Source organism: Lolium perenne, chromosome 3 (genome assembly GCF_019359855.2).
Source record: "Lolium perenne isolate Kyuss_39 chromosome 3, Kyuss_2.0, whole genome shotgun sequence".
Classification (NCBI taxonomy): Eukaryota; Viridiplantae; Streptophyta; class Magnoliopsida; order Poales; family Poaceae; genus Lolium; species Lolium perenne.
The window spans coordinates 301,344,776-301,488,954 of NC_067246.2; the positions used below are offsets into that span (position 1 = coordinate 301,344,776).

The 144,179-nt window shown below is 43.6% G+C and overlaps 4 protein-coding genes, 3 long non-coding RNA genes and 1 other non-coding gene across 15 annotated transcripts; 4 read left to right on the plus strand and 4 right to left on the minus strand.

Annotated features, from left to right (window-relative positions):
* Positions 1-43,567: 43,567 nt before the first annotated feature.
* LOC127344983 (uncharacterized) lies at positions 43,568-59,627 on the minus strand. Of its 7 annotated transcripts, none has more exons than XR_011756175.1 (12): positions 58,853-59,627; positions 58,291-58,745; positions 58,012-58,069; positions 57,726-57,799; positions 56,743-56,867; positions 56,442-56,589; positions 55,908-55,962; positions 55,547-55,608; positions 55,339-55,453; positions 46,612-46,664; positions 45,037-45,112; positions 43,568-43,876 (listed from the first exon to the last, which is right to left on the minus strand). It is a non-coding gene; the product is annotated as an uncharacterized lncRNA (long non-coding RNA). The 7 variants fall into 7 exon arrangements; XR_011756178.1 differs by having other exon boundaries at positions 58,291-58,443; positions 58,623-59,627; XR_011756177.1 differs by adding an exon at positions 56,141-56,191 and having other exon boundaries at positions 58,291-59,627.
* LOC127344984 (uncharacterized) lies at positions 46,921-48,848 on the plus strand. Its single transcript, XR_007878374.2, has 3 exons — positions 46,921-47,756; positions 47,846-48,126; positions 48,779-48,848. It is a non-coding gene; the product is annotated as an uncharacterized lncRNA (long non-coding RNA).
* On the plus strand, positions 50,929-54,554 carry LOC127340159 (uncharacterized). Its single transcript, XR_011756180.1, has 4 exons — positions 50,929-51,883; positions 51,973-52,253; positions 52,906-52,990; positions 54,305-54,554. It is a non-coding gene; the product is annotated as an uncharacterized lncRNA (long non-coding RNA).
* A 731-nt stretch (positions 59,628-60,358) lies between the features above and the next one.
* Positions 60,359-66,831, minus strand: LOC127344981 (uncharacterized). Of its 2 annotated transcripts, none has more exons than XM_071828607.1 (12): positions 66,700-66,831; positions 66,449-66,577; positions 66,129-66,323; positions 65,915-65,962; positions 65,693-65,821; positions 64,716-64,840; positions 63,789-63,899; positions 63,456-63,564; positions 63,242-63,360; positions 61,132-61,285; positions 60,802-60,946; positions 60,359-60,679 (listed from the first exon to the last, which is right to left on the minus strand). In XM_071828607.1, exons 1-12 carry the CDS (start codon positions 66,817-66,819, stop codon positions 60,630-60,632), a joined length of 1,434 nt encoding a protein of 477 aa, XP_071684708.1. In that variant the 5' UTR covers positions 66,820-66,831; the 3' UTR covers positions 60,359-60,629. The 2 variants fall into 2 exon arrangements, with proteins under 2 accessions (XP_071684708.1, XP_051227325.1); XM_051371365.2 differs by having other exon boundaries at positions 63,242-63,356; positions 63,452-63,564.
* Positions 66,832-67,071: 240 nt separating this feature from the next.
* Positions 67,072-68,894, plus strand: LOC127344982 (uncharacterized). The gene is made up of 4 exons (XM_051371366.2): positions 67,072-67,210; positions 67,894-68,001; positions 68,204-68,268; positions 68,437-68,894. Exons 1-4 carry the CDS (start codon positions 67,121-67,123, stop codon positions 68,582-68,584), a joined length of 411 nt encoding a protein of 136 aa, XP_051227326.1. The 5' UTR covers positions 67,072-67,120; the 3' UTR covers positions 68,585-68,894.
* Positions 68,895-80,165: 11,271 nt separating this feature from the next.
* LOC127346386 (U2 spliceosomal RNA) lies at positions 80,166-80,362 on the plus strand. Its single transcript, XR_007879551.1, has one exon. It is a non-coding gene; the product is annotated as a U2 spliceosomal RNA (small nuclear RNA).
* Positions 80,363-81,048: 686 nt separating this feature from the next.
* LOC127344980 (structural maintenance of chromosomes protein 2-1) lies at positions 81,049-89,149 on the minus strand. The gene is made up of 21 exons (XM_051371363.2): positions 88,687-89,149; positions 87,430-88,110; positions 87,194-87,337; positions 86,817-87,107; positions 86,507-86,692; positions 86,242-86,406; positions 86,102-86,161; positions 85,808-85,870; positions 85,594-85,685; positions 84,410-84,506; positions 83,856-83,972; positions 83,554-83,772; positions 83,261-83,401; positions 82,992-83,159; positions 82,668-82,852; positions 82,444-82,537; positions 82,264-82,352; positions 81,898-82,123; positions 81,643-81,717; positions 81,365-81,501; positions 81,049-81,285 (listed from the first exon to the last, which is right to left on the minus strand). Exons 1-20 carry the CDS (start codon positions 89,002-89,004, stop codon positions 81,385-81,387), a joined length of 3,528 nt encoding a protein of 1,175 aa, XP_051227323.1. The 5' UTR covers positions 89,005-89,149; the 3' UTR covers positions 81,049-81,285; positions 81,365-81,384.
* Positions 89,150-91,187: 2,038 nt separating this feature from the next.
* Positions 91,188-95,963, minus strand: LOC127344979 (peptidyl serine alpha-galactosyltransferase). Its single transcript, XM_051371362.2, has 8 exons — positions 95,553-95,963; positions 94,909-95,079; positions 94,257-94,500; positions 93,933-94,133; positions 93,365-93,831; positions 93,126-93,290; positions 92,598-92,841; positions 91,188-92,265 (listed from the first exon to the last, which is right to left on the minus strand). Exons 1-8 carry the CDS (start codon positions 95,855-95,857, stop codon positions 91,624-91,626), a joined length of 2,439 nt encoding a protein of 812 aa, XP_051227322.1. The 5' UTR covers positions 95,858-95,963; the 3' UTR covers positions 91,188-91,623.
* Positions 95,964-144,179: the final 48,216 nt, after the last annotated feature.

Genomic DNA, 144,179 nt, shown 5'->3' on the forward strand with positions numbered 1-144,179 from the left:
AAACCGTGCTTTGAAAGACGAGCTAGCAGAATGAACTATTAGTACTTCGTGTGGCATGCATGCATTCGGCGGCGCGGCGGCGAGAATGAACGCGATGGTGTTATGATCCGAGTCCGACGTGAACAGCAAGCACACACAAAGAAAAGTGAGACGTAGATATATGTCGATCTGCTGCTGCTATCGATAACCGAAAACAATGTAGCGAATCGAGTCTTGACGGTGGACCAGGGGCAAACTTGGCTTACAGAGCAAGCATCCGCCCCAGGCCACAGAGTTGCAGCGCCTGAGCATGCATGTACTGGGTCCTTGGAGGTTCAGGACCTGAACGCGGCCGCTTTCCGGGTGATAGAAGCGGAGCGAGCCATTTTTATGTAAGTGCGCTGTCACACACACCTGCCACTCTGATCAGTCCCTCCTCCGGCTGTAGGCAGAGAGAGGGCAGAGTAGGAGCCGCCATGCTCGTGCTCAAGCACATGGTTCCCTCGCCTCCCATCCGGCCATCTCTTGTTGGACTTGCTCAGGTTGGTCTCGACTTCGGCGACAACCGACTAGGCCTTCTCCCCAGCCCGAAGCATTTCGGATGGTAAAAATAACCTCACGTCGTCTAGCCAGTATTGTCATTCTACCATTGGGGTGCCATGACGCATTTCGTCCGGCGAGGTTGGTTTAGAGTTATTTGTATAAAAAATGTGCAATATATGGAGAAAAAAATTAGCCATACAAAACAACAAAAAATAGAGGTTCTAAAATACTTTATTATTACAACCAAATAAACATAAAAGTCTTCATGCTTCAAGCATTAAAATACATAGAGCATAGTCCACAATTAACAAATAAAAGTAGAGAAGATTGGCTACTCATCCAACTCATCCATCTATTGATGCCCAACCAATGCCTACCGATGGTCAGTCGAATCCATCTCGGGGCGTTTTGAAATATTATTGTTAGAGACTTCAATGTTCATATCTAAGAACTCCTCCCAGGTACCTGCCCAGGGTTTAACTCAACCAACTCACCCCGAAAGTCTCATACGTGTTCATTGCGGCCATCAAGACGCACTGTCTCGACGATCATGTTGTGCAGGATCACACAACATGCCATCACCTCATGCATGGTCTTAAGAGACCATGTTCTAGCTAGGTGACGAATAATAGCCCACCACACCAAATGCAGGCTCCGTATCTTTCCTGCAAGGCTCTTGCATCTTGGCAAATCTCTTATCTTTTTTTGTTTGTGGATTATGGATTGGTCGATAACGGCGGTGTGACGCGAAAGCGGTGGGGTGGCGGCATCATCCTAGGGATGCATAGAAGGGAGGAGGGAGGTGTTATCACCAGAATTTGACCGAGCCAGAGGTGGGCCGCGATCAAGATGAAATTGAAGAATATATATGGAAGAATTACGTGAATCGGCCTGTTATGCTGAGTTTGGGCTAGTCTGCCTTTGTATCTGTAACATATTAGGATACGTGTCGGTTAGTTGGAATTTTACTCGTGCACGGTTAGGTGCACGTCTAAGTTAGAAAGTCCCCTGGACTATAAATATGTATCTAGGGTTTATGGAATAAACAACAACCAACGTTCAACCAACCAATCAATCTCGGCGCATCGCCAACTCCTTCGTCTCGAGGGTTTCTACCGGTAAGCAACATGCTGCCTACATCGCATCTTGCGATCTAGGCAGCACAAGCTCCACGTTGTTCATGCGTTGCTCGTACTGAAGCCTTGTTGATGGCGAGCAGCGTAGTTATCATAGATGTGTTAGGGTTAGCATAGTTCTTCGCGTAACATGCTATCGTAGTGCAACCCTTGCATATCTAGCCGCCCTCACACCTATCTCAGGTGTGGGAGCGGCACCCCGCTTGATCATTATTTAGTAGATCTGATCCGTTACGATTGCTCCTTGTTCTACAAGGATTAGTTTAATATCTGCAATAGTTAGGCCTTACAAAGGGGTGGAGGATCCAGCGGCACGTAGGGTGTCGTTCGCGGGCCCTAAACAGGATGTTCCGGGGATCAACCTTGTGTTGGTTTTTAGGCCTTGTTTAGGATCGGCTTACGATCACCGTGCGTGGCCGCGAGGCCCAACCGTGAGTAGGATGATCCGATTATACGGTGAAAACCCTAAATCGTCGTAGATCTCATTAGCTTTATCTTGATCAAGCAGGACCACCATATATTCGTGCACCTCGTACGAATCATGGGTGGATCGGCTCCCTGAGCCGATTCACAGGATAACCTGAGAGCCGATCGAGGCTCGTATTTAATGTTTACGTGTATGCCATGCAGGAAACTAAGCGAGGCATCTCCATCACCTTCCTGACCAGGTATAGGTCAGGTGGCACGCCCTTGCATCAGCATCGGACGTGTGACCAGAACGCTTTGCGGGCCGTCGCTCGGAGGGACCTCAGCCAGCCGCAGCTCTAGGTTGTTCCCGGCTCTACGGTGTTGCCCGTCGCTGCCCGCCGGTGGGTTTCTGACGACAACACATTCTGGCACGCCCGGTGGGACAAGCTTCTACATCAACCACATCGCCATCTACATCTGAGATGGCGGACGGCACGCCAGTCACGTACGAGGATCTGACGGACGAGCTCAAGAAGAAGTATGACGAGATCAAAGTCATCCTCGAAGCCGACCTCATCGGCTCTTTCCACGTAACCCGTTCACATGGCATCGGTGGAAGGGGTTCTCGCCTAATGGTGCACTGGATGGGATAGACCTCTCTGCCCCGTCGGAAGAACGCACCAGGTCCCTGCGGCAGGAGATCAACTACTTGGTGGCTCACTCGCTACACCGCCACTCTGAGAACCTGGTCAACACGTTGGAGCGTGTCGCTCTTCGCGTGATCCAGGAGATCATGAGGCACCAGTACTCGCCGTCAGGACCAGCTCTCGGGACGCATCAAGGAGAGTTGCCACTCCAGTCCCGTCCACCGCTGCCATATGCGTTGGCAGCACCAGAAGTGCCGGCTACACCGGCATTCGTCGTCTACAAGATCGGTGGTGACCCTAGTGACTACCAGTTCTTGCCCGAGGCGCCTAAGGAGATCCCTCACGGGTACACGTGCACGTATGTGACAGACTGTGGCAACTAGGCACTCACAAACCAGGCCACAACATCGGGGACTTCGGGAAAACGGAGGGACGTCAGCGACAGAGCTTGAGAAGCAGACGTGGCTAACTAAGTACGCCACCCCGACGAACCTCCAGAGCTCAGCTCCTGCAGTTGGCTCAGAGCTGGAAAAGCAAACATGGCTGGCTAAGTACGCCACCCCGGCGAATCTTCAGAATTCAGCTCCTGCAGCCAGCACAGCGGATCGGATCAGTACCATACTGAGAGACCAGTTCGGCATGGTGCCGAAAAGAAGGACCATCGGCTATTCCAAGCCGTACCCCGACGACTACGAGATGATCCCGCTACCACCTAAATATCGGCTCCCTGACTTCTCCAAATTCAGTGGATCAGATGGTTCCAGCTCCATCGAGCACGTGGGCCGATATTTGGCGCAACTAGGACCGGCTTCAGTGTCGGATCAACTACGCGTGAGGCTCTTCTCACAGTCCCTCACGGGATCGGCTTTCGGATGGTACACCTCTTTGCCGCCAGACTCCATCCGGACTTGGAAGCAGTTGGAAGAGCAGTTCCATATGCAGTACCATTCAGAGGCTTCCGAGTCTGGCATTGCCGATCTAGCACAACTACGTCAGAAGCGCGGAGAAACTGTGACAGAATACATCCAGCGCTTCAGGAATCTTAGGAACCGATGTTATTCGGTTCGTATAACTGAAAAGGAAGCAGTCGAGTTGGCAGTAGCGGGCCTCGCAACACCGCTCAAGGACATGGCCTCCCAAGCAGATTATCCCTCACTGGCGCACATGGTTCAGAAACTATCGGCATATGAACAGCGCCACCCGGACCTGTACCAAGACAAGTTCAAGCGTGCAGTAGTCCTGGTCGATGCAGAGGAAGACGAAGTTCCTGCGGGAGACCAAGAGGTAGCAGTGGCTGAATGGACTCGGGGAGGAACCCCCGTATTCTGCAAATGGGTAAAGCCACCAGGCCCGCCCAGGGGATTTGATTTTGACGTGACCAAGACTGAGCAAATCTTCGATCTCCTGCTCAAGGAGAAGCAGTTGACGATTCCCGAAGGTCTCAAATTCCCCACGGTGCAAGAGCTAAACGGAAAGCCATACTGCAAATGGCACAACTCGCTCTCCCATGCCACCAACGACTGCAGGGTATGGCGTCAGCACATCCAAGCGGCGATAGAAAAAGGGCGTCTAATTTTCAACCAATACGCCATGAAGGTCGACACCCAGCCCTTCCCCGCCGTTAACATGGTAGAGTGCACTTACCCTGAAGGTTGCCAGCCAGGATCCTTGTTCAGCATCAACATGGTAGGACCTGGACACCACTCTGGCAAAGATGGAGATGAGGGCAGCTGCTCTCATAGCAAGGACACAGAAGAGGCCGCTCCACGCGATCGGCTCCGTCATGATGGCAAGCGCTACGTCACAGAGGGAGAAGTGAAGAACATGAGATATCAAAGACCCCTCTCTGATCACCTCCTCAACAAGTATGTGAGTCAGTATGACCAACGCCGACGATCCAGCGATGATGGTGAGAGAGACTGCCCGGCTAGAGAAGCCGTAAGACATCGTCGGCACGATCGCGATGAGGAGGAGCACGAGCGCTGTGCCACGGAAAAATCAAGGGAGCAAGACGATAACGACAGTATCGGGACTGCCCCTTCTTCAGACACTGCTGGGATTCAGGAATGAGCCGATTGCCCACAATCGGCAATTGCCCAGAATGCAACCAGAAGAAGAAGGAGGCAGCCAATGTGTCCGTGTTCAGGCGCTTAGGGCCTCTCCCGCCACAAAGCAAACGCGCTGAGTCCCCTCGCTGGGCAGATCTCGAGGATTCAGAAGACGAGGGACAAGAAGAGGAAGAAGACAGGTACCACCGTCCAAGGTGGTGCCCTGATGGACTCAGCCGTTCACAAAAGCGCAGGGTTCAGCGATTCCGCGGCCTGGAGGAAGCCGAAAGGTTATACTTGCATACGTTAAGGAAGGCACGACCTGATCTGGCTGCGAAAGTTCAGCGAACCCTGGACGAAGAGGGTCGTCCACGAAAAATGGAGTGGCGCCCCAAACAAAGGAAAGCCGATGATGAAACATCGGCTGGCACAAACATGGTGTTCATCCTCCCTTCGGAGTTCAGTGCTCCAGGATTAGACGAGGCACCTGTTGCACAACTTGACTGCGGCCCGAGGCCGGTTATCTTTGAGAAGCCACGAGAAAGAAGCTACAGACATCTGAAGGCCTTGTATTTGCGAGGTTATATCGATGGGAGGCCTGTAAATAAGATGCTGGTGGACACCGGAGCGGCAGTCAACATCATGCCGTACTCTATGCTACGTCGGCTGGGACGCTCTAGCTCAGATCTAATCAAGACCAACGTGACATTGAGCAATTTCAACGGTCAAGCGTCTGACGCACAAGGTGTTCTGAACGTGGATCTGACCGTAGGAAGGAAAACTATCCCTACAACGTTCTTCATCGTCGATAGCACGAGCACTTATGCTGTTCTGCTAGGAAGAGATTGGATCCACGCCAACTGCTGCATTCCCTCCACGATGCACCAATGCATAATATAGTGGGATGGAGATGAGGTAGAAGTCGTCCAGGCCGATGATTCAGCCGAAATTTCAACGGCTGGCATGAACGCATGGGAAGCAGCAGGCCAAGAACCCCTCTCAGGTATCAATTTGGACGACTGCGAGCGCATCGACGTGACGAAGGGAAGGGTTAAGCTGGTTTTATCCACTGGCCTGACCATGTAGCTGAGGCAAAGCAATGAGCAAACGGGGCGAGGCTGATCCTTGTGATCGGCCCCAAAAATTATGAAGGAGCATTAAAGAACCTTCAGTCAACACTTCAATAGATATGGAGGCCGATTCCAGCGATCGGCCAAAATTATCCTCACCACATGTTCTGCTTGTGTTCGTCCTTGATCCTATCAGGAGCCGACGTGCGAATTACAGAGCCGATATCTGCCATTCCCTGACAGATTCGGCTCGGGGGGCACCTAAACACGATGAACATGGGAACAGGTGCAGGAGGACATGTGTGCAGCGAAATATTGGGGCCGATAGGAGAAAATCGGCCAGTAAAAAAAAATTTATTTGGACAGCCGATGCAATGGCCATCGACTCTAGTGAAATTATGCGAGGTTTACCGAATCTCCACCAAATCCAGGCCAACTGTGGTGCCTTCTGCTTCTTCGCAGGAGTAAAACAATGGAAATTTCTTCAGCTGCTTCGAGCCGATCCGGGTTCCTGAACCTTCTTGTCGAGGATTTCCAATCTTTGGTGCTAGTTCAGCCGTGTTGACAGAAGGGGCTGTCGGCTTTCTAAGGAGGAAAGGTGATCGGTTTTGGTACGTCCTCTCTGACATTCTCGCCTCGAGTAAGGCTCGGGGGGCAGCAGGCCTGGTGGATACTCTGTTTAAGAGCCGATTGGGGTACCATCGGCTGGTCTTTCGTCGCCACCTTCTTCACAAATGATGAGTATTAAAGAAGACCATTAGGTTTGGTTGGAAGAATTCAAAGGCTTCCCTGAAGATTCTACATTATCCACCAGATGTCAAAATCATCAGTTGAAGGATGGAAGGGTGATTTTTAAAAGGACCGATGCGTTGCTATCGGCTCACTACGCATTGGCAAAGGGGACAAATCGGCAAGGTCAGTAGAAGAGAAAATCGGCTAAATTAAGCTCAGAGGAAATCGGCAAAATCAAATTGGGAAAAGTTCTTCATTGATAGGCGAGATTTCTTACATAAAGAACTGATTGCTCTCAAAAGGAAGTACTAGGGGATACATTGCCCCATCTACTGCTACTGGCCCTATACTAGAGGTCCTATCTACGGGCCGTCGCTGCCCTCGTTGTCGCCGTCGTCGCCGCTTTCGGCGCTGCTCCCGGCGGGCTCGTCGTCGCTCCAATGGCCGCCGACTGGGCCCTCATTGTCCTCGTCCTCTTCGTCAGCGTCGTCGTCGGCTGCCGCCGTCGTCGCTGAGGTTGCCCGGCCAGGGGCAGAACTGCTTGGCCGGCGGCTCGTCGGAGGAGGTGTCGTCCTCCTCCTCCTCCTCTTCCTCCTCCTCCTCCTCGGGGGAGGAGAAGTCACAGGAGAAGCGATCGTCGTCGCTCTCCTCCTCTGTTCCCCCGTCGGCGAAGAAGCAGTCGCTCTCCCCGTCGGTCAGGGACTGGTCATCCTCCGACCAGATGGAGAAGTCGTGGCTAGACTCCTCCCCGGCCTCAATGGCGCGGCGGGTGTTGGCTGCGTGGACCTCCGCCGGGTTCGGCTCCGGCGTCGGCTCGCGAGAGGAAGAGGACTGGGTGGAGAGATCCGATGAAGCAGAGGAGGAAGAAGACATGGTGGCACAGGAGGGCTTTTGGAGTGCTAGTGCGAAGAAGATACGGAAATAAACTGTGCGGAGCGGTTAAATAAAAGGGGATATAGTGGAAATTCAATGCCACAGCAGTTTCCGAGGAAGTGGTGCCTAAAAGAAAAAAAAAACTGCCAGGTCACGCGAAGAAGTTGAGAAGGCAAGGCATCATGATGACGGATACTGCGACGGTTCTGCCACGACATGACCCGACGAAGAAAAGCAGAGTGATTTTGGAATTATCAATTCCAAAACCAGGGGGGCATGTGTTATCACCAGAATTTGACCGAGCCAGAGGTGGGCCGCGATCAAGATGAAATTGAAGAATATATATGGAAGAATTACGTGAATCGGCCTGTTATGCTGAGTTTGGGCTAGTCTGCCTTTGTATCTGTAACATATTAGGATACGTGTCGGTTAGTTGGAATTTTACTCGTGCACGGTTAGGTGCACGTCTAAGTTAGAAAGTCCCCTGGACTATAAATATGTATCTAGGGTTTATGGAATAAACAACAACCAACGTTCAACCAACCAATCAATCTCGGCGCATCGCCAACTCCTTCGTCTCGAGGGTTTCTACCGGTAAGCAACATGCTGCCTAGATCGCATCTTGCGATCTAGGCAGCACAAGCTCCACGTTGTTCATGCGTTGCTCGTACTGAAGCCTTGTTGATGGCGAGCAGCGTAGTTATCATAGATGTGTTAGGGTTAGCATAGTTCTTCGCGTAACATGCTATCGTAGTGCAACCCTTGCATGTCTAGCCGCCCTCACACCTATCTCAGGTGTGGGGGCGGCACCCCGCTTGATCATTATTTAGTAGATCTGATCCGTTACGATTGCTCCTTGTTCTACAAGGATTAGTTTAATATCTGCAATAGTTAGGCCTTACAAAGGGGTGGAGGATCCAGCGGCACGTAGGGTGTCGTTCGCGGGCCCTAAACATGATGTTCCGGGGATCAACCTTGTGTTGGTTTTTAGGCCTTGTTTAGGATCGGCTTACGATCACCGTGCGTGGCCGCGAGGCCCAACCGTGAGTAGGATGATCCGATTATGCAGTGAAAACCCTAAATCGTCGTAGATCTCATTAGCTTTATCTTGATCAAGCAGGACCACCATATATTCGTGCACCTCGTACGAATCATGGGTGGATCGGCTCCCTGAACCGATTCACAGGATAACCTGAGAGCCGATCGAGGCTCGTATTTAATGTTTACGTGTATGCCATGCAGGAAACTAAGCGAGGCATCTCCATCTCCTTCCTGACCAGGTATAGGTCAGGTGGCACGCCCTTGCATCAGCATCGGACGTGTGACCAGAACGCTTTGCGGGCCGTCGCTCGGAGGGACCTCAGCCAGCCGCAGCTCTAGGTTGTTCCCGGCTCTACGGTGTTGCCCGTCGCTGCCCGCCGGTGGGTTTCTGACGACAACAGGAGGCGAGCGAACTTTCTTCGATTTCGTTGTCCCTGGCGTGCCGGGCTGGCTAGAATACAAGGTCATGAAACGCGTACACACAGACTAATTCGTGACGCAAATTTGGACCGCGTTTGCGTCTCCACGGACAGGCCAATCATTTTGCGTCGGGTTGTTGGGCTAGGTTGGCAGACCTATTTTACGACCACGCAGACGCAGTTTGCGTCAAGCCGCTGGAGATGCCCTTAGCTGATACTCCACCGACGCTCTCCTGCCATGGATCCCCCCACAACGTCTAGAGGAGGTAATTTTGAAAGGGGGTAATGTAAAAGCTTCCACAATTTCGATGTCTGTTGCCCCATATGTAATCTTTTAATTGACTAATTTACATAAACCACATTAGCACTTTCAGTTAAATAGTACAAAAAATTATCACCACACATGAGAATATGGAAGAGGCAGGACTACAGTCGTCGGCGAGATAGTGCAAAATTTTCAATGAAATGTGCGGTACAAAATTTAGGAATGAAGCAATCAATCAACCTAAGAAGGATTCCATTCCTCGAAAGCTTCCCATGGATTAAGTCGGCACCACAAAGTGCTAAACAAAACATTGTCATTATTGTTATACTATTATATCATAGAAACTAAGTAGCTATATAAAGCCTTTATTCGTTTGCAGGAGTAAGTCGGTATCACAAACCTTATATCACACATTGGAGCAAACGAAAATGATCGAAAATTGCAAGTTTAGCTATATCGTAGTCTCTCTGATGGAAGCTCCCATAGTTGTAGTGAAAGTTATTGTAACTAATTTTTCATTTTCAATATTATGCATATTTACTTATAAAATTGACATGAAATTAAGTTTTGTGTACCAAAGGCATCTAGATGAGTCTAGCAAGTCTTGTGTAACAGAAATTTGGACAATAAATAATATTGTGATGATAGTTAGTGATTAGTAATTTTCAATATCTAGTGCATGCATTCTCAGATTATTATTGAACACATACTCTAACTTGGAAGAAAAATCCGACCACAAAATAACTGGTAGACAGTCAGACAAATGGTTCAATTTATAATCCAGAAATGTCTATAAATTATCTTACATAGCGGTACAGTAGAAATCTCCCTATTGAGATATTTGTTAGGACATATCCAATATATATCTAAGAAACCACTAAAGATGTTTAAACATTACTTTAGATGCAAAAATAAGGTGCATACAATTTTGTCAATGTACAGTAGAAATAACATTCTTTTTTGTAAAATACATTTGTTGAACACAAGTAACTGTAATAATTTAAAAATGATAAATTAATATTAATAATATTTCATATTTGATAACTATTCTAAGTGTGTAATGAGGAAGCTATTAACATTGTAGTATAATAAAATAAGGTACACATGCGTATAGAAGTTTAGGGTAAATTGTTTTATTGAACTTGTCCCGGGTGTAATATTTATTTGGACCAGCCCCGCTCGGATGCGAGCGTGACGGTGTGCCCTACTACGCAGGTGTTCCTACGTGGTCGTACAAGCCTAAGAGAGAACGAACACCCCACCAAACAACTCGACCCAAAGAAGCTAGCCTAGGGGAGCACTTGGCAAACACCCAACCACTCAAGATGAGAACACGAACGACAACCACCAAACAATGCATGTTAACCACAAGCGTTGCAAAGCGGACCAAATATTTACAACAAACCGTCGAGCTGACATTGATGATGCAACTGCTCACAAATAAGAAGATGAAATTTGGAAACACAACTCACAAGGGGATCACATTGAGCATAATGGCAATAGATTGAAGAGGTAGGGAAGCCGCAAGAGCTCTTTCAGGATACTTGGGCTTGGCGCTTCAACCATAGCTAAACAAGATAAAGGGGGTAAATAAATAAACAATCATTGTAAGAAGGGAAGTAATGCATTGTAAAATAGGTTTATGTTAAGATCAATGATTCACGGCATTCTCAACCTTCCTTAAGTTTCTAAACCGTAATTGTGAGCTCTGATATCAACCACAATCAACCAAATAAATACAGCCTATAATATGATCTTCCTTCGTATGGAAACTAAAATGAGCAGAAGTGATGAACTAATTGATTGAATGATATCTTTTGTGCTATCTTAAGCTTAAGGATGTTTTTCATTTCAATACTCTTTTCGTCTTAAAATGTAAGGCTTCTAAGGATTGGTCAAAAGTCAAACTTTACTAACTTTGATCAAATATTTAGAAAAATATATTTACATCTACAATATCGAATGAACATATTAAGAAAATATATTTTATGGTGAATCTTTTCATGTTGATTCAGTACTGTAAATATTTATATTTTTATGTATAAACTTGGTCAAACTTAAAAAACATTGACTTTTAACTAATCCTTAGACGCCTTACATTTTGGGATGGAGGGAGTATTATGCAGTGCAACAAATGTTCTTCTTTTTAACTGGAACACGCGGAAATTTCAAAAAGAACTCCTAATACATGCCTTAAATAAACACAGTGAGAAGAAAAATCATGGCAAGGAACAAAATAAAACATGACAAATGCGAGAGTCGTGGCGATTATCGCCCGGGCGTGGAGCCCATGGGGCTCTGCCTCGTCAATGCAGCACGCCGGCCACACTAGCGTCTATGCTCCGACTCTTAGAGCATCTCCACTCGTGCCCCCGTCGAGGCCCCCGGCGAGCGTTTTTTCCATCCGGACGGTGTAATTCGGCCCAGTCGCGCCCCCGGTTCCTCGTTTTCGTCCGAATTTGGCCCTTAATCCATCCGGCGAGCCCACGCCACCCCCGGCCCCCCGGGGAGCGCTCGGGGACTCCGGACGAGTGAAAAGCGGGGAAGGGCCTGATCTGTCGGTGACTAGACGCACGAACCCCACCGCCACGTCGCTCAAAATCTCCCCCACCCCTCGTATCTCTCTCGCCGCCGGCACCACCCCGCCGGCTTGTTGCCCAGATTCCGCCGCCCCTCCTTCTCCACCTGCCTATATTCCGCCGTCTTTGGACGACGGCCTATCTGGCTGCTCTTCCGCCGGCTTTTTTTCCGGCCTGTTTGCTCCTCGTCGCTCGCGGCTCGGGTCGCCTCGACCACGCCCGTCAGGTGTTCGTCCATTTGCCTCGCCGGCCATGGACTCGGACGAAGAGGAGGAGCAGATGTTCGTCGAGCTTATGCAAGAAGAGATGGCAGCAGCCGTCCAAGACGACGAGCACATGATGATCCTTGGTTGCTTGGCAAGCATGTACGCCGGACTGGCAACTGGTCGACGTGGTGGGTCGGCACGAGGTCGCCGGAAGTGCAAGCCGAGACAGCGAATGGAGGGCTACTGCATGTTGTACGCCGACTACTTCGCCGACAATCCATTGCACGGTGAGAGTGTTTTCCGGCGTCGTTTCAGGATGAGCAGAAAGCTATTTCTGCAAATTGTGTATGCCATCCGCCACTTTGATCCCTACTTCAGATGCAAGGCGGATTGCACTGGTTTGGTTGGATTTTCGTCACTGCAGAAGTGCACAGTGGCTATGAGGATGCTGGCGTATGGAGCTCCCGGTGATACTGCAGATGACTATCTTCGGATGGCGGAGTCCACCGCCCTTGATTGTTTCTACCGGTTCTGCAGGGCCATCATATCAGTGTTCGGGGACTATTTCTTGAGGTCACCCACTGTCGAAGACACTCAGAGGATCCTTGCAACAAATGAAGCTAGGGGTTTTCCAGGGATGCTTGGAAGCATTGACTGCATGCATTGGCAATGGAAGAATTGTCCGTTTGCGTGGCAGGGAATGTACAAGGGTCACAAAAAAGGCTGCACTGTGATACTTGAAGCAGTGGCTACCCATGATCTTTGGATTTGGCACTCTTTCTTTGGTATGCCTGGATCCAACAATGACATCAACGTCCTAAACTGCTCCCCGGTCTTTTCCAAGCTTGTTGAGGGTCATGCTCCTCCGGTGGACTATGTGATCAATGGTCGGCACTACAACAAAGGATACTACCTTGCAGACGGTATCTATCCAAAGTGGGCAACATTTGTGAAGACTATCTCCAACCCTGGCACCCCCAAACTTTGCGAGTTTGTCAAGAAACAAGAAGCTTGCCGAAAAGACGTCGAGCGAGCATTTGGTGTCCTCCAGCAGAGATTTGCTGTCGTCCGGTTCCCCGCTATGACTTGGTCCAAAGATCAGATGTGGGAGGTGATGAACTGCTGTGTGTGCCTACACAATATGATTATTGAAGATGAGCGAAAGCATCCGGTTCCTCTGGCTGAGCAAGAAGCACCATATGAGAGAGAGGGTCCTCTTGCACAGCCTAATCACCAGGTGCCTCCATCATGGGCCGCCTTCATTGCTATGCGCCAGGAGATTCGAGACTCTACAATGCATCAGCTGCTGCAAGATGATCTGGTGGAGCACATATGGAGGCTCCGAGGCAACGCCAACGCCGACGCCAACTAGTCTGTCTTAATTTCTTTGAAAAATTGTGAAATTGTGTGCTTCATTTGTTTCAGCACTTGTTAAACATTATACTGATTATCGCCGAATTTGTTTCAGCAATTTCCGTACTCTTGGTCGTCGAACTTGTTAAATTTTATGTTAAATTTGTTTGAAATATGTCAAATGGTCGAGGTTGGGGGTTTCCTGCCGGGGGGACGGCTGGAACTTCGGCGCTCCCCACGCCAAATCTTCATCCAATCCGGATGAAAATTTCGCCGGATTTGGGCGTGGGGAGCGCCAACGAGTGGGGATGCTCTTAGCAAACCGTGCGCTCTACTAAGCTGGACTACTCGTCGAGCTCCCTGGAATGCACAGCCTGGCAAGCACAGCCTGGAGAGGGCGCCACACACATGGCTCTATCCCGGCTAATGGCGATGCCACGCACGCACACCACCACGCTCGCATCTGAGGTGGCCACCACGGGCCACGGCTGTGCACTCCCATGGCCACACTGTGCCATCCCGGCGAGCTCGATGAGGAATGTAGCCCCAAGTAGGATGCGAGTGTGGTGCGTGTCCGTACGGCGTGGCCGTGCGTGCATTGCCGTCGCCGCCGCCAACCGAGACAAAACCATGCGTGGCCCCTCCCGTGCATGCAGCGTAAAAACTGCGCCTATCAGAATGTAGTGTGCGGCAAAGGCGCCGAATTTCGAACCGCACACCAGGCCGACCGGCGACGGCGAGGCAGGGAGAGCAAACGTATTTGACAATTGACAGTGTTCCTGACAGGGGGGCATTTGTCAACGCTAACATGGCTGCACATGTGGCGGAGGAGCTGAGGTAGACATTGTGCCCACCTGTCATATCACTCCATCCCCTTCCGGTTCAAAAAGAATTATCCCTCTAAGCAAAATGAACAAAACAAGAAAAAGAGGTGGTGTTGTGGGAATAACCAAGGAAGATACTACCAGGGGTAGCACATGAGAGGTGTAAGCCAAGTCGACGTAGGTGAATCCGGGAGCGAGATTGGCAAACACATAGTTTACCCAGGTTCACGTCTCCTCGGTGCAGGATCGCTACGTCCTTCTAGAAATCACTATGATCATATATTTGTTTACATGGTAGCAGTCGGAGACGGAGGGAGAGATTGTCTAAAGAGTTGGTCCCGTTCAAGGGGTGCTCCTAGTGGCTTTATATATACATCCATCTAGGGTTTGCATGTGTCCTAGCCGACTACATACTCTAGTCGCCTCTTAGGCATTCTGCAGGTCCAGTCCCTCGTGCGTCCCGGCCCGATCGCGCCTGGCGAGTCCTCCTGGTGATGAGCCACGTGGGCTATATCCCCAGCAGGTGGAGGGTTGGTACATCATGCATGTGATACGCGCGCTGGCCGCTGTTGCAGCAGAGGGAGACTGGGGCGGTGACATAGGCATCCCCAATGGGCCTGCCGATGATGGTACCCGGGGTTTACTGAAGGCCCACTACTCGAAGAATAAGAAGGTTCGGAAGCCCAAGATGTTGTTAAGGAAAGCTAGAGTTGTAATAGGAAGCATTATTTGTAATCTTGAGGGAGGAGTTAGAAACCTACCCGGACTCTGTAACTTGTACAATACGAAACCCTCGGCTCCGCCTCTTATATAAGGGGGAGTCGAGGGACGCAGAAAGGATCGAATCATTGTCTGGCAAACCCTAGTTTTTACATCGTCGAGTACTTTTCGGCTGAAACCTTCGAGATCTACTTGCCCTCTACATCTAACGAAACCCTAGTCTACAATCTGTAGGCATTGACAAGTTGATACCTTGTCAATTGGCGCCGTCTGTGGGATCTAGAGGTTGCAAGGAGCTGATCTCGATGGCACGTCCAGAATCGTCGACTTCGTCGGTAGCAGGCAATGCGATGGATCGAGGTAAACAGGAAAAAACTGATCTAGTCGATTTTATTCCTCACCCGCCCTCCCGTTTGGATGCATGTGCGTATCTGGAGGAGCCCATCGTTATGAAGTTCGGAGAATTCCGATTCAGCGTCAACAAGGAAGGATCTTATCGTCTCGAAGTTCCGATCTCGTCGAAATTTTCAGCGATCGATTCTGACTTTTCGACAAGTGATGAAGAGTTTTCGTCGCCACGTTTCATCGACACCAAGGCAAGCGAAAAGTTCGTCAAGATCTTCAGCGACACATCCTTCGGGTCGACTGCGGACTCCTTTATAAGCAGCGACTCCGACAGCGTCAACAGCTTCATCGACAAATCTGCCGCCATCGGAAAGGTCTTCACCAATCTTTATGATGGTGTCACCAATCCCGACAAAAATCAATACTCAAAATATCATCAAGTGTATGCAATTGAAGAGGCAAGCCGAGCAGAACCAGAGACGTCAGAGGCTTTCGATGATTTGGGAAACCCATACGTCGATCCCGCTGATCTCAGAAGAGGCTTAGGCACCAAATATGTCGGGACCTCACCTCGCGAAAGAGTCCAACTCCCGCAAGCAGCATGGGATAGGGCTGCAAGAGCCATGAATGGTTCAGAACCAATGACCACCACAGCTACTGCTGAGGAATTACAAGCCTATCAATATAGACTTGCTCGTGTGAGTAGGGAGTTGGAAAAACAAACAACATCCCTGAATAGAAGAAAAGAGGCAGCATCCGCGTCAAGCAGGCGTCGAGCAGAGCTCAGTCGACAATCAGGAACTTCAGGAGATAGTCACAGAGAAGCTCGGAGGAGGGCAATATCTCGGCTGCAAAATATACCTGAAGCAGAGAGAGGCAACATAATTCAAAATCTCGACATGTCTTTCATGTCGATTGATACAAGGGGAAATATCATCCCGAAAACGCCAGAAGCAGGATACATGGCAACGCAAGCTTACATCCTCGCGTCCAGACCACCCCCGGAGACCCGAGAGAAGCATTGTTCAATATGGCAATGGCTGGAGTTGGAGTCATGGGAACAGCATTCACAGCTACACCTCCCGAAGGAACTGCAAGGCAAAATAGTCCACGACCTACTGCTGCAGTGCAAGATCCACCAAGAACAAGTGGGGCAAGAGATACGGCGGCTCAAGTAAGGGTAGACAGAGCGCGGCAAGAAAGAAGAGAACATCGGCATTCACCAGAAGTTGCCGATGAAGATCTGTGCGGGCTTCCGTGCTTTACGAGACGAGTCCGAAAAACTCGAGTACCAAAAGGGTTTAAGTTACCCGAGAATTTCAAAAAATTCGACGGTCTGCAGGATCCCGAGGATTGGCTCGTTGATTATCTCGAGATGGTGAAGCTGGTAGGAGGAACCAGAGCAACAGCCATGCAAAGTATCCAAGTCCACCTGAGTGGTGCCGCGAGATCTTGGATAAAGAAACTTTCCCCAGGTTCCATCGACAGCTGGGATAGTTTTGAAGATATTTTCGTGAGAAACTTCCGATCCACCTGCAAGAAACCTGCGTCATTGGAAGAGTTGAGGGTGTGCCGACAGAAACACGACGAATCGATGAGAAAATATATACAGAGGTGGAACATTATTAAAAACTCGGCAGAAGATATATCTGACGAGAGAGCAATAGACGCGTTCGTGGCAGGAATCCGACGGGGAGATTTCGTCGAGGACTTATGGAGAACCAACCCCAAGACAATATCAGCACTGATGGAGATAGCCAACAAGTGGGCAGATGGAGAAGACGCAATATATAACAAGCGACACAGGTCGCCAGAAGAGGATCGCGGTCGAAATTTTCAAAATAGAAGGTGATTTTCTCGCCAGTTCTACAACAACGACGCTCCCGGCCACATATCGGCTGGCTTCCGAGGAAATCCTGGAGGAAATAGTCGAGATGACTACCAAAGAAGTAATGAACAACAAGGCGACAATAGAGGTGATTCTCGCGGTCACAGGCAAAATAGTGGACCAAGGTTTCAAAGACCCTATGTGTCCCCCGAGGAGATGATGAACGGACCATGTCAGATGCACTTTTTTCTCGATAGCAACGGAAAGAGACAATCAGGACATCTCCAAAAAGACGGCCGCAACTTTCAGGCAATATTGCGAGCCGCAGGAATTGCAAATACCCAAGCAATGAGTAGAAATCACCAGGGACCAAGGAGCGAGATACATCTCCCACCTCCTCCCGCGATTACAGACAAGAATCGGCACCAGCTCAGAATAGCGGCAGCACCACAACCACCTCCGTATGTTGATCCCAATTCTAATGGCGCAGTCTTGATGATTCAGAAAGCTAGGCCATCTAACAGGGCGCAGAAAGTAATTTCGCGGCAAGTATTCATGGCAGAAAAGATGCCTCCACCAACAGTCGACTACCTAAATTGGTCGGGACAGGATATCGGCTTCACAATTGCGGATCACCCGCAGCAGGTTCCTCGACCTGGGCAATCCGCACTTATTTTACCCGCAGATACACTAAGGAAGATGAACATATCCCTAGCAAATCTAGCACCAACTGACACACGTTTTCACGGGATCACGCCAGAGAAACCAAGTTATCCGTTGGGCAAGATTAATCTCGACGTTCAGTTTGGGACCCGAGAAAATTACAGGATAGAGAAATTGGAGTTTGAAGTTGTGGATTTCCCGTCGCAATATCATGCTTTGTTGGGACGACCAGCGTATGCTAGGTTTATGGCGGTACCTCATTATACGTATTTACTGTGGAGGTTACCTGGACCCAAAGGACCAATCACAGTCAAAGGAAGCTTTGCATTAGCTGACAAATGCGACAGAGATTTTCATCAACTGTCAGAAACCTTCGGGATGCAAGCGTAATATATGGCGCCAAGGCAACCGATTATGATGTTTTGCTGCATACTGTGGAGGCCGCTCAGGGAACCAACCTTTAACACAGCGAAGGACTCAAAAGAAGTGCAAATCCACCCGACGGACCCAAAGAAAACGACGTCCATTGCAACAAATATGGACCTCGCATAGGAAAGCGCGCTCGTCAAGTTCCTCCGTGAGCACTGGAAAATCTTCGCATGGTGTCCAGCTGACATGCCAGGAGTACCCAGGGAACTTGCCGAGCACCACCTCAACTTGGATCCTCTCGCGAGACCAATCAAACAACCCTTGCGGCGTTTTTCGGAACCAAACCGCAAAGCTATGCTATCAGAAATAGATCGACTTAAGGATGCTGGTTTTATCAAAGAGATATCTACAGAAGCCACATGGGTAGCTAACCCAGTGATGGTGCCGAAGAAACACACGAAAGTCCTTCGCATGTGCGTCGACTTTACGTGTCTCAATAAACATTGTCCTAAGGATCACTTTCCCCTCCCAAGGATCGATCAAATCATCGACTCCACGGCAGGATGTGAACGTCTTTCCTTCTTGGATGCATACTCTGGTTATAACCAGATCAGACTAAAAGAAGACGATGAGGCCAAAACAGCGTTCATAACACCTTACGGCGTGTTTTGCTACAAAACTATGCCCTTTGGTTTGAAAAACGCGGGAGCAACATATCAGCGGATGATGCAGAAGTGCCTTGCAACACAGATTGGGAAAAATGTACAAGTCTACATCGACGATGTCGTGATAACATCAAAGAAGGGGTCAACACTGATCGAAGATTTGAAGGAAACCTTCGACAACCTTGACAAGTTTTGCCTCAAGTTGAACCCGACAAAGTGCTCCTTTGGCGTTCCTGCGGGAGAACTTCTTGGATTCTTAGTATCAGCAAGAGGGATCGAAGCTAATCCCGAAAAAATACAGGCCATCGTAACTATGAGGAAGCCAACAAAGTTGAAAGAAATACAACAGCTGATGGGGCGAGTCGCAGCTTTAAGCAGATTCGTCGCCAGGCTAGGAGAAAAGGCGCTGCCATTCTACGCATTGATCAAACAAGGGGAGAAATTTCAATGGAACGAGGAAGCAGATAGGGCCTTCGAGAACCTCAAGCGCACAATTTCGACACCACCAATTTTGGTAGCGCCTAAAGAGAAAGAACCTCTCCTACTATACATTGCAGCCACACCCCAAGTGATCAGCACGGTTTTGGTAGTTGAGAGAGAGGAAGAAGGAAAGCTCCATGGAGTTCAGAGGCCAGTATATTTCATCAGTGAAGTACTGTCGCCGTCAAAACAGCGGTACCCTCAGTACCAGAAACTGGCATATGGAGTATTTACGACAGCAAGAAAATTGCGACACTATTTTTCGGCGCACCCGATAATAGTGGTCAATGAAGCTCCTCTGTCAAATATATTGAACAACCCAGAAGCCACGGGTCGTGTCTCCCTTTGGGGAATAGAACTTTCTCCTCGGGACATCACGTATGAAAAAAGAAAGGCAATAAAATCGCAAGTCCTACCGGACTTTATCGCAGAGTGGATGGAGCTACAAAATACGGGACCTCCGGATTTATCGAGAACCTGGACTATGAACTTCGACGGGTCTAAAAGGTTAGAAGGCGCTGGAGCAGGCGTGATATTGGTATCACCTGAAGGTGACAAGCTGAAGTATGTCTTGCGGATGACGTTCCCAAACGCGTCTAACAATGAAGCAGAATATGAAGCTCTCATACACGGGATGAAGATGGCAAAGGCTTGCGGTGCAACCCGACTGAAAATTTTCGGTGACTCACAGTTGGTAGCACAGCAAGTTATGAACCAATGTGATGCAGTCAATGAGAGCATGATAGCATACAAGGAGATGTATAATGAGCTGGAAAAATTGTTTGATGGATGCGAGGTCAACCACATCAGCAGATTGAGCAATGATGAAGCCGACGTCCATGCAAACATCGGGTCACAATGTCTCGCGATCCCTTCAGGCGTGTTTTGGGAAGAAATAAGTGAGAGATCAACAAAGCCAATGAAAACAAAGAAGAAGGAGAAGGAAGAGAAACCTTCGGATGTCACCAAAAAATCACTGGATGAAGAAGAAGAGGAACAGGAGCTAGTCATGATGGTACAAATTCCATGGATGCAGGCATACATATCATACATCCTAAGAAAAACAATACCCGACGATCCAGTTGAAGCAAGGCGAATCATTAGGCGATCTAAAGCTTTTACTGTGGTAAAAGGGGAGTTGTATAAGCGAAGCATCTCGGGCGTACTACAGAGATGTGTCACATCCGAAGAAGGACGGATCATCCTGAAAGATGTACACGAAGGAATATGCGGGCATCACGCAAGCAGCCGCGCTATCGCGGCTAAAGTCTTCAGAGCGGGATTTTATTGGTTAACTGCAATCGAGGACGCGAAGGAAATAGTGCGAACTTGTGACGCGTGTCAAAGATTCGCCGCCAAACCTCATTCTCCGGCAGCAGAACTGATGCCAATCCCATTGTCTTGGCCCTTTGCTCAGTGGGGTCTCGATATGGTGGGAAAACTACACAAAGCTTCGCCAGGCGGATATGAGTATATGCTCGTTGCTGTCGACAAATTTACTAAATGGATAGAAGCAAAGCCGATAAATTCACCGGACGGCGCGTCAGCAATCAAGTTTGTGAAAAGCATCGTCTTTCGATTTGGAGTACCTCACAGCATCATCACAGACAACGGCAGTAACTTTACTTCCAAGGAGTTCAAAGCATATTGTGCAGAAGTAGGCATCAAACTGAGTTTTGCGTCTGTCGCACATCCACAGACCAATGGTCAAGTCGAGAAGGCCAACGGCATTATCTGCAATGGTATCAAGAAGCGCTTGTTGGGACCATTGGAAAAAGCTCGACATACTTGGCCAGAGGAGCTGCCAAGCGTGTTGTGGAGTATTCGAACAACACCAAACACGGCGACGCAGGAGACGCCATTTTTCCTGGTCCACGGAGCTGAAGCAGTATTGCCGATAGAAATAGAACATGATGCTCCAAGAGTTACAGAATACGATGAAGAAACTTCGAGAAAAGCCTTAGAAGATGATGTCGACGCACTTGATGAAGCTCGAGATGAAGTCATGTCACGAGTTGCCAAGTATCAACAGGACCTGACAAATTACCATAGTCGACGACTGCGACCGAGGTCTTTCCAAGTTGGCGACTTGGTTTTGCGACTAAATCAAAAAAGTCAAGAAAAACTCGAGTCACCATGGCTTGGACCTTACATAGTCACAGAGGTAATCGAAGGAGGAGCATACAGACTCAAGGACAAGAAGACGGGGATTGCTGAGCGAAATCCTTGGAACGTGGCACAGCTCAGGCGCTTCTACGCCTAGATGCCGAAATATAGTCTCCTTTGTAAACATACAATGTACTGAAACGCTCGCGAGTTTTCATACGCACTCTTTTCCTTTTTCGGGGCACCGAGTGGGGCCGGGAAAGGTTTTTAATGAGGCGGGCTCGCGGTGCTGCAATATAATAAAGATAGTGGAATTATATATCTTTTCGATAGGCTCGGGGGCTCTTACCCAGAAGATACAAAATATATATCTCGCTTTGGTATAAAGTACCTCGCCAAATAAAACTACGTCGCAAAATAGCAATCAACAGAAAAACTCAGGGTTCGCACCCGCAAAAATAGTGTACAAATATAAATTATCTTGCCCTGGGACAACCTCGCATTATAACAAGAGAAAAATATCGCCATCAAAACGCCCGGGGGCTTGGCACTGAAAAACAGAAAAATAGTAACTTTACAATGTAGATTATGTTTACTACACACAAGATACAATCCTTGGAGCAACAAAACTTCAAGAGCTACCCAGTATATTATCTATCGTCAGCCGTTCATTATTTATGGCGCGAGTACTATGTTCCGCATAACTGCCTTTTACGAAGAATTCAGCGTCTAGTCGAAGAAGTTCATCCATCATATCTTCGGCAACAGGAGTCACAACGTCATCATATTTGCCAAAGTTCCTTTTTCTCTTCGCCATCTTCGCCAGACATTTCGGAACAATTTGACTCATATCTAATTTCGGACAGCAGATTTTTATCATAATCATGGCGAACCTCGCGCCAGCAGCTAATTGGGCTCGCACAAATCCATGGATTCGAGGAGCATCTCGAAATTGTTCCATCAGAGTGGGAAGCGTCTCTGGCATTTTATTACGTGGAAACATGGTCCCGTAAACTAAAGACAAGGTCCTCGTGCAAAAGTCGAGAAAATCGCGGACCTGAAGAGCACGATCTTGAAATCTGACGATTTGGCGAGTCCGTTCAGGTGTGCCCCAAAAATTTGAACCATGATCACGTGCAAGCTTCAGAAGAGCATTAGAACGAGCTTCAACACGTTCATCTTCTGTAGCAGCATTCAAAAAGGCACCTATTTCGATAAAATCAGCGGGCAACAAGAAGACAAGTAAAAAAGAAAGATAAAGTGTGACAAAGATACCGAAGCATACCTGCCATATCCAAGCTAGCATCTGTTAGCAGTTCAAGCATGAAATTTTCTCGAGACATAGCTGCAGCAGCTTCAGCAATGGCGGCATCTTTCTCGATTATAGCATCCTGAGCTTGTCGGAGTGCTACTTTTTCCCTCTCAGAGGATTTCCGAGATTGTTCCATAAACATAAGTGATTGCTTCTTCATAGACTGGAGCTGTTGTTGAAGCTCTTTCAAATCTTCTGCCGAAGTCTTACTCGCAGAATCTTCGACAAAATTAACAGTGACAGGGGTTTTCTTCGAAGGAGGCGAAGGAACAACCTCGGAAGGACCAGGAGTTGACGTATAGTTGTCAAAAATTAACTGGAAAAAAGAGAAATTTCGACATCAATCATTGAGCAAAGATAGATTTCCATTCATTTCCATAATATATACATGTCTATTACAAAAGAAGGACCTCTAGAGACCTACTGAAGCAGTCATCGCCAAGAACACTATGGCAACAGTGCCAAAAGAAGGAGATAAGCTAAAAAGAAAAAAAGCAAAGGGGCATTCAACTAGACCTCCGGCTTTGATGAGCTAGGAGTCGAAGATGGCTTGATCCCGAGATAGGACAAGATTTTCTTCGTATTGGGCTTTGCCGCCTTGATCAGCGATCGCCATTTTGGCTATTCTATCTGCTCCGTGTCGCCTACTTTCGCCCAGTCGATAGTTTGCTGACTATCAGCAACCAAGGCAACAGTGTTTTCAACAGCGACCTTCATATTTTCCTGGCGCATCTTCAGCCCAAGATCTTCTGGTGGATTAAAGCACTTAGCCAGAGCAAGGAAAGTTGCGGGTTGCTCTTTCTTCGGGAAGAAGTAGGGGAAGAGTCGCGACAACCCTGCTTTAGCTTGATCAATGCCCTCGCGTGCTTCTGTTCCATGAAATTCAAGGAACGAAACGGCGTCCAGAAGAGAATCATTGTCGGGGTCTTCAAGTTCAAATTCTTGACATGTTCTATCTGTCAAGATAAAAACTTAATGATCAATAAACGAGCGAAAGAAAGAAAGTTCAAGAGATATGAAATGGTTCAGATACTTACTGACAAAGCGACGATTTTGCGTCCTTGTGCGCTTAAGGACCGCTTCCTCGCGAGCAGATTGTGCAGCTATATGCTCACTCAGCGAAGTCTCGGCATCATGAAGTCTCTTTCTAAGATCTTCGACACCAAGAAGATCGATCTTGGCTTTGTCAGCCTCTGCTCTAGCTCGAACAGCATCTGATTCGGCTTTCTTGCGGGCCGCTTCACTTTGCTCCAGTTTCTGAGCAAGATCGCCGGCAAGCTTGTTGGCCTCTGCAAGTTTCTCTGTCAAAATAGAAAAGAAAAGTCAAAATTGCGATAAAAACAGGAGCAAGAAGTCAGAAACAAAGACAGCAAAAAAGTTATTACCTTCAGTCCTGCTGGCATATTCACGGTACCCAATAAATTGGGATCCGATACGAACAAGCTATTTGATCATGGGCTGTCAAAGAAGAACAAAGAAAGAAAACATCGGTACGAGAAAAAATATGAAGGCATAAAAAAGCAAAACAGAGGAAATATAGGTATTGGTAAGAAAGTCAAAAAACTCACATCATCTAAGAGCGGATTAGAAGAGCTGCCCAACTGAGGGGCAGGCTCCATAATCGTTTCAACCCTTGTCCTTTTGGGTGAAGGAGCAAGAGGGCTTGAAGAAGGAGTTTTGGTGATGACGTTTTGTTGAGGAGGCGAGGATTCTTCTCCCTCAACTGGCGTCTCCGAAACAATTAAAGTATGTGATGTGCTCGTTCGAGGAGCCACGTCAAGAGTTGGTGTTTCTTCCTCATCATCACTGTGATTAAAAATCGACAGCATAAAAAGCAAGATAAGACAAAAAACTTCGAGTACAGAAATAAGGGGAAATAAAAGTGACTCACGAGCTGACAAGGGATTCGAGATATGGATCATAAGTTGCCTTCTGACGTGAAGGATCAACTTCTTCGTCTTTGGAGGTGCCGGAATCTTCGACATCATTCCTTTTCCTTTTGTTCTTTGGAGAAATAGCAGGAGGAGGAGATTGTGCCGATGCAGTGCCTTCAGAGGCAGCTTCCTTTTCAACAGATCCCGCAGATTTCCGAGAATCTGCGGGTTCATTCACAAAAGAGGGGGCATCTTGGTTGTCGTCAGTAACAACGGCCCTCTCCTCGACTTCTCCATCTTCAGGAAGGGGAGGAAGCGAGACAAGATTTGGATGGTTCTATATAAAACAGGGGAAGATGTCAATAAAAAAGGAATTACAGGAAAATAGCAAAGCAATAACAAATCAACCGACAAAAATTACCTCGGGAAGCGCATTGGTGGCGCTGTATGGTTTTACACGACAGGACGAAGGGACAGAATCTTTTTTGCTGAGAGAAGAGATTTTTCGGACAAGCTTTTCTAAATCCTTGATCTCCAAATCCACCGACAGCCGATCTACGTCCTCGTCACCAGCATACTTCCAGAGAGGATTTTTACGAGCCTGAAGCGGCTGCACTCTAGTCCTAAGAAAATAAGCCGTGATTTGGATACCAGACAGCTCTTTGCCGCGAGTATTTTGCAACTCGTGGATACGAGCCATCAAGGTTTCTGTCGACGCCTTTTCTTCTTCGGTAGCCTCTGCGTCCCAGGAGCGGCGGCGAAGGATTTTTTCGGCGCCATCAAAAGGAGGGATGTTGTCTTCAGCACATCCGTGGTTCTCCTCCTGAATATACAGCCACTTCTTGCGCCACCCTTGAACAGAGTCAGGAAGTTTGACGTCAAAGTAGTCGACAGTGGGCCGAACAGAAATTACAACGCCGCCTATATTATAGGCGACATTGGGCGAGCCATTACGGCGACAGAAGAAAATGCGCTTCCATAACGCCCAGTTAGGCTGGACGCCAAGGAAGGCCTCGCAGAGGGTGATGAAAATGGAGATATGGAGGATTGAATTTGGCGTGAGGTGGTGGAGTTGCAAACCTTAGATAAAGAGCAGTCCGCGGAGAAAAGGATGAATAGGGGCGGAAAGACCGCGGATGAGGAGGTCGACAAAACTTACCCGGTACCCCATTGGAGGGGTTGGGTAGCTCTCCTCACTGGGGAAGCATAGAGCTTTGGCTTCTTGCTGATCCCCAGTTTCTTCAGCATGTTGATGTCCTGGGTGGAAATCTTTGATCTTTCCCACTCCGCCGTCCCCAGATCCACGGCGGCCATGGAGGAATCCGGCGTGCTGTGCCTTGTCAACCGGCGAGGTGACATCAGCAATGGCGCGGGATTTGCAGCTTGGGGATGAAGAGCTTGGATGGCGCAGGGTCGCAAGAGGAAATTTGCAGATGGAAACAGGAGGACGGCGCGAGCGGAGGTGCTCGAGGAAGAAGAAGAAGACCTTATATAGAGGTGCGCTGAAGCGGCGGACCGTTGGATAAGGAAAATATATGGCAGATGATAGCCACGTGGAAATGAGGGTAAAAAAGTAACTTAACATCGAAGAAGTTACGGTACGTGTGCCGGAAAAAGCGGAGGACGTGTGTCCCCCACTTGCACGATGTGTTAAGTTAATGGATTAATTGGGCCTGCAAGGCAGTGGGAGAAGGCTTCTCGCGATTCTTGACTTGCAATCGTGGCTATCGTCAGCAGTAACGTCACCTTGGCAGAGCAAAAAATTCGACTTTTACAATTTCATAAAAGGCGACATGGGAAATGATGCTCAGCCTTCGATCAAATACAAGTTTTTGATCAAATGCTCGGGGGCTACTTTGAAAAAATGAAAAGATCAAGAAAGGCAAAATAAAAATGACATGAGCCTATGATCAAATACAAATATTTGTTCATAGCCTCGGGGGCTACTCCCATCGGGAGCGCTGTTCGCGCACCCGAGAAATTATAAAACTTCGGGAGAGAAAGAAACTATAGCGGCATAAGGCGTGGAGCCTACAACCAAGCACAAGTCCTTGGTTGTAGCCTCGGGGGCTACTCCCATCGGGAACGCTGTTCGCGTGCCCGATGAAATCATAAAGAAGAAAGACAAAAGAGCAACAGAGTATATTTCGAGTTATAAATAACTCTGCATATACTCCCATCGGGAAAGCAATATAAGTCATCTTTGACTCAATAAAATGTGCCATTCCAACAGCCGAATAATCACTCGACAATATATTCTCAGAATGCCAAAGTTGCGATTAATTTCTGAATGCCGCAAAACTTTGCGAAGGTAAGACCCCAGATCCGTTCTGTGAGGCGTGGCGCCGTCTCTGACGTCGGTTTGCTACTTTTATCCGTATCAACAGATACGAAGAAAAATCCTAACGGACGCGTTAGGTACCCGATAAATATAACTGGGACTCGACAGAATGGTAAGACCTTAAGCGGCACCTGTCGAAGTTTACACCAGTATCCCGAGATCATGTCCAGGGACGTGATTTTGAAGTAGGTTTTTGCGGATTGCCACTAGAGCAGTTAACTAGTACCTGATCCGTCAGATGAACTAGCCCCAACTACCATTATCCCTGTACAATATAGAAACTTATGTGAAGAAATATAGAAAGGTTTTTTAATTGTCGAGTAAAAATAAACAGTGGAGATTTTCCCTGACTCTACGATTCAAGCAAAATCTCGGGGGCTACTGACATAGGCATCCCCAATGGGCCTGCCGATGATGGTACCCGGGGTTTACTGAAGGCCCACTACCCGAAGAATAAGAAGGTTCGGAAGCCCAAGATGTTGTTAAGGAAAGCTAGAGTTGTAATAGGAAGCATTATTTGTAATCTTGAGGGAGGAGTTAGAAACCTACCCGGACTCTGTAACTTGTACAATACGAAACCCTCGGCTCCGCCTCTTATATAAGGGGGAGTCGAGGGACGCAGAAAGGATCGAATCATTGTCTCTCAAACCCTAGTTTTTACATCGTCGAGTACTTTTCAGCTGAAACCTTCGAGATCTACTTGCCCTCTACATCTAACGAAACCCTAGTCTACAATCTGTAGGCATTGACAAGTTGATACCTTGTCAGGCGGGTCAACCATGGAGGCCACGGTATGCACTAACTGACGTTCAGATGGCAGGGGGTGCCAAGGGGACCACCGAAATATGGTCAACCTCTCGGTCGCCACAGCGTGCTCCCTCTGCAGCCTCAACAGCGGATGGGATCCTGGTGTGAGGGGCGCTAGCAAGACTGGAGCCCACGATGTTGTCCAGGGCAGCGGCTCCAACACCGGCGATGAGGGAGTTAAGGTCCGTGAGGGCACACTGGCGGAGGAGCGGAGCTTAGCGCAGGGTGGGGCGACATAACTCGTGTGTGGGAGATGAGAGGTGGTAGGTCGTGTCAGAGAGAAGGATGATGGGGATGGAGCACGTGGGCTCAGCAGCAAGGTGGCAGCGTGGCTTGAGATGGTGCAGAGCAAGGACACACGCGAGAGTTTGGGAGACGGCAAGGAGGATCTGGCCGGAGATAGAGACGACAGAAGGAAGAATAAGAGAGAGGGGGAAGTTAGAGAGCTGATAGGTGGTCCCCACGTCAGCTCCACCGGTCAGAGGTACTGACAAAATGATTTTAGATGGATATCAGTGTGATTTGTAATGCCCTTCTTTTTTTGAAGAAAATAACAAAATAGCGGAAATGCACTTATGATCATAGGTGGATATGCTCCCTTTATCCGAAAAACGAATTGCAAAGTATTAAAAAAATCGGAGTAAAATAGGCCCCACCGGTCAGAGGTACTGACAAAATGATTTTAGATGGATATCAGTGTGATTTGTAATGCCCTTCTTTTTTTGAAGAAAATAACAAAATAGCGGAAATGCACTTATGATCATAGGTGGATATGCTCCCTTTATCCGAAAAATGAATTGCAAAGTATTAAAAAATCGGAGAAAAAATTTAGCCCGTATATCTCCACATTCTATGTCAGCACTTATATTTTCATACTAAAATGATAATTTTTGTAGCCTGTGCAAAAAAGACAAACAAATGCCTAGTAAAAAAGCCTTATTTTAGCATCGATTTTTGTCTTTTCAGCACAAGCCACATAACAATTCACTTTTTACTGAAACGACTTCATGAATATGAATGATGTTGAGATGTATGTGTAACATTTTGTTTTCAATTTCTTGATATCATTTAATATGTTTAAAATGTATTTTAAATAAAAGGAACATATGCACCCATGAGTAAAAGCACCATGTCCGTAAAATAGGTACTAATTTGTTTACCTAGCCTTGATTTTTTTAGTTTTACGTACTTTTACTCGCAATGTTTAGAATCACACATTGTTTATACCATCTTAATGGAGATTTACATGTAGTAATTAAGTTGTTGTTTCGTCATTTTAATTTACACGTATAAATCTTTTAGCCGTACGATAATAGTTGGAGCTACATCTTGTCAAGAATATATATATTTTTGCAACTCCCTAAAAATAACAACTTGTGAGCACTGCTAGCCGGTTGGCTTGCAGAAATTCACTTTTGAGCAAGGCTACATGGAGCTCGAATTTTGAACCCCTGAAATTACCAATTCATATGTTTCAAAAAAAAATTATAAAAAATACTATGATGTAGTCAAAGCTGTATTTTACCAGTGTGCGAAAATGTAGAACGAAACATGCTGTATTTTAGGCACAACGAAAATGACAAATCCGGATTTTGTTGTTGGTTAACAATTGTGAATACTGAATAGTGCACTAAATGGAGATTTTGTGAAAATTTGACATTTTTTCTGGAGTCTAAATACAATGTATTTCGTTTTGAAATTTTGCACATTTATAGATTAGAACATTGACTACATCAGGTTTTTTCAATACATTGCAGTCAAAAAGTCGAAATTGCAAAAAAAAAAAAAAAATGTACCAAAGGACCGTGCGCCAAACGGCCCTTTTCTCATCCCAATCAACTCCGCCACTCTGCACACAGTGGGAGAAGCCGCTCTATGCCAAAATTAGCATTGGGTAGAGCATCTTCCTTTTTTTACCAAAAGGGTGATCTCTTTTGCATTTGGAATACCATGGCTTCTTTCTTTTGGAAAAGACAAGGTGATCAAATCCCAACTGTTTGGCTCCCCCCCCCCCCCCTTTTTTTTTGCATTGTGGACGTTATTGAGCGAGTCGTTCCGTTTCCTTCCACTTCTCTGATCGATCGTCGTTTCATACTACCCCAGTATACGATTTGGTCCTTCATTTTACAGTTTGTTACACTTTCTACTGTGTACCAGACATTAAATGCATCTTTTTTTTTATTAGTACTGTAGTATTATTTTGCAGCTGATAGGATTTGAAATTGGTGTGCTCTCTCGGCGTTGGCTGATGAACCGACTGATCCTGAACTCCTGGTGTGCATGGGGACCACCAGCTTATCTGTCTTACGTATACGTTCCAAGAAAGTAATAGAGAAGGCGAGCAGCAAGCTACAGCGATGGGTAAGCCGAGGCCTCGTCCGGCAGCTCGTGCAACCCACCGCTGCCGGCGCTTCCGCCGCGCGGCGACAACGACGACGACAAGGACGACGAAAGCGTGTCGGCTGTTCCCCTCACCTGCGGGAGCTCGGCGGAGGCGGAACTGTTCGAGGTCGCCGCAGTCATCGTCGCCTAGGCCTTGCCGGCGCAAAAACCCTCCTCCTCTGCCACACGTAGAGCCCCGGTGACTATCCCGGAGCCAATTTCGGATCAGTGCAGGTGTATGATTACTTAGTATTTTGATTTCTATATATAAATTATGTTTGAATGTAGCTCGATCAGAGCAAAACCTCGTTTCATTTCGCATGTTGATCGGAGCAAAATTTCCCATGACGTTTGATTTCTATTTTTTAGTTCGCGTTTTTTAGTTTCTATTCTACGCCACGACTAAAATCATCGAAACCGAATAATTTGGGAGACTGAACTTAAAATTTTCGGTTCGCGTTTATACGGGGACCGCTAGAGATGCTCTTAGCACTGCACCGCCGCTCTCCTGCCATTGATCTCAGCCCCCACAACGTCTCTAGAGAACATAATTTTGAAATGGGGTAATATAAAAGTTTCCACAATTTCGATGTCGGCTGCCCCATATGTAGGACTTTTAATTGACTACATTTACATAAACCATATTAGCACTTTCAGTTAAATAGTACAAAACAATATCACCACACATGAGAATATGGAAGAGGCGGGACTACTGTCGTCGAGTGAGTGCAAAATTTTCAATGATATGTACAGTACAAAATTTAGGAATGAAGCAATCAATCAACCTAAGAAAGATTCCATTCCTCAAAAGCTTCCCATGGAGTAAGTCGGCACCACAAAGTCCGAAACAAGACATTCACATCATTGTTATACTATTATCTCATAAAAACTAGCAAATAGCTATATAAAGCATTTATTCGTTTGCAGGAATAGTCGGATCCACAAATCTTATATCACACATTGGAGCAAACCAAAATAATCGAAAATTGCAAGTTTAGCTATATGGTAGTCTCTCTGATGGAACCTCCCCTAGTTGTAGTGAAAGTTATGGTAACTAAATTTTCATTTTTAATATTATGCATATTTACTTATAAAATTGACATGAAATTAAGTTGTGTGTACCAAAGGCATCTTGATGAGTCTAACAAGTCATGTACTTTTGGATAATAAATAATATTTTGTTGATAGTTAGTGATTAGTAATTTTCAATGTCTACTACATGCATTGTCTAATTATTATTGTACACATACTCTAACTTGGAAGAAAAGCCCGACCACGAAAAAACCGGTAGACAACCAGACAAATGGTTCAATTTACAATCCAGAAATTTCTATAAATTATCTTACATAGTAGTACAGTATAAATCTCCCTATTGAGATGTTTGTTAGGACATATCAAATAGATATATCTAAGAAACTACTAAAGATATTTAAACATTAATTTAGATGCCAAAATAAGGTGCATACAATTTTGTCAATGTAGAGTAGATTTTTTTTGTAAAATACATTTGTTTAGCATAAGTAATTGTAATAATTAGAAATGATAAATTAATATTAGTAATATTTCATACTTGATTAACTACTCTATTGTGTAATGAGGAAGCTATTAACATTGTAGTAAAATAAAATAAGTTATACATGGGTATAGAAGTTTAGAGTAAATTGTTTTATTGAACTTGCCCTGGGTCTAAAATTTATTTGAACCGGCCTTGCTCGGATGCGAGCGGGGCAATTTGCCCTACGACGCCGAAGAGCCCCGAAAACCGCCACGAGTCGCATTACAAAGGGGTGTGCTGGTACATGCACTTTCCTTGTCTTGCCAAAAATGTTGTCCCGAATTTCGTCTAAATTTCGTCTAAATCGGATTCGCCATCCACTCAATTCGACCAAAATTGACGAAATCCAGGCGTTGGTACGGGTGTGTGTCGCGGTGGCACCAACGCTCCCAATTGCACCTCACCCCCCATATCGAGACAAGACAAAACAGAACAAGCCCACCCGATCGACCCGCACCTACAGCCTACCTGATTCACATCCTCCACATATGCCGCCGCGATCGACGAAGGAGGAAGGAGGATGGACCGCCGGAATCATAGCGATGGGGTTACGCCCAGCGAGGAAGGGTCGAGCGATGGGGTTACGCCCAGTGTGGAAGGATCGAGCGATGGAGTTACTCTCCTTCGTCGGGAGGGTACTCTTTGCCTCTATCTTCCTCCTCTCCGTCTAACAGGAGTACGTGTCCCCTCCACCCTCCCTCCATATCTCGTCAGTCTGCCGTCCGCTCCTCCGAGACGGAACCCCTGCCGGTTCAGTTTCGACTCTTCTTAGTTGTTCACCTGGAGTAGGTGGGGACGAAACCCGGTTCAGTTTCGGCTGTTTTTAATTGTTCATCTGGACTATGTTACAAAGATGGTGCGCAATTTAATTGGCAACACCAGGGGCACTTAAATTAGCAGATCTCTTTGACCAGTAGTGTTATTGCACTGCAAATTTAATTGGAAACACATAGTTTTTCCTGTAAGTTGCACTCTCAATCTTCTACTTCTCCACGTGTGCCACCAACTCAACTCTTAAAATAGGTCCCACCGCTCCGGAGTACCAAAAACTGGTGGACAAAAAAGGTTGAATACAGGCCTTTACCATGTCTAGACAAAAGGAATACTCCTTTTATAGAGAATGGAGCGGGTAGCGGGAATCGAACCCGCATCGTTAGCTTGGAAGGCTAGGGGTTATAGTCGACGTTGATTTATTATTTTTAACGTCTTTAATTCAAAACCGAACATGAAATTTTTATTTCATTCGGCTCCTTTATGGATATTCCCACCACGTAACATCTATGTCAGCTTTTCTATTTGAATGGAACCAAAAGCTCTCTGCTTTCTAGATGATCCTTGTGCTGTCATAATGATTTTAGATGAGTATCAGTGTGATCTGTAATGCCTTCCCTTTTTTGAAGAAAATAGCAAAATAGGTACTAATTTTTGTACCTAGCCTCGATTTTGGTAGTTTTACGTTCTTTTACTCGCAATGTTTAGAATCACACATTGGGTATGTCATCTCAATGGAGATTTACATGTAGTGATTAATTTGTTGTTTCTTCATTTTAATTTGCACAATGGAATCCTTACAAGGGTGACTACGTACAAATCTTGTAGCCGTATGATAATAATTGTAGCTACATCTTCTCAAGAATATTTTTTTTACAACTCCCTAAAAATAACAACTTATAACTTTCTATAACGTTGCTAGCCAGTTGGCTTACAGAAATTCAATTTTGAGCACGGGCTACATGGAGCTCGAATTTTGAACTCCTGAAATTCCCAATTCATATGTCTCAGAAAAAAATCAGAAAAAAAATACTATGATGTAGTCAAAGCTGTATTCTACCAGTGTGCCAAAATTTAGAACGAAACATGTTGTATTTTAGGCACAACAAAAATGACAAATCCGGATTTTGTTGTATTTTAGGCACAACAAAAATTTAGAACGAACGTCTGTTTTGAAAGTTTGCACATTTATAGATTAGAACATTGACTACATCAGGTTTTTTCAATACATTGCAGTAAAAAAATCGAAATTGCAAAAAAAAAATGTAGCAAAGGCCCGTGCGCCAAACGGCCGTTTTCTCATCCCATTCAACTCCGCCACTCTGCACACAGTGGGAGAAGCCGCTCTTTGCCAAAATTAGCATTGGGTAGAGCATCTTCCTTTTTTTACCAAAAGGGTGATCTCTTTTGCATTTGGACTACCATGGCTTCTTTCTTTTGGAAAAGACAAGGTGGTCAAATCCCAACTGTTTGGCTTTTTTTTTTTTTGCATTGTGCAAGTTATTGAGCGACTCGATTCGTTCCGTTTCCTTCCACTTCTCTGATCGATAGTCGTTTCATACTACCCCAGTATACGATTTGGTCCTTCATTTTACAGTTTGTTACACTTTCTACTGTGTACCAGACATTAAATGCATCTTTATTTTATTTTTATTTTTTTATTAGTACTGTATTATTTTGCAGCTGATAGGATTTGCAATTGGTGCGCTCTCTCGGCGTTGGCTGATGAACCGACGTGATCCTGGTGTGCATGGGGACCACCAGTTTATCTGTCTTACGTTCCAAGAAAGTAATAGAGAAGGCGAGCAGCAGGCTGCAGCTGGGCCCACCTGCACCTGCGCACGGCAGATGCGATTTCTTCTGCTTCTCTTGCCATAACGGCGTTGTCTGTGATACACTGATACGGAGTACACCACTGTCATCTTTCATTTTGTACAAATTGATCGGAGGCCCGTGTTAATTCTTATTTCTAACAGATCCCTTATATATATTACGCCTTCTCTCTAGCGGTAGGCTTATTTCAAAACGTCGAACTGTTTGTGTGATTCTGTTTGTAGTGGTCCGCGGACACAAAAGAGGCTCAGATCCGTATGCGTTACATGCGACCCCAACGGTGCACCTCATTTGGCCCGCGGTCTCTCAATTTTAGGTACTTTGATGTCCACAATTTGAACGTTAGATAATTCTAGTTACAAGCTAAAAATTAGTAAATAATCTAAATTAGTACATCAACATAGTTCAAAACAGGCATTGCCGGTATACCTAAAGTACATAAAAATTCAGATAAGAATTCATGTGCGATTGAATCGCACATCTCGATCGAGGATCATCATCATCCTCTTCTCCAACCATTCCCCTGAATAGGATCCATGTTGTCAGTCAAGGGCGTCGCCATGCCTGCTCGGTCAGTAGGCAAGCTCCAACCCCTTGCACCTGTTGTGGGCGTTGATCTCTTCAACGGCGAGCTTCTAGTGTTGTATGTAGACGTGGTTCTTCATGGCCTCCTCTTTTTCTCGGCGCTTCTGGACCCTCCTATGGCTTAGGGAGCAAGCAATGGCTCGTCCTCGACATCGATTAGGGTTGTTTGGGTGTCGCCTTGGGTGGTATGTTGGGTATCGGTGCCACTTCATGCATTGATCATGGCCTCCATGGCCCCATCTCCCTCGAAGAATGCTTGGGTACACATGCCACTTGGTTGGACGCAGTGATTGATGGTTGTAGAAGAGAAGAACATACCGGGTGAGAGGGTGAAATGAGCGACGCTGACATTTCGTCCGACAACAAGTGTTTCAGAGGCCTCCTTTCCACGCTCCGTGACAACTCGCTCGCAGGGATGTTGAGGGATCTCCGGCGACTTGTCCCTGGACAACCGGGACTCTGCCGGTGCGTGGCCTGATGAGCGTGGGGCTTGTACGCAGACGATCTGTAGCTCGTAGCCAGGTCGGTGGCCAGCACCTGACCGTTGGCAAGAAACGCCTCTTGGGCGGCCGTGGTCTCAGCGTTAGCGCGGGCCTAAACTTGAGCAGCGTATGCCAATGCGTCGGCCCTTTCTTGGGCAGCCGCAGGCCAGCTAACTTCCTAGACTCTGTTGCCCTCTCCTCTCCTCCGACGTGAGCTCCTTCTTTGGCTTAACCAAAGAGAGAACGACGACCTTTTTTGACCGACCGTGGCCACGACCGGCGGTGGCAACGTGAGCAATTGTGGCTAACACGGTTGCATCTGTAGCCTCGGCGACGGGCATGGTGTCCGGTACGGTCTCGGGCAAGGCGTGGGACACAATGGTCTTCATGGATGGAGCTAGGTCACGGGCGCAGGTGGTGGCTAGAAGAGAGTGGGGAGGGAGAAGTGTGGCTAGCTAGCAAGCATGGGGCAGGCAAGTACTCGCGTGGCGCGGACGCACAGCATGTTCACGTCACCGCCAACCTGGCTCAAATTTGGGTTGAATTTGCTCCAAACCAAACATGTCCGCGGGGCGTGATCCATTTGCGAGTCATCGTTGTGCCTCGCTTTTGGTCCCCGCGGACATCGACGGACACAAACTGCCCATTTGCGGGCCGCCCAAAAAGATGGCCTTAGAGGAACAAACATAGAGAAGTTGGGGTTCCAACAGTGATGGACGGTATAAAAGGAAGGAACTCTTTAGAGGAACTAACGTCGTGGATGAGTAAAAAGATAAAATGGGAGAGTTGGACGTGGTGCTAACCTTCTAAAACCAAAATTTTACTCTTCTAACGAATCCTGTAGCCTCGGCCAGAGGTGGTGTAAAGGGCTATTGGCCCTAGCACCAGATTTAAACGTTGAAACCGTGAGAAATCTAAACCGTGGCTTGAAAGACAGCTAGCAGAATGAACTATTCTCTCCATTCCATTAAACATATCTAAAATTTATTTAAATTTAGATGTATCTAGACACCAAATAGTATCTAATACATCTAAATTTTAGCAAACCTTTAATATGTTTTATGAGACAGAGGAAGTATTACTTTGCGTGGCATGCATTGGGCGGCGCGACGGTGTTGTGATCCGAGTCCGATGTGAACAGCAAGCACACACAAAGGAAAGTGAGACGTACAGATATCTCGAGCTGCTGCTGCTATCGGTAATCGAAGGCTATGTGGCGAAACGAGTCTTGACGGTGGACCATGCATGCCCGTGCTTGGACCAGGGGCAAACTTGGGCGTAAAATCGTACCTACAAGCAGTACGTGTGCAGTCTGCACTGCGGCTCGACCAGCAAACCGAGCAAAATTGGCTGCATTCTTAACAGATGCTATGCATCGGAGGAAATCTGCGTCATGAAAATGGCTCCTATATATGTTCCACCTCGCAGGCCCGCGATCGTTCACCTCGAGGCGATGGAGCGGGGGAAAGGCCGCTCCAAGCAACGCGGCGGCTCGCAGCCTCAGCCTGGATGATCGTCGAATGCCTCCATCGCCTCTACGGTGCGTATGGTGGCCCGGCCATCCGCACTTGACGGCGCTGAGCTATGCGTTGCCGGCCAGGATGGCAGCAACCTCGCCGTCACGGCGAACCTCACGGCTCCAACGGTCGTCGTCACGGGCCGGCGCCCGGCGGACCCCAGATCAGCTGCAGCGCCTGAGCATGTACTGCACTGCGACAGGCTTGAGCTGCAGCGCCTGTGCATGCCCAAGTTCAGCAACTCAACGCGGCCGCTTTCCAGCCGACACAAAGACAGCGATGCCATTTTCATGAAAGTGCGCCACCCAACACACACCTGACACTCTCCGATGCCCTCTGATCGCCGCTCCTCCGACTGCGGCCGCTGCAGGCGAGGGCAGAGCTAGTTGACCCGCCATGCTCACTGGCACCACATCCCATCTGTAGTTGTACCTGCTCAAGGTCAGTTGGGCGGCCTGGCCTTCTTCTCCCCACACCCACATCCTGTTGACCTAGTCACCTAGGACTGCCCGCGTGTTCGGTGATACTCGACCTCTCGCTCTCCAGCAATATATCTCTACTGTTAAGGTAAATTGGTGAATGCCTGGTGTCACATTTTCAGGATGGATATTAATACCCCCACGTCATAAAGAAAACGCAACTAACTAATCTCTACTATTAGGCGTGGATAACAAACACCTACTATTAGGCGTGGATAACAAACACCTACTATTTCACGTAGCTGTTCAAAATTTCAAATGGCAGAACAAACACCTACTATTTCTCAACTAACACGTCTTTATCCTAAGAGGAGAAATACCAGCCCGTGGATAACAAACAACTCCACACCATTAGGCTAGCTTTTCAAAATTTCAAATGGCACAACAAACACCTACTATTTCTCAACTAACGCGCCATCAAAATTTGAAATGGCACTGTCGTCTTCATCACGCTGACCACAACCAGGGTCGCTGCTGACCGTCGTCTTCATCGCGCTGACCAAAGTCGCTGGCAGCCGTCTTCTTCATCTCGCTGACCACAACCAGGGTCGCTGCTGACCGTCGTCTTCATCGCGCTGACCAAAGTCGCTGTCAGCCGTCTTCTTCATCTCGCTGACCAAAGTCGCTGTCAGCCGTCTTCTTCATCTCGCTGACCAAAGTTGCCATCGAGTAAAAAGACCTTCGTCGCCAAGCCTGCCGTCTTCACTAGCCAGGTTCCTCTTAAAAGAACTGTCACAGATCCTCTTTGGGCAGAATCGATCATGATGAGCAGCACGTTGAGGGAGAAAATAGAACCTTAGTAGAGATAAACCGATCAAGTAGCCAGGGAGATAAATAAACTGCAGAAGTAGCCCTGTTAGCAGTTACACGTCCGAAGGAATAGCATATTCAGATTGCAAGATATATAAGTTAAATGTCCACGAATGAAACTTCCCAAGGGCTGTAATTATAAGCACTACCACTAAACTCTAACATCATGCATTCATGATATTTTTTTGGATTTTGCCATCTAAGAAACATAGGGGAAAAAACAACCAAAACTTGACTAAGCATGAAGATTAGAAGCTCGCTGGTGTTGGCCGTGGGAGCAACTAAAATAGCATCATCAAATACCTAAATGGCTCCGATTTAGAAATCCCAGGCTGGTCTTATCCTCCATGCACAGTAATATTTGATTTCCATAGTAATGCATTGGTTAGATAATTTATTGACTATTTCGTGGATACATTTTCATTGTTCAGGCCCTGATTTTAATTCATGTCCTATTAAGATTTTTGCTGCATGCCAATTGGGGTTCAGAACAACTAATGGCTGCAAATATGGTTACTTTCCAAAGTTCAATAAAAACAAGAAAGGGCCTAAATCTCTAGCTTCGTAATCTGAAGGACTTCAACCAAGAAAATTTCTACATGTGGATCATTGTAGAAATTTTAAGGTGTAGCCGAACAGGCATGTCCCACCTAGAGTCCTAAAGTTCCGTTTAAACAACAACTTGCTTCAATTTGATTCGCACGAAAATTGCTAACAGATTTCAGGAATAACTAACTAACCTAGCTATATAGGATTATAAATCCAAACAACCCTGCAATTTTTTCCCCCGGGGCCTAAACATATCTCTGTTTCCGTACGAACCTTTTTCTCTCAAGCGACGAATCCTTCAGGCAGCTAGCAATCGCCCACCGGCATCAATGTATTCCCTCTTCCCCTCTCCACCGGCATCGATTACCACGAGCGCACCGCACACAATCGAGTCGGCGACGCCGATAATCAGAAGGAGATCCATGGCAGCCGCGGCAAGAAGGAGAGAGCCGCGGGGATGCACCATGGTGAGCCGGTCCAGGTTGGGGTGGACACACGTGGTGTCGTGTCCCCATCCTCCTGCAAGACGTGCGGGAGCAGCTATTTTGGAGGAACGACGACACCCGCCATTGCCTAGCGGGAGGTGAGGAGGAGTGAAGCCAGTCCAGGCACGCGGCGGGAGCCCGAACGAAGCTGCCGCGGACACGGCGGAGTAGGGGCCGTCTGCGGCCAATGGCGATGTGGCTCGGCGCCGGAGGCGGGGCGGCCTGCAGCCGGAACCTTGCGCCCGATGGCAGGTTGGCTCAGCACCGGAGGGAGGGCGGCCGTGAGATCTGGCCGATGGAGGGGTGGCCCAGCGCCGGCGGGCGGGATGGCCGGCAGCCGGAACCGTGCGTCGGTGGGCGGGTGGCCGTTATAGCGCTGGAGGGAGGCGGGTTAGCTCGGTGCCGGAGGGTGGGCAGTTGTGAGAGCGCGGGCCGAGGACGGGAGGTGGCGGCGTGAGTCAGAGGAGGCAGGAGGCATGGCCATGCCGGCGTGAGTGAGGAGGAGGCAGGGCAAACCAGAACGAATTGTGGAAGGGATAGGGTAAGGAGACGTGAGGAAGAAATAGAGAAGTGACAACATACCTGTCCGGCTATTCTTTAGTTTCTTTTTTCTTGCCAGTTTGCCCTGTTGACTGAGACGAGTATGCACTATGCAGCCTCCGCTTCTCTCTGTGGAAGAACAGGGGCTTCTCCCTGTACCAGTGCTAGCTAGCGGAGTTCTGGGCTCGAGTTCATCACTAGAATCTGTAAATCTCCTCTTTCTTGTTACTTTTTTTTTGGAGAAATGGCTCTTTTCTTTGTTGCTGTGGTTGGTTCGGGTAAAGTTAAAAAGGACTTTCTTCTCCCCCCCCCCTCCCCCCCCGGTCGGTGGGGGTGATGTAGGGCATTTTCCCCTTTTGGCTTGTTCAAGACATGTAACATGTATATAGCCTCGTTACGAGATGGTTTTCTCTCCTTTTTTTAATCCATCCAGTACTGTAGTTAAGCAACCTCGCTTATTTTTTTTGTCTATATGATGTTCTGCTGTTCAGTAACAGGTGGGCTCCAGGATAACAAGCGATCGTGTCTACAAATTTTCTCAAGTCAATTATGTTTTGACTGTTTTCAGATCGCAAATATTCATCTCTTACAATGTGTATTAACTATTGTAGATCATGGACGGAACTGAGACAGATACTACAAATGCTTTGAATGAACCTATCGACATAGGTTCAGATACAATGTTGGTGGAAGAGACTGAGTTTTACCGAATCAACCAAGGTGATTTTGATTATATTTTTCTGAACACATGTTCCTAGATAAAAAGATCTTTATAATTAATTTCATTTTTGCAGGTCATGGATAATATAAAAATGGATGTTGATGTTAAAGAAGCCATCACCAAAGGCCTCGAGGCTACCTTGATGGAAGGGACCCTAGACTCACCGACTCTTTCAAATCCACAGGAGTCATGTCATAATAAACCAAAAAAAGAAAACACAAACGTTATCCCCAAAGGTACTTAGTTCCGCCCTTTCCTTTTTGCTATATTACTTTTTATGTAATTAATGTGGCACACTTATATATCTTGCCAGACTATGTCTGCACCGCGGAAGATTTTATCGTCATTGAATCAATAATGTCTGCACCTAAAAATACCAACTTTGTGTAGATCGGTGATGCATCGCTATCTAATGACCATTTAAAGTGTCTTACATGTGATGACGGATTTCTGCCTGATGATGTAAGTCAACAAGAAATCACTATTTACACAATTTGTGTCTATTTTTAATTTAAATGTGTTTTATGTGTTCAATTGTAGGTAATAAATGCCTACATATATTGCATGCGTGCATATGATCATCTGCTTAACAGAGTTGACGATAAGGTATATATGGATAAAACATACGTCTCCATTATGCTGAAGAAAGACGTAAAAATATATCGCCATATCATAGAGCAGGCATATATTTATCTAAAGCATGACATGGTCAGAACTAAATCCCTACCTATGCATCTCATTTATTATATTTTTAACATGTGTATACCTACTTATGTAATATTTTATTTTAGATCTTCCTACCGATAAATATCAGTAAGACCCACTGGTATTTAGCGGTCATCAATGCGAAGAAACGCTTGATACAAGTATTAGACTCACTTGGTCCTGGAATGGGTAGAACTGACCTCACGTTTATGGTAAGTTATTTGATTATGATCTCCTCTTGACATTTTACTTTTTCCTCGGCGTCTAATATCTTGTTTCCTCATATAACAGCTCCGAGGACTTGAGAAGCACTTAAAGACTGCATCCCAAAGAAGGGGATTTGACAAAGGTGAAAAGTGGCACGATCTCGATGTCACGACATGGCCATTAGTAGAGCATATCCGAAAACCACTATAGACTGATGGGTATGTTGAATCTCTTGAACTTTCGAATGTGAAATTACGGTGATACAAAGGTAATGTATTTAAAGGTGTGTTTGGATAGTAGTTAAATTAGACCTTACCATTGAGTAACGGGCATGGAGAAGCTCAGCCACTTCTTTTTTGGTGTATCAGCTCTATGTCTCTTCTATATGGATACTAACGTAATTTCTTGTTTTTCTAGGTCGTGTGGTGCACGGTAGTTCAGTAACATGTAGAGATAGAAAATAAAATTAACTAAGCAGTTGAGCTACCATGAACCTATGCAAAAAAAGTTATTAATCCTCTGATCAAGTAGGTCTGAAAACTCTAAATTGTTTACAAAAAATGCGCGGTTTGCCAGTCTGGAGGATTGGGTAGGTCGAATGATATTTTAGCATCCTCCATTGGTACCAGTAGCATGAAGTATACCGAAAATCTTTCTAGCTTAATAATTGTTTTAATATTTTTTATGTTGATTTGTCTAGATAGAATTCTACTATAACATTTTCTAATTTTGTAGCGCATCGTGCGGGTTGTTCATGTTAAATTTTATGGAATATTGGACATGCGATATGCTTTCTGACTGCATCACTCAGGTATTATTTTGTTTAGAGACCATTAGTAGTATCTTGCATCTTAAATTATTAATTTACAATATCAATGTTTCTTACTACTTTGTAGGAGGATATGAAAGCATTCCGAAGAAAATTAATTGTCATATTGCATGATTAAGAACTAAACAAAATAAGAGGCAATTCGATATATAATCAATCTAAAGATCAAGAAAATTGATCTGATTCTGATATTACGGAATTACCAAGTCTAGGTAAAGAACACCAAGGAGATGTAGCCAAAGAAAATATCCAGCTTCCTATTTGCACCTTGTCCACCAAACCACATGAGTTTGTTGACGAGATATGCAAATACATCATGTCCATTGATGATGCAACCTGTTTGAAGTAAGCCTCATAAGATAATGATCAAGCATCGGTACATATTATTATCATATCATTATTCTTATCAATTATTTTGCAGAAAAGAATAGGTGCGAAGCTCCACACCTTATCCACGGGGATTAACTCTAAAGCAAATTCAGGACATACTCAGGATGGACAAGCCAATGGACAAGGATTGTTTCAACATGGCTGTGCGCATAGTGGCATGTGATGAGATACAATTTTCGATAGAGCCTCCCGTGCATAACATGGACTTAAGATTTTGTGTAAGTTATTACAATCGCATATTTATTGTCACTGTTATGGTTCTAAACCTTTTTTTATCTCAGTCGGCGATACTCGATGGTAGAAAACATCCACTTTGGCGTGTTAAGCCAGATATTAAGGAGTTGGCAACATTTTTTCATAGCTGGCCTGGGATATACCATAATATATCATCATGCAACATGGTAAGTTAGGTCTCTTTTCCATTATTAACATGATTTATGTGTTTTAATGCTCACCACTTGCAGATTTTTTGCCACACGAATTTCTTGGCAACTTCATCTTGTTCACCATCGACAAACATGAGTGTCATGTATGTATTTTAGACCCATGTTCTGAACCTCTATTAGAAGAGAGGTACCAACTAAAATTACAAAGGTGTTTATTCTATCTAAATGACGCTCTTGAGATAGCGCAACCTGGCTAGAATTCCGATATTATTTCTGGCCACGGATTTTTCTCAGGTTATCTTTACAAGCAGCTTATTTTATCATCATTCTAATGACCAAAGATAATGATATGTTCCATTTATTTGCAGAAAATTGTCTGAATACTTAGTATTTAGTTTTATGCTTTCATGGGATGGTAAAAGATTTGTTCATCCAGTTTGCAGCGTGAGTACTCTATGTTTACAATCTTACTAGATTTAAATGTGCGCCTTGGCGCACGACCCCGTAAAACAGATTCATAGGTAGGAAAGTGATAATAAATCTTTTTAGGTTTCACGAAACATAGCAAATCACCATAAATTATAACCAGAGAAACAAACTTTTTCATTTTGCGCTAAGCATCGACTGAGACAAATTGTTTTGATGGTGCGTTCTGGGTTCTTGGTTTAGCTCGCACCAAACTGTGAACTGACTTAACCAAGGGATACATTTTCAGCAACACATATACATATATGAGTTGGGCACTACCATGACAGGCAAAAAAAAATTGGAATTACAGCAGCAGAATTATTTGCATGGCATATGTACAGAGGCTTATGCCATTTTGGCCGAGCACAAAAAGGTACGAAAACAGATATTACAAGTGCAAGTAGCAGTGAATAACAATGAGGACGCCTTTGTGTGCTCAGGACGAATTCTGCACTCAAACTGTTTGAGGTCTGCGATCACTATGTCAACCTAGATCATGTAAGTAGGACTTGTTTCGTATTTTCCATTGTTTCCAGGCCTCCACTATCTCTGTGAAAATGATTCCAGCCAACTTATCTTGTTAAAGAATTAAGTTCAAATTTACACACATATATATGGCATTCAGTTCATTATAACATGATTAATAATACCAAAATGGGAAAAGAAAGGCAAAAAACTAATAAGTTATAAATCCAGAGCCACCATTCTCGTAAGAAGCCTAAGAAGAATTGGCCAATAAACACAGAAGATATTGGAATATTGGTGTAAGCACATGTTGGATATATACAAGTTATCCAAATAGGCAAGATTGCTATGCGTCGGATCGAAGTTAATAAGATACCAACCCATTCAATAGTACTCCTACTTCCCAAAGAAAATATGCCTGAATAATATCTTATTATTTGCCAGTATTGAACTTATATAAATTCACTTAGTTTTCCTCCTGGTACTATCTAGATCTGATTTGAAGCCAGAACTTGGGTACTACACCAGATCTACTGTGGATGGTCCAACACTCAAGTAGCAACAGAGGGCTCTTCGGTCTGGTAATCTCATATCTAGACTTGCACAGACAGTGGACTATTGAATGGGAAGATACAAACTGGAAACGAAGAGTTCATAGAATAGTGGAGTTTGGCTAGTTGGCTGAATATCTTCTCAGGGAAAACAATAGCAAACTTTCTATATGCAGTTACCTAAATACATGTATTGGACAACCATATCTTTGAACAATATCAACTGATTTAGCAACTTGACAGATGTACACAAAGCCCAGAAGCACCAAAGGCAGCGACATGCTTAATGGTCAACCATTTGCATTCATACATGGACCAGTTACAAAATTTCGAAGGCATATGCATCCACCGAAACATATTTGATAGGCATGAAACTGGTATTCAAGTTTGAGGTAAAACTTCAGGTGAAAAGAAGAGAAGATTATTTCTGGTTCAGAACAATGAGACAATGACAAAAAAAAATACTGCACAGGTTGCTGGATGCCTACTTTTTTTAGACAACCATTTCGTAGCAACATTTGCTATAGAACTATTATAAACATACATCCTGGGATTTTCATTCTTATAAGCTATGATGGTCCCAAAGTTGTTTTCGAAATGGAGGATGTGATGGGCCCAATAACGTCATCCTCGCGTTTAACCAGACAAGAATGATCGATGAAAGCGATATATCACTTTGGAGAAGCTACATACCTACAAAGTGTTTTCCTGGTGGAGAGGCAAGCGTGTTTCTTCAGCGTGTTCATCAGGACCATCCTGCCACATAAACCTAGAACAAACCAAAATTAGTCTAACATTATTATTGTAAACCTACTTGAAAAAATTACATGGTTCAGTCGATACAGAGTATTCATCTTAAGAACATCCTATGGGCAAACAGATCTGAAAACAATAGAGTTGCTAGCAAAGAGTTAACAAAATGCTTGTTCCCTTCCACCTCCTCTCTGGTTTGTAATCAAAATTCATGGAGAATACAAGCAGTATAAAATCTCAAGAGCTAGTTTCTCTTGTCTCAGTCTTGGGAGCAAACACACAGTTATAGCTTCATGTAAGCAAGTGGTAGCTATCGATAAGGAAAAAAAGATTAGTCTACACAAGTAGTAGTGCTCTGTCTGTGTAGCTTTCAAAGTGCAACATTTATTTTCATATGCTATATTATTAGTAGCAGAACATGTAGCATCATTTATAAATGTTGTATCTAAAATAGCGGGGGAAGCCTATCCTCGTCAAATCTCATTTTGAATGATTTGCACCAGATTTTGCAGGCACAAATGTGGAAAAATCAAGTCACTATGCATATAGAGTGCAACAGACTGGAAATATTAGTAGGGCAATTATTGGAATGTCAAGAGAAATTGCGAAACTGAAGTGATCTATCTAATAAGAGAAAAGAAGCACCCAAAGATCATACTAAAATACTATCCAGTAGCTTAATAGACTTAAATACCTCTGAACATACCCTTGACCAGATGAATCGTCATACATTTGACGAGATGAATCGTCAAACTACAACCCTGGATCTCTCTTTCAAGCTCATGTTAGTTTAGTATATGAATTTATTGGTAATTTTCTATTACTTCCTATGATTGTTTTGTAGAAACGGGGGATATTCTTGTTTAATTTCAAGTATGTCATTCGCTTGACAGTATCATTCGACTCTGAATACCATGGGGTTGATCTAATACATGAGACTGATACAATTGAATGACTGCTATTTGTTGTTCTTCTACTGTAGGGTTCTACCATTTCACAAATAATCATATACTTACTTAAATCTACGGAAATATGAAATGACTTGCATTCTATCTACAATTCAGGATTACCGTGGTGCTGTTTCCCTAGAGGGCGTGCTTGCTAAAAAAAAATTGATTGAAACTGGGGGCATGCTTACTGTTGGATGAACATATAGCCAGACATGGAAACATCCATACCTTTAGGTACGTGATACTATACCTCATTATAAAAAAATGTACTTCCTTATTTTTAAGGGTTAGTTTTTATTCCTTTAGTTTGCTGATATATTGCAAATTACAGAGATGCCTCAAGGTATTAATGTTTGGCACTTGAATGTGAAGCCTAACTACACCTTGATTTTTCATTTGTGTCCTATTGCATTGAGAATACAGTACTCCTGAATTCTGCCCCCTGGGATGTTCAAGGTTGAAGACAAATAAGGGCACCAATGTGTTTTTGGTTTGAACATAGATGCTATCATTTCATCGTATGTCTATACTGCAAGAGAAGCTGATGTTCAGTTTGCAAACTTACATGGGCAAACAATCTTCTCCAAGGTTAAGCACTTGAATAGTATCTCTTCAAATCTACAGCTTGACAAATGTAAGATTCTAATTAAATACTGCTGACCAAATGTTTTATCCAAGTACTGAGTTTTAGTTAAAACTTAAAATACCACTACTTGATTATGCAGGTGATAACGACAAACCCTACATTTGTAGTATCCTACAACAGTAAATATGGGTGTAAGTGGTAGAAGATAAGATGAAGAAAGTTTATCTCCTATATTAAGAAAGATATAATGTAACGGCCCCGGGTAGCACCCCTATTAGATTTGTTTGTTTCTTTTCCCCTTCATGCATCATCATGGCATATGCATCATCACATCCATGTTTTTAATAAGTAAAATTATTTTATAAACCCCAATTATTTTGTTTCCCTCTCTTATGGTTTCTATATTAAACCCTCCTCTATGTCTTTTCATTTAACAAACCCTGACACAATACTTTTAAAATAAAATAAACTATTTGCTAAAAGAGTTTTCCTAAAATAAACAAAAGAGAAAAGGATTTTCTAAATAAAAATAAAACCCTCCCCTCTCCCTTGGGCTCTCTCTCCCTGGCCCAGTCTTTCCCTCTCTCCTTTCCTTCCTCCAGGCCGAGCAACCCAACCCGACGGCGCAAGTCAGCCCACCTGTTTCGGCCCGTACCCCTTCGAGCCTCCTTTCCCCTTGTCCTCTTTTCAACCTCACGCAGAGAGCGTGAGCTCCTCCTGCCGTGGTCCTCCTCCACCAGCACCGCATCGCCCTCCCCCATGTGAGCCTCCCCTCTCCTCATCTTTATCCCTGGACCACAGCATCCCCAGCTGGCTCCCTTCCTCGCCCACGTCTCTTCCTCCCCTCCTTTCTTCCTCTCCAAGAAGAACCAGAAGCAAGGGAGAAACCCCCTGGCCGCCGCAGCACCCCATGGCGCCGTCGCATCCGGCCGTCCCTAGCCTCGCCGCTGCCACCATCGGGACCGCCTCGACGTCCTCTGCCTCCTCCCCAACGGAATCGAGCCCGCGTGGCCCGTAGAGACGCCACGCTCGCCGTTTCTCCCCGTCGGCCTCCGGTGCTCTTCCTCAAAATACGGCGAACGTCGACCTCCCCCGGCGCCGAGGACTGCACGTCGAGTTTCCTGGTAACAAGGCGCCCGTCCTAGACATCTTCCTGCCCCTCCTAGACCCCTGTTTCGCTCTCTCCCGTGATGACCCGTTCCTTCGGCCGCAGATCTTCGCCGCCGGCGGTCCTCCGGCGACCTTCCGTGGGTGGCGCCGCCCTCCCTTGAACCACGCCGTCAAGGCGCACCTCACGCGCCAGCTCTTGTATCCGGGGAAGCCCCGCGACGCCGCTCTCTTCCTCGCCAACCGCGGTGACCGCGTTCTCTGGAACGCGCGCGGCAAGCTGCGCGTCGAGCACCTGGAGTGCAGCCGCAGATGGTTGGCCAGCTCAGCGCGCCACGTCATCCACCCGGACCCACCCGTCAGCCGCTCGGGTTAGAACACCCCTCGGTGAGAAAACCCCCCAAGCCTCAGATCTGTCCTCTTCACATCTAGGCCCCTGCTAGTTTTCCTTTTCAACCCGCCGTCCCTGGCACTTGCACTCTTTTGAAAACCCCCTGTAACTTCCTGAAACCAACCCGCAGTCCTTATAACTGTCTGTATTTTCGTTCAAGTCCTTTTCTATTTAAAAACAAAATCTGTTTATCTATTTTATACAATAAATACTAATCTGCTAATAACTTTTAATCTGTAACTCGAAATAAAATGTTTTATATATGAAAATTGATCAGAAAAATGCAAGGAACATGAATATGCCATCCATTCATCTGTTTGCATCTCGCATCATGTCGCGCGTTGATAGTTGTGCATGTTCACCTCACATATATGCGGAGTATTTTGGATTTCCAACTAGGATTTCCCCGCTCCGTTTAATATTGAAGTAGCGCACCCCTGCCATGTCTTGCCATGCTAATCAACACTTCAATTTGCCGGTAGAAAATACAACTCCAACCTTAATTTGTTTGTCCGGGTTCCTATCCCGCTTAATTTGGATAAGTTGCATCGTCGCATCATGTTTGCCATGTCATGCATGCATACCATATCATGAGCATGCCGATTCTTCTGCCGTAGTAGTAAGACTTGCATCCGTTGTTTGTCCCAGCATTTGCTTCTTCTCGGATAGGATCACGAAGTGGTGCGGTGAGATACGCCAAGTTCTTCGGATGTTCCTCTAAGCTTTAATGTGCAAGCATTTCCCCTATACTCCTGCCCCTGCAGGAGTCGCTTACCTATTTTATTTTGCCTTCTCCCTCATGCTATCCTTAAGTTGCGTTCTTGTCACGTGTCCTTCCACTTGTTACCTCAAGCAGCCCATATTGCCACCACCACCTCCTACGGCTATTGTTTGGTTATCGGGTCTGCCTTGCGAGTCGTAGTGCATGCTAGTGCTGTTTTATCTTGTTACCCGTTGTTGTTATCTTATCGGGTTATATGTTGGGAAGAATCATGGTTACTTTAGTTGTTGATAATTGTTTAGCGGAGGCATCGGTGGGTCAGCTGCTCGTTTTGTGACGCTCACTTGTGTTTCCTAAATATCTTAGGACCCCGAGTTCTAGTTATCTCGTTTCCGAGATCGAGCGCTCTAACCACACGTGGGTATGCTTACCGGTCTCCTCGACCATCGCCGGAATCTACGGCCTTTGTCCAAAGTGGCCACAACTAGTTTGGATGTTTGTTTTGTTTCTCCGGCGTGCAAGCTTGTTTCTTTGTGGTCGATGATATGATGTTACTTTTGGGGAAGCTCGAGTGCCTTGTAACCCCGTTGTCTCTTGCACGCTCGTAGGATGCGTACGTATTGCCGAAGATGGATTCACCTGCGAACCGTTTCCATCCGAAAGCCGTAGACGCAAACAGCCTAAGTCCGCGTCTGAGTTTCGATCGGGCTCCGAAACGGGTTAACTCGGTTAGGTGGCTTCCTGGACATTGTTGTAGTGAAGGAGAGTGCGTGTCGTGATATCCACCGTCGTAAATGGGTTGATCGTGCGTGTGGGCACATTTGGGCACCCTGCAGGTTACAATCTTATCGATAAGCCGCGTCCGCTGCTATGGACGACTTGGAGCCGTATGACTCGACCATAGACAACTTACACCCGTTGTTTATTAATAATAACTTGTGTAGTAAGTTAGCACAACTTCACTATTAAGCCGGTTAAAACTTGACAACCGTGTGAGTGCTCTTTGTAAGTACCTCCTGGCGAGGGGAACACATCGGCCGTGTTATGTTTGCAGTATAGAACCGTTAGTTATGCGCTCTCTCACCTTCTCGATTAGACGAATGTTGTAGAGTGTCTCTATAGGTTTTTAGTGCTTGGCTGCCGCTTAACTCCACCATATTGCCTATGACGTTCCTCTTGCGTCCTCTAAGTCCCTGCGTGCCTCAAGTACAAAGGACGATCGGTTGACGAATGCTTATACGTCTTGAAGTCTTGTTAAGTACGAACCCGTACTTATTGTCGCTTCTACGGGATATAGCAGGGCAGTATGAAGATATGTTCGAAGAAGACGACGTTAGCAAGGTTACCCTTCCGGCTTGGCCTGGGCAGGGTTATGGACGCCGCTGGTTATCTTCAGGACTCTTAGTCCAATTTGTATCTTGTCCGTACTCGGACGTATTTGATCTTCTGTACGATTCAGATCTTTGTATGTATCTATTTGTATCTTGACTCTTTGGAGTCGTTGTGGTAATATATGTATCTTGTGGGCTCTATTGTAATCCTGTTGTAATGTTACCGCTCGTGTTAATTCCTCTGGCATCACGTGTGTGATTTGTCGCGCACGTCGTGTCGGAGGGCGTCTCTGAATCGATATCGTGCGGATTTCGGCGGGATCGCTGGAATCCTCAGGGTACCGGTTCCGGGGCGTCACAAGTTGGTATCAGAGCCTCAGGTTTGCGGTACCCCACTTGTCCAGCCTTTAGGATAACCTTGCCAACGAACGTTGTGTCTAGTGTCAAAACTATTTTCGAAAATTCGTTGGATAGATCTGATTAGTTCTGATTTTTCTCCTTACCTAAATTTTTTCTCCTCTTGTCTTTGCGAATTTTGAATCTTCTCTCTTATCTGCTTCTCCGAGTCTTAGGCTTCCACGTGGGTTGGACGATCTTTGCCCCTCACCTATTAGGTCCGATCTTCGATGGATCCCGACGGAAGAGCGTCATCAACAACGGAACAACGACTTCTTGTTAGTGGTGTCGCCGATCTACGTGGAGTAGCAACTCTTGTTAGTGGTGTCGAGCAGATCGACACGTCGCCTGAAGACCCGATAGTTCACCTCTCTCCCCCGTACCTGGACGTGGGATCTCGGGGCGCGATCCCTTGTTAGTGGTGTCGATTGTAACGGCCCCGGGTAGCACCCCTATTAGATTTGTTTGTTTCTTTTCCCCTTCATGCATCATCATGGCATATGCATCATCACATCCATGTTTTTAATAAGTAAAATTATTTTATAAACCCCAATTATTTTGTTTCCCTCTCTTATGGTTTCTATATTAAACCCTCCTCTATGTCTTTTCATTTAACAAACCCTGACACAATACTTTTAAAATAAAATAAACTATTTGCTAAAAGAGTTTTCCTAAAATAAACAAAAGAGAAAAGGATTTTCTAAATAAAAATAAAACCCTCCCCTCTCCCTTGGGCTCTCTCTCCCTGGCCCAGTCTTTCCCTCTCTCCTTTCCTTCCTCCAGGCCGAGCAACCCAACCCGACGGCGCAAGTCAGCCCACCTGTTTCGGCCCGTACCCCTTCGAGCCTCCTTTCCCCTTGTCCTCTTTTCAACCTCACGCAGAGAGCGTGAGCTCCTCCTGCCGTGGTCCTCCTCCACCAGCACCGCATCGCCCTCCCCCATGTGAGCCTCCCCTCTCCTCATCTTTATCCCTGGACCACAGCATCCCCAGCTGGCTCCCTTCCTCGCCCACGTCTCTTCCTCCCCTCCTTTCTTCCTCTCCAAGAAGAACCAGAAGCAAGGGAGAAACCCCCTGGCCGCCGCAGCACCCCATGGCGCCGTCGCATCCGGCCGTCCCTAGCCTCGCCGCTGCCACCATCGGGACCGCCTCGACGTCCTCTGCCTCCTCCCCAACGGAATCGAGCCCGCGTGGCCCGTAGAGACGCCACGCTCGCCGTTTCTCCCCGTCGGCCTCCGGTGCTCTTCCTCAAAATACGGCGAACGTCGACCTCCCCCGGCGCCGAGGACTGCACGTCGAGTTTCCTGGTAACAAGGCGCCCGTCCTAGACATCTTCCTGCCCCTCCTAGACCCCTGTTTCGCTCTCTCCCGTGATGACCCGTTCCTTCGGCCGCAGATCTTCGCCGCCGGCGGTCCTCCGGCGACCTTCCGTGGGTGGCGCCGCCCTCCCTTGAACCACGCCGTCAAGGCGCACCTCACGCGCCAGCTCTTGTATCCGGGGAAGCCCCGCGACGCCGCTCTCTTCCTCGCCAACCGCGGTGACCGCGTTCTCTGGAACGCGCGCGGCAAGCTGCGCGTCGAGCACCTGGAGTGCAGCCGCAGATGGTTGGCCAGCTCAGCGCGCCACGTCATCCACCCGGACCCACCCGTCAGCCGCTCGGGTTAGAACACCCCTCGGTGAGAAAACCCCCCAAGCCTCAGATCTGTCCTCTTCACATCTAGGCCCCTGCTAGTTTTCCTTTTCAACCCGCCGTCCCTGGCACTTGCACTCTTTTGAAAACCCCCTGTAACTTCCTGAAACCAACCCGCAGTCCTTATAACTGTCTGTATTTTCGTTCAAGTCCTTTTCTATTTAAAAACAAAATCTGTTTATCTATTTTATACAATAAATACTAATCTGCTAATAACTTTTAATCTGTAACTCGAAATAAAATGTTTTATATATGAAAATTGATCAGAAAAATGCAAGGAACATGAATATGCCATCCATTCATCTGTTTGCATCTCGCATCATGTCGCGCGTTGATAGTTGTGCATGTTCACCTCACATATATGCGGAGTATTTTGGATTTCCAACTAGGATTTCCCCGCTCCGTTTAATATTGAAGTAGCGCACCCCTGCCATGTCTTGCCATGCTAATCAACACTTCAATTTGCCGGTAGAAAATACAACTCCAACCTTAATTTGTTTGTCCGGGTTCCTATCCCGCTTAATTTGGATAAGTTGCATCGTCGCATCATGTTTGCCATGTCATGCATGCATACCATATCATGAGCATGCCGATTCTTCTGCCGTAGTAGTAAGACTTGCATCCGTTGTTTGTCCCAGCATTTGCTTCTTCTCGGATAGGATCACGAAGTGGTGCGGTGAGATACGCCAAGTTCTTCGGATGTTCCTCGGCAAGCTTTAACAGGCAAGCATTTCCCCTATACTCCTGCCCCTGCAGGAGTCGCTTACCTATTTTATTTTGCCTTCTCCCTCATGCTATCCTTAAGTTGCGTTCTTGTCACGTGTCCTTCCACTTGTTACCTCAAGCAGCCCATATTGCCACCACCACCTCCTACGGCTATTGTTTGGTTATCGGGTCTGCCTTGCGAGTCGTAGTGCATGCTAGTGCTGTTTTATCTTGTTACCCGTTGTTGTTATCTTATCGGGTTATATGTTGGGAAGAATCATGGTTACTTTAGTTGTTGATAATTGTTTAGCGGAGGCATCGGTGGGTCAGCTGCTCGTTTTGTGACGGCTCACTTGTGTTTCCTAAATATCTTAGGACCCCGAGTTCTAGTTATCTCGTTTCCGAGATCGAGCGCTCTAACCACACGTGGGTATGCTTTATCGGTCTCCTCGACCACCGCTATAGGAATCTACTGACTTTGTCCAAAGTGGCCACAACTAGTTTGGATGTTTGTTTTGTTTCTCCCGGCGTGCAAGCTTGTTTCTTTGTGGTCGAGATGATATGATGTTACTTTTGGGGAAGCCCGAGTGCCTTGTAACCCCGTTGTCTCTTGCACGCTCGTAGGATGCGGTACGTATTGCTGAAGATGGATTCACCCTGCGGGCACTGTTTCCATCCGAAAGCCGTAGACGCAAACAGCTAAGTCCGCGTCGGAGTTTCGATCGGGCTCCGAAACGGGTTAACTCAGTTAGGTGGCTTCCTGGACATTGTTGTAGTGAAGGAGAGTGCGTGTCGTGATATCCACCTGTCGTAAATGGGTTGATCGTGCGTGTGGGCACATTTGGGCACCCCTGCAGGGTTACAATCTTATCGATAAGCCGCGTCCGCGGTTATGGACGACTTGGAGCTGTATGACTCGACCATAGACAACTTACACCTGTTGTTTATTAATAATAACTTGTGTAGTAAGTTAGCACAACTTCACTATTAACTGGTTAAAACTTGACAACCGTGTGAGTGCCTTTGTAAGTACCTCCTGGCGAGGGGGGAACACATCGGCTGTGTTATGTTTGCAGAGTATAGAACTGTTAGTTATGCGCTCTCTCACCTTCTCTGATTAGACGAATGTTGTAGAGTGTCTCTATAGGTTTTTAGTGCTTGCGCTGCCGCTTAACTCCACCATATTGCCTATGACGTTCCTCTTGCGTCCTCTAAGTCCCCTGCGTGCCTCAAGTACAAAGGACGACTGGTTGACGAATGCTTATACGTCTTGAAGTCTTGTTAAGTACGAACCCGTACTTATTGCTGCTTCTACGGGATATAACCGGGCAGGTATGAAGATATGTTCGAAGAAGACGACGTTAGCAAGGTTACCCTTCCGGCTTGGCCTGGGCAGGGTTATGGACGCCGCTGGTTATCTTCAGGACTCTTAGTCCAATTTGTATCTTGTCCGTACTCGGACGTATTTGATCTTCTGTACGATTCAGATCTTTGTATGTATCTATTTGTATCTTGACTCTTTGGAGTCGTTGTGGTAATATATGTATCTTGTGGGCTCTATTGTAATCCTGTTGTAATGTTACCGCTCGTGTTAATTCCTCTGGCATCACGTGTGTGATTTGTCGCGCACGTCGTGTCGGAGGGCGTCTCTGAATCGATATCGTGCGGATTTCGGCGGGATCGCTGGAATCCTCAGGGTACCGGTTCCGGGGCGTCACATATAATGACCAAAATTTCATTAGAAAGGGAACATATCATACAAAGCAAATATGTAGTCTATGTAAACCATTACTGTGTTTATTCTAATAGCACAGACCATTGAAAAGAAATTTGAACATCTTCTTTTTAACTCATGTTAAGTAGATGGGTCAGGTGGAGCGGTTGGATCATCAACAGCAGGCAGACCAAGTTGACATAGAAGACAATAACCTGTAAGAAATAAGGAACCTAGTACCCAAAACATAGGCACACGTGTTGTTAAGGTTTTAGATTTAATTTTCAGTCTTGGCTCATCAATCTTTTCACAACATATTTGAATAAAAAAGAACATCTTTCAACCTAAGTATACAAAGCTGGTAGAAGGAAAGACAAAGTGGCATAATCAAATTGAAGAAAAAAAAAGTACATATTTAGTCCCTACTTCTATTTGGGAATCAAAATCATGATAAAGCGGAAAATTTGATAATCATGCAGATCTCTTAATATCTTGTACATAATTGGCACAAATGACAGCATAGTGGCATATCATCAAAGATAAAATCAGTAGAGAATCAGTTCCCAATTATATTTTATATCCACAAAAATCAATAGAGAATCAGCACAAAATGCTTGTATGCCTAAGGAGTCTAATATCTGCAAGTAATCACCTTTTCAGATTCCACGAGAGGTGCTGACTCCAGGGCATCTTTAGCACCAACCCGAGGAGGTGATTCCTAGAACAAAGCTTTCTTCATAGACGAATCAGTAAGATTGTTGTCATCACTGCAGAAAACCCCAGAGGACATTTAGACTCAATCAAAGGAATTGCCCGCGTTGATGAATTAGCAGATGAAGGTCCAGTCTGTGAAAGCGTACCTAGGTCTAACAGGTTTCAAGACTGATGGCGGTGTCGGTGGGAGAGCTGTCTCAGAAACACTCTGTAGATAAGATAGCATGTGTAATCAAACACAGGCTTACAAAAGATCAATTGCTAGCCTTTTCAAAGGACAGAAGATCAATTTAATTAGTAACAATGCCGCCGGGCTCCTCCAAGAAATATTGAGATATATGTAACCACATACAGAAAATTCAGGTTATGCTGGATCATATCGGTTTATAGAGATGATATCTGCAGATGAGCATTGCTGCAGGCTACCTTTTTAATTCCTTTAGTTTATTCTGAAATGGGGCATTCTTAGGAAGGAACGCTGATTAAAATGAAGCTGGATGTGCATACCAAGACCTTTTCTTCATACTTGCATGTGTATCCATGAGAAATATCAGCAAAGAATCTAGGAAACCAAATGCAAAAATGATAACAAAATTAGTACCATGCCAACAATTACCAAAAAGGGACCAATGTTACAGATGAATAAGAGAAAAATATGCATTGGCAGTGGGACATAGTTGAGAATGATATGCACCAGACAAATACACATGATGCTACCGAATAAGGGATCCTTGTACTACCTCATAGGAGACCTCACATACTTAATATATCCAGTAAATTAGCTTCCATGGCTAGCAATGCAGAAACCCAATAGTCAATGGTTGACTAACCTCACCAAAGAAATAATATTTATAAACTTCAACTGGAAAGACAACACATGCACAGCTGTGAATCACCAGCTCACCGGTAGAAGTAATGAGATCATGGTTATGTAACACCAATTGGTAATATGACATAGAAAAAATACAACCATCTAAAAGAGCTAAATGATATATTTGCATTTACAACGATTTTAAGTAGCTATCATTTGATGAAGATAACCTATGCAATCTTCTTCCATATCAGCTCTTCTTCACCAAATTAGCAATGCACGTCCGCCGAGCCCTATGGCCGCACTACTGCCGCCCCGCAACCGTCAGTCCTCACCACATCGATATGCATCCTCCCTGATCTTCTATTCTCTTCAGCACTGCAATAGAACCAGTGTGCAAAGATTTCAAGTAATTATAGCTGATAGACCAAAACAGCCCCTGAAATCTTCTACTAAACAAAATGTTGCTGACCCGATACGCAAGCCAATTCTAGAAAATAAGAAATAGAGATGAGATGACTTCTGTGTTACCAAAATAGATAGTGCCCGGTAAGATCCATTGTACTGATATTATTGAGCTGGATGCAGTGGGGCAGGCTTCCAACTTAGTAATCTGTAGTTGTAAATGAGACTGTTCAAATTTTTATCACCTCCCCCTGTAGGTACATCATTAAACATGTGTAAGTAATCATGTGGTGCTGCTACTCAGTACCAATTTGTAATACACCACATATATGGAAATGTTACTACAAATAGACCTAAGTAACATGTGGTTCACTGTCAATACACCACATTTAATAATTTAACATAAATAATATGCACCATATTACAGAATTTAGCACGCAAGCTTGTGGAAGGAGCAAAAAGAAGGACAAGACCAATTAACTAAATAACAATACAATGACAAGGTTGTGGAAGGAGCAAAAAGAGTAGTAAGGAAGAGGGCAGCTGTTGTTTGTATCCAAGTTGGTGTTCACAGCCCAAAAAGATGAACTGGTGTAGTTGCCCGGAACTTTACCATTCCATTCGCAACCCAGAAAGACAAACTCGGAGTAAATAGATTTCAGCAGACTGATAAAGCAATCAGTTTACTATCAACAAAAAAAACCTCACTTGAATGGTAAGCAAATCAGAGTTAAAGTTGTAACATCAATTATAACTGCTCACTGCTTCTTTGGACTCCAAATATAATATCTAGCATGCGTTAGTGAACGGAAATTAAGGAAAACAGAGAAACAAGGCTGAACAGTACCCACAAAATAGAGCTTGTGCTAATTGAAATACCAAGTTTACTATGGACAGTACAGGTTCTCCATATGGCCAAGAGAAAACACAAATATTATTTAGCATCCACCCAGACACATAAGTTTGACCAACTTGGCCATGCAAACAATAGCATAAAAAGCCTCTCACTTTTACCTTGGAAACCAAGTGGCAACTGGATGTGCCTATGTCTTGCATAATGCAGGTGAAAACAGAGGGAAAAGGTAAATAAAATAAAACTTAAGTTCCACCTGGATGTAGCTCCACATGGTGAAACTGTTTCCCCTCCAATGCATATTACATAGTCCCCATCTCAGACAGGATCCTAATTTTTAGAAGAGAGAACACAAGATAACACCGTAAGTTAAGTAAAATTGCCTTCTCAAAATATAAAGATTAAAGCATAACTGGATTCAGCCTCCTAATGTGAACAATCATATAAGAATGACAAAATGTTTATCAATCATACATCTTCCTGTCGTAACAACGCAAGGTAGAAAGAAGAAAGAAATTCAGGTGTTCAACAAAGGGACGCACCATATAAAAATAGCACGCGCGAAGCTGGCACAGGCATGTGCTTCTTCCACACTAAAATCTGCACAAACAGAAATAGCGAGATCTGGGGAATCAATATGGCAAATTACAGCAGACCAATATGTTGTGCCAGACTGCGAGTTGCCGAATAAATCAAAAGAAAGAAGAAAGTGAACGTCAAGTACATCAGTTTGAGATATCTGTGCATGAGCTGCAGCTGCTCACGTTCACGGTATATATGGGAGTGGAAGAGAGGAAGAAACAAAGAAAAAACTGGGGTACCTGCGAATGCCTTGCACACTCTGACATCCAGCTCTGCAGTCAATCTCAAAGGCAGTACTACATTTCCAACAATATCAAGTGAAACAACATGAATCTCTCGTACGTTTTTTTTTTGCGAATAACACTGCGCCAGTCATAATTTGATCTCAAGTGCTGCACTAACAAAATCATTAGAATTAAGGATACAAAATAACAAGTGAACTTAACTACTACAGGCTTGACAGAAAATGTGCGGAAGTGTGAGCATATGCATCAATATTTTTATCATCTTCTCTGATTCTAGGATATACAATTAGGATTAACTGAATCATATAGAAGAAAAATTGAATCACCGTTGTGTGAATGTTGAGAAGCCTTTTTCTGGTGGTCAAGTTCATTTTCTTCTTTTCCTGCCTAACTTTAAGATGGGAATTTCTCTTCTGATAATTGTGTTTACTCCTCATTTGAAGCTACATCTAAACCCAGAACAGAATAAAATTAGGCGTTCATCTAAGAGTGATTAGAACCCAAAATCATGGGGAAATGGTGCCTAAAATGATCAATTGGGAAAGGAAAAACTCACATCGGCGCCCTCTCCCCGTCCGCCTCTGTGGCCGCAGCTAAACGTCTCCCTCTGGTGAAGCTTGGCGGAGACCAGCGATCCACTGAGCTGGGGACAACAACGCTGCGCGAGGCGGAGGCGGTAGGTTGAGGTGGAGCTCGGGGCGCGAGGCGGTAGACCGAGGTGGAGATCGAGGCACTGTCGGCGCCCCCGTGCGTCTTCTCGGGCCGCACCACCTCCAGGTGTGTCCCGTCCACCATCTCCGTCGAGGGCAGAGCTCCAGCAGCCCCTCCTGCTTGCGACGGCGGTGCGCTGCTCCTGCTGCCAGCGGTCGTCCAGGGAGGCGGAGCGGCGCGGACGCTGGGGGTTGGAGACGGGGCAGGGGAGAAGGAGAAGGGCGGGCCGCCAGCAGGGAGGCGTAGCGGTGCCGCCAGATGTGGTAGGAGAAGAACGTGAGGGGAGGAGCAGCGTGCGAGGTGATTGGGGAGAGCGGGGTTGGGGGGCTGGCGGCGGGGATGGCGGCGGCGGCCGCCGCACGCGCACGGGAACGGGAGGGGAGGAGACGGCGAGCGCGAGGCGGCGGCACGCGAGGGGAGAGGAGGGTAACGAGCGACGCGAGAGGCTGGGCCGCGAGGGCTTCACACGACCCATGGATAAAAAGCGGGTTCGCGCGAGGGCCTCGTCCTGGACTACACCAGTAAAAAAATGGACGGACAAGATTACCAGACAGGTAAGATCCAACGGCTCACGAGCTGAAATCGCTGTGAAGCCCCCTATGGGGGGCATCATATACAACTTTAGATATTTTTGGTGGGAAGAAAACTTCATGTTAACATGATAGACTAATTGTGTAGGATGGTTACGAGCTAAGGAAAAAGTTTTTGATACACATGCTCAAGTATCTAGCTAATGAAGTTGAAGACAACATTCCTGAGATCGTGCGAGAATACCTTAGACGCGTCAACGGACCATGGATTTAACAAATAGTGTATTCAGTCATTTCTCTTCTACAAAATGAATTGTGCGAAGTGGATCTTTAAATATTTTAAGTATTATATATTTATTGTATATACTTTAATATTTGCATGCATTATTTACACGCTTATGCATTTGACATTACATTAAAGGGCCGTGGCGAAGCACGGGCATTCTACTAGTACAGCATAACAAATAAAATGTGGTAAAAGTTACCACAATTTCATATACAGCATAACAAATAAAATGTGGCAAATATATTAAGCGAGGAAAAAATCTGCCATAAAAGGTATACAATGTGAAATACACTTTGTGTAGTTTTCAATCTTTTCTCGTCAAGATTTTTTAGCAGCGACTCAAAAGTGGGTCACACATAGTCGACGACACTCGTATGGTAACAGTTTGCTGTGATTTTTGCAAAACTGACTCGGCCACTATACAACAACTCAAAAGCCATATCTGTTTTTTTAGACAAAAAGGCCATATCTGTTAAATGCCTCACAAAACTTACACTTTCAAATAAAATCTCAAACCACCAAAGCAAACAAGAAATTAGAATCCAAACCAAATTGTACATGCTTCTCTTATTCCTTTTTTCTTTCTTGGAAATACACGTTTCTCGTCATAAATGAGAGTGTGAATCTGTGATACTACAACACACAGAACAATCGGTATCAAATACCTTCTCGCTACAACCTCGCAAAAAGAATTGCCCGCATCGCAATGTATAGAAGATCTACAGATGCATTAGAATTGAGGGCTTTAGCCTTTTGGCTACAGCCAGTTCGTTTCAAAACGTTTCACATATTGCTTCTCTATCTATCTAAAACAGCCTTCTAAGAAAATTCCTTCTTGGTCTTTTTGATTTGACATCTGCATCAGTAACACAAATGGTTTGAGTTAGTCAACCTGAATGCACACGACCAATATATACAGTGAGCAGCGTGGTGAAGACCATGATGCTGATTACTGGTATGCCGATGGAAACGTATTACCTTGTACTCTCCCAGCCTTTAACAAAGCTTCCTGGGCAATTGGTTTCCATTGCTGAGCACAAGAGAAACGGAGGCCCATCCCAACAGTCAGCCCCCGCAACAGTTGTATTGTTCGAAGCACTGAAAATAACTCCTCTGGGAAGTTCTTCATGTAGCAAAGCAAACAGAAAGAGGACATTTTAGGAGGCAATTCTCAAAGTTAAACTGTACCAAGACATAGATCGTTTGAATGCCTAAGATTTTTCAAGTAATAAATGGAGGAACAACAGCATATGACATTGGTCTTTCATGTTTGGACTTTGGACAGATACAGATAATGCAGTCGCATACCTCTACTCCAACTTTAGTCAGTGAAGAATCTTCAGCAAAGGGAGAGAGAACAGTTACTCCAGGTGGTAATCTTGTATCAAACATTCTAAGAGATAACTCAAACAGTTCTTCTAACTCGTTGTCTACTATACTCGATGTTTCCAAACCAAGTTCCCTGAAATATTTTATGAATACATCAGAGAAACAAGAAATATACCAACAATAATTCACCAATATTCATTACTCCATCTTGCCCTTGAATACAACCGTTTGTTTCAAAAAAAAAATTATCTTGTCATAAAGTATTATGCAGCCCAGCATTGTTCTGTTACAAAGTAGTACATCAACATATTTAATTTTGCTTTCTAAACTATAAACTGTATGAGAGGCACTGGCAGTAAATTTTATTAAAATACAAACAGATATTTACAAGAGAGGAGGGATGCACAACCGGGAAAGATGTCTAACCAAGGGAGTCAAACCAAATCTGTCAAGGATACACAAGACCCTCTATCATTCCAAATGAAAGGGCAAATGAGAAACCTTGGCGTTCCTTTTTTTTTTCCAAATGTCCCATGAAGAAAGGCTTTTGCTGAAGGCGATTTAGGCCATGCTGATCATGTGATTGCTGATGTCTAGCTGAACACCGACAGCTTGCCAGCAGGAGGTGCTGAAGGGGCAATTCCAAATAGATTACCGCTGGTTTCTAGGCTGCCAGAGGTACAGAGGACACGGTTGGAGACTTCGCCAATTTTGGTTGTTGAGAAGAAGCCATGCAAAAGCCTTCAGTTCAGAAGTGCATTTGGATTTTCAAACATGACAGAAATAAGCTGGCGCTTGACCATGCTGGAAAGTAAGATTGTACAATTTGTTGGAAGAGTAAAAGGTGTTCCCCTAACTCCAGATGTCACAAGAAGGTGGAAAAGGTCAAGCAGCTCAGAAAGAGAGGGTCTATGGCTGGCATGACCCATGGGGCTTCATGTCTTCAGAGAGCGTATTTGGCTGACATAAGATGCTCCACAGCAAGCCTGGGTAATTTGTTGCAAAGCGGCTCATCAGCCCACTGACCATACCAGAAGAAGGTTGTGTCCCCTAAGAAGAGCTTGTTAGAAAGCCTGATGATGTCCCCTTCCAACAGAATGAACCTGTTGGCCTGACGGCATGCGGGACTATGTCACAGTGGTTCCAGACAAGCTTAACCAACGGGATGTCGAACTTGTTGTAGAATTTATGAAGGAATTCCAGCAGAAGAGCGTCATTCTGGACTGAAACATCAGGGATACCCAGACCACCATTCAGCATTAGCTTGCAGACCTGGTTCCAGACGGCCAACAATTTAGATCCACCCGTGATTTCAGACACACCCAGAGGCATATATGGCTAGCATGATCTATATTTTCTTTAACCCCATCCACCAACCTCAGGGAGAAAATGTAGTTGGTGGGCAGCGAGTTAACGACATATTTATGACAACGATGCATCCCTCGAGGGGAAGGAAGGAAGAGCACGACGTAATTCAATACACTCAAAGAGGGTGAGATAGTCATAGATTATGGATCTTGACAGGCCAAGAGAGAACCCTGCATAAAAGGAAAGGTGCCAATTTTACAACGAAAGAGAGCAGCCAGGTGCTGAGTCCAGTCTTCTTGAACATTCATGGGTATCAGGCATGATTTGAATTGTTGGCACACAAAGCAGTAGGCTGGCCAAAAGTCTCAATGAGCCCTTTGAGGCATACAAGCTAATGGGGACAGGCCTGCATGACCAACAGTGTGCCCTCTGTCTACTGGACAATGGAAAAATCCACCTCAACAATATGGAGAAGTAACTTGAGCAGATCTCAATGGAACTTTTTTCCAAGATTCCATTGATTTGAATTCACTGCCCTCATAATAAATCTAATTATCGCATGAAAAAAAAACACCTAACATGACTGTTATTGAGTAGCACTCCGCAATATTGAAGAATAGACTTGAACATATATTTTGTGACTGTGATACCATAGTGTTGCATAACAAAAAGTATCTCTAGTGACACTGTCAGTTCTAAACTGTACTCGGGACAAATAAAACTAGAATAAGCACAACAAGAACCATCTAGCATGCAGAAGAGTACAGCGGACTAAGTTTACCTGAGACCTTCTTTATTCCTCGAAAGGTCACCATCAGCCATTGCAATTACAAGATTAGCATAAGCCAGTCGTAAATCCTCTGGCATTTCTTTCACTTGTCCGTAATCAAGTAAAGCTACCTAAGAGAGGGCCATCATATAAGAATATTCATCTGAAAGTATGGCTTTGACATATAATGAAACATTTGGAACTTTAATTAATAAAGGACACTTGCCTCTGTGTTCTTGCAGATAAGGATGTTTCCTGGGTGTGGGTCTGCATGGAAAAAGCCATCCTTCAAGATCATTTGGCCATAAGCAAGTGTAAGATCTGTTAGAATCTTCCTGCATTAAAGGATGATTTAACTTTTTAGATAGCCTTAGCACCAAATTAAATTGAAGAAAGGACATGCTTGACATCAAATTAAATTTAAAATGAAAAAACAGAATGATATGAAATTTTTGTATGTGCATTCTAGTAGTACTGACGCATCTTCGGGAGAGAAAGAGAGAGAGTTTCATAAACCAAACAAATGAGAACCATACTCTTTTGAGATGAAGGGGCTTACTGCTTTGCCATTGCTGCAAGCTTACCACCAGGATCAATGCCTCTTTTAGACATTTCATTGCCAAGATTCATTATTGGGGTCCCTTCTATGAATTCCATGACCAAGACCTCCCTATCAAGGAAAAATAATTTCTCGCTTAATCCTTAAGCAAGACAAATTAATCACGTATACTTATTCTTCAAAGAAACATAAGAGGCAGTGGTGGCTCAGTGAAATGAAGTAACTAACTCTTGTTGTTACATTTCAGGTAAGTGTTTTTCATATCATCTAACAGGGGATAAGTCCATACCAAATTGCAGCATTCCCTACATTTGCAGTACAAAAAGAATGACAAGACATGGTACAAAATCAGCCACAAACTTTTGGTGTGATGAAAAATTATATTCATGATTGAAGCATTCCCTACATTTGCAGTACAACAAGTATGACAAAACATGGTAGGCAATCAGTAACAGACTTTCGATGTGACGAAAAAATATATTCATGATGGATAGTCTCATAGTCAAAAGTTCATGAACTCTAAAAATCCTAATCAGCGAAGACATGAGAATTTCAGCCAGTGGAAAGCGGATACAGAGACTAGAGGCGAAGCTAGATCCATCAAAATGAGAGGTTAAACGTGCACACAAAAACAGTAAATCAATTACACACAACACATTTAATGCCTGTTGAACCGGAACAGACTAATGCAAGTATTCTTAATGTGTAAAGAAGCATCCCATGGGGTATAGTTTCGCTTATGGAACGTAAGCAAATCCCAATATCTACAACTTTCCTGCTATTACCAGATAACCCATAATAACTTCTCTAATGAATCATTCTGGGTGATGCCAAAAAATTATTTTTTACTTGTAGTTATGGTGTAGAAGTAGAATTCGGTAAAACCTGAAAAACAGTTCGGCTAATTGAGTAGATATGATACAGTACCTGCTGATCATTCCAGGAATCACACGAGGCACCATAACCGGAGGTTTCTTATTGGTGACGCGTAGGAATTCTCGTATTCTTTCCATTGCTCTCGCTTCTCGCACAAAATCAAACTCATAGCATATCTATGGAATCAGTGAAGCCGACAAGATCAATAATAAAAGAAGAACCCCATGAATTATTAGTTCTGATCTCACATAAGGTGCACATTCTTGTGAAATACAAGTTGTTCATTCTCATGTCTCTTGGCGCAGAAGAACAAAACTGGTATTCACATAACATAACCTCATACACATCATTCAACGTTATGCATAGCAATATATGGATATCTGGTCTGCTACACTCAAATACTAATTGGAAAAAAATATCAATAGATGGTTATCTTTTCTTGCTTCTAATGGCCCAAATGTGAATACTTAGATTTCATTTCTTTATTCTTCGAGTAAGTAAACAGCCTTAGTGGATCAGTTTAGTTATTATCCGTCGTTCTATAACAGAAACCTGCACTAAATTTAAATGGCATCCCCATTTTTATCACAGAGTGACAGAGTAAACAATTACGTTTGAACACAGAAGTAGTATGTCTTTGTTTACGTCAAGAGAGTAATAAAATCCACAAGAGGCCCAATATTCCTAGATGTTTAAGAACAGGTGTAGATAAGGGTACTAGGAGGGCAAACAACAATACTGTTGGAGTGAATAAAACCCTGCTTCTCTATCTCTTTCGTGGCAGAGAACATATCAAAGTTGACATTTCTATCGTTTTATAACAGAAATCTCTATGTAATTTAAATGGCATTCCATTTTATCACAGAGTAAACAATTATGTTTGAACAAAGAGGTCCGTCTGTCTTCGTTTACGTCAAGAGAGTAATAAAAATCGCAAGAGGCCCAGCATCCCTAGATGTTTAAGGACAGGTGTAGGGAAAGGTACTAGCAGGATAAGAAACAACAATACTGTTGGAGTGAATACAAACCTGCTTCTCCATCTCTTTGGTGGCAGAGAACATATCAAAGTTGATGTCATACTTCTGTAAGAACAAGGCAAATGCTTGCATGTTCCGGATATCAACCATCATCAACCTTTCAGCCCCTGGATGCTGAACCTGGACAGAACCAGATCCACTACACCACATCAGAGCATATCAGACAAGGAAACGGCAGTTTACGGAACACATCTATGCAGTCCTAAGCCGTACCTTGACAGCAACATCCGTCTTGGATGATTTAAGCCTCGCTCGATGCACCTAACCAAATATGAAGCAACACCAATAAGTGAGAAGAGTGTCCTTTTCTAGCAAGGCATAATGGCACATAGGAGCAAATGGGGCCTAAGATTGAAGGGGATCATGCGGAGCATCGATATCACAGTTCACCGGATCTTACGGTCAGGCGAAGCACCTAAACACGAACCTGCGCAATGGAAGCAGACCCAACAGGCTCGACTTCAAAGTAATCGAAAATCTCGTCGAAGCTCTTGCAGAACTGCCTCTCCACGACCTCTCGGACAACTTCGATGGGCGTGGACGGCGCCTTGTCGCAGAGAGTAACGAGCCTTTTCACCCAGGCCATTGGCGCCAGATCGGGCTTGCCTAGAATTTGAGCCGCCTGCTCCACAAAACGTGAACGAGCGTGAGTAAGCTGGAGTGATGTGGCGTATGTGTGGAGCTTTGTAAATTCGTCGCGCCTTAGTCTATCTAACAGAAGTGAGCAAGCTGACCGATCCCACGCACCTTGAGGAAGAGGCCGCCGAGCTCGGAGCAGAGGGAGTACATCTTCTGTGCGCCGATCTCGTGCTGCCGCTCCCACATGGCCTCCCGCTCCTCCTCGTCCCTGATGAAGCCCGCCCGGAACTGACACACCTGGACCAACAACAGAGGAACCAACCGACCACCGTGAGCTCAGAGGCATATCACCGAACACCTGGCGCGCGCGCGCGCGGAGGCGTAGCCGGGCCGGTGGAACAGGGGAAGCAGCATACTACCTTGTAGCTGCCGTAGATGTCGACGGCGCGGACCCAGAACTGCGCGGATCGGCTCCACGGGCGGAAGCGGTCGGAGAGCCGGTCCCGCAGCTCCTGCACCTGCGCCACCGGCAGCGGCATTGTCGCGCGCGCGCGCGCTGTCGCCGGAGCGAGAGAGGGGATGGATGCCGGATAGATTCTCTCCTGCCCGAGTCGTGGCTCGTAGTGGCCGCGTGGGGCGGCGAAGCCAAGAGCTCCACCACCAGCCGGCCGAGAGCGTCCCAGCAATTGGGGAAACCGGTAAAGGCGGCCAGGTCTGTAGGCCACAAACAGGAACAAAAAACGTGGCCAGGTGGGGTGGAACGGACGGCTGTGATTGCGACCGAGTCTTGGCGGGGGGCGGTGGGTGGCCTCGCGCTCTCCGCCGCCCAGCTAGTCCTCCATGGCGGCGGCGGCGGCCCGGCGGCTGTGTAGCGCGGCGGCGGCGCAGCCCCCGCGCCTGAAGAAGCTCGCGCTGAACGCGCCCAAATCCGTGAGTTGCTGCCGCCTTCCCCTTTCCTCCTCAGATCCCCTCCGCTTTAACTGAATCTTACTCCTCTTTACTCTCGGTTGGTGATAGCATTCCGTTTGGTATGGTCCAGTACTACTCTAGGCTCCTAATTTCAACTGAAATGTCAAGTTCATAGCAGCGCAGGAAGAATATAGGTCGATGTGATGGTAATGTGCGTGCGAGTAAGAGTCCTTTGTGGCCACTGAAATCGACGTGAAATCTTGCCGTGCGGTCCATTCCGAGCTCCCACACAGTAGTGGTGGGGTTGCGTCTGCGTCTTGCTCTGCCCTTTGTTGGTTATCCGATTTCTGACCAGTCGTATGCGTATCTATCTTATTTGTTAGTACTCAGTACCTGCTATCCTGAATTAAGGCATGGGTTCTTTCGTGTCTTCTCGTTGGTAACTGCTAGCACATAGTACGTACTATCTTGTTGCCCAGTTGCTTATGATCAATCGTTGCCAAAGCATTGTTTGATGTTGCTGTGTTCTATACTGTCTCAAACCTTACAATATGAGGCATCTGTCATAACTAAACAAAATCTCACATTGTGTGAATGCGATAACCATCAGTACATGATGTTTGTTGTATAAGTTACAAGGAAGTTATTTCTCACTAATCACATCTCGTAATGGTGAACTGAGTTATATTTCTGGTTGTTCTCAGGTGGAGGTTGAATTTGCAGATGGCAGCTCATTCCATCTGTCAGCTGAGTTTCTTAGAGTTTACAGCCCAGCAGCTGACAGCAAAATCAGATCAATAGCTGGTGAGAAGGTAACCTCCTACTGTATTTTTCTGTATTCCTTGTCACCATTTGAAGTGGGAAAACCATAGGTACTATCGCAAGTTTAGGGATACACTACTTGCTAACCTGGAATGTTGACCTGTCTACAAAAGCTTGAACAACACCCGTTTAGAACAAGAGCATATTTTGTTACTTGCTTCCTAAGTATTTTTACCCTTGAAATTATGCCAGGTTATATTTGGGCGGAGACATGTTGGAATAATGTCAGCTGAATCAGTAGGAAATTATGGAGTTCGGTGAGGGACATTTTGTTTTTACAATAAATTTCATGGCAGATATATCTATTTCATGAAAATAATATACCTTGTGCATAAAATAGTTAGTGGGGACATCTCTATCTCTTGAGAATAATGTATTTGTATTTATCTGCAAGCCTCATCTATAGCCAGCCTTTTGCACCACAGGATATTGTTTGATGATTTGCACAAGACTGGGATCTTCACTTGGGACTACTTGCACCATCTGGGTTCTAATAAATTCAGTTTGTCACGAAATTATATCAAAACTTTGAGGAAACACGGTCTTAGTCGGGATCCTGGGAAAAGAAAATGATGGAATCAAAGTAGATACAAGGGAACTTAAAAAGGCTTTGCCTACTATTTCTTGGAACTCACAAGAACTGCTGCCTTGATGGGGATGGATGGAGCTTCTACATGTGAACTCAGAATCTCCTAAACCACATAGCTTACCATGTAATGATAGGAACTGTTCTTACAATAGCAGGTGTGAGAAACGGTACAATTATCTTACATTTAGTTTATCAATATTTTCTGAAATGGATTGTATGTATTTCTTGAGTTGTGCCAAGAGAAGTTTTTTCCTTTTCCACTATGAATTGTCCAACACCAAGTATTTTTATGTACCCTCCATGCTTGATATCTGAAGTGCTAGAATGGGTGAATAAGAGAAGAGGAGAGCCTCTGCATGTACCTCTCCTTATATTGGGTAACATTTGTGTCCAAATAATATAACAAGTCAACACATTAGAGTTTATTTTGATCTACTAACTTTAGCACTGTCACTTTTGGTACTTTCATCTTACAGCCCCTAGCGCAGATAAATTTTATTCGCTCTTATTAGAGAAATGAGCTCCGACTTCGCTCAAGTAGACATTACAAATTGTGTACGACAAACAAACTGGAAACAAGATTTTCTAACAGTGAGAGATAAAAATAAGTAGGCGGTAGTGGTGGAGCTTCAACATGATTCAGGATGGGCCATTACTTGCAGGGGACAAAAATTATTGGCTAATGAACATATATTTAAACTATTTGGTGTATATTAACGAACATTGGACAGGCATGGCATGGTTTTGCTTCAGATAGCACCGCCTCTGGTTGGCGGTGGTAAAAAATAACCTTCGAGTTCAACAAAGCTGTAGCTAACATAGTGACCACAGATCATTCCATATGAATCGAAATTCCATACATCATGTGGATGTGTGGGACGAAATAACCTCATGGGGCGTTATTGGAGAAGTCCTGCAAGCCTCCACCAGACCACCAACACTCACTCCCCTCAGGGCAAGGTGACATCGCATTGTTTAACTCGTCCCATCTAGAGAAACTGATAAACTACCTCAGGTAGCCTGAAACTGGAGAGCACATTGGGTGATTTAGTCTAACTGATTGGTGCAGATCATGGTTACGTTGGACCAAATGGTGATGGATCGTGTACACGAACTAAAAAATGTTCACATGAATGGACTTGGTTTACTCCAGTATCCCACCTCTAAATCTAAAACATACAAAATTCAAATGCATCCGACTTGCTCAAATGAAAGCTCCGCTGATCAGGCCTGAAAACAAGGGCAGGCTATATAAACTGGAGGGTGGAGTCCTGGACTGCTATTCAAGTATTCATGACCTGAGCATGAGACTCATTTGCTTATCACACCCCGAATCATGCAGATTTGACTCATTTGGACTATCACACCCCCAGCTCATGCAGATTTATACTTGATAGATCATCCATAAATGCCAAAAAAAAACTGCATTCGTCATGCCATCTTCGTGGTGCAGTCGCTGGAGTACCTAGATTGTTTACGTGCCGCGCCAAGCTGAAGTGATCCCTAGTGCTAACTTCCTGGAGGCTGGACACGGTGGCACCTGCTGACCTGCGTAGTAGACGCAAACTTGCAATTGCAATGACCGGGAGACGTTTTGTATTGCAAATTTGAATCACTGCCACATCGCCGACGTCCCGCGCGGCCACCTGCCAAAGCGCGGTTGCCCTATGTGGCACTTGCCACGGCAGGGACGGTCCCGACGACGGCCGACGATTCACCCTCAGCCCTGGAACGGCACGGACAGAAGTGCCATGTGTCGGAAACATTCATCTTCCAACCTGTCATCACTCAAGACGGAAACATCCATGCATCTCACAACTCGTCATCACTAGAACGTACGTGCATGAAATTTACTCTCTTAGAGAATAACTCTGATTTCACACAATGCACTATAAATTAGAAAAACTAATTTTCTCATAGCAAGAGATCAACTTTTTTGCAAATACGATATTTACGTTCTCTTAGAACAAGGTTCATGTCCCCAATCTTACTCACAACTCACAAGGGCATTAACAATTACAAGTTTGGACTGTAAGAAAAACGATTCCCTAGTAGCAAGAAATCAACTACAGCGAGCACAAATTCGAGAAATCTTGAGCAAGAAAATTTTGATTAACTACTTAGGGCATCTCCAACGGAGCGACGCGATCATTTGCGTCCGCGGAGACCGAAAATGCGTCCGGGCCTTGCTCCGCGGTGACGCAAACCTGGCGCAAACCTGGCCCAAATATGCGCCAGGTTTGCGTCACCACGGACGCTCCGCGGTCGCGCCGAGTATCCGACGAAACTTACCCGCGTGTTAGTGGCAGGGTGGTCGATAACATTCCCGCGAGAAAAATCAAAGTAGACTGGCGCCAGCAGTCTAGAAGCGATGGACGTCCTCGCCGCCGTAGCCACCACCATGGATTCCGAGGGAACCCTCGCACCCGCCGCCGCTCCAGACTCCCCCATAGCCACGACCATAGCTCCAATGGAGGCCGCAGCTCCGGCAGAAGCAAAGCGTGCCACCACCGGTGGGCGGGACGCTAAGCCGAATGCGGCAAAGAAGGTGTTGTCCAAGGAGGAGAAAGGCGTCGAGGCCGTGAAACGTCGCAGCCGGCGCAGAAACCAGAAGGAGAGGAATGCAGCGGTCGCCGCCCTGGAGGCCACCCAGCAGGTGTGGCAAATGCAGCTGAAAGCCTACGCCACGCAAGTAGGCCTCCATCCGAGCATAGCGGAGGCCTACATGCTCGTCAAGCGATAGGGGATAGCCGGCGTTGCTCCCCCGGCCTCGTCGGTGAGCTCGGTAAGTTCCCAGCTGCGTCCTGAAACGCCCGCTCCCTTGCAGGTCCACGCGGTGTCGCGGTTCGCCTCCGGTGTGGCGCCGATGCAGTTCAACAGGGCGCCAGTTCCCGACCTCAACGTACGCCGAGAAGCGGTGACTCATGCATGGGCGCGACAAACAAGACGCGTCAGGTGCCGGAGGAGAGCATGCCGGTGCCCCGCAGCCTGTTTGAGGAAATGGCACCATCTGCCCGATGATGGACGACCTGGTACGTAAGCTCTCTCACTGTATGCGACTGTCGTTTGTTATGCGTTTGACGTCCAGTGATTCGTAGGACTATTGGAAGGGACGACATGATAGCGATATCGAGGCCATGATCTACGTCTGCAGCTTCGTTGGCGACGCCGGGGTCGGGACAGGGCCACATAATGAGTGGGCACCGACGGAAGATGCGAAGGACATCGACGCCACACGGCTGTTCTCCATCCAACCCACGCAGGCAACAACTGTGTGCGTCGACGACTGTGAGGACGCGCCAACATGGACTGTCTTCACCACGGAAGATGCTAGCAAGAAGAAGGGGGAGAGCCACAGGACACAAGAATTCAACGACGACGAGGACAAGTGTTTGTGTGACGCGTGGCTGGCGACCAGCCATGACTGTATTAATGGGGTTTTCCAGCAAAAAGGCAAGGTGTAATGGGCCAAGGTGAAGGTGATGCAGGAGTACAATGAGAGAAAGCTTCACGAGCCCTATGTGATGTCAAGCCCTCGCACGGAATAGTCCATCAGAAAAAGATGGAATTAAAAAAACAATAGACAAGCAAGTTCTGCTCCACCGTAGAACATTGCATCAACAACCCCGTTAGCGGCGCTGGATGATCATTCTATTCTATGTACATCATTCACAAATCATGATCTGGACACTAAACCAATTGAAGGTATCCCGGGCCTTGGAGAGAGGTTCAAGGCAGTGCATAAGAAGGGCTTCCATATGGTCCATTGCTGAGACAAGCTGAAGAGCGCGCAAAAGTGGCAGACAAGCTTTGCGGCCTACGATGAAGCTATGAAGCATGGGACAACGATTGTCGTCGACGGCGAAGACGGCGATCATGGCCGTCATGCCCTTCCACCTCGTCCCCGAGGCCATAATGCTACCAAGGCCGATCTAGCTCGGGAGGCAGCTGGCATTGCGTTCACCCAGATCTTGGAGAAGTTGATGGCCGAGAATCAAGCCTCCATGGCGAAAAGGGATGAGAAGAAGCGTCTGAAAAAAGAGGTCGCAGCTGTCATCTACCTCAACCTCACCAAAGAGGTCATTGAGGTCCAAAGGATGGATGTCGAGGCCAAAAAAGCAGACACCGAGACCAAATTGCGTGACGCCGAGGCCAAGAGGATGGACGTCGAGGCCAAGACCCGTGCAGAAGACACAAGGATCATGCTAGCCGACTTGAGCAGCGTCGACGACGACACCAGAGCCTGATCTGCCGCACCAATGTCTAGCACCATGGCCTCCGAACTTCATATGATGTTCTGGCCTTGTTGTGCTCCTTTTGGACTCCATTTTACGCCGTATTGTGTGCACAGTGTGATAAATTATTTCAGACCTTAATTTAAGCTAATTTCAGGCTATAATTTCGTGCAAATTTGAGCTAATTTAAGGCTATAATCTCTTTTCTGTTTATGAACCTAAACTGGCTCGCGCCGAAAATATGTCAGCGCGAAAACCACCCCGACGCAAACGAACGCATGACCATTTTCGCGTCCGCGGACTGACGCAAATGAACGCACGTGGATATTTTAGCCGTTCTTTAGCCGTTCGAAATATGTCGGCCCACTAGAGATTTTCTTAGCTAACATAAGAGAGCACGGAACATTTCATACGGATAAAGATTCCATCCATTTTTATATGCTCATCGCCTCATCCCATTGATTATCACACGGTGGTGGGCGCATGTCTTCATGTAGAAGGCACAAGCCCCCGGTGCCACAAACATCTCCTCGAGAAGTTTCTTACAGCCAAACCAACCAACCAAAAGCCAAGTTACAAACTGAACGAGGTGAACCTCATCTCAGATCATCACGCCAATATAGCTTAGTCAAATTAATCTTCTCAACCCACAGAATAGTCGTTGGTAATTAACCCCGGAATGGACAAAACTCACAAGCATGTAAGCTCTCCAGCTGAAGTCCCCCAAAGTGTCTCAAACCGTACCGGATTGAGCGTTTAGGCATGTGTTTCGTTTGTTCTGCGTTTGAGGGACGTCGTTCCCTAGCCACGTCCCGCAAACGCTGCCTCTAAACTATTTTTAATATTAAAATACGTTTTTTCATTTTTATTTCAAAATAAAGAGAGAAACCATTCCACAAACTAATACATAATTCGGAATATGATTTACACAAATTAAGACATAGTTTGGAACATGGTTTTCACAAACTAATACATAGTTTGAACCATGGTTGACACAAATTTAAAACATTGAAAAATGAGGAAACCTAACTAGTGTTGGCATCGCAGATTTCGTGTGTTTGCTGCCAAGAAAGAACACTCCTAGGTACTCCTAGTCACCCAAACTGGAAAATCCAGCTGGTGATGATAACCATATTCGTTCTTTCGAGGAAGAACATCCAGAAACCTTCGTGCCTATTTTCGTTGCGAAGAAACAACACTCAGTCGTCGTCCTCCTCGGCGTTGTCGCTGTGGTAGTGCCGGCGGCAGCGCGTCTCGTCGAACACCTTGACTCTCATGTTGTCCTCGTCAAGGTAGGAGAATGTGAGCACGAAGCCGACTTCGAGGTGGTGGTAGCGCGCGAACTTCTCCCAGGCGGTGTGGAGGTACATCTTGCCGCACGCGTCGAAGATCACGTCCACAATCCACCGGCACCAGCCGCACCCGCAGATGCAGCAAGGTCGCCTCGTTGCCGGCGACGAAGTCAGCGAACTTGTCCGGCAGCCTCTGGATGCCGAGTGGGTCGCCCTTGAGGACGATGACGAACTCGAACAGCACTTCCCGCTCCTCCTCCTGCAGGTCCGGCGATGAAGACGACGGCGTCGCAGGCGACGGCGAGCGTGCAGCTCTGTCGCGGCCACGATTACGACCACGGCCGCGACCTCGGCCTCCGCCTCTACTAGCCATGCCGTCGACTCTTGAGATGGTGGCGGCTAGGGTTGGGGAGAGAGGCGCTAGGGTTTATGTGTGAGGGATGATGAGAGAGCGACCCTTTTTATATGCCGGAGGGAGGCGGGGGAGCGGTGGCGCTCATTAACGCCGGCGCGTAGGGCTAGGCGCGACGAGACGCTTCGCTGCACCTCTGCGGGAACTGCACCATCGTTGCGCGCCAATAACTTCCGTCACGAGGTAGGCGACGGTTAGGTTAAATTTCAATGTGCCGCTGACGTGTCGGTCCCGCCACTCCTCGCCTCGCTTTTCGTTATGTCCGGCGTGCCCGGAGCGTGGGACGCCGGACACTGTATTGGGCCGCGCTGGATAAAAAATTGTTTTAGGACACGCTGCTGGAAACATTTTTTTTGTTCGACACGCCCTAAATCCTTTAGAGGATGTTTTGGGGGACGCGTCTGAAGATGGTCTAACTTCCGAAACTGAAAGTCGGGACTTCTCAAGAAATAGGGTTTTAAGAAGAAAGGAGTGTGACTATTGGAACAGTGCATACGATTCGGGTGAGTTCGTCCATGAAAACTTATATGTGTCCATCAGAAGCCAAGGTTCACTAATAGACCAATGTAATCAAATCATGCTCTTATTTTTTTTAGATCATCGAAGCTATTTCGGCGGTTCCATTCTAAAGGAAACAAAACCATAGATCATTAAGTGTGTAGTTACAATACTTCTATCGACTGCCTGTGATTGACACATCTCTCTAGTAGACGTGCGAAGTAGGCTAGTTGTGGGAATGAAAAATACAGATATCATTTTCAGCTTGCGAGGTGGGCCTAGTACGCACAAACAAATGTGCGGGATCTGTTTCATAGTCGAACGTTGTTCAGGTAGCCCAGTGGCGAGTGGATGTCCGAAGTCCGGAGTTGACTCATCAGCGTTATACTGTTTCTCGGCTTGAAGCTAAACCTGCCGCTCCAGACACTACTTATCATCTTCGGCCATCTCCATGGCATAGGAAGACGTGTCCAAGTCTGGTGAAGATCACCGCCTCGAGCAGGTCTAGCCCTCTGATGTTTTCCTTTTCTAATGGTACTCTCCACTTTCTCATAGATCTAAGAATGTGTCCCCGAACTTGTTTTATGCTCTAGTATATTACTAACGTTAAGGCAGGTCGTTTCGGGCAGTGGGTGAATACTCTAGACAAAATACCGAGATGGGTTTGGTTCACTCCAGTATCTCAATCCACTGTCACATGTAAGACGCACAAAGTTCATCTCGCTTCCCTAAAACGAACAAAGACATGGACTCCCGGGGAGAGCAATTACATGCATCCCATTTATATAAGCTGAGCATGCAACACATTTGATCATCACGCACCAGATCATGCAGATTTGGTAGCCATTCATGCTGGAGGCAACCTGGGGCGGTCGGCACCCGTCAAACCATTACGTCATGCATGTACGTTAGTGGTTAAGAACGAACGCAGCGACTTTAATGGCAACGATACCTACCGGTATCATATCTACCATCAAATCTCTGCTTTGAGATTAGTGTGATTTTTAATATTTGTATAATATAAAATTAAAAATTCAAACACAAGTGAAATTTTTGTGAAAGTAAAGTGATACATGAAAAATATTGTGAAACATTCTGATAAAAAGTGAAATAGATGACGTCACTGTTGACATCACTGGGGTTTGTTTCACAAAATATTCTTGTTTCAGTTACATTTTAATTATGTTTAGGATTTATTTTATAATTTTGTGTAAGAATTGTTAGCACATGGCTGATATTACTGATGATGCCACTCATGTAGATGTAGTTGACTTTAGAAAGAGGTTTTCGTGAAGATGTAAGGTTCAAGCTTTAACACGCCACCGGAACATTTCGTATTTTTATAAATTGAGTATGAGGTCACTGAAATATAGAGGAGCCCAAATGCCCAATCAGAGCATCTCTAACAGAGCCTATAAATCACGTCGAAACCGTATTTTTCCTGCCGATTTACGAATTCAGGTTGAAATGGGCGCAGAACAATTGAACTCGCTGTCCGGCCCGAAAAAAAATTTCAGGGACCCGAAAAATTTTACACTCGACCCCTACTAATACAGACTGAAAGATAGTTTACGGGCTTAAAACTGAACGGATTTCTCACCAGACTTCCAGCGCCGCCGTCCGTACAACCGCCTCCCGCCGCCGATTTCTGGTTGTTTTGCTAAAATTATGCATCCCGGTTAAACATCCTGTTAGCCCGCTCCAACTCCGACCATGTCTGTAATTCGCGGCGAATCTTGCTAGCTAGGTGATGTTCTCGTCGAAGAGGTCGATGGAGCGACGGAATTTACGGGCAATTTGCTGGAACAGCGCGCTGAAAGGACGCATCGCTGTGCGCATGGACAAGCTAGGAGATGCGCGAGGCTGTGGGCATATTCGAGCAGATGCGCGTGCTTGCGCATGTACGAGCTGATGATTATGCGATTTGGTGCTTCCGCGTGCGCGCTTGTACTGCTTTGCTGCTTAAGCGCATGTAGTAGCTTTGCTGCTTGGGCGGCGGCCATGCGGGGAGATCTAGGCAGCGGCGCAGACTGTTTTCATGAAGAAGATGACTACTTTTCGAATATTTCGTTTTTCGGTTTTAATTTACAGGGTCTGTTCTGCGCCGGTCGTTTTATAATCCGTAAACACGTTTTTTGAAGACTGAACTCAAGTTTTTCGATTTGAGATCTAATCACGAAACCTACATCAAAATCCTTTTCTTCGAAGAAGATCAAAGATATGTTCCCACCTAGTAGAGTCAAACGTCTTGCGTATGTCAAGCTTAAAAAGTAGGCACGGCTTCTTGTTTTGTGTAACTTCTTGGCCGTGTTCTTAACGTACGGGAAGTTATCATGAATATTTCTTCCCTTGATGAAAGCACTTTGTGCATTGGAAAGTAGCTCATCCATGAAAGTGGCAAGGCGAAGGGCAAGCATCTTTGGCACAATTTTTGCAACTGAATAGATTAGGTTTATGGGTCTAAAGTCCAAAATATCTTACGTCCCCTCCTTCTTTGGCAAAAGTGTGATATTTGCAGAGTTAAGTCAATGAAAATTTGCCGATTGAGGGCTCCCAAAAGAGTGGATCACCCGTAAATAGTCCTCTTTAATTGTTTCCCAACACTTTTTTGAGACAACTTTGGTCAAGCCATCCGGGTCGGGGGCCTTGTCTCCGGGCCTAAGGTTGATGGCTTTTCTCACCTCCTCTTTCGAGAAAGGCGCATCCAAGCTACTCAAGTCCGGGCCTTCCAAGTTGAGGCTGTCCCAATTGACACCTTGGACGATGAGCTGCTGGCGGCGGAGCAGTGGCGGCGGCCTCGGGATACTACGACATGGACGGTGGCTTCTCGGGCATAGCTATGGCCGGCGATCGGGACGCGGCATTCTTCGCAGTGGTTCTGTAAATCGGGTGCTGGTGTAATAGGTGGTGAAGATTGCCGTGGCTTATGTTGTAAGAGTATGAGAGAGGATTCGGTGGCTGAAGTATTTTCACCAAATATACGGTGGAACAGTGCAATACTTGTTGATCCACTCCTGCCGAACAAGGCCTGAGGGGTTTGGTTTGCTCCACTATCTCAGTCTAGGAACACAAAAAGATGCATGAAGTTCAAAGGCATCTCACTTCTCTCGAAAATCTAAAAGATGTGCACTCCTTGGGCGAGCATTTCGCGTACCATTTATAAAACGCGAGCATGCAACTCCGATGATTAGCACACTCGAGATCATGCAAATTTGACTAATCATTTGTGTAGGAGGCATCACGCGGCGATGCCCACCAGATCATGCTAAATGCTACAGACGTAACACCGCACCACACCACGTCTACCTTAGGACGTGTTTGTTCTTTGTGTGCAGCAATACCCGCGTAGAAATAGTGCCATCGAATACTCCCTGGTTTTTTGGGCGGTCTCACGTTCGACCAGACTCCAGAGCGCATGTAGACACCAGGAGCATCAGAAAGAGCTTGGCAAGAAACGCAAGTTCCTCCCCGATGCCGAACTGCTGCAGCAGCACAGGCGCCACACAGGCTCAAGCGTCGATCATGAGTTGCACTACAGCACGAACCCGGCACACCGCAACCAAACTAAATCAAAATGATTTGGTGAGATCCTGTGTGGGATTGTTGTTTGTTGTATCTTCCCTTTCCGCATGATGTATAGATATCATGCTTGCGGCCCGCTAGATTTAGGCCATTTCATTTTGTCAGAATATACGCATATATATGTATCCAGGAGACCACGACAAACGGTGCTTACTACTTATGTACACTGAAGTTGTGTGCGGAATGGGAATCGAAAACAACACATAGACTCTAAACATTTTAAAGCTGCATTGCATGCATAAAACATACTGCTGATATATATTTTTTAATAAAATGCAATGTCATCAGAGGTACTGCATGCATACTTTATCGAAGGAGACTGCAGCCACGGCATCATATGTTTCCTTGGATTTAGCAATGATCCGGTCAGCCAATCTCTCGATCTCAGCTGCTGAGAGGTTGGCATGTGCCCTGGAAGCTCTGCGAAGCAATCAAGCGAGGAATCAATTACTCATAAAACACAGCCATAGATAAGCCTCCATAGGTACACACCCTAACAGAAAAAATCCACATGGGATTTCATGCTTCAAACAGTAAATCGAAAATTTCTAAGTCTCACGCGTCAATTCGAAAAAAAAAAAGGTCGAAATAATTGGCCCTCTGCTCGCGTACAGCGGTTCAACGTGAAGAGATAACTCAGGCCCAGATAGGCCTAACTGACGCTATCACCCTTCAGGCCTTCAGGCCCATGCAGCTATGGAAGAGTCTGGCACTCCGCGGGCGATTGGACACAGGAGGAAAGCATCTCGTTTAGGGGAGGTGCTATACACCACCCTGGTCGGTGCGGACCAGGCACCGCACCCCCAGGGTGCCTGTTGGGCCGGCCCAGTGACGTTTGTTTTCGTTTTTTTTCTGTTTTTCTCCTTTTCTGCTGTTTCATTTCTTTTCTTTTTTAAAAATTTAAAATGCCAATGTGAAATTTTTTCGGAAAAACAAAAATTTCCAAAATTTGTATATTTTCGAAAAATTGAAAGCATTATTTTCTAGTTTTTTATTTTTTATATGAACAATTTTTGGATTTGAACAATTTTCGATGTGAACAAATTTTAAATTTGAACAAAATTTACATTTGAACATTTTTTAAATTTAAACAAATTTTAAATTTGAACATTTTAAAATTTTAAATAATTTTTGAATTTGAACAAATTTCATATTTGAACGGTTTTTAAATTTGAACGGTTTTCAAGTGAACGGTTTTTAGATTTGAACGTTTTCAAATTTGAACATTTTTTTCAATTTGAACATTTTTTAAAAATTAAAATTTTTAAATCTAAAAAAATATAAACAAAGCCGAAAAAAGAAAAAAGAAAAGAAAACAGAAAAAGAAACCGGAAAAGAAAAAAGGAAAAGCAAAAACGAACTTCACAGGCTAAACAGACCCAAATGGGCCTGGCCCATAACCGACCAGGGGGTGTGCGGTGGCCGGTAGCCACCGACCTGGTCGGTGTATAGGTTTTGCCTCTCGTTTAGTCCCACCTCGCCGAGCGGAGAGGAGACGGGAGCGTGGGAAGTGTACAAATAGAGGGGGAGGGCAACGGTGCAACTCATACCTTTCTCGGCCTTTTGGCTAAGATCAAGTGTAGTATCTGTTTTTATCAGTTTAATATCTGATATGTGGACCCTCGTGTCCACACGATATTAAGTTTATTTTTTGTGGGGGTGGGCCCACCACAGTGGCTTGCCACTGGGGTTCTCAAGCGTCGCTCGTTTGTTGCACTACAGCACGAGCCAGGCGCGCCCCAACCAAATTTAATCAAAATGATTTGAGCGGTTCTGACTTCTGTGTGGGAATGCTTCGTAAGAACTAGAATGCTTTCACTGAAGGAGTCAGACAGAACTTGCAGCTGTTTGTATGGATAAGATAAGAACAAAGGCACGGATCGGAAGAAATGTTGTCAGCAGGCAGAGACTATGGTGCTGCATAGATGCCTGTGTTTTCACTGCAGAACTTTAAACACGCACTGGCGCATTGGAACGAGCTGTTGATGCTGCAGTAGACAACGGAGCATTCAGGGTAGTGTTTGAAACTGACTCAGTTGGTTGCCATGGCACTGAATCGGCACGGTCAGGATTTCTCCCAACTGGCACCCTCAAAATAGATGATCTGAAAAGATCAAGCTGCAGTCTGGTTCTCAAGTTCTGAGTTGCGTGCGTGCAGATGTACTACTAATAAAGCTGCCCACGAATGCAGTTGGCAGTCAATAATAGGTGGATACACATCTAATATTATTACACCAAAACACAAGCAGGTTGTCTGAACCAAATAAACAAACACAAAATGGCACACTTCACAAAATGGCACACTTCATAGACATTTCCATGTGTCATACTAATATGGCAGCTACATACTATACTATGATAACCATTATTGCATGCAAGAGCGTTCAAAACACAATAGAAAATTGTCCAGCCTAACCCATCAGACCAAAATAAGAAGCAATTAGTTAAATATATACACCAACTTAACAACCTGTTCTAATACAGAGTTACATAGGTTTGCAAAGATGTCCCGATGTTAAGGGCCATGACAAGCGAGGGGCTTGAGCCGTTTTGTAGCAACAGCCAACAGGCAAATCGTACTAGTGCACAACATTGGGGGCCGATTAGTTGAATATCGTGGCCAAAGAGCGCTCTTCACACAGACTGTCTCCATGCATTGCACGTTTCTGCGTAAAAAATGGCAAGTCGTTATTTAGCTATAACTTTCATCTTTTGAGTGACCAAAGTTTCGAGTTCAGAGCGTACCTCAGAATAATTCATGCCTATCATTTCTTATTTGAATGGACTGTTCGTGTCACAGTGGACACCCCATCAACAAATTTCGTTCGGAATATCACGTTGGCATTGTTGAACATACCCTCTTTTAGCGACACAACAATGAACTGCAAAGACATGAGAAAGTGGTAGTTAGCAACTTTGAATTGTCAACTGAAAGGATGAAACAAAGTTCCCAACACACAGGTATACACAGTAACTGCACATGAATCGTCACAGAAGTGCGCAAATTAGAGGAGCATGCTTACCTGGGACTGCGGGAAATGTGCCTTTATCATTCTACCAATGTTTTGGGTGTGGCTCAGATCAAGCGCAGCATCAACCTGCAGTACAGTAACATCCAGATCAGCTGACAAGGATTATCAAAGAAAATCCAATTTTATCCTATCCCACCAAACCTAGGCACAAAGACCTGAGACATGGGGCATACAGGACTGAAAAGAATTAAACATGATAGTGGTAACTGGTGAGCAATTTAAATGGAAAATCACATGCAGACATACCTCATCCAATATGTAAAGCGGCGCAGGTTTGAAAAGAAGTAGAGCCAGGATAAGACTAAGAGCAAGAAGGGACCGCTGTCCTCCACTGAGTTCAGATAAAGATTGCTTCCAAACTGTTCCAAATGCCACACGAACTTCAAGGCCATCCAAGAAGGTACCACCTTCAGGAGGATCAAGTTTTGCCATTGTACCAGGTAGAAGAGTACTGAATATAGACCCAAAATCCCTACAGGAAATAGAAATGAGAGATTACTTAACTTTGTGCATTTGTGAATAAACAGAATACCATCACTACAGAGTCTGAGCAATATTTCATGCAGTCGTGCATCTGCTAAGAAAGATTACAGAATGATAAAGCATAATTACTTGTTAACTTTGAGCCATGTGACTTTCAAGGTCTCTTTCTTCTTCTCATCCAACTCTTCTATCACTTTGTTGATTTTCGCCTTGTCATTCTGAAGATGACAATAAAAGAGGTATGTTGCATGCTGCTACAAAACTCTACCCAGGTTGGTTATCAAGAAATTTATATATGGCAAGACCTACCTCGATGATATTTTTCTTCGATATCAAATCATTGTATTCATCCTCTGCCTTCTCAAACATTGCCATGACTTTCTTATTAACCCTCTTCTCAAGACTACATTTGACAATTAACTGACAAGTCAGTGCTTTGCATTGTAAATTAATCAGCTGATAATAGTACAACTATACAGAAAAACAGATGCATATGAATTTTTTTATTCCCTTCCTTAAGATGAAAGATTTACCCTGATTGTTGAGCTTGAAGATTTTCAAGTTCTTCCCGTGCTTTGTGTGGCTCACACGAGGCGAAGTCATAATCCGTACCACTTCTTCCAAACAACTGTTTCTCAGTTGCAATCCAAGTGTACTTCTCCATTAGCTTATCAACCCTTGAAGAGCAATCCTTCTGCTCTATCTCCATCCTCTTAACCTGTACGATACATTAAGTTCAAAAATTAAATCAGTTATAAAGCAAAATTATGCACCAGATATTACACCAAGTAAGTACAATGCTAAACAAGTCAGTTGTAAAGCAGAATTATGCACCAGAGATCACACCCCATAAGTACCTCGTTTTCCATTTTCTTCCTTTCAACATTTGAATCACTAAGTAGCTGCTGAAGTTTTTGCTGCTCCTTGGACAGGGAGTTTATTTGTGTGTCGCATTCCTTCAGTTTGGAACGGCCAATATTGAGCTCAGATTCAGCTTGATCCAAATCTAGCTTTGTGGAAGCAACCTGCATGCGATGAGTGAAACAAACGAGAATAATTTAATGAATGACATCCAAAGGCCGGTAGTTGAGTACAAATTAAACCATTACAGAGCTTACTGTACTACCTTGCTCTGATATGTGCCCCAGGTTTCCGACAGAGCAGTAATCTGAGCTTTTGAAGTTATTAATTGCTCTTCAAGCAGAGCAAGCTCATTAGCAACTGCATCTTTCTCCATAATCAGTCTTTCCCTCTCACTTTGATGAGCCTATCCCAAACAAGTAATAATAGAAACAACAGATATGTTATCCGTCAAATGCTCATGACTGGACTAAAAATAAAATAATGAAGTCATGAAAATAATATCACACAGGGAAAAGTGCAAATCCCTTGTGGCAAAAACATAGTTAGAAAGTCAACCTTTAACTGCTTCGACATGGACTGCATTTCTGATTTCAATGACTTGATCTTCATTTCTAGAGCTTTGAGCCGACCTTCACGTTCAGAGCCGTAAGTCTTAATCGTCTTTTCTAACTCAGAAACAGTGGAGACACATTTTTTATACTGCACTTGCTTATCGGTTAACTCATTCTTTGATTCCTCGAGCTCTTGCTCGAGTTTCTTTACAAGTTCACCTAACTAAAATACAAATAGACCAATTGTCAGTCTAATTTGAAGCTGAAAGTGCTGAGGTAACCATATTGATAGCATAAAAATAATACCTTGTGATGTTCATTTTGCTCAACTCTGTTCTGAAATAATGACAGATCATATGATTTGAGCTCAAACTGAGATTTCAACTCGGCGTACTTCTTATGCAGAGGCAGAAGCGCAGCGATCTGGAAAACAATGTAAATTAAAATATCTACTCATCACATGATTGTCAAGCATTCCACAAGAAAAATCAATCTAACAGCTGATGCCATTGTATAAAATGTTCAGACCAATGAACAGAGATAATCAATACTCAAAAAACAAAAACTAATACATGCTCAATAATCCAGGGTTAGAATTTAATTGGTAGCACCATAAATTTATCTTCCTTCTAGACCATCGTGTATACATGCTGGTGTCATTTCTTTGTCTTTGCAAAACGGAAGTATAAATTTTGAAACTTAACAGACAAAAGCAGATATTAAGGGCAAAATGTGGTTCATAAAGTGTATTGCAGTATCACATCACATAACAAGGCCCTTTGTTATAGAGAGTACTATAAATACATATGAATTCCAAAGGGAACAAAAGAGCATGTATTAACATTGCATTAAGTGAATACCTTCTGTTCAATAATGGAGAGCCTGTCCTTATGGTCAGAGAGATCAGCCTCAGCTTTAGCTAATTCATGGAGTTTCCTTAGTAAGTCTCCACCACCTCTGCATTATAACATTATAGCATGGGTAATCATTAGAGGGAAACGTAGAATGTGTTTATCTCATCAGATTAGTAGACGATGAAAACAAGTGCAGGATACTTGTTTTGCTTTCTAAGAGTAATCTAGCCTATCTCCAGAAAATACAACTATAACAAGCCAAAGATGACCAACACCATTTCTTTCCTACTTATAAAGTCTGAAGTTGGTGATGAGTTCACTCTCCCACCACTATGTGCACACTATTTGGTGCATAGATACATCCAAATTTAAACAAATCTAAGACATCTATTTATAGACAGAGGGAGTACTATATGTGGGTCAGCAACTTGCAAAGGACTTGAATAAACAACTACAATTATCCATACAAGCGGGCTAACACTCATGCAAAAGACATCTTATAAACAAAATGCACTATTATAATCATAAGTGTGAATCAGAGTTTAGCAAAAAAAAAGTTAAATACACTCTTAGTCTCATCAGAACCAACACTATTTTATTTGTGCACACATGACCAAAACTTTTTACTTATTCTAACACGACGAAAGACCATTTCCTCCTGTTATCTTTATTCCCTGACCACTGTCTTCAAGCCACATCTCATCCTTACTTCCCAACAACCTACATTTCAAAATTTAAAATTATGTCTCACTTACACCTCTTAGTTGCCATTTAGTTGCTCTAACATCCTTTGTCTTTCCACCATCATTTATTTGCCAGAACCAGACTACGCTCCCATGACACCAAGGGTATTCCGAAAATCCCCATGGCCATGGCCTAAATCCTTGCCTGTTGTGTGGTTTTCCAAAGCAATGCACGAGCTCGGTGCTAGTAAGTTCAAAGTTTTGACTATGACCAACCAGTACCAAAAAATAAAAATAAACACCTGATGAACATGCCCTTGAGTCCCTTAAGAATGCAGGAAACCATTGTTTTAAAAGAAAAGTCTAGACCACCCCCTGAGGTTTTGGGCCAAAACGACCCACCCTACCAACAGGGATAGCACCAGAAGGAACACCTATTACAGAATTCATCTAAAAACAAATCATATGCAAGCATCTAGTTAAGTGTGAAAAGTGTCATAAAATTACCTGCGACTACCTCCAGTCAATAGACCACTAGGCTGAAAAATGTCACCTTCAAGTGTCACACTAGTACTGCCGACATCCCTATTAAAGGCAATCTGTAAGAATAAAATAAACACCTATATCAGCAAGAACCAACACTTCATACATATTATAACTGGATAGGCACACTCAGTTATAATAGAGTAACTAAACTTAATTGTGAAGAAAGCTATATTACCTCCTTTGCCGCCTCCATATTTCGACACACAAATGTCGAACCAAAGACGTAAGCCATAGCATTCTGCAATAAGGAAATCTCTTCAAGACACACAAATGACGACACACCTATATCTTTGAGATTGTTGATATAATGAATGACAAGGTAGGTACAGATAAGGCAGAATATTTTTCTAGCGCTACAGATCACAAGTCACTGAAATCAGAAATAAAGTAGAATCTAGCAGACCAAAATATCCAATAGAATATTGTAAAAAAAATGCAAATTGCGCAATAATAGGATGAAGATACCAACCTTTACTTCTCCGTCATAGCCAACCAGTTCTAGAGCTAATGTTACATTTTCGGCTCCAACCTATATAACAATCAATGTGTCATTCTTCAAAGTCAATCAAAAGATTATATCCAACGAATGAAAACAAAGCATTCACTAACCATTCTACGAGCTGCCTGCTGGACTCTATCAGGTATAGTACCTGTGTGTATTTTATTCAACGGTATAATGGTTACCCTTCTTCTGAGATCACCATTTTGTAGGAGCTGCTTTCCAGTGGTTTCTGAGTCAACAACCACATTATATAGCCTTCCTCCAGCAGCAACCTGCATGATTTGACAAAAGTTCAATTGATGTGGCTAAACCAGTTCACTGCAAGGAAAAAATCAACTTCAGAACCAAAATCAGGAGTTTGCTAAGACCAACCTCCAATGCCGTTGCTGTTGAGCTATCCTTTATCTTTATAAGCCGTGCAACTACTCCTTTCACTTTTGATCTATCAAAGTTCTTAACAGGGTCTCTATAGCTGAAGTGGACATTTCCCAGCTCACCAGTAAGCGCACGAACTTTGTCATTCAATTTCTGAACCACCTCTACCTCTGACGATCGATCCTACAATCGATTATAGGTGACAAAGAGTAATGAAAAATAGTTCCCAACATTTCCAAGATTTCGGCTAAGATACTTCTACTATGCGCCATTTATGCCACATGAAAGCTGATCACTTTTTGCATACCTTTTGCAGAGCTTCCATCTGGCCCTCTTCATAATTTATAGACCCCATGGATGCCTTGATAGCTTCCAAGTCTTTTGTCCTAGCTTTCAGCTCTTTCTCAGCTGCAGTAGCTTCATCACGCTTGGATTTCATCTGAGTTTTCTTCTCTTTCAGCTCCTTCTCAGAATGGCTTATTTTTGTCTTCAGCTGCTTTAGTCCAGATTCTGCCTCTCCAACAGCAGCTTTTGCATCCCTAAGTTGATCTTCTAGGCATTTCTTCTCATTTGCACTGCTTTTTCCCGCTAGCACACCCTGTGTAAAGTAGAATTTAGTATCCAGAAACTCAGTCAAGACATTGCCCTTCTGATACATTCTATTGTTTGTGAAATTTTCCATACCTGATATTCTTTCTCACTTTCATCTAACTCCTTTGTCAGATCCTCTGCTCTCTTACTCATATCAGATGCACCATCCTCTGCCTTTTTTACAGCAGCATCTCTCTCAACTATAGATCTCTTGATGTCCTCAATGCTCTTGAGAATCTATAAGCAAATAGCATGTAGGTCACACTGTAAGTACTTAGGAATAAATGTGGGTTACTTATTGAGTGACATGAATATGAAAAATATATTACCTTGTCAGCAGCCTTTTCTTCTGACCTTAGAGTTTCCTCTTCATTATTCATCAGAGAAGTTTCCTTAATAAGTGCATGTTGGATCTTATCTACTTTCTCCGACAAAACCTTCATCTCACCACCTAGTTTGGCTTCTTTTTCAGCAGCTAAGGTAGCTATGTTTTTGTCCATTTCATGTATCTCTCCGTTTAGCTTCTCTGTGCTTTCATCCAGTTCAACAATCTTTGCCCTGATTTGGTTTACACCACTGAGTGCACTCTCTCGCACTTTCTCAGCTTGAACAAACTCGTAAGCAATACAGAATCTTTTGAGTCGATCTAGTTCAGTATTACCATTGGCCCATTTCATGTACTGGCACCTCTCTTTTCTAAGTTTCTCTAGTGCAGGAAGGATTTCATCGTCAAGGAGTTTATTTATCTCTTCAACTTTATTCTGCTTCTTCTCGAGTGTTTTAAGAGCAGATTCCTTCTTCATTTCATACATCCTTGTCCCTGCTGCCTCTTCCAACATGGAAAGAATTTCTGGAGGCTTCATGTTCAGCACTTTCGTAATGCGTCCTTGCATAATTAGGAAATGAGGATTGTTCACATTAAGCTGCACAGAGTGGAAAAGAGTCTGCACCCGGGAAGGTTGTGCAAGATGGCCATTGATGAGGTATTTGTTCCGTCCACCAACTACAATCTACAAATACAGGAGAGTAGTTTATCAATACCAAGTAAAGATTGAGGCACTGCTGGTCGAAAAGAAACATACAAATATGAAGAAAAACAAACTGCAGATAGCGACTTCATTTAAAACAGATCAATTACATTAATTAATTAGAATAATTCACCAGGCATTATTACGGGCTAGTATATACTGCCTCCGTTCCAAATTAAGTGCTGCAGATTTGGTCTAAATTAGGTATAGATACTGATTCAGGTGGTCGTTTTGGAAAAAAAATAGCTGCGACAGTTAATTTGGAATTGAGGGAGTACTACACTATAAATCCCCCAAATCTACAACGATCTAAATAAAGAGCATGTCCATATTTATCAAAATTCTAAAACTCCCCTCAAAACTACATCTCCAAGCATTGCAGTCTGCATCTCCGTGGGCCTCACGACCACCTGAATCATCAGTATCATGAACTCGAAAATCAACAGGCAACTCTCAACCCACCAACTAGCGCCAAATTCGAGAACCCTAAGACCCCAACACAAATTCACCACGGAACACAATCATGCACGAAAACGGTGAAGGGCGAGTAGGTGTAACCTGTCGGGTGACGGTGATTTCGGCCGAGTCCTCGTAGCCGAGCGGGGAGCGGGCGCGGTCGGAGTTGTCGAAGACGATGGAGACGGTGGCCTTGGTGACCCCGGCCTGGCCCTGCTTGTAGACGAGCTCCTGGAGCGAGGCGGCGCGCACCTGGCGGAGGTCGGTGATGCCGAGCACGAAGCAGATGGAGTCGAGGATGTTGGATTTGCCGGAGCCGTTGAGGCCGGTGATGGCGTTGAACAGCGGGTCGAACCCCGGCACCACCGTCCGCCCCGCGTACGACTTGAACCCCTCCAGGCACACCTCCTTGATGTGCATCTCGCCGGCCGCCGGGGGCGCCGCCGGCCGGAGATCCGGCTAGGGTTTCGTGGGCTCGGGCGGGAAAAATTTCGAGGCGTGGGGATTTTCCGGGCTGGGATTTCGAAATGTTTTGGCCGTGCCAAGTGAACTACTAGTAGCCAGAGTGAACTAGTAGCCGGGTGGAGATGGTGACGGAATGGGGTCATATATATTCTTGGGCTGAGATGGGCCTTTGGGCTTCACGTTAGGTGTTTATTCCCTACTCTTTTTTTTGAACAACAGATTCTTAATCCAATTTTTTTTTTTGAAATGCTCGACCTACACGTGGCTCAACGTGGTGCAAAAAAAAAAACGGGAAGTGGTCTCTTCTCTTGACACTTCTCGCAGGGGCATATCGATTGGCTAAATTGAATACCCTAGGTTGACAGATTGATCGAGATAGCGACTAGGGTTTCGAACTTTCGATGGAGGATTCGAGAAGTGGTGTACAACGCCGAGCTTGACGAGGGAAACCGTTCAGCATGCATCCGCTCTTGATGTGCATGTGTACAGATGCCAACGTGTTTGTATGCGGCTGCTTTTGATTCCTCATGGAAGGAACATGAAGCCCACGAAGTAGCGGTGAAGGAAGACGTCACCGACGCAAGGCCATGAGGTGTTGTCTCCTGACTTCAACGAAGCCATTGGCCTCGAGGACGAGGTAGACGTGATGCGGCAGCCGCCTCGGCGATCCAGCACAGCATGCACAAGTACTTAATTGACAATTTCGTATTTTAACTAAAGTTAGCAAATAACTCATGTCATCATTGTATGGAGTGCAGCTTTGGTCCAACTTATTTTGCCATGTAGTAATTTGCTAGGTATAAGTAACTATTCAGATCTTTGAAGTCCAAAGGATGGTGCTAAAGATCATGCAAATGTGTTCACTTAATTATAGTTTTATGTGATGTTTCACTTTGTTTGAAGCGGGCACATGCATCGACATGCCTGACTGAAGCGGTGGAAGAGGAGGTAGTGGCACTAGTGGCGGCGTCCCTAACCACAGAAGATGTTGTGATACGCTGAACCTATGTACACCAAAGGGAAAACACTAATTTGTGTGGCTTTAGAGTGTAGATTTTTCTCTATTATTGCAAAGACGGCCATGTTTCCTAGAATTTTTTTAAAAAAAGGCATGACCTTGGCGTAGGGAAGTACGCGCGTTGTGCACAACACATGGCTCAACGTGGTGCAAGAAAAAGTAAACCGGAAGTGGTATCTCCACTTGACACTTGTCGCAAGGACAAGCAAAGTGGTGTGAGGGATGAGAGAAACTACCAAAGGGGTGGGATGACTCGGTTTTTCCTCTTTTTTTAGGTTCAATTTTTTAAAATGAAATCTCTTGAAAATCATTCGTTCAAATTACGAACAGTTTTCACTTTTGAGATCTTCTCATCGAGATCTTTCAAAATTATATCTCATGTTGGTAGGTTTTGTGAAACTGTACTTCCAAAACTACCACATGTAATTTTTGGTGTATTTGGGTTGCAACATAGTTGTACCCTGGTTCCTAGCGTACGTTGTACTTCTAGTTTCAGCATAGTTATGTTTCGGTGTACTTCGGGTTTCACTAAGGGTGTACTTCGGATTTCAATACAATTATACTTTGATGTATTTCAGGTTTCTCTATAGTTTTACTTTTGAATACCTGCACTTTAGTATTTCACTCTAGTTGTACTTTTGGATACATGTAAAAGAGCTATGTTGAACTTGTAATTACACATGCATGATATATTGCGGAAGTACGTGCGTGAAATTACTCCCGGTATGCGAAAGTACGCATGCGGAGACCACTCCGAGTGTGACACATGAAAGCACGAGAGGGCTGCAAGCTGCACCAACATCCTTCTCGAAGGTCAGCCTTTTGTTAGTGGTACCCATTCTCTACTTCCACTAAAAAACAGATTCTCTACTTTTCTCAACTTGCTATGTTGTTTTCCTGATGTTCTTTTACAAATACAAAAGGAAGTTGATTGTACAAAAAATTGTATATGCTTTGTTGTACATGATTATTATTATCATGTAAAATGCAATAGCATGTGCTATGGTGGTGCAGTACAATCATGTGAGCTTCAGCTGTCACAGGAGTTTCAAAAGGCAGTATCCATTTATTTATTGACATTTTTAAAGGCAATATATGTATGTATAACACAATCCTGTACTGACAAGGGGAAAACAAACTTAATTTTATAATATGGTCAAGGAAAACACATGTATGTATAGCAGTCCTGGTTTGCAAACCTAAATGCTTATTGTATTTGTATGCTACTTAATCACATACATCTTTCTACACATTTGAACCTTTAGCTGACAAGGGAAAACAGGGGAAAGCCTATCAATTACACCATGCTAAGCAAAAACCTACAAAATTAAATACAACGGCGGTAGCTGCAGTAGTGGCTACTAAAATCTGCTACTAGCAACTAAAAAAACTTGTCAAAAATGACAAGAATTTCCATGGTCAATCTCCTCCGAGTTCTTCTGATAGCTCAACTAGGTGGTGTTTGCCTCTAGTATCATGGTTCTGTACTCCCTTTATGTGATGTATTGGCAAAGATATAGCTTATGATCATACTGTTTGTTACTTTGTTTTTATAGTCAAATATGGGCCTTCTGGCTTCTGGAAGCCCTAGATCTTGAAACACTTCTCCTCCGATCCGAGAAAAACATCGAGATTACCAGCAAAAAAACAAGTACGGATATTGCCCAGATAGCAATAATCCATATCTTTGATGATCTGGCTAGTCTCCTTGGTCTATGTGCACGTGATCCTGTGGCACTTTCAATAGCCTGCTGTGCTGTCACATCCATGGTCTCTGAATTTCGTCCAACTGTAGTCGTGGATGACCGTTGTGTAACCCTTTCAAGTTTATTGGTGGTTGAGACTTCCTCGATTTTCTTGGAGATGTTGCCTGTAGTGGTGCTCAGCCGAGGGCAATTTCTGCGTTTGTGGTGCAAGTATAGAGCCTTGTTCAAAGCCCTCCCACATTCAATGCTGAGAAGATCCCTCTCCCGTGCATTTTTATCATCTTTTGTGACAGAAGATGGATCAGGTGGTTCAGGGAACTTGGCCCAACACTTGTTTACCATATCAGTATTTCTCCAGTCAGCCTTGTCAAAGCTCCAATCACCAACACCAAATCTCAGGCCATAATGGAAAACCTTGTATTTAGCTCCAGGTAGAGGAACATATCCTGGATATATCAATATGTCACTTTTTATGATGTGCCGCAGGTTAAGCTGCATGGCAAGTGAAGAAGAAAGCGTCAAGCAGCAGGATAACACCATTCACAAGAAAATTTACTAGTGGAAACGAGAGAGTTAACTGCCAACCGGTGCTGACCATACTAGCTTTCTACAAATTACGAGTACACGCTCTTCATAGAATAACTCTAGAAGTTAGTAGCATAATACTTGCATTGATATTTATAGCTACATGTGTTCAAATGCATGCATTACACTCGACACCAATATAGCCTGCAAGACTAATGTGGTGCAAGCGTGCAGCCAGAGCCCTTAGGCTTGCAATTGCAAAAACAAAAAGGTGAAAGATAAATCATAACCATACATACCTCAGCTGCTGCAAAAGAGTAACCGTACATCTCACTTATCCAGCCAGATGCATATACATCACCAGTAATGTTTGTCGCATAGTGCTCTTTGTCTGCACGAACCTCTTCCGATTTGTGTAGCCACAACATAGCAAAGCGTCGGAGATCATCAATATGCATGATAATTACACCACCAACCTTGTCACATGCAGATGGATTGCGAGTGTGTATCTTTGCAAGTATATTGTCACAACCAATCAGATAGCTGACGGACAGAAAAGATGATATTAGTACATTCCTCGCATATGTGCAGTAATTACATGCATCAGTGTCTCAATTTGCAATGGAGACTTGCAAAAATCTTGAAGCACCCAAGCGGTAAGTTGGTTCAATGAACCCTTAGATGTTACACCAAGATTTGTGTAAACTTATAATGGAGGTGATGCATAGGAGCACCTTTCAACATATCTGTGAAACAGGAAATATAATACCACAAAAAACACAAAATGCATGCTGCAAATTCCATAGCACACCACATAAAAATCTTACTCGTAGGGAGTTGAAACAGGATGACCACGTTTTGCACCATACTCCCATGGAGTGATGGGTCCTCTCATGATCATATCAGCATCCAAGATAACAATGAACTCAGCATCAGTCTGCACATGGTTAATCCAATGGAGAACTGCTGCTGGTTTATTGATTGCTGGGTACCTAAGCAGAAAAAATCCAATAGGTTATGTACTTAACAAAAGTTTCAAACACAATATTAAGTCAGAAGTATATACCAGTCTCCTGTCAATGGGTTTCTATTCATAGATGGAACATAATGTGTGGGAGCAAGGTCATGTCCCTTATAATTCTTCACTTCCTCATCTGTACAACTCAATAAGCGTGTAATATTACCAGGCTGACCGCTTAAACGAAAACTGTGCATGAGCCCAACAGTCTGCCAGTCAAAATACGACGAACACTCGGTAGAGAAAAGGGTGTGTATTTTTGGATGTCTGCTTTTGGGCGATGCAACATGTTGGACAGTCACTTTGTTCTCAACCTTTGGACTGCTCCAGTACTTTGGTTTTGTAAGCTCTGAGAACCTTTTGCTTTTAAGGAAGCTCAGATACTTTGACCACTGTGGTTTCGGGCACCCAACAGATGTGTGATGCAAAAGAAGCCCTTCATTTAATGTGTTCATACACTCGATGCTTAGATATAAGCCCCGCTTCACATTCTGGTCCGGTTCCATTGCCTCAACCTATAAAGTTAATAATGTTAAAAAATCGCATACAGTATATGTAGCTACCAATTACCAGTAAGAAAAGAAGATCACAAAATATGCTTAGCAAGACGGTTTACCTCTCTAGGGAATGGTGGTGGAGGAAATAAGCGATTGCAATCATAAACTATACCATCCTCATGGTGTTCTAACTTACTGAAAGACCAGTTTCCAACTTTAAATGGCAAACCATAGTGGAGGATAAGCGGCTCAATGCCAATTCTTGGAGTATAACCTGGGTAGATCATTATGTCATCATTTATCTTGTGCCGTAGACCTACCTGTTGAAGACGATCAGAGTATTATACACTGTAGAACTGAAGATAGATGCAAGAGCATGTAAATACATAGTTTGGAAATATTTGCTTTAACAATACATAATGAAGAATAGCAATCGAGCTTACTTCTGCAGCGCCGAATGAGTAACCATACATCTCACTGATCCAACCCATGCCATATATATCACCAGTAATATTAGTTGACCAGTGGGACTTATCCTGCCTCACTTCTTCAGTCTTCGAAAGCCACAGAGGGGCTAGAGCCCTTAAGTCATCAATATGCATGACCAGAATTCCGCCAACTTTGTCGCAAAATTCTGGATGTGCAGTGTGCAACTGTGCAAGAATGTTATCACAACCCTTCAAATACCTATTTAGGAGAATACATAGATAAGATTAGTTAGAAGCTGAGTCCCAATCGGACAAGAATATGGAATACCTAACTACCAAGCGAGAGACCAGATATAATGTTGCATAGGTGATGTGTTACCTAGGCTTGCTTCGTGCTATAACTCAACTTTATACAAGGAATTTTCATGTTTCTCTAACATGTTCAGAAATAAGAATAGCACACTTGGTGCCAAATACCGAGGGCAAATAGAACCTGAGTTAACAAGTGAAACTATAAACAAAGGTATGCTACAGAAGGAATGATGAGCGCCATATGTCCAAATTATTACATTACATCAAACTTACATCCTGTCCAATTACTTATGACCATATTAGGCAAGAAAGTGGACAAAAGATCAGCAATGCAGAATTGCTACTAAAACCATACCCGTAATAAGCTGCAACAGGCTTCCCCTTTTCTGCTCCGAGTTCCCAAGGAATAATAGGACCTCTCACTATCTGGTCTGCATCCAAGATTACTACCCAGTCAACATTGTCCGCCTCAGGACTATGCTCCAACCAATGTACCACCCCTACAGGCTTATTGATGGCTGGGTACCTGCACATGAAAAATTACACAAAGCGCACTAAGCTCACTTCCATTTCATATATGTGAAGAATCTTAAGTTGCAATCTTAACTAGACAAAAAATTCCAAACTTGTAGTCATCTGACCCAGTTTATCCCCCTGATTGTCACTGAATCACTTTACAACACGAAAAAAAGAGCCTGCCTGCTCAGCTACCACAACCCAAACAACTAGCACTATAAACTCCCAGTACAGAAGTACTCTATGCTGGCTGCAATAATTTTGCTATCCGTCGCAATCCCACCCCCAAACATTTCAGTTTCAGGCGCAGAGTCTCAAAAATTATACCATCAATTTAAATGGAAGTGAGCTCGAGAACAATAACAAACAAAAAGAGTCTCGTGAACTCGAGAAGGGGCATTAATTCGTATAAACAAGTCGCTACAATAAACGGGGTGTGGAGAGAAGAGTGGTGTGTTATGTGCGTGCGGCGACGAGAGTTACCAGTCGCCGGTGCGGGGGTGGCGGCTGTAGGAGGGGACCTGGAGAGTGTGGCCGATGCCGAGGCCGCGGTAGGAGGAGAGCTGGTCAGCGGCGCAGCTGAGGAGGCGGGTGACGCCGCCGGGCTGCCCCGCCTTGCGCAGGCTGTGGAGGAGCCCCACAGCCTGCCAGTCGAAGTAGTCGCCGCACTCCACCGAGAAGAGTGTGTGCAGCCGCCGCCCGTCCCCCGCGGCGGCCCCGGCCGATGCCAAGGCCAGCAACAGCAGCAGGAGCGTCGCCGCCACCGCGCCGGCGATCGCCCCCGCCATTGGTGATGGGGTGGCGGATCTCGAGCCTGGATCCTTCAGTTTCTCGCCGGTTTGTGTCCCTGTCCGAGCCCGCTGACTCTGAGCTTTTCGAAGGCCACAGCTGACATTTGACGGGTGCTCAGAAGTACGTCTTCCAGGCCGGTTTACCGAAAATTATCCGTACAGGCTGATGAGCCAAAGGCACAAAAAAAATAACACAAACAACTTTCCGTTGATTTGCAAAGCACGTTAGGCACCTAATGTGAAAATGAAATGATACAGTTTCGTCCGACCGCTGTCGCCGTCAGGGCCAGCGGTGGCGGCCACGCCTGGCCGTTGAAGACGGCGGGTAAGGGCGGGCGTGCCCCGGCAGGCTCCCTACGTGCGGAGGCAAGGCGTCATGGGTGGCGCGGTGGGCGAGTGCGGTCTGCGGCGCGGGGCTTCGCGGGCCTCTGCGACGCATGGCTGGGGTTCGGGAGGGGTGGCGGTGCGGCGTGGTGGCGGAGCCCGGCGAGGTCTACGGCGGCGAGCAGGGGGCGGAGTGGAGCGGCGGCGGCGTCGGGACGCAACATGGCGTGGCCGGTGCTGGAGGCGGGGGCGCGGAGAAGCTCGGTGATGTCTACGCACGCTTCTATTCCTGTAGACAGTGTTGGACCTCCAAGAGCAGAGGTTTGTAGAACAACAGCAAGTTTCCCTTAAGTGAATCATCCAAGGTTTATCGAACTCAGGGAGGTAGAGGTCAGAGATATCCCTCTCAAGCAACCCTGCAATTACGATACAAGAAGTCTCTTGTGCCCCAACACACCTAATACACTTGTCAGATGTATAGGTGCACTAGTTCGGCGAAGAGATAGTGAAATACAAGTAATATGGATGATTGTAAGTGGTAACTGCAATCTGAAATAAAGATGGTAGCAAGCAAACATGCAGTAGAACAGTAAATAAACGGTGATTCGATATTTGGAAACAAGGCCTAGGGATCATACTTTCACTAGTGGACACTCTCAACAATGATCACATAATTAAATAAAGCTACTCTTAAACACTCTCTTGTTGGATAACAAACACCATTCATTGTGTAAGGCTATAAAAGCACACCTCAAGCCGGAGTAAACAAGCTCCACAACATTCGGAGATCATATTAAAGTAACATCTAGAGTGCATAATAGACCGTTGCAATTTAGACCGAGTACTAACATAGCATACACACTGTCAACAATAGCTATGAAAGTGGGAATAGATCGCATCAATACTATCATAATAATAGTTAACTTCATAATCTACAAGAGATTACAATCATAACCTACGTCAAGTACTACATGATGCACACACTGTCAACATTACATCATGGAGGAGGAATAGACTACTTTAATAACATCACTAGAGTAGCTCATAGATTAATAGTGATACAAAACTCATGATCACATAAAGATCACATGGGAGAGAGAGATGAACCACATAGCTACCGGTAGAGCCCTCAGCCTCGGGGGAGAACTACTCTCTCCTCATCATGGGAGACAGCAACGGCGATGAAGATGGCGGTGGTGTCGATGGAGATGACTCCGGGGGCAATTCCCCGTCCCGGCGGCGTGCCGGAACAGAGACTTTTATCCCCCGAAACGGAGTTTCGCGATGGCGGCGGCGTCCCTGGAGTCTTTCTGGAGTTTCGTCAATTCGTGTAGGATTTTCACGTCACGAGAGATTATATAGGCGAAGAGGCGGCACAAGGGGTGCCTGGGGGGCCCACCCCATAGGACGGCACGCCCCCCTCCTAGGCCGCGCCCCAGTGTGTGATGCTAGCACGCAGTCGACGTGCCCGTTGGGAACCCCAAGAGGAAGGTGTGATGCGTACAACGGCAAGTTTTCCCTCAGTAAGAAACCAAGGTTTATCGAACCAGTAGGAGCCAAGAAGCACGTTGAAGGTTGATGGCAGCGGAGTGTAGTGCGGCGCAACACCAGGGATTTCGGCGCCAACGTGGAACCTGCACAACACAACCAAAGTACTTTGTCCCAACGTAACAGTGAGGTTGTCAATCTCACCGGCTTGCTGTAACAAAGAATTAGATGTATAGTGTGGATGATGATGTTTGCAGAGAACAGTAGAACGAGTATTGCAGTAGATTGTATTCGATGTAAAAGAACGGATCGGGGTCCACAGTTCACTAGAGGTGTCTCTCCCATAACAATAAGCATGTTGGGTGAACAAATTACAGTTGGGAAATTGACAAATAGAGAGGGCATGACCATGCACATACATGTTATGATGAGTAGTGTGAGATTTAATTGGGCATTACGACAAAGTACATAGACCGCTATCCAGCATGCATCTATGCCTAAAAAGTCCACCTTCAGGTTATCATCCGAACCCCTCCGCATTAAGTTGCAAACAACAGACAATTGCATTAAGTATGGTGCATAATGTAATCAATAAATATATCCTTAGACATAGCATTGATGTTTTATCCCTAGTGGCAACAGCACATCCACAACCTTAGAACTTTCTGTCACTGTCCCAGATTTAATGGAGGCATGAACCCACTATCGAGCATAAATACTCTCTCTTGGAGTTACATGCAAAAACTTGGCCAGGGCCTCTACTAGCAACGGAGAGCATGCAAGATCATAAACAACACATAGATGATAGATTGATAATCAACATAACATAGCATTCACTATTCATCGGATCCCAACAAACGCAACATATAGTATTACAGATAGATGATCTTGATCATGTTAGGCAGCTCACAAGATCCAACAATGATAGCACAATTAGGAGAAGACGGCCATCTAGCTACTGCTATGGACCCATATATAGTCCAGGGGTGAACTACTCACACATCACTCCGGAGGCGACCATGGTGGTGTAGAGTCCTCCGGGAGATGATTCCCCTCTCCGGCAGGGTGCCGGAGGCGATCTCCTGAATCCCCCGAGATGGGATTGGCGGCGTCGTCTCTGGAAGGTTTTCCGTATCGTGGCTCTCGGTCCTGGAGTTATTATCGACGAAGGCTTATGTAGGCGGAAGGGTAGGTTTAGGGGCGACGCGAGGGGCCCACACAACAGGGCCGCGCGGCCAGGGCTTGGGCCGCGCCGCCCTGGCGTGTCGCCGCCTCGTCGCCCCACTTCGTATCTCCCCCGGTGTTCTGGAAGCTTCGTGGAAAAATAAGATCCTGGGCGTTGATTTCGTCCAATTCCGAGAATATTTCCTTACTAGGATTTCTGAAACCAAAAACAGCGTAAAAACAAAGAATCGGCTCTTCGACATCTCGTTAATAGGTTAGTGCCGGAAAATGCATAAATATGACATAAAGTATGTATAAAACATGTAGGTATCATCAATAAAGTAGCATGGAACATAAGAAATTATCGATACGTTGGAGACGTATCAGCATCCCCAAGCTTAGTTCCTACTCGTCCCGAGTAGGTAAACGATAACAAAGATAATTTCTGAAGTGACATGCCATCATAATCTTGATCAATACTATTGTAAGCATATGTAACGAATGCAGCGATCCAAAGCAATAGTAAAGATAATGAGTAAACAACTGAATCATATAGCAAAGACTTTTCATGAATAGTACTTTCAAGACAAGCATCAATAAGTCTTGCATAAGAGTTAACTCATAAATCAATAAATTCATAGTAAAGGCATTGAAGCAACACAAAGGAAGATTAAGTTTCAGCGGTTGCTTTCAACTGGTAACATGTATATCTCATGGATAGTTGTCAACATGAAGTAATATGATGAATGCAAATATGCAAGTATGTAAGAATCAATGCACAGTTAACACAAGTGTTTGCTTCTTGAGATGGGAGGAAATGGGTAAACTGACTCAACATAAAAGTAAAAGAATGGCCATTCATAGAGGGAAGCATCGATTGCTATATTTGTGCTAGAGCTTTTATTTTGAAAACAAGAAACAATTTTGTCAACGGTAGTAATAAAGCATATGTGTTATGTAAATTATATCCTACAAGTTGCAAGCCTCATGCATAGTATACCAATAGTGCCCGCACCTTGTCCTAATTAGCTCGGATTACCTGGATTATCACCGCAATACATATGTTTTAACCAAGTATCACAAAGGGGTACCTCTATGCCGCCTGTACAAAGGTCTAAGGAGAAAGCTCGCATTGGATTTCTCGCTTTTGATTATTCTCAACTTAGACATCCATACCGGGACAACATAGACAACAGATAATGGACTCCTCTTTAATGCTTAAGCATTCAACAACAAATAATTTTCTCATAAGAGATTGAGGATTGTTGTCCAAAACTGAAACTTCCACCATGGATCATGGCTTTAGTTAGCGGCCCAATGTTCTTCTCTAACAATATGCATGCTCAAACCATTCAACTAGTGGTACATCGCCCTTACTTTAGACAAGACGAACGTGCATAGCAATTCAACAAAGATAGTTGATGGCGTCCCCAGGAACATGGTTATCGCACAACAAGCAACTTAATAAGAGATAAGATGCATAAGTACATATTCAATACCACAATAGTTTTTAGGCTATTTGTCCCATGAGCTATATATTGCAAAGACAAAGGATGGAAATTTAAAGGTAGCACTCAAGCAATTTACTTTGGAATGACGGAGAAATACCATGTAGTAGGTAGGTATGTGATACGTCCAATTTGCATCACTATTTTATATCATAATTTGCTGTTATTCATTGATATATTTCATATTGGGACACAATACTTATGTTATTTCATCTATTTTGCATGTTTCATCATTATTGGAGGATCGAACACCGGAGCCAGGATTCTGCTGGAAAAAGCACCGTCAGAACGCAATATTTCGGAAGATCAACTCTGGAAGGAAATTATACCAAAAATCCTATTTTTCAAGATGACGAAGGAAGCCGAAGGAGGAGCCAGGGAGCAGCCAGGGTGGGCCCACACCCTAGGCGGCGCGGCCCGGGCCCCGGCCGCGCCAGCCTATGGTCTGGGGGGCCCATGACCCTTTTCGCCTCCTTTTCTTCGCCAAACCCTTCGTCCCGAAGACCTAAGCCACAGAGGGTACCTCGCGAAGAGTTACAGCCGCCTCTGCGGGGCGGAGAACACCAGAGAGAAAAGAGCTCTCCGGCGGGTAGGAATCCACCGGGGAAATTCCCTCCGGGAGGGGGAAATCGACGCCATCGTCACCGTCATCGAGCTGGACATCATCTCCATCACCATCATCATCATCTCCACCATCATCACCGCCGTCTCCACCGCTGGACACCATCACCGCCGTAGCAATTTGGGTTTGATCTTGATTGTTTGATAGGGGAAACTCTCCCGGTATCGATTTCTACTTGTTGTTGATGCTATTGAGTGAAACCATTGAACCAAGTTTATGTTCAGATTGTTATTCATCATCATATCACCTCTGATCATGTTCCGTATGATGTCTTGTGAGTAGTTCGTTTAGTTCTTGAGGACATGGGTGAAGTCTAAATGTTAGTAGTGAACTATGGTTGAGTAATATTCAATGGTGTGATATTTAAGTTGTGGTGTTATTCTTCTAGTGGTGTCATGTGAACGTCGACTACATGACACTTCACCATTTATGGGCCTAGGGGAACGCATCTTGTATTCGTTTGCCAATTGCGGGGTTGCCGGAGTGACAGAAACCTAAACCCCCGTTGGTATATCGATGCAGGAGGGATCGCAGGATCTCAGAGTTTAAGGCTGTGGTTAGATTTAATTCTTAATTACTTTCTTGTAGTTGCGGATGCTTGCAAGGGGTATAATCACAAGTATGTATTAGTCCTAGGAAGGGCGGTACATTAGCATAGGTTCACCCACACAACACTTATCACAACAATGAAGATTATTTAGCCGTATGTAGCGAAAGCACTAGACTAAAATCCCGTGTGTCCTCGAGAACGTTTGGTCATTATAAGTAAACAAACCGGCTTGTCCTTTGTGCTAAAAAGGATTGGGCCACTCGCTGCAATTATTACTCTCGCACTTTACATACTCGTACTTTATTCAACTGTTACATCAAACCCCCCTGAATACTTGTCTGTGAGCATTTACAGTGAATCCTTCATCGAAACTGCTTGTCAACACCTTCTCGCTCCTCGTTGGGATCGACATTCTTACTTATCGAAGATACTACGATACACCCCCTATACTTGTGGGTCATCAAGACTATTTTCTCGGCGCCGTTGTCGGGGAGTGAAGCGCTATTGGTAAGTGGAATTGGTAAGGAAAACCTTTCTTGTTGTGCTGATTTTATTTACTTTCTTTGCTATAAGTCATTATGGAGAGATCTTCTCTTCAATTTCTATTTGGGAAATCTACTACTACTGCAACGGTAGTGGATGAGGCGCCAGGTGAGGAAGTGATACCATATAAAATACCTATGAAAATTATTGAACGTGTTATGGATAACCGCTATGAAGGGGATGGAACTGTCCATCCTGGTGATCATTTACTGTTTTTGCATGAATTATGCAGGTTATTCAAATGTGCAGGTATTGCTATGGATGAAGTGAGGAAGAAACTATTCTCTTTGTCGCTGTCCGGTAAGGCGGCGCATTGGTATAAATTACTGGATAATGGGGATTCTCTTGAATGGAATGATATTATGCCCCGGTTTTATTCTAAGTTCTATCCTCCAAGTGAAATTCATAAGGATCGGAATCGCATATATAATTTTTGGCCTCATGATGGAGAGAGCATCGCCCAAGCTTGGGGGAGATTGAAGTCTTTAATGCTCAAATGCCCCATTCATGAGCTTCCTGGTAATGTTATTATTGATAATTTCTATGCAAGACTTTCTTTTCAAGATAAGACCTTGCTGGATACTTCTTGTTCTGGATCATTTACACGCAACAAAGAAGAGTTTAAAAGGGACCTTCTTGATCGGATCCAAGAAAATACTGAAGGTTGGGAGAACGACAAGGATAGAGAATCAGGTATAATTTATGATTATAAATGCATTGAAGCTTTTATGGATCTTGATAAATTTCGTAATATGAGTGCTATATATGGTCTTGATTCTCAAGTTGGCTTTGTAAATCTTTATAAAGCTTTTGCCTCTCATTATGAATTGCCAAAGAAGAATTTTGATAAGTATCATGAACCGTATAAAGATAAAATTGATTCATCTATTAATAAATGCGTTGTAGTTGAAACTGCTGATCATGTTATTCCTGAAGTTTATATTGAAAAAACTCCTTTCCTGCTAAAATGAAGGAGTACTCTGTTATAAATAGTGCGGTTCATAAAAGTGAAAAGAAACCTGTAGAACACGAAGAACAAATAAAAGTTGAACCTCTTTGTTGCAATAATTAAAGATCTTGTGACTGAAAGTGTGGAGGATGGTCATATTATTTTCTGTGAAGATGCTTCTAATATTGTCTCACATCCTAATAAACCCAAACAAGCTAGTGTTCCTATGCTATCTGTTAAAATTGGTGATCATTGTTATTATGGATTATGTGATATTGGTGCAAGTGTTAGTGCTATTCCGTATGAGCTTTATACGGAGATTATGCACGAAATTGATTCTTGTGAACTTGAAGATATTGATGTGGTTATTCAGCTGGCTAATAGAGAAACTATTTCTCCAATTGGTATTGTTCGAGATGTGGAAGTTTTATGCGGTAAGATTAAATATCCTGCTGACTTTTTGGTACTTGGTTCTGCTGCTAGTGATTATTGTCCTATTATTTTTGGTAGACCTTTTCTAAATACTTGTGGAGCTATTATAGATTGCAAGAAAGAGAAAATTTTGACTAAATTTGCTGGTGAATCTTATGAGTTTAACTTCTCTAAATTTACTAAAACTCCTTATAAAGCTGATTTGCCTAGTAATGATTTTAAAATGGAGCAATGTGCATCTATCGTTCTTGTTCCTAACAATCCTTTGCAGCAACATTTGGAGGATAGCGAGAGTGAAGTTTTTAGGAAAGAAAGAGATGAGCTTGAGGAAATTTTTCTTCGCCAACCTATTCTCAAGCATGATTTACCGGTGGAAGATTTGGGTACAACACCTCCACCAAAGGAAGATCCTGTTTTTGATTTAAAGCCTTTGCCTGATAATCTTAAATATGCTCATATTGATGATAAGAAAATATATCCTGTTATTATTAGTTCTAAGCTTTCAGAGATTGAGGAAGAAAGGTTATTGGAAATATTGAAGAAGCATCGAGGCGCTATTGGCTACACTCTTGATGATTTGAAGGGGATTTCTCCGTCTATATGCCAACATGCTATTAATATGGAAGATGATGCAAAGCCTGTTGTTGAACCTCAGCGTCGTCTAATTCCGAAGATGAAGGAAGTGGTAAGGAATGAGGTATTACGACTTCTTGAAGCTGGTATTATATATCCTATTGCGATAGTAGATGGGTTAGTCCTGTGCATTGCGTTCCCAAGAAAGGAGGTATGACTGTTGTGCCTAATGATAATGATGAGCTCATTCCTCAAAGAGTAGTTGTAGGGTATAGAATGTGCATTGATTTTCGAAAAGTTAATAAAGTTACTAAGAAAGATCATTACCCTTTACCATTTATTGATCAAATGCTAGAAAGATTGTCTAAAAATACTCATTTTTGCTTTCTTGATGGTTATTCTGGGTTTTCACAAATTGCTGTTAAAGCTAAAGATCAAGAGAAAACCACTTTTACCTGTCCCTATGGAACTTATGCTTATAGACGCATGCCTTTTGGTTTATGTAATGCTCCTGCTACTTTTCAAAGATGCATGTCTGCTATTTTTCATGGTTTTTGTGAAAGTATTGTAGAGGTATTCATGGATGATTTTTCCGTCTATGGGAATTCTTTTGATAGTTGCTTGCGAAACCTTGATAAAGTTTTGCGAGAGATGTGAAGAAACTAACCTTGTTCTTAATTGGGAGAAATGCCACTTTATGGTTAATGAAGGAATTGTATTGGGACATAAAATTTACGAGAGAGGTATTGAAGTTGATAGAGCTAAAGTTGAAGCAATTGAGAAGATGCCCTATCCGAGGGATGTTAAAGGTATTCGTAGTGTTCTTGGTCATGCTGGGTTTTATAGGAGATTTATTAAAGATTTCTCCAAGATTTCAAAGCCTCTTACTAATCTTCTTCAAAAAGATGTACCATTTGTTTTTGATGATGATTGTAAGGAAGCTTTTGAAACTCTTAAGAAAGCCTTAACAACTGCTCCTATAGTTGAACCTCTGATTGGAACTTACCATTTGAAATTATGTGTGATGCTAGTGATTTTCTTGTAGGCGCTGTTCTTGGACAGCGAGTAGATAAAAAACTGAATGTTATTCATTATGCTAGTAAAACTCTTGATGCTTGCTCAAAGAAATTATGCTACAACTGAAAAGGAATTATTAGCTGTAGTCTTTGCTTGTGATAAATTTAGATCTTATATTGTTGATTCAAAAGTTACTATTCATACTGATCATCTTGCAATTAGATACCTAATGACAAAGAAAGATGCTAAGCCTAGGCTTATTAGATGGGTACTTCTTTTGCAAGAATTTGATCTACATATTGTAGATAGGAAAGGTGCTGATAATCCTGTTGCTGATAATTTGTCTAGATTGGAAAATATTGCTTACGATCCTGTTCCTGTTAATGATAGTTTTCCAAATGAACAATTGGCTGTAATAAAGGTGAGCTCGCGAGACAGTCCTTGGTATGCTGATTATGCTAACTTTATTGTTTCCAAGTACTTGCCTCCAACCTTTTCAGCTCAGCAAAGGAGGAAATTCTTTTATGACTTGAGGCATTATTTCTGGGATGACCCACACTTATATAAAGAAGGAGTGGATGGTATTATGCGAAGATGTGTTCCTGAGTATGAACAACAAGAAATATTGAGTAAATGTCATGGTAGTGCTTATGGAGGACATCACGCTGGAGAAAGAACCGTGCAAAAGGTTTTACAATCAGGTTTTTATTGGCCAACTCTCTTCAAAGATGCGAGAAAGTTTATTTTATCTTGTGATGAATGCCAAACGGTTGGTAATATCTCCAGAGACGCAATGAAATGCCTATGAATTATACTCTTGTTATTGAACCGTTTGATTGTTGGGGATTTGACTTCATGGGACCTTTTCCGTCTTCGGAAGGTAACACTCATATACTTGTTGCTGTTGATTATGTTACTAAATGGGTGGAAGCTATACCTACAAAAAGTGCTGATGGTGAGACCTCTTTAAGAATGCTCTTAGATATTATTTTTCCTAGATTTGGAGTACCTAGATATATTATGACTGATGGAGGTTCTCATTTTATTCATGGAGGTTTTAGAAAAACTCTTGCTAAGTATGGTATTAATCATAGAATTGCTTCTGCTTATCATCCTCAAACTAGTGGTCAAGTAGAATTATCAAATAGAGAGATTAAATCTATTTTGGGAAAGACCGTTAATAAAACTAGAAAGAATTGGGCTAGTAAATTGAAGGATGCACTTTGGGCTTATAGAACTGCTTATAAAAATCCCATGGGAATGTCACCTTATAAAATGGTTTATGGGAAAGCTTGTCATTTACCTCTAGAACTAGAGCACAAAGCTTATTGGGCTGTTAGAGAATTAAATAAAGATCCTAAACTTGCCGGTGATAAGAGGTTGTTGCAATTGAGTTCTCTAGATGAATGGAGAAGTGAAGCTTATGAAAATGCTAAACTCTTTAAAGAGAAAGTTAAAAAATGGCATGATAGGAGGATCATCAAAAGAGAATTTAATATTGGGGATAAAGTCCTATTGTATCGGTCTCGTCTCAGATTCTTTGCAGGGAAATTACTCTCGAAATGGGAAGGACCATATGTTGTCGAGGAGGTGTATCGTTCAGGAGCAATCAAAATTAGCTCTCTCCAAGGCAATGCTACGCAAGTGGTGAATGGACAAAGACTCAAGCATTATATCTCAGGTGATTCCTATAATGTTGATGTTGATATTATTCAAGTGGAAACACTGGAAGCTTTCATCAAAGGACAAATTGACAGTCCGCCAGAACTCGACTTTGAATAGGTAACAAGATGCGGTAATGAAAAGTACGCAATTTACTTTCCGAACTATATTTTTGCTATTTTTGGAAAATATGAGAAATTACGAGTTCGAAGCAGTGGAAAGGACGCACGAGGGGGTGCCACCATAGGCGGCGCGGCCTGACACAGGCCCGCGCTGGCCTATGGTTTGGCCGCCCGTCGCCCCTTTCCGACTACGGTTCGATCTGGTACTTTCCTTTTGTCGAGAAAATTTTTGCTATATAATCCCCCCAGACCCCTGGAGGTCCGTATATCGTTTTCTCGACGTGTTTTGTTTCGAGTTGTTTCTGCCAGGATTTGCTTCGGATCTAGAGCCATCATGTCTTCGTCGGAAACTCCGAAGGACAGCTCCAGCAAGGATGTTGGCAACTTGTACATGGAGGAGCTGAGGATGCACCCCAAGGAGTTGCTGCTCGTTGAAGGAGAACTACAGGTCAAGGATGTCTAGGGTCCCAAAGGAGAAGGAAGCCTGGAAGACAGGATGGAGAAGCTAGAACAAGAGGTTTTCGAATACAAGAAGATGGCTGAGCGTGAGGTGGATATTTTCCACAGGATTGTGTCTGAACTCATTGCTGAACATGAGAAGGAAACTGCAAAGCTTTGGAGCGATATCCTCTCACTTCACGACACCACCAACAAGCTCCAAGCACAACTCTATGATTTTCAGAATCGAAGCGTGAGTATGAAAACAGGTTTAAATACATAAGCCGTCTTTGCTAGTTTCGGATCCCCGAGACCAAGATGTCGTTTCTTGATGGAGAGCCTCTTCCTTGGAAGTTTGATGACGGGAGTTCATCACCACCATCACCGCAGGAGTAATTCATCATCGGTATTGGCATCCCCTTGGTTTGTTCCAAGCTTGGGGGAGTGCCGCGGTATCACATTATCACTACCTTTTACTTTTATTGTCAAGTAGTATCATATCATGAGTAGGGAAGTTATCATATAAGATGGGTTGCGTTTGGAAGTATCTCTCCTTTAGTTGGTTATCTATGTATCCCTTGGTGTGAGTTATCGTTATGGAATATTAATGAGAAGTCTTATCATTTACATATTGCACATCTTATTTTAGTTTGCAATCTCTACTATATGATTCACCTTGTTGTTAGTATTGGTATCACTTTGGGAGCATTGAATAAATCTATTTGGTTTTGGCAAACTTAGAATTGGTCAATAGCAACAACACTTTGAGGTTTAAATAGAAAAGAGAAATACATGTAGATGTTTCATTGTCTTTCTTGTTAGCTCATAGCTTATTATTCTGAAGTTAAAATTGTTTGTACTTACAAGGAAGATGCATGATTGTTTCTATCACATGTATATTTGTTTGTTTCCCTCGACTCTTATGCTTGCTAATTAACCTTGCTAGCCAAAGACCTGATCTTGAGAGGGAATACTTCTCGTGCATCCAAACCTTAACCCAAACCTATGCCATTTGTGTCCACCATACCTACCTACTACATGGTATTTTCTGCCATTCCAAGTAAATACTTCATGTGCTACCTTTAAACAATTCAAAACTTAGTATCTCTTATTTGTGTCAATGTTTCATAGCTCATGAGGAAGTATGTGGTGTTTTATCTTTCAATCTTGTTGGGCAACTTCCACCAATGGACTAGTGGCTTCACCCGCTTATCCAATAATTTTGCAAAAAGAGTGGCAATGGGATTCCCAGTCCCAAATTGATTAAACTAAATAGACACTCCTCCATGGTATGTGATTGATGGACGGCACCCGAAGGATTCGGTTAGCCATGGCTTGTGTAAGCAAAGGTTGGGGGAGTGTCATCATCATAATAAAGCTAAAATAAAAGGCACTCCTTCATGGTATGAGATTGTTGGCAGGCACCCGAGGATTCGGTTAGCCATGGTTTGTGAAAGAAAGGTTGGAAGGAGTGCCACACAAAATGAAAATAATATGGGAGCCGCTCTTAGGAGGTTGTCCGGCAAGGGGGTTAGAGTACCGCTACCGGTCGTTGACAACAACAAACACCTCTCAAAATGTTACTTTTATTCTCTTTATATGATTGCAAAAATTGAAAAAGCTCTAGCACATGATTTAATCCCTGCTTCCTCTGCGAAGGGCCTGTCTTTTACTTTATGTTGAGTCGGTAAACCTATTTCCCTCCATCTCAAGCAAGCATTTGAGTAGTTGTGATCAAACCATTATATTGTGATTTGCTACATCATGTCTTTTATTCTTCTTTGTTTAGTACAAGTTTTATTTGAATGAATATAGCTTTGCAAGTTATCAATGATTATGAGTAGACCATTACGATTGAGTATGCAAGTTGTGCCTTATAAACTCTAACATGAGAGCGCTGCTCAATGAGATAAATATAATCTGTTAATTGTTCTGCGACCAAGAACGAAGTTTGCCATCACCAATCATGATTTCTCATGCACCTTTACTTGTGATTACCTTATACTTGTTTCAATATGAGTTATAAGAGGTTGTTTACTATAATGTCCTGTGTGAATGAATATGATGCTTCTTGTCCGTATTTTATTTATCGACTCTTCACTCCATAAACATGTGGTCATGTCTATCGAGCTCGATTTCGCTTGGGGACAAGCGAAGTCTAAGCTTGGGGGAGTTGATACGTCCAATTTGCATCACTATTTTATATCATAATTTGCTGTTATTCATTGATATATTTCATATTGGGACACAATACTTATGTTATTTCATCTATTTTGCATGTTTCATCATTATTGGAGGATCGAACACCGGAGCCAGGATTCTGCTGGAAAAAGCACCGTCAGAACGCAATATTTCGGAAGATCAACTCGGGAAGGAAATTATCCCAAACATCCTATTTTTCAATTTGACGAAGGAAGCGGAAGGAGGAGCCGGGAGCAGCCAGGGTGGGCCCACACCCTAGGGCGGCGCGGCCTGTGCCCTGGCCGCGCCGGCCTATGGTCTGGGGGCCCACGACCCTTTTCGCCTCCTTTTCTTCGCCAAACCCTTCGTCCCGAAGACCTAAGCCACGAGAGGGTACCTCGCGAAGAGTTACAGACCGCCTCGCGGGGCGGAGAACACCAGAGAGAAAGAGCTCTCCGGCGGGCAGGAATCCGCCGGAAATTCCTCCGGGAGGGGGAAATCGACGCCATCGTCACCGTCATCGAGCTGGACATCATCTCCATCACCATCATCATCATCTCCACCATCATCACCGCCGTCTCCACCGCTGGACACCGTCACCGCCGTAGCAATTTGGGTTTGATCTTGATTGTTTGATAGGGGAAACTCTCCCGGTATCGATTTCTACTTGTTGTTGATGCTATTGAGTGAAACCATTGAACCAAGTTTATGTTCAGATTGTTATTCATCATCATATCACCTCTGATCATGTTCCGTATGATGTCTTGTGAGTAGTTCGTTTAGTTCTTGAGGACATGGGTGAAGTCTAAATGTTAGTAGTGAACTATGGTTGAGTAATATTCAATGGTGTGATATTTAAGTTGTGGTGTTATTCTTCTAGTGGTGTCATGTGAACGTCGACTACATGACACTTCACCATTTATGGGCCTAGGGGAACGCATCTTGTATTCGTTTGCCAATTGCGGGGTTGCCGGAGTGACAGAAACCTAAACCCCCGTTGGTATATCGATGCAGGAGGGATCGCAGGATCTCAGAGTTTAAGGCTGTGGTTAGATTTAATTCTTAATTACTTTCTTGTAGTTGCGGATGCTTGCAAGGGGTATAATCACAAGTATGTATTAGTCCTAGGAAGGGCGGTACATTAGCATAGGTTCACCCACACAACACTTATCACAACAATGAAGATTATTTAGCCGTATGTAGCGAAAGCACTAGACTAAAATCCCGTGTGTCCTCGAGAACGTTTGGTCATTATAAGTAAACAAACCGGCTTGTCCTTTGTGCTAAAAAGGATTGGGCCACTCGCTGCAATTATTACTCTCGCACTTTACATACTCGTACTTTATTCAACTGTTACATCAAACCCCCCTGAATACTTGTCTGTGAGCATTTACAGTGAATCCTTCATCGAAACTGCTTGTCAACACCTTCTGCTCCTCGTTGGGATCGACATTCTTACTTATCGAAGATACTACGATACACCCCCTATACTTGTGGGTCATTAGTATGGTGGACACAAATGGCATAGTTTTTGGCTCAAGGATTTGGATGCACGAGAAGTAATCCCTCTTGATGGCGTGTAACTCACACGTTCGTTGGGAACCCCAAGAGGAAGGTATGATGCGCACAGCAGCAAGTTTTCCCTCAGAAAGAAACCAAGGTTTATCGAACCAGGAGGAGCCAAGAAGCACATTGAAGGTTGATGGCGGCGGGATGTAGTGCGGCGCAACACCAGGGATTCCGGCGCCAACGTGGAACCTGCACAACACAACCAAAGTACTTTGTCCCAACGAAACAGTGAGGTTGTCAATCTCACCGGCTTGCTGTAACAAAGGATTAACCGTATTGTGTGGAAGATGATTGTTTGCAGAAAAACAAGAAACAAAGATTGCAGTAGATTGAATTTCAGTAAAGAGAATTGGACCGGGGTCCACAGTTCACTAGAGGTGTCTCTCCCATAAAACAAACAGCATGTTGGGTGAACAAATTACAGTTGGGCAATTGACAAATAAAGAGAGCATGACCATGCACATACATATCATGATGAGTATAGTGAAATTTAATTGGGCATTATGACAAAGTACATAGACCGCCATCCAACTGCATCTATGCCTAAAAAGTCCACCTTCAGGTTATCATCCGAACCCCTTCCAGTATTAAGTTGCAAAGCAACAGACAATTGCATTAAGTATGGTGCGTAATGTAATCAACAACTACATCCTTAGACATAGCATCAATGTTTTATCCCTAGTGGCAACAGCACAACACAACCTTAGAACTTTCATCCTTGTCCCAGTGTCAATGCAGGCATGAACCCACTATCGAGCATAAATACTCCCTCTTGGAGTTACAAGCATCTACTTGGCCAGAGCATCTACTAGTAATGGAGAGCATGCAAGATCATAAACAACACATAGATATAACTTTGATAATCAACATAACAAGTATTCTCTATTCATCGGATCCCAACAAACGCAACATATAGAATTACAGATAGATGATCTTGATCATGTTAGGCAGCTCACAAGATCCGACAATGATAGCACAATGAGGAGAAGACAACCATCTAGCTACTGCTATGGACCCATAGTCCAGGGGTAGACTACTCACACATCACACCGGAGGCGACCATGGCGGCGTAGAGTCCTCCGGGAGATGATTCCCCTCTCCGGCAGGGTGCCGGAGGCGATCTCTGGATCCCGAGATGGGATCGGCGTTGGCGGCGTCTCGGAAGGTTTTCCGTATCGTGGCTCTCGATGCGGGGGTTTCGTCACGGAGGCTTTAAGTAGGCGGAAGGGCAAGTCGGGAGGGGGCACAGGGGCCCCACACCACAGGCCGGCGCGGCCGGGGGGCCGTGCCGCCCTAGGGTTTGGGCACCCCGTGGCCCCACTTCGCTTTCGTCTTCGGACTTACGGAAGCTTCGTGGCAAAATAGGCCCCCGGGCGTTGATTTCGTCCAATTCCGAGAATATTTCCTTACTAGGATTTCTGAAACCAAAAACAGCAGAAACAAAGAATCGGCACTTCGGCATCTTGTTAATAGGTTAGTTCCAGAAAATGCACGAATATGACATAAAGTGTGCATAAAACATGTAGATAACATCAATAATGTGGCATGGAACATAAGAAATTATCGATACGTCGGAGACGTATCAGCATCCCCAAGCTTAGTTCTGCTCGTCCCGAGCAGGTAAAACGATAACACAGATAATTTCTGGAGTGACATGCCATCATAATCTTGATCATACTATTTGTAAAGCATATGTAGTGAATGCAGCGATCAAAACAATGTATATGACATGAGTAAACAAGTGAATCATAAAGCAAAGACTTTTCATGAATAGCACTTCAAGACAAGCATCAATTAAGTCTTGCATAAGAGTTAACTCATAAAGCAATAATTCAAAGTAAAGGCATTGAAGCAACACAAAAGAAGATTAAGTTTCAGCGGTTGCTTTCAACTTGTAACATATATATCTCATGGATATTGTCAACATAGAGTAATATAATAAGTGCAATAAGCAAATATGTAGGAATCAATGCACAGTTCACACAAGTGTTTGCTTCTTGAGGTGGAGAGAAATAGGTGAACTGACTCAACAATGAAAGTAAAAGAATGGTCCTCCATAGAGGAAAAGCATCGATTGCTATATTTGTGCTAGAGCTTTGATTTTGAAAACATATAGAGAGCATAAAAGTAAAATTTTAAGAGGTGTATGTTGTTGTCAACGAATGGTAGCGGGTACTCTAACCCCCTTGCCAGACAAACCTTCAAAGAGCGGCTCCCATTTTATTTTATTTTTGGGTGGCACTCCTTCCAACCTTTCTTTCACAAACCATGGCTAACCGAATCCTCGGGTGCCTGCCAACAATCTCATACCATGAAGGAGTGCCTTTTTATTTTAGTTTTATTATGATGACACTCCTCCCAACCTTTGCTTACACAAGCCATGGCTAACCGAATCCTTCGGGTGCCGTCCAACAATCACATACCATGGAGGAGTGTCTATTTTTGTTAATTAATTTGGGACTGGGAATCCCATTGCCAGCTCTTTTTGCAAAATTATTGGATAAGCGGATGAAGCCACTAGTCCATTGGTGAAAGTTGCCCAACAAGATTGAAAGATGAACACCACATACTTCCTCATGAGCTATAAAACATTGACACAAATCAGAGGTGATAAATTTTGAATTGTTTAAAGGTAGCACTCAAGCAATTTACTTTGGAATGGCGGAAAATACCATGTAGTAGGTAGGTATGGTGGACACAAATGGCATAGTGGTTGGCTCAAGTATTTTGGATGCATGAGAAGTATTCCCTCTCGATACAAGGTTTAGGCTAGCAAGGCTTATTTGAAACAAACACAAGGATGAACCGGTGCAGCAAAACTCACATAAAAGACATATTGAAAACATTATAAGACTCTACACCGTCTTCCTTGTTGTTCAAACTCAATACTAGAAATTATCTAGACCTTAGAGAAACCAAATATGCAAACCAAATTTTAGCATGCTCTATGTATTTCTTCATTAATGGGTGCAAAGCATATGATGCAAGAGCTTAATCATGAACACAACAATTGCCAAGTATCACATTACCCAAGACATTTATAGCAATTACTACATGTATCATTTTCCAATTCCAACCATATAACAATTTAACGAAGGAGAAACTTCGCCATGAATACTATGAGTAGAAACTAAGGACATACTTGTCCATATGCTACAGCGGAGCGTGTCTCTCTCCCATAAAGTGAATGCTAGGATCCATTTTATTCAAACAAAACAAAAACAAAAACAAACCGACGCTCCAAGCAAAGCACATAAGATGTGATGGAATAAAAATATAGTTTCAGGGGAGGAACCTGATAATGTTGTCGATGAAGAAGGGGATGCCTTGGGCATCCCCAAGCTTAGACGCTTGAGTCTTCTTAGAATATACAGGGGTGAACCACCGGGGCATCCCCAAGCTTAGAGCTTTCACTCTCCTTGATCATGTTGCATCATACTCCTCTCTTGATCCTTGAAAACTTCCTCCACACCAAACTCGAAACAACTCATTAGAGGGTTAGTGCACAATAAAAATTAACATATTCAGAGGTGACACAATCATTCTTAACACTTCTGGACATTGCATAATGCTACTGGACATTAGTGGATCAAAGAAATTCATCCAACATAGCAAAAGAGGCAATGCGAAATAAAAGGCAGAATCTGTCAAAACAGAACAGTTCGTATTGACGAATTTTAAAGTGGCACCAGACTTGCTCAAATGAAAATGCTCAAATTGAATGAAAGTTGCGTACATATCTTAGGATCATGCACGTAAATTGGCTTAATTTTCTGAGCTACCTACAGGGAGGTGGACCCAGATTCGTGACAGCAAAGAAATCTGGAACTGCGCAGTAATCCAAATCTAGTACTTACTTTTCTATCAACGGCTTAACTTGGCACAACAAAACACAAAACTAAGATAAGGAGAGGTTGCTACAGTAGTAAACAACTTCCAAGACACAAATATAAAACAAAGTACTGTAGCAAAATAACACATGGGTTATCTCCCAAGAAGTTCTTTCTTTATAGCCATTAAGATGGGCTCAGCAGTTTTAATGATGCACTCGCAAGAAATAGTATTTGAAGAAAAAGAGAGCATCAAGAGGCAAATACAAAACACATTTAAGCCTAACATGCTTCCTATGAAAAGGAATCTTGTAAATAAACAAGTTCAAGAAGAGCAAAGTAACAAGCATAGGAAGATAAAACAAGTATAGCTTGAAAAATTTCAGCACATAGAGAGGCATTTTAGTAACATGAAAATTTCTACAACCATATTTTCCTCTCTCATAATAACTTTCAGTAGCAACATGAGCAAACTCAACAATATAACCATCACATAAAGCATTTTTATCATGAGTCTCATGCATAAAATTATTACTACTCCCAACATAAGCATAATCAATTTTATTAGTTGTAGTGGGAGCAAATTCAACAAAGTAGCTATCATTATTATTCTCAACATCAAATATAGGAGGCATATTGTAATCATAATCAAATTTATCCTCCATAACAGGTGGTACTAAAAGACCAATATTATTATCATAAATAGGAGGCAAAGTATCATCAAAGTAAATTTTCTCCTCAATGCTTGGGGGAATAAAAAGATCATGAAAACCAGCTTCCCCAAGCTTAGAACTTTCTATATTATTATCAACAATGGTGTTCAAAGCGTTCATACTAATATTACTACCAGCATGCAAATAAGATTCCATAGGTTTTTTAATTTTCGCATCAAACAATCCATGTTTTAAATCAGGAAATAGAATAAGAAGATCATTCTTGTCCATTATGCCAAACTAGTGTAATAAAAACATGCATGATATTATAAAGTAAAACAAGTAACTAATTTTTTTGTGTTTTGATTTAGTGCAGCAAACAAAGTAGTAAATAAAACTAAGCAAGACAAAAACAAAGTAAAGCGATTGAGAAGTGGAGACTCCCCTTGCAGCGTGTCTTGATCTCCCCGGCAACGGCGCCAGAAATCTAGCTTGATGGCGTGTAACTCACACGTTCGTTGGGAACCCCAAAAGGAAGGTATGATGCGCACAGCAGCAAGTTTTCCCTCAGAAAGAAACCAAGGTTTATCGAACCAGGAGGAGCCAAGAAGCACATTGAAGGTTGATGGCGGCGGGATGTAGTGCGGCGCAACACCAGGGATTCCGGCGCCAACGTGGAACCTGCACAACACAACCAAAGTACTTTGTCCCAACGAAACAGTGAGGTTGTCAATCTCACCGGCTTGCTGTAACAAAGGATTAACCGTATTGTGTGGAAGATGATTGTTTGCAGAAAACAAGAAAACAAAGATTGCAGTAGATTGAATTTCAGTAAAGAGAATTGGACCGGGGTCCACAGTTCACTAGAGGTGTCTCTCCCATAAAACAAACAGCATGTTGGGTGAACAAATTACAGTTGGGCAATTGACAAATAAAGAGAGCATGACCATGCACATACATATCATGATGAGTATAGTGAGATTTAATTGGGCATTACGACAAAGTACATAGACCGCCATCCAACTGCATCTATGTCTAAAAAGTCCACCTTCAGGTTATCATCCGAACCCCTTCCAGTATTAAGTTGCAAAGCAACAGACAATTGCATTAAGTATGGTGCGTAATGTAATCAACAACTACATCCTTAGACATAGCATCAATGTTTTATCCCTAGTGGCAACAGCACAACACAACCTTAGAACTTTCTCACATCGTCCTGTGTCAATGCAGGCATGAACCCACTATCGAGCATAAATACTCCCTCTTGGAGTTACAAGCATCTACTTGGCCAGAGCATCTACTAGTAACGGAGAGCATGCAAGATCATAAACAACACATAGATATAACTTTGATAATCAACATAACAAGTATTCTCTATTCATCGAATCCCAACAAACGCAACATATAGAATTACAGATAGATGATCTTGATCATGTTAGGCAGCTCACAAGATCCGACAATGATAGCACAATGAGGAGAAGACAACCATCTAGCTACTGCTATGGACCCATAGTCCAGGGGTAGACTACTCACACATCACACCGGAGGCGACCATGGCGACGTAGAGTCCTTCGGGAGATGATTCCCCTCTCCGGCAGGGTGCCGGAGGCGATCTCCTGGATCCCCCGAGATGGGATCGGCGTTGGCGGCGTCTCTGGAAGGTTTTCCGTATCGTGACTCTCGGTACTGGGGGTTTCGTCACGGAGGCTTTAAGTAGGCGGAAGGGCAAGTCAGGAGGGGGCACAGGGGCCCCACACCACAGGCCGGCGCGGCCAGGGGGGGCCGCGCCGCCCTAGGGTTTGGGCACCCTGTGGCCCCACTTTGTTTCGTCTTCGGACTTCTGGAAGCTTCGTGGCAAAATAGGCCCCTGGGCGTTGATTTCGTCCAATTCCGAGAATATTTCCTTACTAGGATTTCTGAAACCAAAAACAGCAGAAACAAAGAATCGGCACTTCGGCATCTTGTTAATAGGTTAGTTCCAGAAAATGCACGAATATGACATAAAGTGTGCATAAAACATGTAGATAACATCAATAATGTGGCATGGAACATAAGAAATTATCGATACGTCGGAGACGTATCACCTCTCAATACAAGGCTTAGGCTAGCAAGGTTATTTGAAGCAAACACAAGTATGAACCGGTACAGCAAAACTCACATAAAAACATATTGCAAACATTATAAGACTCTACACTGTCATCCTTGTTGCTCAAACCCTTACTAGAAAATATCTAGACTTTAGAGAGACCAATCATGCAAACCAAATTTTAGCAAGCTCTATGTATTTCTTCACTAATAGGTGCAAAGTATATGATGCAAGAGCTTAAACATGATCTATAACAATTGCCAAGTATCAAATTATTCAAGACATTCTACCAATTACCACATGTAGCATTTCCCGTTTCCAACCATATAACAATTTAACGAAGCAGTTCAACCTTCGCCATGAACATTATGAGTAAAACCTAAGGACATATTTATCCATATGCAACAGCGGAGCGTGTCTCTCTCCCACACAATGAATGCTAGGATCCATTTTATTCAAACAAAACAAAAACAAAAACAAACAGACGCTCCAAGCAAAGTACATAATATGTGACGGAATAAAAATATAGTTTCACTAGAGGAACCTGATAATATTGTCGATGAAGAAGGGGATGCCTTGGGCATCCCCAAGCTTAGATGCTTGAGTCTTCTTGAAATATGCAGGGATGAACCACCGGGGCATCCCCAAGCTTAGAGCTTTCACTCTCCTTGATCATATTGTATCATCCTCCTCTCTTGATCCTTGAAAACTTCCTCCACACCAAACTCAAAACAACTCATTAGAGGGTTCGTGCATAATCAAAATTCACATGTTCAGAGGTGACATAATCATTCTTAACACTTCTGGACATTGCACAAAGCTACTGAAAGTTAATGAAATAAAGAAATACATCAAGCATAGCAAAATAGGCAATGTGAAATAAAAGGCAGAATCTGTCAAAACAGAACAGTCCGTAAAGACGAATTTCTAAGAGGCACCAGACTTGCTCAAATGAAAATGCTCAAATTGAATGAAAGTTGCGTACATATCTGAGGATCACTCACGTAAATTGGCAGAATTTTCTGAGTTACCTACAGAGAATTCAGCCCAGATTCGTGACAGCAAGAAATCTGTTTCTGCGCAGTAATCCAAATCTAATATGAACCTTACTATCAAAGACTTTACTTGGCACAACAATGCAACAAAATTAAGATAAAGAGAGGTTGCTACAGTAGTAACAACTTCCAAGACTCAAATATAAAACAAAAGTGTTGTAGTAAAATCATGGGTTGTCTCCCATAAGCGCTTTTCTTTAATGCCTTTCAGCTAGGCGCAGAAAGTGTGTATCAAGTATTATCAAGAGATGAAGCATCAACATCATAATTTGTTCTAATGATAGAATCAAAAGGTAACTTCATTCTCTTTCTAGGGAAGTGTTCCATACCTTTCTTGAGAGGAAATTGATATTTAATATTACCTTCCTTCATATCAATAATAGCACCAACAGTTCGAAGAAAAGGTCTTCCCAATATAATGGGACAAGATGCATTGCATTCAATATCCAAGACAACAAAATCAACGGGGACAAGGTTATTGTTAACCGTAATGCGAACATTATCAACTCTCCCCAAAGGTTTCTTTGTAGAGTTATCAGTAAGATTAACATCCAAATAACAATTTTTCAATGGTGGCAAGTCAAGCATATTATAGATTTTTCTAGGAATAATGGAAATACTTGCACCAAGATCACATAAAGCATTACAATAAAAATCATTGACCTTCATCTTAATGATGGGCTCCCAACCATCCTCTAACTTCCTAGGAATAGAAGCTTCACGATTTAATTTCTCTTCTCTAGCTTTTATGAGAGCATTTGTAATATGTTTTGTAAAGGCCAAATTTATAGCACTAGCATTAGGACTTTTAGCAAGTTTTTGTAAGAACTTTATAACTTCAGAGATATGACAATCATCAAAATCTAAACCATTATGATCTAAAGCAATGGGATCATTATCCCCAATATTAGAAAAAAATTCAGCAGTTTTATCACAGGCAGTTTCAGCAGTTTTAGCAGTTTCAGGCAGTTTTTCACGCTTTGCATTAGAAGTGGAAACATTGCCAACACCAATTCTTTTACCATTAATAGTAGGAGGTGCAGCAACATGTGAAGCATTAGCATTACTAGTGGTGGTAATAGTCCAAACTTTAGCTACATTGTTATCTTTAGCATTTTCTTCTTTCTCCCACCTAGCACGCAATTCGGCCATCAATCTTATATTCTCATTAATTCTAACTTGGATGGCGTTTGCTGTAGCAAATGACTTAATATCTTTATTTTCATTAGGCATAACTTTCGATTTCAAAAGATCAACATCAGCAGCAAGACTATCGACTTTAGAAGCAAGTATATCAATTTTCCCAAGCTTTTCTTCAACAGATTTGTTAAAAGCAGTTTGTGTACTAATAAATTCTTTAAGCATGGCTTCAAGTCCAGGGGGTGTATTCCTATTATTGTTGTAAGAATTCCTGTAAGAATTACCATAACCGTTACCATTATTATAAGGATATGGCCTATAGTTGTTACTAGAATTGTTCCGATAAGCATTGTTGTTGAAATTATTATTTTTAATGAAGTTCACATCAACATGTTCTTCTTGGGCAACCAATGAAGCTAACGGAACATTGTTAGGATCAATATTTGTCCTACCATTCACAAGCATAGACATAATAGCATCAATCTTATCACTCAAGGAGGAGGTTTCTTCGACAGAATTTACCTTCTTACCTTGTGGAGCTCTTTCCGTGTGCAATTCAGAGTAATTAATCATCATGTTATCAAAAAGCTTTGTTGCGTCGCCTAGAGTGATGGACATAAAGGTACCTCCAGCAGCTGAATCCAATAGGTTCCGCGAAGAAAAATTTAGTCCTGCATAAAAGGTTTGGATGATCATCCAAGTAGTCAGTCCATGGGTTGGGCAATTTTTAACCAAAGATTTCATTCTTTCCCATGCTTGGGCAACATGCTCATTATCCAATTGTTTAAAATTCATTATGCTACTTCTCAAAGATATAATTTTAGCAGGAGGATAATATCTACCAATAAAGCAGGTTTAATTTCAAAGAATTCTGCTGTAGTAGCAGGTGGAGCAATAGGTGTGCATAAGAAATCATTATTATTTGTGGTTGTGAAGTCACACAACTTAGTATTTTCAGGAGTACCCATTTTAGCAACAGTAAATAAAGCAAACTAGATAAAGTAAATGCAAGTAACTAATTTTTTTGTGTTTTTAATATGGAGATTGCAAACAAGACAGTAAATAAAGTAAAGCTAGCAACTAATTTTTTGTGTTTTGATATAATGCAGCAAACAAAGTAGTAAATAAAATAAAGCAAGACAAAAATAAAGTAAAGAGATTGGAAGTGGAGACCCCCCTTGCAGCGTGTCTTGATCTCCCCGGCAACGGCGCCAGAAAATGTCTTGATGCTAGCACGCAGTCGACGTGCCCGTTGGGAACCCCAAGAGGAAGGTGTGATACGTACAGCGGAAAGTTTTCCCTCAGTAAGAAACCAAGGTTTATCGAACCAGTAGGAGCCAAGAAGCACGTTGAAGGTTGATGGCAGCGGAGTGTAGTGCGGCGCAACACCAGGGATTCCAGCACCAACGTGGAACCTGCACAACACAACCAAAGTACTTTGTCCCAACGTAACAGTGAGGTTGTCAATCTCACCGGCTTGCTGTAACAAACGATTAGATGTATAGTGTGGATGATGATGTTTGCAGAGAACAGTAGAACGAGTATTGCAGTAGATTGTATTCGATGTAAAAGAACGGACCGGGGTCCACAGTTCACTAGAGGTGTCTCTCCCATAAGAATAAGCATGTTGGGTGAACAAATTACAGTTGGGCAATTGACAAATAGAGAGGGCATGACCATGCACATACATGTTATGATGAGTAGTGTGAGATTTAATTGGGCATTACGACAAAGTACATAGACCGCTATCCAGCATGCATCTATGTCTAAAAAGTCCACCTTCAGGTTATCATCCGAACCCCCACCAGTATTAAGTTGCAAACAACAGACAATTGCATTAAGTATGGTGCGTAATGTAATCAATAAATATATCCTTAGACATAGCATTGATGTTTTATCCCTAGTGGCAACATCACATCCACAACCTTAGAACTTTCACATCCTTGTCCCAGATTTAATGGAGGCATGAACCCACTATCGAGCATAAATACTCCCTCTTGGAGTTACAAGCAAAAACTTGGCCAGGGCCTCTACTAGCAACGGAGAGCATGCAAGATCATAAACAACACATAGATGATAGATTGATAATCAACATAACATAGCATTCACTATTCATCGGATCCCAACAAACGCAACATATAATATTACAGATAGATGATCTTGATCATGTTAGGCAGCTCACAAGATCCAACAATGATAGCACAATTAGGAGAAGACGACCATCTAGCTACTGCTATGGACCCATAGTCCAGGGGTGAACTACTCACACATCACTCCGGAGGCGACCATGGCGGTGTAGAGTCCTCCAGGAGATGATTCCCCTCTCCGGCAGGGTGCCGGAGGCGATCTCCTGAATCCCCCGAGATGGGATTGGCGGCGGCGGCGTCTCTGGAAGGTTTTCCGTATCGTGGCTCTCGGTCCTGGAGTTATTATCGACGAAGGCTTATGTAGGTGGAAGGGTAGGTTTAGGGGCGACTCGAGGGGCCCACACAATAGGGCCGCGCGGCCAGGGCTTGGGCCGCGCCGCCCTGGCGTGTCGCCGCCTCGTCGCCCCACTTCGTATCTCCCCCGGTGTTCTAGAAGCTTCGTGGAAAAATAAGATCCTGGGCGTTGATTTCGTCCAATTCCGAGAATATTTCCTTACTAGGATTTCTGAAACCAAAAACAGCAGAAAACAGCAACTGGCTCTTCGGCATCTCTCTCCGGCCCTGGGCGTTGGAGACGTATCAGTGTGGTGAGGGGGCCCTGGGCCTCCTCTCCGGCTCCCCTTCGGTGTTCTGGTCCGTCTCGGTGAAATAAGATGTTTGGCTTTTGTTTCGTCGAATTCCGAGAATATTGCCCGAACAGCCTTTCTGGAACCAAAAACAGCAGAAAACATGAACTAGCACTTCGGCATCTTGTTAATAGGTCAGTTCGGGAAAATGCATAAAATCATTATAAAGTGTGAGCAAAACATGTAGGTATTGTCATAAAACAAGCATGGAACATCAGAAATTATAGATACGTTGGAGACGTATCAAGCATCCCCAAGCTTAGTTCCTACTCGCCCTCGAGTAGGTAAACGATAACAAGGATAATTTCTGAAATGACATGCTACTATCATAATCTTGATCAATACTATTGTAAAGCATATGAGATGAATGAAGTGATTCGAAGCAATGGTAAAGACAATGACTAAACAACTGAATCATATAGCAAAGACTTTTCATGAATAGTACTTTCAAGACAAGCATCAGTAAGACTTGCATAGGAGTTAACTGATGACCCACAAGTATAGGGGGTGTATCGTAGTATTTTCGATAAGTAAGAATGTCGATCCCAACGAGGAGCAGAAGGTGTTGACAAGCAGTTTCCATGAAGGATTCACTGTAAATGCTCACAGACAAGTATTCAGGGGGTTTTGATGTAGCAGATGAATAAAGTACGAGTAAGTAAAGTGCGAGAGTAACAATTGCAGCGAGTGGCCCAATCCTTTTTAGCACAAAGGACAAGCCGGTTTGTTTACTTATAATGACCAAACGTTCTTGAGGACACACGGGATTTTAGTCTAGTGCTTTCGCTTCATATAGCTAATTAATCTTCATTGTTTTGATAAGTGTTGTGTGTGTGAACCTATGCTAATGCACCGCCCTTCCTAGGACTAATACATACTTGTGATTATACCCCTTGCAAGCATCCGCAACTACAAGAAAGTAATTAAGATAAATCTAACCACAGCCTTAAACTCTGAGATCCTGCTATCCCTCCTGCATCGATATACCAACGGGGGTTTAGGTTTCTGTCACTCCGGCAACCCCGCAATTGGCAAACGAGTACAAGATGTATTCCCCTAGGCCCATTAAGGTGAAGTATCATGTAGTCGACGTTCACATGACACCACTAGAAGAATAACACCACAACTTAAATATCATAACATTGAATATTACTCAACCATAATTCACTACTAACATTTAGACTTCACCCATGTCCTCAAGAACTAAACGAACTACTCATGAGACATCATATGGAACATGATCAAAGGTGATATGATGATGAATAACAATCTGAACATAAACCTTGGTTCAATGGTTTCACTCAATAGCATCAATAACAAGTAGAAATCAATCCCGGGAGAGTTTCCCCTATCAAACAATCAAGATCCAACCCAAATCGTTACAGCGGTGACGAGGTGCAGCGGTGGAGACGGCGGTGATGATGATGGAGATGATGGTGATGGTGATGGAGATGATGTCCAGCTCGATGATGGTGACGATGGCGTCGATTTCCCCCTCCGGGAGGGAATTCCGGCGGATCTCAGCCTGCCGGAGAGCTCTTTTCTCTCTGGTGTTTTCCGCCCCGCAGAGGCGGCTGTGACTCTTCGCGACTATCCTCTGGAGCTTAGGTTTTCGGGGCGAAGATGTACGCGAAGGAGAGGAGGCCAGAGGGGCTGTGGGCCCCCTCCTCACAAGGGGCGCGGCCAGGGTAGGGCCCGCGCCGGCCTATGAGGGGGGCCCATGGTGGCCCTCCTCGGCTCCTCCTTCTGGCTCTCGTCATCTTCTGGAAAAATAGGATTTTTCATATAAATTCTGTCAATTGTTGATCTTCCGAAATATTGCATTCTGACGGTGCTTTTTCCAGCAGAATCCTGACTCCGGTGCGCGATCCTCCAATAATCATGAAACATGCAAAATAGATGAAATAACATAAGTATTACCTCTAAATATGAAATATATCAATGAATAACAGCAAATTATGATATAAAATAGTGATGCAAAATGGACGTATCAACTCCCCCCAAGCTTAGACTTCGCTTGTCCCCAAGCGAAACTGAACTCGGTAAACAGGACCACATGTTTATGGAGTGAAGAGTCGATAAATAAAATACGGACAAGAAGCATCATATTCATTCACACAATACATTCTAGTGAACAACTTCCTCATATAATTCAACTTGAAACAAGTATAAGGTAATCACGAATAAAGGTGCATAAGAAATCATAATTGGTGATGGCAAACTTCGTTCTTGGTCAGAGAACAATTAACAGGTTATACTTATCTATCGAGCAACGCTCTCATGTTAAAGTTTATAGGCACAACTTGCATACTCAATCATAATAGTCTCCTCATAATCATTGATAACTTTCAAAGCTATATTCATTCAGATAAAACTTGTACTAAACAAGGAAGAGTAAAAGGCATGATGAAATAGATCACAATATAAATGGTTTGATCACAACAACTCAAATGCTTGCTTAAGATGGAGGGAAATAGGTTTACTGACTCAACATAAAGTAAAAGACAGGCCCTTCGCAGAGGGAAGCAGGGATTAAATCATGTGCTAGAGCTTTTTTAGTTTTGAAATCATATAAAGAGAGTAAAAGTAACATTTTGAGAGGTGTTTGTTGTTGTCAACGAATGGTAGCGGGTTCTCTAACCCCCTTGCCAGACAAACTCTCGAAGAGCGGCTCCCATAAAGTTTTATTTTTAGGTGGCACTCCTTCCAACCTTTGCTTTCACAAACCATGGCTAACCGAATCCTCGGGTGCCTTCCAACAATCACATACCATGGAGGAGTGTCTATTTATAAATTATGAAGGTTAATTAATCGGGGCTGGGAAACCCATTGCCAGCTCTTTTTGCAAAATTATTGGATAAGTGGATGAAGCCACTAGTCCATTGGTGAAAGTTTCCCAACAAGATTGAAAGATAAAACACCACATACTTCCTCATGAGCTATAAAACATTGACACAAATAAGAGATAGTAAATTTTGAATTGTTTAAAGGTAGCACACGAAGTATTTACTTGGAATGGCAGAAAATACCATGTAGTAGGTAGTTATGGTGGACACAAATGGCATAGGTTTGGGTTAAGGTTTGGATGTACGAGAAGCATTCCCTCTCGGTACAGGTTTTTTGGCTAGCAAGGTTAATTAGCAAGCATAAGAGTTGAGGGAGACAAACAAATATACATGTGATAGAAACAATCATGCATCTTCCTTGTAAGCACAAACAATTTTAACTTCAGAATAATAAGCTAAGGAGCTAACAAGAAAGAAAGACAATGAAACAACATATCTACATGTATTTCTCTTTTCTACTTAAACCTCAAAGTGTTGTTGCTATTGACCAATGCTAAGTTTGCCAAAACCAAATAGATTTACTCAATGCTCCCAAAGTGATACCCATACTAATAGCAGGATTAATCATATAATAGAAATTGCAAACTAAAATAAGATGTGCAATATGTAAATGATAAGACTTCTCATTAATATTTCATAACGATAACTCACACCAAGGGATACATAGACAACCAACTAAGGAGAGATACTTCCACACTGCAACCCATCTCATATGATAACTTCCCTACTCATGATATGACACTACTTGATAGTAAAAAGTAAAAGATAGTGATGATGTGATACCGCGGCACTCCCCCAAGCTTGGAACAAACCAAGGGGATGCCAATACCGATGATGAATTACTCCTTCGGCGGTGGTGATGATGAATCCTTCCCGCGATTCTTCAAGATCTCCTTCAGCTTCTCAGTTTAGCAGTTCTACACTAAGACTCGAAGAGATTCATTGTTATCTGAAAGTGGCGGTGGTAGCCTCATGATGGGAATCGAGTAATATTCTAGCATTCTACGAAGTCGGTTGTTCTCCTCCTGAAGTATCTCCACTTCCCTTCTCAGAGCACGGTATTGATCACAAAACTCATCGGTAACCTGTAGAGCTTCTTCCAACTCAGGGAAAGAGTCGAGGCTAAGAGCAGGTGGTAAGGGTCCCTGCAAGTTATGAGAGAAAGAACGTCGAGTGTCAACAGATCCCGCCAAGATTTGCTTACTCCCAACGGCTTGTTGCTCTTATTTTGACGACACCCTCTTCACTTCTTCCTCCGAAAGCCCCTTGCCCTTGTTGTTGGAGGCCATGGTGCTTCTAGATTGAAAACAGATCCTGGCAGAAACAGCTCGAAACAAAACACGTCGAGAAAACGATATACGGACCTCCATGGGTCCGGGGGATTATATAGCAGGAATTTTTACGACAAAAAGAAAGTACCAGGTCGAACCAGAGTCAGAGAGGGGCCACGAGGGACCCACCTCATAGGGCGGCGCGGCCAGGCTGGGGCCCGCGCCGGCCTATGAGGGCACGCCCTCGTGTGTCTCCTCCACTCCGTTTCGATCTCGTAATTTTTCATATTTTCCAAAAACAACAAAAACATTGTTCGGAAAGTAAAACGCAAACTTTTTATTACCAGTACTGTTACCTATTCAAAGTCGAATTCTGCCGGACTGTCAATTTGTCCTTTGAAGAAAGCTTCCGGAGTTTCCACTCGAATAACATCAACATCTTCATTATAAGAATCACCTGAGATATAATGATTGAGTCTTTGTCCATTCACCACTTGTGAGGCATCGCCTTGGAGAGAACTAGTTTTAATCGCCCCTGAACGATACACCTCCTCAACGACATATGGTCCTTCCCATTTTGAGAGTAATTTCCCTGCAAAGAATCTGAGACGAGACCGATACTATAAGACTTTATCCCCAATATTAAATTCTCTTTTGATAATCCTTCTATCATGCCATTTCTTAACTTTCTCTTTAAAGAGTTTAGCATTTTCATAAGCTTCACTTCTCCATTCATCTAGAGAACTCAATTGTAGCAATCTTTTCTTACCGGCTAGTTTAGGATCTTTATTTAGTTCTCTTACAGCCCAATAAGCTTTGTGCTCTAGTTCTAAAGGTAAATGACAAGCTTTTCCATAAACCATTTTATACGGTGACATACCCATGGGATTTTTATAAGCAGTTCTATAAGCCCATAGTGCTTCCTTCAATTTACTAGCCCAATTCTTTCTAGTTGTATTAACAGTCTTTTGCAAGATAGATTTGATCTCTCTATTTGATAATTCTACTTGCCCACTAGTTTGAGGATGATAAGCAGAAGCAATTCTATGATTAATACCATATTTAGCAAGAGTTTTTCTAAAACCACCATGAATAAAATGAGAACCTCCATCAGTCATAATATATCTTGGAACTCCAAATCGAGGAAAAATAATATCTAAAAGCATTCTTAAAGAGGTCTCACCATCAGCACTTTTTGTGGGTATGGCTTCCACCCATTTAGTAACATAATCAACAGCGACAAGTATATGAGTGTTACCTTCTGAAGAGGGAAAAGGTCCCATGAAGTCAAATCCCCAACAATCAAATGGTTCAATGACAAGAGTATAATTCATAGGCATTTCATTGCGTCTGGAGATATTACGAACCCTTTGACATTCATCACAAGATAAAATAAACTTCCTTGCATCCTTGAAGAGAGTTGGCCAATAAAAACCTGATTGTAGAACCTTTTGCGCGGTTCTATCTCCGGCGTGATGTCCTCCATAAGCACTACCATGACATTTACTCAATATCTCTTGTTGTTCATATTCGGGAACACATCTTCGCAGAATACCATCCACTCCTTCTTTATATAAGTGTGGGTCATCCCAAAAATAATGCCTCAAGTCATAAAAGAATTTCCTCCTTTGCTGGGCTGAAAAGGTTGGAGGCAAGTACTTGGAAACAATAAAGTTAGCATAATCAGCATACCAAGGGCTATCTCGCGAGCTCATCTTTATTACAGCCAATTGTTCATTTCAAAAACTATCATTAACAGGAACAGGATCATAAGCAATATTTTCCAATCTAGACAAATTATCAGCAACAGGATTATCAGCACCTTTCCTATCTACAATATGCAAATCAAATTCTTGCAACAGAAGCACCCATCTAATAAGCCTTGGCTTAGCATCTTTCTTTTGCATAAGGTATCTGATTGCAGCATGATCAGTATGAATTGTAACTTTTGAATCAACAATATAAGATCTAAACTTATCACAAGCAAAGACTACAGCTAGCAATTCTTTCTCAGTTGTAGCATAATTTCTTTGAGCAGCATCAAGAGTTTTACTAGCATAATGAATAACATTCAATTTTTTATCTACTCGCTGATACGTCTCCGACGTATCGATAATTTCTTATGTTCCATGCCACATTATTGATGTTATCTACATGTTTTATGCACACTTTATGTCATATTCGTGCATTTTCTGGAACTAACCTATTAACAAGATGCCGAAGTGCCGATTCTTTGTTCTGCTGTTTTTGGTTTCAGAAATCCTAGTAACGAAATATTCTCGGAATTGGACGAAATCAACGCCTGTGGTCCTATTGTGCCACGAAGCTTCCAGAAGTCCGAAGAGGAGACGAAGTGGGGCCACGAGGTGGCCACACCCTAGGGCGGCGCGGCCCCCCCCCCTGGGCGCGCGGCCCCGTGGGGTGGGGGCCTCGTGCCACCTCTGACCTGCCCTTCCGCCTACTTAAAGCCTCCGTTGCGAAACCCCCAGTACCGAGAGCCACGATACGGAAAACCTTCCAGAGACGCCGCCGCCGCCGATCCCATCTCGGGGGATCCAGGAGATCGCCTCCGGCACCCTGCCGGAGAGGGAATTCATCTCCCGGAGGACTCTACGCCGCCATGGTCGCCTCCGGAGTGATGTGTGAGTAGTCTACCCCTGGACTATGGGTCCATAGCAGTAGCTAGATGGTTGTCTTCTCCCCATTGTGCTTAATTGCCGGATCTTGTGTGCTGCCGAACATGATCAAGATCATCTATCTGTAATTCTATATGTTGCGTTTGTTGGGATCCGATGAATAGAGAATACTTGTTATGTTGATTATCAATTCATGTCTATGTGTTGTTTATGATCTTGCATGCTCTCCGTTATTAGTAGATGCTCTGGCCAAGTTGATGCTAGTAACTCCAAGAGGGAGTATTTATGCTCGATAGTGGGTTCATGTCTCCGTGAATCTGGAGGGGTGACAAGAACCTCTAAGGTTATGGATGTGCTGTTGCCACTAGGGATAAAACATTGGTGCTATGTTCAAGGATGTAGTCACTGATTACATTACGCGCAATACTTAATGCAATTGTCTGTTGTTAGCAACTTAATACTGGAGGGGGTTCGGATGATAACCTGAAGGTGGACTTTTTAGGCATAGATGCATGCTGGATGGCGGTCTATGTACTTTGTCGTAATGCCCAATTAAATCTCACTATACTCATCATAATATGTATGTGCATGGTCATGCCCTCTTTATTTGTCAATTGCCCAACTGTAATTTGTTCACCCAACATGCTGTTTATCTTATGGGAGAGACACCTCTAGTGAACTGTGGACCCCGGTCCAATTCTCTATACTGAAATACAATCTCTTGCCAATCTTTGTTCTCTTTGTTTTCTGCAAACAATCATCTTCTACACAATACGGTTAATCCTTTGTTACAGCAAGCCGGTGAGATTGACAACCTCACTGTTTCGTTGGGGCAAAGTACTTTGGTTGTGTTGTGCAGGTTCCACGTTGGTGCCGGAATCTCTGGTGTTGCGCCGCACTACATCCCGTCGCCATCAACCTTCAACGTGCTTCTTGACTCCTACTGGTTCGATTAAACCTTGGTTTCTTACTGAGGGAAACTTGCCGCTGTGCGCATCACACCTTCCTCTTGGGGTTCCGAACGGACGTGTCAACTACACGCATCAAGCAAATTTCTGGCGCCGTTGCCGGGGAGATCAAGACACGCTGCAAGGGGAGTCTCCACTTCTCAATCTCTTTACTTTGTTTTTGTCTTGCTTAGTTTTATTTACTACTTTGTTTGCTGCACTAAATCAAAATACAAAAAAATTAGTTGCTAGTTTTACTTTATTTGCTATCTTGTTTGCTATATCAAAAACACAAAAAATTAGTTACTCGCATTTACTTTATTATCATGTCTAGTCCCGTAGTTGCTACTCTATCACCTGAGGAATCGATCTTCACTTTTAAACAAGGAGGTGAAGAGAATTTTAAAGAAGCATGGTCTAGAATTTTTGATGCTTATAGTAAAACTGAACCTAAAATGACCTTAAGTTTGCTTCTTAGTAATTTCTATTTCGGGCTTATTCTTCGCTATAGATATGCCTTAGATGCTGTAGTGGGAGGAGATTTCCTTCATTGTGATGGGGATCAAGCTTTTAATGCCATAAGGAAATTGATTACATCATTTAGCTCCGATAATAATTTTGATCCATCTCATGCTAGCATGCATAATAGATTAAACACTATTGAAACAAATATATCCTGTTTAAAAGAAGTGTATAACCGAATTCGCGAATACTATGATTATGTTCCATTAAGCTTCGAACCTTCAATGTGGGTGCCTACCGTTAAAGCTACTATTGGTGGTGAAACTTTTCCTGCTCGTTGTGATATTATGTCCGAGTTTTGCCTCATGCCTGAAAAAATTTATAAATCTTTGACACTTTGGGGACTTACTGAAGGGGGAGAAGAAATAACTCTTACGGATAACTCTGTTGTAATTCCTAAGGGTATAGCTGAAGGTGTTTTCACAACCTTTCTTGGAAGGACGGTATCCACTGATTATCTCGTTATTGAATGTGTAGGGACAGGACAAATCACGCTTGGAAGATCCCTGCTGAAACTCATGGGAGCAGTCATAGATGTTGGGAAAGGCACTCTAAATTTTTACCTCTACACCCGGATGCGGTCATGTATTCCCTAGACCAAAGAGTAGGAATAAGAGTAAGAAAGGTAAGTGCAACACCCCTGGTAAGAATGCCGATGCACCACCCTTTGATAATACTTGATACACACTTTCTGCGCCTAGCTGAAAGGCGTTAAAAAAAAGCGCTTATGGGAGACAACCCATGTTTTTACCTACAGTACTTTGTTTTTATTTTGTGTCTTGGAAGTTGTTTACTACTGTAGCAACCTCTCCTTATCTTAGTTTAGTGTTTTGTTGTGCCAAGTAAAGTCGTTGATAGAAAAGTTCATACTAGATTTGGATTACTGCGCAGAAACAGATTTCTTTGCTGTCACGAATCTGGGCTGTTTTCTCTGTAGGTAACTCAGAAAATTATGCTAATTTACGTGAGTGATCCTCAGATATGTACGCAACTTTCATTCAATTTGAGCATTTTCATTTGAGCAAGTCTGGTGCCTCGATAAAATTCGTCAATACGAACTGTTCTGTTTTGACAGATTCTGCCTTTTATTTCGCATTGCCTCTTTTGCTATGTTGGATGAATTTCTTTGATCCATTAATGTCCAGTAGCTTTATGCAATGTCCAGAAGTGTTAAGAATGATTGTGTCACCTCTAAACATGTTAATTTTTATTGTCGCTAACCCTCTAATGAGTTGTTCTAAGTTTGGTGTGGAGGAAGTTTTCAAGGATCAAGAGAGGAGTATGATGCAACATGATCAAGGAGAGTGAAAGCTCTAAGCTTGGGGATGCCCCGGTGGTTCACCCCTGCATATATCAAGAAGACTCAAGCGTCTAAGCTTGGGGATGCCCAAGGCATCCCCTTCTTCATCGACAACATTATCAGGTTCCTCCCCTGAAACTATATTTTTATTCCATCACATCTTATGTGCTTTGCTTGGAGCGTCGGTTTGTTTTTGTTTTTTGTTTTGTTTGAATAAAATGGATCCTAGCATTCACTTTATGGGAGAGAGACACGCTCCGCTGTAGCATATGGACAAGTATGTCCTTAGTTTCTACTCATAGTATTCATGGCGAAGTTTCTCCTTCGTTAAATTGTTATATGGTTGGAATTGGAAAATGATACATGTAGTAATTGCTATAAATGTCTTGGGTAATGTGATACTTGGCAATTGTTGTGCTCATGTTTAAGCTCTTGCATCATATGCTTTGCACCCATTAATGAAGAAATACATAGAGCATGCTAAAATTTGATTTGCATATTTGGTTTCTCTAAGGTCTAGATAATTTCTAGTATTGAGTTTGAACAACAAGGAAGACGGTGTAGAGTCTTATAATGTTTACAATATGTCTTTTATGTGAGTTTTGCTGCACCGGTTCATCCTTGTGTTTGTTTCAAATAAACCTTGCTAGCCTAAACCTTGTATCGAGAGGGATTACTTCTCATGCATCCAAAATACTTGAGCCAACCACTATGCCATTTGTGTCCACCATACCTACCTACTACATGGTATTTCCCGCCATTCCAAAGTAAATTGCTTGAGTGCTACCTTTAAAATTCCATCATTCACCTTTGCAATATATAGCTCATGGGACAAATAGCTTAAAAACTATTGTGGTATTGAATATGTAATTATGCACTTTATCTCTTATTAAGTTGCTTGTTGTGCGATAACCATGCTTACTGGGGACGCCATCAACTACTCTTTGTTGAATTTCATGTGAGTTGCTATGCATGTTCGTCTTGTCTGAAGTAAGAGCGATCTACCACCTTATGGTTAAGCATGCATATTGTTAGAGAAGAACATTGGGCCGCTAACTAAAGCCATGATCCATGGTGGAAGTTTCAGTTTTGGACAAATATCCTCAATCTCATATGAGAAAATTATTAATTGTTGTTACATGCTTATGCATAAAAGAGGAGTCCATTATCTGTTGTCTATGTTGTCCCGGTATGGATGTCTAAGTTGAGAATAATCAATAGCGAGAAATCCAATGCGAGCTTTCTCCTTAGACCTTTGTACAGGCGGCATAGAGGTACCCCTTTGTGACACTTGGTTAAAACATGTGCATTGTGATGATCCGGTAGTCCAAGCTAATTAGGACAAGGTGCGGGCACTATTAGTATACTATGCATGAGGCTTGTAACTTGTAAGATATAATTTACATGATACATATGCTTTATTACTACCGTTGACAAAATTGTTTCATGTTTTCAAAATCAAAGCTCTAGCACAAATATAGCAATCGATGCTTTTCCTCTATGGAGGACCATTCTTTTACTTTCAATGTTGAGTCAGTTCACCTATTTCTCTCCACCTCAAGAAGCAAACACTTGTGTGAACTGTGCATTGATTCCTACATATTTGCTTATTGCACTTATTATATTACTCTATGTTGACAATATCCATGAGATATACATGTTACAAGTTGAAAGCAACCGCTGAAACTTAATCTTCCTTTGTGTTGCTTCAATGCTTTTACTATGAATTATTGCTTTATGAGTTAACTCTTATGCAAGACTTATTGATGCTTGTCTTGAAGTGCTATTCATGAAAAGTCTTTGCTTTATGATTCACTTGTTTACTCATGTCATATACATTGTTTTGATCGCTGCATTCACTACATATGCTTTACAAATAGTATGATCAAGGTTATGATGGCATGTCACTCCATAAATTATCTGTGTTATCGTTTTACCTGCTCGGGACGAGCAGAACTAAGCTTGGGGATGCTGATACGTCTCCGACGTATCGATAATTTCTTATGTTCCATGCCACATTATTGATGTTATCTACATGTTTTATGCACACTTTATGTCATATTCGTGCATTTTATGGAACTAACCTATTAACAAGATGCCGAAGTGCCAGTTGCTGTTTTCTGCTGTTTTTGGTTTCAGAAATCCTAGTAACGAAATATTCTCGGAATTGGACGAAATCAACGCCCAGGGTCCTATTTTGCCACGAAGCTTCCAGAAGTCCGAAGAGGAGACGAAGTGGGGCCACGAGGTGGCCACACCCTAGGGCGGCGCGGCCCCCCCTTGGCCGCGCGGCCCTGTGGTGTGGGGCCCTCGTGCCGCCTCCTGACCTGCCCTTCCGCCTACTTAAAGCCTCCGTTGCGAAACCCCCGCACCGAGAGCCACGATACGGAAAACCTTCCAGAGACGCCGCCGCCGCCGATCCCATCTCGGGGGATCCAGGAGATCGCCTCCGGCACCCTGCCAGAGAGGGGATTCATCTCCCGGAGGACTCTACGCCGCCATGGTCGCCTCCGGAGTGATGTGTGAGTAGTCTACCCCTGGACTATGGGTCCATAGCAGTAGCTAGATGGTTGTCTTCTCCCCATTGTGCTTAATTGTCGGATCTTGTGAGCTGCCGAACATGATCAAGATCATCTATCTGTAATTCTATATGTTGCGTTTGTTGGGATCCGATGAATAGAGAATACTTGTTATGTTGATTATCAATTCATGTCTATGTGTTGTTTATGATCTTGCATGCTCTCCGTTATTAGTAGATGCTCTGGCCAAGTTGATGCTAGTAACTCCAAGAGGGAGTATTTATGCTCGATAGTGGGTTCATGTCTCCGTGAACGGAGGGGTGACAAGAACCTCTAAGGTTATGGATGTCTGTTGCCACTAGGGATAAAACATTGGTGCCATGTTCAAGGATGTAGTCACCGATTACATTACGCGCAATACTTAATGCAATTGTCTCGTTGTTAGCAACTTAATACCTGGAGGGGTTCGGATGATAACCTGAAGGTGGACTTTTTAGGCATAGATGCATGCTGGATGGCGGTCTATGTACTTTGTCGTAATGCCCAATTAAATCTCACTATACTCATCATAATATGTATGTGCATGGTCATGCCCTCTTTATTTGTCAATTGCCCAACTGTAATTTGTTCACCCAACATGCTGTTTATCTTATGGGAGAGACACCTCTAGTGAACTGTGGACCCCGGTCCAATTCTCTATACTGAAATACAATCTACTGCAATACTGTTCTACTGTTTTCTGCAAACAATCATCTTCTACACAATACAGTTAATCCTTTGTTACAGCAAGCCGGTGAGATTGACAACCTCACTGTTTCGTTGGGGCAAAGTACTTTGGTTGTGTTGTGCAGGTTCCACGTTGGCGCCGGAATCTCTGGTGTTGCGCCGCACTACATCCCGCCGCCATCAACCTTCAACGTGCTTCTTGACTCCTACTGGTTCGATTAAACCTTGGTTTCTTACTGAGGGAAACTTGCCGCTGTGCGCATCACACCTTCCTCTTGGGGTTCCCAACGGACGTGTCAACTACATGCATCACTCGCTGTCCAAGAACAGCGCCCACAGCAAAATCACTATGATCACACATAATTTCAAAAGGTAAGTTCCAATCAGGAGGTTCAACTATAGGAGCGGTTGTTAAGGCTTTCTTTAGAGTTTCAAAAGCTTTCTTACAATCATCATCAAAAATAAAAGGTACATCTTTTTGAAGAAGATTAGTAAGAGGCTTTGAAATCTTGGAGAAGTCTTTAATAAATCTCCTATAAAACCCAGCATGACCAAGAACACTACGAATACCTTTAACATCCCTAGGATAGGGCATCTTCTCAATTGCTTCAACTTTAGCTCTATCAACTTCAATACCTCTCTCGGAAATTTTATGTCCCAATACAATTCCTTCATTAACCGCATTTCTCCCAATTAAGAACAAGGTTAGTTTCTTCACACCTCTGCAAAACTTTATCAAGGTTCCGCAAGCAATTATCAAAAGAATTCCCATAGATAGAAAAATCATCCATGAATACCTCCACAATATTCTCGCAAAAGCCATGAAAAATAGCAGACATGCATCTTTGAAAAGTAGTAGGAGCATTACATAAACCAAAAGGTATACGTCTATAAGCATAAGTTCCATAGGGACAAGTGAAAGTAGTTTTCTCTTGATCCTTAGTTTTAACAGAAATTTGTGAAAACCCGGAATATCCATCAAGAAAGCAAAAATGAGTATTTTTAGATAACCTTTCTAACATTTGATCAATAAAAGGTAAAGGGTAATGATCTTTCTTAGTAACCTTATTAACTTTCTGATAATCAATGCACATTCTATACCCCTACAACTACTCTTTGAGGTATGAGCTCATCATTATCATTAGGCACAACAGTCATTCCTCCTTTCTTAGGAACACAATGCACAGGACTAACCCATCTACTATCAGCAATAGGATATATAATACCAGCTTCAAGAAGTTTTAATACCTCATTTCTTACCACATCCTTCATCTTAGGAATTAGACGACGCTGATGTTCAACAACAGGCTTTGCATCATCTTCCATATTAATGGCATGTTGGCAAATAGAGGGAGAAATCCCCTTCAAGTCATCAAGAGTGTAGCCAATAGCTCCTCGGTGTTTCTTCAATATTTCCAATAACCTTTCTTCTTCAAACTCTGAAAGCTTAGAACTAATAATAACATGATATATTTTCTTATCATCAATATGAGCATATCTAAGATTATCAGGCAATGGTTTTAAATCAAAAACAGGATCCTCTTTTGGTGGTAATGTTGTACCTAGATCTTCTACAGGCAAGTCATGTTTAAGAATAGGTTGACGAAGGAAAATTTCATCAAGCTCATTTCTTTCTTCCCTAAAAACTTCACTCTCACTATTCTCCAAATGTTGCTGCAAAGGATTATTAGGAGCAAGAGCAATAGATGCACACTGTTCAACCCTAAAATCATTATTAGGCGAATCAGCTTTATAAGGAGTTTTGGCAAATTTAGAGAAATTAAACTCATAAGACTCACCAGCAAATTTAGTCAAAATTTTCTCTTTCTTGCAATCTATAACAGCTCCACAAGTATTTAGAAAAGGTCTACCAAAAATGATAGGACAATACTTACTAGCAGCAGAACCAAGTACCAAAAAGTCAGCAGGATATTTAATCTTACCACATAGAACTTCCACATCTCGAACAATACCAATTGGAGAGATAGCTTCTCTATTAGCCAGCCGAATAACCACATCAATATCTTCAAGTTCACAAGAACCAATTTCGTGCATAATCTCCGTGTAGAGCTCATAAGGAATAGCACTAATACTTGCACCAATATCGCATAAACCATAATAACAATGATCACCAATTCTAACAGATAGCATAGGAACACTAGTTTTCTTGGACTTATTAGGATGTGAAACAATATTAGAAGCATCTTCACAGAAAATAATATGACCATCCTCCACATTTTCAGTCACAAGATCTTTAACTATTGCAACAACAGGTTCAACTTTTATTTGCTCTTCAGGTTCTACAGGTTTCTTTTCACTTTTATTAACTGCACTATTTATAACAGAGTACTCCTTCATTTTAGCAGGGAAAGGAGTTTTTTCAATATAAGCTTCAGGAATAACATGATCAACAGTTTCAATTACAACACATTTATTTATAGATGAATCAATTTTATCTTTATACGGTTCATGATACTTATCAAAGTTCTTCTTAGGCAATTCATAATGGGAGGCAAAAGCTTCATAAAGATTTGCAACGACTTGAGAATCAAGACCATAAGTAGCACTAATATTACGAAATTTATTAATCATATTTTATACCTGACTCTCTATCTTTGTCGTTCTCCCATCCTTCAGTATTCTCCTGGATCTGATTAAGAAGGTCCCTTTTAAACTCTTCTTTGTTGCGTGTAAATGATCCAGAACAAGAAGTATCCAGCAAGGTCTTGTCTTGAAAAGAAAGTCTTGCATAGAAATTATCAATAATAATATTACCAGGAAGCTCATGAATGGGGCATTTGAGCATTAAAGACTTCAATATCCCCCACGCTTGGGTAATACTCTCTCCATCATGAGGCCAAAAATTATATATGCGGTTCCGATCCTTGTGAATTTCACTTGGAGGATAGAACTTAGAATAAAATCGGGGCACAATATCATTCCATTCAAGAGAATCCCCATTATCCAGTAATTTATACCAGTGCGCCGCTTTACCAGACAGCGATATAGAGAATAGCTTCTTCCTCACTTCATCCATAGTAATACCTGCACACTTGAATAAACCAAATAATTCATGTAAGAACAGTAAATGATCTCCAGGATAGACAGTTCCATCCCCTGTATAGCGGTTATCCACAACACGTTCAATAATTTTCATAGGTATTTTGTATGGAACTTCTTCCTCACCTGGCGCCTCATCCACTACCTTTGCAGTAGTAGTAGATTTTCCAAATAAAAATTCAAGAGAAGATCTCTCCATAATGAATTATAGCAGCAGGCAGGAATAAAATCAGCACTAACAGTAAAAGTTTCCCTTACCAATTCCACTTACCAATAGCGCTTCACTCCCCGGCAACGGCGCCAGAAAATAGTCTTGATGACCCACAAGTATAGGGGGTGTATCGTAGTATTTTAGATAAGTAAGAACGTCGATCCCAACGAGGAGCAGAAGGTGTTGACAAGCAGTTTCGATGAAGGATTCACTGTAAATGCTCACAGACAAGTATTCAGGGGGTTTTGATGTAGCAGATGAATAAAGTACGAGTAAGTAAAGTGCGAGAGTAACAATTGCAGCGAGTGGTCCAATCCTTTTTAGCACAAAGGACAAGCCGGTTTGTTTACTTATAATGACCAAACGTTCTTGAGGACACACGGGATTTTAGTCTAGTGCTTTCGCTTCATATAGCTAATTAATCTTCATTGTTTTGATAAGTGTTGTGTGGGTGAACCTATGCTAATGCACCGCCCTTCCTAGGACTAATACATACTTGTGATTATACCCCTTGCAAGCATCCGCAACTACAAGAAAGTAATTAAGATAAATCAAACCACATCCTTAAACTCTGAGATCCTGCTATCCCTCCTGCATCGATATACCAACGGGGGTTTAGGTTTCTGTCACTCCGGCAACCCCGCAATTGGCAAACGAGTACAAGATGTATTCCCCTAGGCCCATAAAGGTGAAGTATCATGTAGTCGACGTTCACATGACACCACTAGAAGAATAACACCACAACTTAAATATCATAACATTGAATATTACTCAACCATAATTCACTACTAACATTTAGACTTCACCCATGTCCTCAAGAACTAAACGAACTACTCACGGGACATCATATGGAACATGATTAGAGGTGATATGATGATGAATAACAATCTGAACATAAACCTTGGTTCAATGGTTTCACTCAATAGCATCAATAACAAGTAGAAATCAATCCCGGGAGAGTTTCCCCTATCAAACAATCAAGATCCAACCCAAATCGTTACAGCGGTGACGAGGTGCAGCGGTGAAGACGGCGGTGATGATGATGGAGATGATGGTGATGGTGATGGAGATGATGTCCAGCTCGATGACAGTGATGATGGCGTCGATTTCCCCCTCCGGGAGGGAATTTCCCCGGCGGATCTCAGCCTGCCGGAGAGCTCTTTTCTCTCTGGTGTTTTCCGCCCCGCAGAGGCGGCTGTGACTCTTCGCGACTATCCTCTGGAGCTTAGGTTTTCGGGGCGAAGATGTACGCGAAGGAGAAGAGGCCAGAGGGGGCTGTGGGCCCCCTCCTCACAAGGCGGAGCGGCCAGGGTAGGGCCCGCGCCGGCCTATGAGGGGGACCCATGGTGGCCCTCCTCGGCTCCTCCTTCTGGCTCTCGTCATCTTCTGAAAAAATAGGATTTTTCATATAAATTCCGTCAATTGTTGATCTTCCGAAATATTGCATTCTGACGGTGCTTTTTCCAGCAGAATCCTGACTCCGGTGCGCGATCCTACAATAATCATGAAACATGCAAAATAGATGAAATAACATAAGTATTACCTCTAAATATGAAATATATCAATGAATAACAGCAAATTATGATATAAAATAGTGATGCAAAATGGACGTATCATTAACTCATAAAGCAATAAATTCTTAGTAGAAGGTTTTGAAGCAACACAAAGGAAGATATAAGTTTCAGCAGTTGCTTTCAACTTCAACATGTATATCTCATGGATAATTGTCAACACAAAGTAATATGATGAATGCAAATAAGCAAGTATGTAGGAATCAATGCACACAGTTGACACAAGTGTTTGCTTCTAAGATAGAAGGAAGTAGGTAAACTGACTCAACATAAAGTAAAAGAAAGGCCCTTCGCAGAGGGAAGCATGGATTACTATTTTTGTGCTAGAGCTTTTATTTTGAAAACATAGAAACAATTTTGTCAACGGTAGTAATAATTCATATGTGTTATGCATAAGACATCCTATAAGTTGCAAGCCTCATGCATAGAATACCAATAGTGCTCGCACCTTGTCCTAATTAGCTTGGATTTCCGTGGATTATCATTGCATTACATATGTTTCAACCAAGTGTCACAAAGGGGTACCTCTATGCCGCCTGTACAAAGGTCCAAGGTAGATAGATCGCATTTGATTTCTCGTTTTTGATAGATCTCAACTAAGGACATCCTTACCGGGACAACATAGAAAACAGATAATGGACTCCTCTTTAATGCATAAGCATTCAACAATAGATAATATTCTCATAAGAGATTGAGGATTAATGTCCAAACTGAAACTTCCACCATGATACATGGCTTTGGTTAGCGGCCCAATGTTCTTCTCTAACAATATGCATACTCAAACCATTTGATCATGATAAATCACCCTTACTTCAGACAAGACGAACATGCATAGCAACTCACATGATATTCAACAAAGGTGTGATAGTTGATGGCGTCCCCAGAAACATGGTTACCGCTCAACAAGAAACTTATAAGAAATAAGATACATAAGCTACATATTCAATACCACAATAGTTTTTAAACTATTTTCCCATGAGCTATATATTGCAAAGACAAGGAATGAAATTTTAAAGGTAGCACGCAAGCAATTTACTTTGGAATGGCAGAGAAATACCACATAGTAGGTATGTATGGTGGACACAAATGGCATAGTTTTTGGCTCAAGGATTTGGATGCACGAGAAGTATTCCCTCTCAGTACAAGGCTTTGGCTAGCAACGTTGTTTGAAGCAAACACAAGTATGAACCGGTACAACAAGGCTTACATAAGAACATATTGCAAGCATTATAAGACTCTACACTGTCTTCCTTGTTTTTCAAACACTTTATCAGAAAATATCTAGACTTTTAGAGAGACCAATCATGCAAACCAAATTTCAACAAGCTCTACGGTAGTTCTCCACTAATAGGTGCAAAGTACATGATGCAAGAGCTTAAACATGATCTATTTGAGCAAAAAAATTGCCAAGTATCAAATTATTCAAGACCATATACCAATTACCACATGAAGCATTTTCTGTTTCCAACCAAATAGCAATAAATGAAGCGGCTTTCAACCTTTGCCATGAACATTAAAAGTAAAACGAATAACACAAGTGTTCAAATGAAAAAGCGGAGCGTGTCTCTCTCCCACACAAGCATGATATGATCAGATTTATTCAGAGAACTAAGATAACAAAACAAAAATAAAAGCACACAGACGCTCCAAGTAAAGCACATAAGATGTGACGGAATAAAAATATAGTTTCACTAGAGGTGACCTGATAAGTTGTTGATGAAGAAGGGGATGCCTTGGGCATCCCCAAGCTTAGATGCTTGAGTCTTCTTGCAATATGCAGGGATGAACCACGGTGGCATCCCCAAGCTTAGAATTTTCACTCTTCTTGATCGTATTATATCATCCTCCTCTCTTGACCCTTGAAAACTTCCTCCACACCAAACTCAAAACAAACTCATTAGAGGGTTAGTGCATAATCAAAAATTCACATGTTTAGAGGTAACATAATCATTCTTAACACTTATGGACATTGCCCAAAGCTACTGAAAGTTAATGGAACAAAGAAATCCATTCAACATAGCAAAAGAGGCAATGTGAAATAAAAGGCAGAATCTGTCAAAACAGAATAGTCCGTAAAGACTATTTTTTTAGAGGCACTTAACATGCTCAGATCAGAAAACTCAAAACTAATGAAAGTTGCGTACATATCTGAGGAACACACATGAAAATTGGCAGATTTTTCTGAGTTTCCTACAGAGAGACCTACTCAAATTCGTGACAGATAGAAACCTGTTTCTGCGCAGAAATCCAAATCTAGCATCAACTTTCTATTAGAGACTTTACTTGGCACAACAATGCAATAAAATAAAGATAAGAAGAGGTTGCTACAGTAGTAACAACTTCCAAGACACAACAAAACAGTAGCAAAATAAAAATATGGGTTATATCCCAAGAAGTGCTTTCTTTATAGCCATTAAGATGGGCTCAGTAATTTTAATGATGCTCACATAAGGATGAGAGTTGAAGCAAAGAGAGCATCAAAAAGCAAGTATGAAAACACATTTAAGTCTAACCCACTTCCTATGCATAGTAATCTTGTACACAAATAAATTCATGAAGAATAAAGTGACAAGCATAGGAAGATAAAACACGAGTAACTTCAAAATTTTTAGCATGTAGAGAGGTGTTTTAGTACCATGAAAATTTCTACAACCATATTTTTCTCTCTCATAATAATTTACAGTAGCATCATGAACAAAATCAACAATATAACTATCACATAAAGCATTCTTATCATGAGTCTCATGCATAAAATAATTACTACTCCCAACATAAGCATAGCCATTCTTATTAATTGTAGTGAGAGCAAATTCAACAAAGTAGCTATCATTATTATTCTCATCACCATAATCATCAAATGTAGGAGGCATATTGTAATCATAATAAACTTTATCCTCCATAGTAGGTGGCACCAAAATACCACTATCGTTATAATCATCATAAATAGGAGGCAAAGTATCATCAAAGTAAATTTTCTCCTCCATGCTTGGGGGACTAAAAATATCATGCTCATCAAAACCAGCTTCCCCAAGATTAAATTCTTCCATAGCATTAGCAATAATAGTGTTCAAAGAGTTCATGCTAATAACATTGCTACAACTATTTTGCAAACAAAGTTCCATGGGTTTTTTTAATTCTCTCTTCAAACACATCATGTCCTAATTCAATATAAAGTTCATAAAGATCTCTATTTTTTTTGTTGTTTTCCATTAAGCCTAACTAGTGAAAATAAAAACAAGAAACAAAAAGATATAATTGCAGAATCTAAAGGAAATAGTTTCGAGTACTCACACACCGGCAACAGTGCTAGGAAATAGCTTAGTAGTCGGAGGATGTGAATACCTTTTACCTTACCTCCTCGGCAACGGCGCCAGAAAATAGCTTGATGTCTACGCACGCTTCTATTCTGTAGACAGTGTTGGGCCTCCAAGAGCAGAGGTTTGTAGAACAGCAGCAAGTTTTCCTTAAGTGAATCACCCAAGGTTTATCGAACTCAGGGAGGTAGAGGTCAGAGATATCCCTCTCAAGCAACCCTGCAATTACGATACAAGAAGTCTCTTGTGTCCCCCAACACACCTAATACACTTGTCAGATGTATAGGTGCACTAGTTCGGTGAAGAGATAGTGAAATACAAGTAATATGGATGATTGTAAGTGGTAACTGCAATCTGAAATAAAGATGGCAGCAAGCAAACATGCAGTAGAACAGTAAATAAACGGTGATTCGATATTTGGAAACAAGGCCTAGGGATCATACTTTCACTAGTGGACACTCTCAACATTGATCACATAATTAAATAAAGCTACTCTTAAACACTCTCTTGTTGGATAACAAACACCATTCATTGTGTAGGGCTATAAAAGCACACCTCAAGCCGAAGTAAACAAGCTCCACAACATCCGGAGTTCATATTAAAGTAACCTCTAGCGTGCATAATAGACCGTTGCAATTTAGACCGAGTACTAACATAGCATACACACTATCAACAATAGCTATGAAAGGGGGAATAGATCGCATCAATACTATCATA

What these genes read in the sequence shown, in the direction of transcription:
- LOC127344980 (XM_051371363.2), bottom strand. Translation starts at nt 89,004, where the DNA reads ATGCACATCAAGGAGGTGTGCCTGGAGGGGTTCAAGTCGTACGCGGGG. An exon ending in AGATGGAAGCTCTGCAAAAG is followed by an intron (nt 86,693 to 86,816) that starts GTATGCAAAAAG and finishes AATCGATTGTAG; the next exon opens with GATCGATCGTCAGAGGTAGA. An exon ending in GGAAGAAAATGGAAAACGAG is followed by an intron (nt 82,853 to 82,991) that starts GTACTTATGGGG and finishes TGTATCGTACAG; the next exon opens with GTTAAGAGGATGGAGATAGA.
- LOC127344979 (XM_051371362.2), bottom strand. Translation starts at nt 95,857, where the DNA reads ATGGCGGGGGCGATCGCCGGCGCGGTGGCGGCGACGCTCCTGCTGCTG. An exon ending in CACCACCATTCCCTAGAGAG is followed by an intron (nt 93,832 to 93,932) that starts GTAAACCGTCTT and finishes TTAACTTTATAG; the next exon opens with GTTGAGGCAATGGAACCGGA. An exon ending in ACTCTTTTGCAGCAGCTGAG is followed by an intron (nt 92,266 to 92,597) that starts GTATGTATGGTT and finishes CTTGCCATGCAG; the next exon opens with CTTAACCTGCGGCACATCAT.
- LOC127344981 (XM_071828607.1), bottom strand. Translation starts at nt 66,819, where the DNA reads ATGCCGCTGCCGGTGGCGCAGGTGCAGGAGCTGCGGGACCGGCTCTCC. An exon ending in GGTCTGCTTCCATTGCGCAG is followed by an intron (nt 65,963 to 66,128) that starts GTTCGTGTTTAG and finishes ATATTTGGTTAG; the next exon opens with GTGCATCGAGCGAGGCTTAA. An exon ending in TGACTAAAGTTGGAGTAGAG is followed by an intron (nt 60,947 to 61,131) that starts GTATGCGACTGC and finishes TGCTACATGAAG; the next exon opens with AACTTCCCAGAGGAGTTATT.
- LOC127344982 (XM_051371366.2), top strand. Translation starts at nt 67,121, where the DNA reads ATGGCGGCGGCGGCGGCCCGGCGGCTGTGTAGCGCGGCGGCGGCGCAG. An exon ending in CGCTGAACGCGCCCAAATCC is followed by an intron (nt 67,211 to 67,893) that starts GTGAGTTGCTGC and finishes GGTTGTTCTCAG; the next exon opens with GTGGAGGTTGAATTTGCAGA. An exon ending in GTAGGAAATTATGGAGTTCG is followed by an intron (nt 68,269 to 68,436) that starts GTGAGGGACATT and finishes TTTGCACCACAG; the next exon opens with GATATTGTTTGATGATTTGC.